The sequence below is a fragment of the Equus przewalskii genome, chromosome 8, assembly GCF_037783145.1.
Source record: "Equus przewalskii isolate Varuska chromosome 8, EquPr2, whole genome shotgun sequence".
NCBI lineage: Eukaryota > Metazoa > Chordata > Mammalia > Perissodactyla > Equidae > Equus > Equus przewalskii.
In genome coordinates this window covers 9,030,381-9,174,559 of record NC_091838.1, presented here as the reverse complement: position 1 = coordinate 9,174,559, position 144,179 = coordinate 9,030,381, and positions in this window count along the sequence as shown.

Below are 144,179 nucleotides of genomic sequence, written 5' to 3'. Positions count from 1 at the left end.
ATCTGTTGATTGTCATACAGGGGTGGCTGCATGTTTCTGTGATGCTGAAAGCTATGCCACCAGTATTTCAAATACCAGGAGAGTCATCCAGGGTGGATAGGTTTCAGTGGAGCTTCCAGACTAGACTGACTAGGAAGAAGGACCTGGCTAGCCACTTCCGAAAAAATTAGTCATGGAAACTCTATGAATAGCAATAGAGCTGATACAGAATCAGAAGGTGAGAGGATGGTGCAAAACGACCAGGCAAGGCTCGCTCTGCTGCACACAGGGCCATTAGGAGTTGGAATCTACTCCATGACACTAACAAAGAAACACGTCTATGGGTATACTTGTGAGTCCAGGGTAGTTGAAGGTGGTTCTGCTGTATACTTTGTAAGTGAAATCTTTATGACACTCTCACAAAGCAGGAATATGATCCCCCCTCTCTAACATTGGTTGCACTTCACCATTAAACTAAAACATGGAGTTTGATTACAGAGAAGAGAAATATCTATTAGTGGCCATTGTTTTTTTATTAATCATTTTGTGCACATTGATCTTTTCACAATGAGAATACCAATGACATTGTAAGTTTGCCTTTGGATGCTAAAGGCTTTTGTTCATTGATAGAGCAATTATAATGATAGCATTTTAAGAGTTAAAACACATTTTAAGCTGTAACAGAGCGTAATATTTAGGGAACGTTTAACGTGTCAGTAGGTGCTGAACTACAAATTTGGGTTCCCTCATTTAATCTGATGACTCTTTTACATGTATAGTTTAATAAACATTTGTTAAATTCTTCAGACTAGAGCAGGTCTCCTTTATCTAATTTCCTCTTCTGGGATTTCTAAGAGACTATACAAGTAATTCTCCACCATTATTAATATTCTCAGATTAGGAAATCCAATCAAATCTCAGGATAGCACATCTCCGTGTTTAAAAGCATGTGTATTGAGAGTTTTCTCTATTTTCTTTAGTTAGCATTTTTAACTAAATCTGTATCTTGCTTATTTCACTAGGGGCATTGTAATTAACATGACAGACAAAAACAACCCCTTCCTCTCCCTCAAGCTCCACACTTCACACTTGCTGTGTCTCATTAAATTATTTGTAATGATTCTTTGTAATTTAAGATTGTCTTCTCTGAAGCAGCTTAACCCTATCTAAGAAAGATTTGAGTAGAACAAATGGAATGGAATGGTACACATAGATAACAAACTCAGGGATAACTAATTCGTCTTTCTTCATCAAACAGTGGGTCCTACTACTTCTAAATAAGATAGATTTGCAAGATGAATAGATTGGCCACAATATTCATATTCAGTCATATTTTCTTGTATGAACCCAATAAAGATAATCTTTAAAGTTTATCCTGTCATCATAAATTTACAAAAAGTATATGAAATATATTTCCTACTTTCTAACATAAAAAATAATAAATGCATTGGAATTTTGATTGAAAACAAACAAAATTTTAATAATTACGTATTCTTTTTCTGTGTTTTTAGGAAAAGATAAAAAATGTGATATTACAGATTATTAAGTATTTTCCTATACTGTCAGTCTTTATTATTTCGTACAGAGAGCTGCAATTCAAAATAATACTAAAAATACTCAGGCAAAGATTCAGCCCCGTGGCGGAGTCATTAAGTTCACACACTCAGCTTCAGCAGGCTGGGGTTCACTGCTTCAGATCCTGGCCGCAGACCTACACACTGCTCATCCGGCCATGCTGTGGCGGTGTCCCACATAGAAGAACTAGAATGACCTACAACTAGGATATATAACTATGTACTAGGGCTTTGGGGGAAAAAAAAAAAGAGGAAGATTGGCAACAGATGTTAGCTCAGGGCAATTCTTTCCTTGCAAAACAACAACAACAACAACAAATCTACTCCTGTAAGACCCAGAGTCCTCTAGTATCTTCAAATTTTCTATCATTTTGTGATGCAGTCATTTCAACAGGTTCAGGCCTTCTCGTTCAATAAAATATTTCCTCATTTGAAAACTCATCTCACTATTTTAGTATCCATTTTAAGATTTTCTTGTACATAAAATGTTGTTTTCTGTTCCTACCTGCGGTATGCTTTTCCACACAATTGCCATCTTGGATTCACAGTACTTATGCTGTTAGCACCATATTTATGCTATTGCAACTTTCTATATTTATGTCCAACTCAATCAAAGATGTTAAGTTGTTGATAGCAATAAAACTATCTATATTTTGGTCCTTATTTTGAATACAACCCCCAAACAAACTGATTCGAACTAGAAACCAGCTCACTGGTTGAATAAATTAGCCTTTCACTGAAGAAATCTGAGTTCCCAAATGAGTTGATTTATTAGAGAAAATCTGTAATCTGAGCCTTGTTTATTTCAATCAACCTCATTCTCACTGTCACCTACCCCAACTCTAGTCTTCCACTTCTGATTCCTTCAAGCACGTCAAAACACACTCGACCCACACACTGTGGTGTGATTGACAGCTCCCATTCACAAATACCAGTCAAGGCATGTCTAAGAGGAATTGGTTTATGTGAGAGAAGAAGTTTGCTATTCGTCTACCTATATGTCCTCAATCATCTCTGATAAACTCCAGTGACTTCTACCACCAAAGTCGAGAAAGAAAGAGCATGATTATATATGGCTCACAGATAATCTAATCACAGTAATTTCTTAAGAATCATGAGCACAAGTGAACAGGCACCGTCTTCGTTGTCTTCTGTAGCCATTTAATGATCTCTACGCTTCATTGGAATCTTCCCATTTGCAGGGGGTGGGCTGCCCAATGTCTTTCTCTGTATTTTTTAGTTAATTAATTTATTTGTTATGGTTTATTCGGAGGCCTCCTTTGAAAATGAAAATGTGTAACAACATGTTGCATTTGGCCTGCTCTGGTTAAAGTTAAATACTGCCTTTTTAATTTTCACTTCCAATGGAAGATATGTGACAAATGACATAGCAATTTTCCTATTTCTTCATGTCCATAAAACATTGATAATATGATTTTTACCTTCCCTTTGTTCTCAATTAAATGAAATGCTCCAATACAATTAATGTGCTCTTGCAATTTAGGTTTTCTTTAGAGGTTTCTCTTGTCTCTGATTAACAGCATTTTCCATCCATTCTGAGAACCCCCGACTGCTATTCAGAATGTTCCATTATGCCTGCCAGCTATAAATACAATTGTGAACCAATATCATTTTAATTGTTTCACTAATAACTTGTTTTAAATGATTCAACAGTCATCAGGAAAGATAAGTGCTCTTGTACCCTGCAGGCTTATGGGCACATGGTATGAGGCAATGAGGAGTACTGGATCCGAATAATGAAACCGTATGCAGAAGATAATGACAGAGCACTCACGGTGCTGTAAAGATAAATGAAAGCAGTAGATCTTCTTGCCTCAGTGATATAACATCCATTTCTAGCTCCCATTTCAATCATTAGACCTTCCAAACAGATTAATACGCAAATACACATATGCAACATGTCCTTTCGTAACAGCCATATGCTCCCATTTTTCCAGGCAGAATGTGAATGATGGAGTTAACGAGCTTTACAAATGCTCTTGTTAATTAACAAAAATTGTTACTTTCTCATTTGAGGGGGGCTTTATAAATTAGACTTAATTACACTAGATAATTGCAACTGCCAGGCACTGAGCAACTCCTCCTTATTCTGCTCTTTCAGTGGCAAATCAACAATTGCAACCCTTGCCTATTTGTGTAGATGAATTTAATAAGCAAACAGCCCTTTTATGTTAATGGTTTACTGGCATTCACGGGCCTGGCAGGAGAAATGTGCTGGGGGAGGGTTTGCTAATGGCAGCACATAATCACATTAATTAAAATATAACTGCCATTTAAAGATTTGTAGTGTGGAATTAGAGCATGTTGGGAACTGAGAAAATCAAGCTAGAGTGCATATTAGCACCATTAGTCTGTGCTCCCTGCACAGCAGTCAGCAACCTCATGTGTCATAAATGTAATTTATGAGTGCTATTTGCTTTGAAATATATGTTTTTCGTTCACTCATTAGAATGTAAAAATTTGCAGTGTCTGCTTCAGGAGGTTCAAAATAAATTCACTAAAAGCTGAGAGCATGAGCTGCTTTTAACAAACCCCTCAACAATGATTTTTTTAATTATGACTTTAATAATTTCTTAGAGTAAAACCAACTGTCTCCTTTTCTGAAGACAAATTTAAGTCTCAATGCTACTATAAATCGTGTACTTTGGGTTCTATTTATATAATTCAGTGTAATTTTTATTGGGTCTTTAATAAATGTAGTCCTTTTTGTCCCAAAAAAAGTCAGTGGAAACTGCTAAATGGTTTAAAGTTGGGCACATGCAGAGAAGAGAGTTGAGAAAATTTCTTGTAAAGCTTTTCATTAGTCTGTCGCGGAGATCCACTCAGTTTTAAAACTATCCTTGAACTAAATCAGACCCATTTATACCGCGTCTCTGAAGAGGCCATGAATGTACAAACCTGGATGAATTGCCAAGGGGCTATGGCAATACCTAGGGGAACGATGCTTAATTGATTCTTAATAACATCAAAAGGATTCTAGGTTCAGGAACCAGCCGGCTGTGACTGAATCCCACTTTACCAAGACTTAACCCCCTAACAATGTAAAAATTGGCAATGAATTTTTATTTCCCGTTGTTCAACCAACCCATAAAGTCCCCAAATTCTAGAACTACAATTTTAACTCTCTACGTAGGGGGAATTGCCAGTGTGCATGACTCTGAGAGGCTATGTGTTGCTATTTTTGTAAACTGCCTGACCAGCTTTCCAACCCCAGTAACTCGAGTATGTTAGAGCAGAAGAGATGAACGCTGTGGCAGCTCCAGAAACCCAGCAGCCCAGCCACACTAATGAGGGGCCTTTTCATGTGGAGTCCAGTGCCATAGCTGAGATTGTTTCTCAAGCTAAACCTTTGCTTCGCTGAGGAAGCAAAGCTTCTTGGAGCCAATCATGGCTGCTCCTGAATCTTCAATCCTGTAAGGTTCGATAGGCTGGTTAGGTGTAAAGGTAGAATGACAAATCATTCTGGCAGCTTTACATGTAGAATAAGATAAGACATTAAAAATGCGCAAAGCCTATGATATGGTCACAATGCTTGGGGTTCCCTTTCTTCCTGGAGCGCTGTGTTGCAATTTTCTATTCACATTTTCTTACTTAGTTCCTTCCAACTAGCGGCATGTTATTTGAGGGTGGATAATAAGGTCAGGTGAGCAGTTTTTGCCTACAAAACAGAATTTTTATTCTATTTTGCTTTTTCTTTGCCCATCTTGTCTTGATTCATATCCATGGCCTCTAGAAGAGTTGTATCTCCTGAAATATCACTTCTGGTGTGCAGGGTAAGTAGAATGGTAACCATAGAATTCATGCCTGGAATGATGTCTAAGGATGATCCAGTGCAACCAGTTAACTACTAAGGAAACTGAGATTCACATCAAATTATTCAGTGGTTCATTCAAGATCACATAACAAGTGAATGCGAAGATGCGGTAACTCTGGGAGAAATCCCTCCATCTTTTGACTTCTCACCATACTCTTTTGACAAATCAGGTGCTATGTTCTACTAGAAAAACTAGGAATATCTCTGTTTTTGTTTTTTGTTTATTGGTTAGTTTTGCTGTCGGTTAGTTTTAATTGACTTTAATAAATATTTATTGTTAGGCCCTTGGCTAGGCACTGAAAGTTAAAATTCGAAAAAGACATGGCCTCTCCACTGAAGTAGTCCAGTTGGCTGGGAAAGAATAACCAGAAATAGGTATATTCCATCTCAAATGGGAGGTGCTAAGATAGAGATGTGTGCTGAGTGTATTAGAAATAGAGAGAGGTCCTTAAGCATCCAGAGAGAAAGAAAGCACGTGTTTAAAGGAAAGGATATATGAGACAGAATGATGTGTGCAGAAAAATATACGTGTTTTTGTACCACCAGGGACTGTAGTGTGAACCAAGGTATGGCAGGAGATGAAGTTTTGGACTGAATCCCATGCCCAAATGGGGCATTAGATCATATGATGGAAGGACATGCACAAGTTCTCCACATGAGGGTGACATGGTCAGATTGTCTATTAGATTGATTATTGTGTGATCATTCAGAGGATAGATTAATGGGACAAAATTTGAGGCAGAGAAACAAGTCAGAAAGCTGTTGTAATAGGACAGCAATAGTCAAAATAAAGAGGGGGAACACTTGGAAAAGATTTGTACGTGAAGAAGGAAAAGAGAATCAACCGCGATGTCCCCTAGGCCTCTGATGTAGAGGCTGCTTTATGGTGTTTCCAACTGATCTTTTCTCTTACCTACTTTGACTTGTGCTTCACTTTGAAGATGCGAGAACTTCGGTTTTGATTTAGTGCTTTGGAGGCAGTATAGAATGGAAGTTAAAATAAATGACTTTGAAGTGAAACAAACCTGAACTGAGGTGCTGGCTCTATCTACTTACTAACTGTGATATTACTTTACTCACCAGCTGTATTACTTTGGGAAAGGTATTAACCTCTTTCAGACTCAGTTTCTGAATTTGTAAGATGGTATTTTTTGTAAAGATAATGATGCAATCAATGAGCTGATTTTAGAAGGTGCTTAGCATGGTGCCTAGAACGTGATAAGTAACCAGAAAATGTTGTCTGTATCATTGTTGCTCAGTAAGAAGTGAAGTAAAAGGAAACTTCAGGTAAAATTGAAGGTTTCTACTTAAGTATCTCTACTCTTGGGATCATGAACAATGGTTCTCTTGTCTCGCTTAGTGTCATGACATCATGTTGGCATACAACAGGTACTTAAGAAAATTTGTTCAGCATATGCAAAAATGAATGAACAGCCCTACCCATCCTCCTGCAGACAAAGAGGACGCCTACTTGCTGTTACAGTCATATATTTAAACTGAAAGAAAATTCCACCTACAACATTGCATGCTCCACTAAATGTTAAATGACAAGGCAGAGTTTCCAGTAATGAGATTGGGGAATGCCATCACTCCACAAGCACTGAAGCTGGGTTCATTGCAATTCAGCTCTAGAGCATGGGGACTTGAGATGCTTAATTTAGTGTTATCATTATAGTTTTTATATGAAAAGAGACTTAGAATTGGAAACAGCCACTCACCAGCTTTCCTGGAGTGCCCTTGATCCAGGAATGGGTAAGTGGTTTCTTTGGGCCCTCACTGACATTTAGGTCTTCACACACCAACTTTCCATGGTACAGGTACCTGGCAACTGATTACAGCTGTCAAACTGATAAAGGTGAGGATTACTTCCCAATTCTAAGTATGAGGATGAAGCTGAGTCCTTATAAAAGTTTGCTTTCCATTTAGAAAAGAAATTTTGGAACTGAAAGTAGAGAGCTTCTGGGGATTCAATTTCTGCCTCAGTTCTCTCCTTCACACTATTTCTGAGAAGTGTTTTTCAAATGGATGGGCAAGTAGGCAATATTTTTTTTAAAAAATGAATCTCTATGCATTAATCGGGCAGCCACTCTGTGCATAACATAATAATATGGTGGGAAGCCCTGCAGCCTATTAGAAATCCTGTCACCTGTGATATGACACTGAAACAAAGCCAGCACAACAAATCATAACAAAGCATCACCTGAAAAAAGAAACTGATCCAGAAACTTTGCAGAATGCTCAGGGACGAGTCAAGTATAAGTGACTTATGGGTGTTGGATGTCTGGTTCCTTCACAGACAGACAGATTACCAAGGTCTTCACTTAAGGTCTTGAATGAACATCTGAAAATATGAGAATGCCATATGGCAGCAGATTTCATTGCTGTGGCTAAAAGAGAATCTATATCACCGACTCTGACAACTTCAAGTTCCGGCACCTTTCCAAACTTGGCAGGGCTTCCAAAATTCTGATGCAACTGAAAAATAAAGTGATCTGGAGGAACACTTGACCCAAGACCAAATGTCAAGAGGTGAAAAGTAATATCTAGGAAAAGTGATGTGCCTGACACTCTCCTTCGTGCTGCTCACTCACAAACACACGTATGTCCATGTGCTATTCCTTCTGCAATGATTGCACATTATTTTACTAATTCTATCTTACTGAAATATTTAACCATAGCGTGTGCCTGTATATCTATCTATCTATCTACCTATGCATCCATCTATCTATCTACCTGTGATATTTTGTCATTTCCTTGATCATTAGAACATTGGAGGAGTGCCTTTCATGTAATAAGAACTCTATAATACTGTATTTTTAATGTAAGGGATTTATCTGTACAGTTGAATGTTTGAGATATGGTTGGTTAGAATAAAAGATGATAAATAAAGCTAATCAAAAACTTCCATTTTAAGATTATGGACTGAGGGGCTGGCCCCGTGGCCGAGTGGTTAAGTTCACGCGCTCCGCTGCAGGCGGCCCAGTGTTTCGTTGGTTCGAATCCTGGGCGCGGACATGGCACTGCTCATCAAACCACGCTGAGGCAGCGTCCCACATGCCACAACTAGAAGGACCCACAACGAAGAATAGACAACTATGTACTGGGGGGCTTTGGGGAGAAAAAGGAAAAAAATAAAATCTTAAAAAAAAAAAAAAGATTATGGACTGAGTTCGTGCTTCTCATCTTCCACTCCTGCTCCAAATTCCTAGAAATGATTAATAACGATCCTTAGTTTATGAACCATAACTGTGCAGAAAAACAAGAAAACTACCTCTTAATTGACTAGAAAATAATATAAAGATGCCTGCTAGATATATAGAAGACAAGATCAGACTGGAACTTTTGACAAATGTAATAAAATATAAAAATCATTCTATGTCTGTTTCAACTAGGGACGCAAAAGAAGGAAATAAGGTAATTGTCAAGAATACTCACATCTGAAAGGGTGATATTAGACCTTGCATGAAGGACATGTTAAGAAATTATAAAATGTGCTCTGTCATCTGTTGCTCCTCACTATCCTACAGTGAGAAGTGAGGCGAAGAGACCTCTAGAGTGGAACCCCTTGGAGACGCTGGTCAGGGTCCCTTACAAGAGAAGCAGGAGTTTTGGAGGAAGAACACCATGCACACCAAAGCTTATCTCCAAAGCACTCAGAAAGAGTAGATTTATGTTCTCTGGAATTTGGCATGTGTGGACCAGTGTTTGACTTCTACAATAGGGTTTTCATGACGATCGATTGACTAGAGCTGGCAAAGAAAAGAGAAAGAAGGCTATTGAGAGAAAGCTACTTTCTAGAGATGACATGTTTTCCTGAGGATCAGATGTAAGCCCATGTGAGACAGCCAGTCTGGAACTGTCCTGAAAGGGAAACTGCCCAAGAAGGACACTTGAAAAGTGTGAACTATCTCAAACTAAGGGAGATGTTGCCAAAAGCCCAGGGGAGGGGAGAAATTTCAAGTGGCCAGCTGGAGGAGATTTATGTCCTATAAGCTGGGAACTGAAGGTCTCTCAAGATCTCTAAAGACCTGCAAATGCCACCTAGGAAAAGAAGGGTTATTTTTGGAATTGTGTAACACTCAGAAGGCTCTGTTGCTGGATCACAGTGGAATCGTCATATAAGACCCTACATGCTAGTCCCTTCCTACTCTCTCCTCCAGAATCTGTATTTTAAGCTTTCAGAACAATCTAGCCTAGAGTATGACAGACAACTTAATTGGATTAGAGTTTGGATAATGTCATGTCATTATTAGTTTGGTTTACATTTTTTTAATACCTGGAAAAAAAAGAATTGTTTATTATGTAAGAATAACAGTAACAATAAAAAAGGCTGTTGAACCTCCTTGAAATTTCATCTGTGAGGCAGGATTGGGTTAGTCCACCGAGCAGATCTGAAGGGGCAGTCAGTGGGAGAATTCACAAAGTTGGTTTCTGTTGTGACCTTCAACATCCAACTCATTCCATTGATTGGTTGTCTATTCATAGGAAAATAGTGTTGCAAAACGAGGGTCCTTGCCTAAAGGCGGTGGAATCTGGGCACAATAGGAAATTCAGGGGCAATCAACATGAATATGACATGCTGTTTTGTAGCAGGAGAAACTTTGTGGCTAGAGTCTTGTGTGTATATATGTGCATACACACACAAGTGAGAGCACACACACACATGTACATCATGGGCCAGGTGGTTCTGATAAGGCAGTGGACGTAAGAGATTCTGTGAGAAAAGGGACAATGGCCTGTCTAAGATGTCTAATAACACCTAGGAAGAACCCACACCCAGAGGACTAGCCGCCCAGGCATTCCCCTGAGAACGCACCTCCCTCCTCCATTCTCCATACTCACTGTAAACAAGCCAGAATATAATCCACTACTGAACATTATACCTCAACCCCCAAGCAGTCTTTCACAAGAAGATTCAGGAGATAGTCTAAGATGAACACGCTACTGATGATCATGGGAAATTTGAGGTAAGGCAATACTGTAAAAGGGGTGTGCCACTAGACAAATGGTATAAGTACTATCAGGGAAAACAAAGTCAATAGAATAATTACAACATGTTCTAAAATTAGCATTTTGTTCTCAGAGAGATACGCATTCATTCAAAAAATCAATAAATATTATAAAAATTAAATGTTATTCATATTTAATACAAAAGAAACAGTAGATGAATGCAATAGCAGACTGGTTATAGCTAAAGAGAAAATTACTAATCAAGAAGTTGGGTAGAGAATTTCTAGAACTATAGAGCATGTAGAGTTAAAGGAATTAAGTAGATGAAAATGAATGAGATCTAAAGGATCGATCCAGAAGTTGGAATATATTTCTAGCAGAGTCAGTATTAGGCCAGAGACAAATATTACACAAATCTCGGTGGTTTAGAACATTGGGGTTTTATTTCAGGCTCACAAATATGCTGCATGTGCAGGTTATTCTCCACTGCCCAAAGCAAGGTACATGGTCAAGTGTAGTTTCAAGGACTGAGAGAATGCAGTTCTTTCTGTGTCCAGAAGGACAGGAGTCATCAGTGTTCAGATGCACAAGAGAGAAGATGCAGGAGGTAATATTCAAATAAATAATAAAGGAGATTTTCTCAGACAGATATTTGTCATTGTGTGGAAAGGTTGCACTAAAGAGCAGACTGTATGCGTATCACTCTTCTGAATACTAGGTGTCAATAGTGTTTTAACAGCCTTGACCTTTATGGTCCTCAGATTCTTAAAACAGGAGACAAACAAGAGGCCATCCTGGTGGCATAGAGGTTTAGATCATATGTTCCACTTTGGCGGCCGGAGGTTCGCCAGTTCGGATCCTGGGCGGTGACTTACGCACCACTTGTCAAGCCACACTGTGACAGGCGTCCCACATGTAAAGTAGAGGAAGATGGGCATGGATGTTAGCTCAGGGCCAGTCTTCCTCAGCGAAAAAGAGGAGGATTGGTGGCAGATGTTAGCTCAGGGCTAATCTTCCTCAAAAAGGAAAAAATAAATTAATTAATTAAAAAAAAGAAAAAAGAAAACAAACAAAATTGGCAAGCAGTTGACAAGCTGGACCAAGAAAAGAAAAACAAACAAATAAAGAGCCTAAATTGCAAGGAATTTTTAAATGAAATATAATTTCAAAAAAAATCATTAAAAAATTAACAGAATACTACACAGAATTGTTTACCAATGAAATGGAAATTATTATTACTAGAAATTATTGCTGGAAAATATATATTTCCTACATCCTCTTAAGGAAAAGTACCAAATCTGAATATACTAGAGTCAAGGACGAAAGAGAAATGCAGCCAGACGTTAGAGACTTACATGACGTTTCTTCAGAATTTATCAAACAAGAGAACTTTTCCTTGTCTTTCTGTATTCTTAAACTATTTACATAACATGAAAATTATTTGTTTATGGAAATTTTAAGAGTTAACTCCATAACCACATGGATGAGAGTTCCTTTTGCTTGATACATAGTGTGTTCAGATTTTTAAATATATTCTTGAAGCAATACAATATTTTTATATTTTCCAGATAATTTTTTATTTAATTGAAATATTTATAAAACTCTTTCTAATCGATTCTACACTTATGATAAACGTAGTCATTACTACTATGTATTCATTAGTACCTACAACTTTTTAATATGAAGTTATCCATGTAGTTTCGTTTAATAAATTTTGCTTCAAACTTTAACAATTTAGACAACATTCTTGACATACCTACTGTTGTAGTTGTTCCTTTTATTTTTCTCAAGAAGAAAAGTTCCAAAATGTCTCTCAAACAAAAGAGGACATTATATTCGTCAAAGTTTTCCAGAGGAATAGAACCAACATATAGAGAGAATAGATTATCTATATCTATATCTACATATGTATCTGTATCTATGTCTGTATCTATATCTAAGTCTATATATGTACTGTCAGGTGATATAGCCTCCTACACACCTAGGCTATATGGTACTAATCTTGTGAGACCACTGTCTTATATGTGGTTCATTGTTGACCGAAATGTCCTTATGCAGCTCATGACTGTACTGGAACTTACTGTCATTGCTCAATTTTAGTTTAGCTGGAGTATTGGAAACTATGGACTAATGCCTACACAGACATTTTTAAGATGAAGGGAAAAAAAATTTTGTTGGAAATTTTTTTGAATTTAAATGCCAAAAACATATTTTCACAATAAGTTTGGTGGTAAAGTAAGAAATACCTCTTATTTTATTTCCCACTACATTTAAAAAACAATATTGAGTGACTATATTCCTGTTCTTTGTCTTTACGTATGTTTGCTTGCTGATGGTTGTTTGAGGAGAAGTTGGTTAGAAAATAGATACATACACACACGTATATATGCATAGGTCTTTGTCTTTGTAAAATGTATATGCTTGACTGTATATGGAGAGAGTTTTATTATAAAGAACTGGCTCATATGATTATGGAGACTGAGAAGTCCCGTGATCTGCCATCTGCAAGCTGAGGCTCAGGAAAACCTGTAGCGTCCTTTGAAGGCCTGAGAGCTGATGGTACAGATTCCAGTCTGATTCTGAAGGCCTGAGAACCAGGAGTGCAGAGGGCAGCTCAGTCTGGCAGAGAGAGTATTCAACTTTCCACTACTTTTTGGTTCTATTCAGGCCTCCAACGATTAGGCGAGGCCCATTGACCTGGCAGAGGGCAATCTACTTTACTTGGCCTACCAATTCTAATGCTAATCTCACCCTTTCATTCTGAAACACCTTCACAGACACGCTCAGAAATAACATTTAACCAGCTATCCGGGCATCCCCTGGCACAGAGAGGTTGACACATAAAATTAGCCATAATAGATGTGTTGTGAGGGTAGTGTGCACTGAAACCCAAGGGGGAGAACCCTTTAGAAGAGGATTACAAGCTTTTTCTACTACAAAAATTTTTTTTTCTGTTCAATAATTAAGGTTTTGCAGACAAAAGTCAAAATTGACGATAATATTTATGTGCTTACCTAAGTGATAGAACAAATTCCCACAAAGTTTAAAATTTAATAATAATTGAATAAAATTTTTTTGTAATACAAGTTGACTAATGAGGAGAATGGAATTCTTTTCTGAGGGGATAACATTTCATCTAATCGGGATTCAGAGTTGGTGTTCCCCATCATGAAAATCGATTGCAAATTGCAAATGTTCCTCTGTTACTAAAGATCTGTTATGAGAGTTCATGTATTTCCTCTCTGAACGTATTTGTGTCCTATCACACACCGTGGCTCCGTCACTGTGAGTTGTAACTGCATCACATCCATTTGCAGAGCACCAACTGTCAGCTCAGAGTGATGCGAACACTGTAGATGGTCTCCTTTGCAAATATCCAACTCCGCCATTGTAGCATAAAAACAACCATAGACGATCCATAAACTGGCGTGTGTGCCTGTCCTCATAACTTTATTTATGGACACTGAAATTTGACTTTCATATAACTCTTATTTAGCTCTTAGTATTATTCTTATTTTGATTTTTTAAAATCATTTAATACTGTTACAAAGTTCTGGGTTTGTGAGTAGTACCAAGTTGGAGGCTGGCTGTATTTGGCCAGTGGGCTGTAGTTAGTGTGCTGACCCCTGCTTTAGAAGTAGAGGAGTTTCTAATGAATGCTGACTTTTTCAGACTCCCATGGGCCATCTGTCCTTTTTCTCATGGTATCTCTGCTTCTATTTTCATTTTCTGATACTGTCTACTTATCAGACTCCTCATCCCCTCCTCAAAAAATCTTTCTCATTGGAATCATTTCCATCTTAATTGGTGGATTTCTGCTCCTTCATGTTGTGTACACAGCATGCTTTTCCTTATGACCAGGCCCATGCTCTTCATAGAATCCAGATAGCTTCAGTTGCCACCCTGCACTGCCCCATAAACTCAGTATTTCCTAATTCAGATTTCCCAGAAAGAGGATTTGATTGACCTGGTTCATGATTTCATCATACTCATGTCATACATAAGGTACATATTTGCCTAAGAATAGATTGTCCTTGAACCCAGAGTACACTTTTGGTTTAACCAGCCGTGGAGAAGTGGGGTTAAGTGTTATGCAGCCCAAAAATACAGCCCTCTCTTCAGGCTGGGCTATGAGTGGATGTGTCTGCTCAGAAGGAATCTCAGTGTGAGACAGCCATTGGGAAGCCTTTTTTGGTTGCTCACACTTGCACGTTAAACCTCAGGATGTCCTTTCAATTTAAAGGATCTGAATCACTTTGATTTTAGATGTGTTTTTTCAAATATTAGGTAGTTCAACTCAACCTTAGTACCTTTATCTTTTAATGGATTTCCTGAATTAGTCTTGTGTCTATCATTTGCTTTTCTAGATGAATTTTTTAATCATCTTGCTAAGTCTCCGAAGATATATCATGATTTTAATTCTAATTTTATTTAATCTTTTTAGATTAATTTAGACAGAAGTAAAATTTTAACCAAAGTCTATCTTCTCATCCAGAAACTTAGTAGGATTTTTCATGGACTACAGCCTCTTTTTGTATATTTCACCACACTGTTGTGCTGTACTTTTCTTCATTTGGGGGCATAATTCTGCAGTTTATTGTTATTGTTATTGCTATTTTAAACATGATATTTTCCCTACATTTTTGAAAATTATTTATTAATCATATATATGAATTTCTCAATTTATAAATAGTTATGTATATCTATCCATCTATATATCCTTTTTTCTGGCCTTATTTCAATTGTCTTCAACCTCCAGAGTAATATGCAATAACAGTAGTGATAATTTGCCTCTTTCTTTTTTCCTCTTTATTGGGAATGCTTTTTACGTTCATTCTTTTGTTTAATTGAAGAAAAACTTTTTAATGTTTATTTTAGACTAGGAAATGTCCTAGGTTCTTGGAATATATCAGTGAACAGCACAAATAAAGAGCTTTGAGCTTTTGAGTCTGCACTCTAGTGAGGGGACGGTCAACGGGAAGCATAATAGATAAGTAAGCCATATAGAATCTTAGAAGTTGATAAATACTATGGAAGAAAATAAAGATTAGGGCACTGTCTAGGGTATTGAGAAAGAGAGAACGGAAGAGGAGGTACAATTTTAAATACAGTGGTCAGGGAAGATCTCATGGAGAAGGAGGCATTTTAGGAGAGACATAAAGTACAATTTTTAACACATTTTCTGTTGTTACTAATCTACTCTCATTTCTCAATTTGATCTAATTTGATTTTATCAATTTATGTGTGCTGAAAAAATTTTCATATAAAATTATATTCAAAATTTACTGATATCAGATTATAATTAGCAGTCACATGATCTCTCAATCTCTTCCATATCTCAAACCTACTATTCTTTCTTTTTCAATAATAGCTTACATAGAATTATCTGTGTCTCTTTAAAGTACTGGATTTAGTTTAATTTATTTAGTTTTTATATTTTGTTAATTATTATTTTTATTATGAATTCCTTTAAACACTTTTCGTGTTTGTCTTGTTCTTTTTCTAGCTACTTGAATGGATTACTTAGTGAACTAATTATTTTTGTTTTCAAAATATGCATTTAAACTTAGGAGTTTTCGTTTTTGTTTGTTTGTTTGTTTAACTTAGGAGTTCTTAATGACCAATATTGGAACAAAACTAAAATGACAATATTGGATTGTTATCCCTTAGAGTAAAGTACATATCCATGAGTCCATACTGATATGCATTATCAAATAGGAAATTCATTCAAGCTGTATATTTCCCAAGAAGTAGCATTTGGCAACATCTCTTGGGTTTCCATATATAAAGATCTCTTACTATTCTTTAGTTTCTTAAAGGAGTTCTTTACTTAAAGAAGTCATGTAACACTTTTTGGGAAAATTGCTTTAAATGAATATATAATTGCTTTTTCTAATTTAAAAAACAGTGTGATGACAAACAATGAATAAAATACTGACTCCGAATCTTTGTGTTTAGATGGGATGCACATGAGAGAGCTCTATGCAAGATGCTTTCTGCTGAGCAGAGAGCAGGTTATCTTTTATGACTGGTCAACTCATCCTCCATCCCCTCCCCCACCTCTTTGAAAACTTATAAACTCGTGTCGTACTTGAACTCTGTGTTGGATTAGATCCTGATGGAGCTTTTGATAATTTACGTAAAAACTCTCTTCTAATTTTTCTCAAGCCCATAACACTCCACACACTTTCTATTGAAATAATAAGTGGACTTTGTCAAAAATTGTCTGTTGCCATTTTCTTTTCAAGCCTTGTGTGTGAAAAAGAATAAAAGAGCTGGATCCAGGAACAGCAGGTGGAACACTCACGAGCCATGCAGCAGGATTCCGGAAAGATCCCTTCCCAGTTATCCCAAAGATTCCACAAGGAAATGTCCAGTTGCTCCTGATGCCTCACAGAAGGACATAACATTACCTGGAGAATGTCATAGGAAGGTGCCCATATCTAGGAGAAACCTCCAATCATCTCTGAAAATCCTGCCATTAAAGGAGGTGGCAGTTTTTTGTGACTATTGGTGTCTTTCCGTTAACAAAGCACCAGGATGTTATGACACAGTGCAGCACGGACTCATCATCTCCGACCCTGGTCTCTGTGGAGAGGGCAGGCTGAGTGCCTTGCACAGACGTCTCCTTGGTTCTGACGGCCCAGCGAGGGGAGGCAGGCTTTTCTCTTGTTCTTTTGTTTTGATTTAACTCCAATACCTTAACCTTGTCACTGGGAAAAAATTCCTTTTGGATTTTGCCAATACTTTAAGGGGGAGGGGGGGGGCAAGCCTTTGAAAATCTAATGTACTACAATATCATCAATTTGCCTTCAAGACAAATTTTTAGTTTTTGTGACTCATTCATACATATTTTAAAAGAAAAATGAGAGCCGGCACAACAGGAGTTAGTGGCCAAAGGCTATTTTACGGTAGGATATTTTAAACATTATTTCAGCCTCAAATATTCACTAGTTTTATTGTCTGTCTTATATATTTACAACACCAGAATATTTCAAGTGCGAATAAATGCTTCACCTAACTTTGTTTCATTGTTTAGATGAAGTGATTTTTTTATAGGAGAATATGCAGAACTTTGTACATTTTTATTGATAAACTTGAAGCTTATTATACAGAAAAAGTTAAACTTGACTCTATTTTTACATTTCATTTATACCAGTTTCAAAAGGCAATACAAGTAAGAGAATAAATACTTAAATATTTGTATTTATTAATAATGCTTTAAAATCAGGCATGGTGAGCTTTAAGGCATTTTAATTCATATGTTATGAATTCAAGAAAATATACCATCTTTTTAAAATCTGTTATACTTTTTTGGGAAAAATAGTAGGAATGAGGAAGAATTCTATATTACTAAAGGAAGGAAATGTTTTATACTTTTTGAGGAAAAATAGTAAGGATGAGATAGAATTCTATATTATTAAAGGAAGAAAATGTTAATAAGCAAATTTATACGTTAAAAATCTAAATTTTTAAAAATGTTTTTGGTGAGGAAGATTGGCCCTGAGTTAACATCTATTACCAATCTTCCTCTTTTTGCTTGAGGGAGAGTGTTGCTGCGGTAACATGTGTGCCAATCTTCCTCTATTTTGTATGTGGGACACCACCACAGCATGGCTTGATGAGCAGTTGTAGGTCCACAACGGGGATCCAAACCTGCAAATCCCTGGACGCCTAAGCAGAGCACACGAACTTAACCACTACACTACCAGGCTGGCCCCTTGAAAACCTAATTTGAAACTGAAACCCTTAAAATATTTCCAGATTGATTAGGCTGAAATATTATCCCATAGCTATTTTCATTTTGGTTTCACTGAAAGTTTATCTTCTTAGAGTTCTTTTCCCGTATAACCAGGCAACATTTTCAGCCTCTTTAAGTCTTTGGGGAAAATTCCAGATCTTTTCTGACTCACTTCACGTAAGGTGTATTCCCCAATTCAAAATCGTTTTTTATAGACCCAATCCTCTGTTGCAATCAGCGACATAAGTTTAAACTGTTATTTCTGTCACATCATTGAAGAACAGAGTTGACTGTCAATATTGACATATACTGCATAAAAGAAAAGAAAGGCAAGCAGACGGAACCCCAGGAGTAAGACATAAAGTACGCATACACCCACACAGTAAATTATTTTAGTAACAATAACAATTTAGTTTCTTCCTTTGCATTTATTGGTCATACGTTCACTCGTGAACAGAGTAAAAGACCAGTCATTCCTACGGGACCACGTTTAATGCCAGCGTTATTGAAGACGAGGCTAATCCTGCAGTAAGGTGCTAATTTCAACATTAACGGAAGGTATGCAAATACTTTAACCACCATGGCTAAGATATAGATGAATATTGCTGTCTGAATCCTGGTGGACTGAACATACTGGTCAAAGAGAGAGAAAAATTGACAAATCATTTTTTAATTTTTACAGATTATTTTCATCAACGACTTCGAGGCCACAGTAGCCAGAAAATTCAGTGAGTTAAACTGAAAACCAACTGGGAGTCAAATTTGTCCTTAGAATGTGTGTAGATGGTAGATTGATTAGTTAAATGATTCTGTGAGACATTTAGCCAATGTGGGAGACAATTTTTAAATTTAGTCTCAATGTTCACTCTAATCTTCAATTAACATTGTTTTGTTGTTGTTAAATTAGGGCAATTAACAAAGTCATCAAGAAAGTAGACAGGGCGTTACACTAAGTGAAATAAGTCAGAGAAAGACAAATGCTGTTATGATCTCACTTATTTGTGGAATCTAAAAGACCAAACTCATAAAAGAGAGATTACAAGTTGTTGCCATAGGTGAGATGAAGGTGGCCAAAAGGTGCCAATTTCTAGTTATAAGATAAAAAGGCTCTGAGGATGGAACGTACAGCCTGGTGACTTCAGTTAACAATATTGTTTGTATATTTGAAAATTGCTAAGGAACGAGATCTTAAAAGTTCTCATCACAACAAAAAATCCCATAGCTCTGTGAAGTGACAAATGTTAATTAAACTTATTATAGTAATCATTTCAAAATTTATACATACATCAAGTCATTATGATGTACACTTTAAACTTATAGAATTTTATATGTCAATCATATCTCAAAAAACTATGGAAAAAGAAGTAGAGAAAATACAAAAGCCATCATACCATACCCTCCAAAATCCGTGATAGAAATAAAGAAGAGTTAAAATATTCCATTCCTCCATTCTCTTTTTGTGTGTCTTTTTTTCTTTAAATTATAGACAAGAAATGTAAGAAAACATCCCATATCCACTTAACAGAGCTGTGTGTGAAACAGAAAAAGATGACCCTCCTCCCATGGATGGATGTTAAATGTGTCCGAGACCAACGCAGATTCTCTGGCCCCAAAAACTTTTCTTATGATCAGTTTTCTTTCAAAATTAGTTATATCTAGGGGCCAGCCCAGTGATGTAGTCGTTAAGTTTGCGCACTCTGCTTCGGTGGCCCAGGGTTCGCTAGTTCGGATCCCGAGCACAGACCTACTCACCCCTCAAGCCATGCTGTGGTGGCATCCTACATACAAAATAGAGGAAGATTGGCACAGATGTTGGCTCAGAGCCAATCTTCCTCAAGCAAAAAAGAGGAAGATTGGCAACAGATGTTAGTTCAGGGCCAATCTCCCTCACCAAAACAAACAAAAAGAAGTTATGTCTATTTTATTAGAATTTTACATTGTTAGGGATAATAATGATTTTACATTTTTACAAGTTGGGGGGCTATATTTATACATATTATTTGTTAGGAGAAAGAAAATCTATATTTTTGGTAAACTCGTTTCAGAGTAGAAATCGACAACTGAAGTAAAACAAAATAACTTAAGCAAACTGTTTACTTAAATTAAAAAGAGAAATGCAATTGTATTTAAACAATAATAGAACTAATATGAAAGTGGTACTAAAGAAGAGCCTTTACAATGCTGTGGATAATTTTGACTACTGTAATCACTGAAATAAGATGTGTCCATGCATCTTCTAGAATAGACTTCCACCAGTGCAGGTTTACTCTCATTCTTACTGGTCCAAATACTTGAGTTCTTTCTACCTGTAAAGGATAGATTTAAAAGATGTTAAGCAAAGAGGAAAACACACTATGGAAAACCTCTACTTCCAATTTTTAGTTTAATATATAAAGTGGTAGAAGTACAAAGGAGCAACAGTTGGTGGATTTACATGTGATTCAATAGGGATGGAGAGCACAAGGTGAAAAGATGTAAAAATCTAATATATGGAAATATCACACCTGAAATGTTTCAAGGAGAATGCAGGATACAATGGCGCATTTTGAGACGAAAAACAATCTCTGTGTGTACACTCATCTTTCACCAACCCCCACTTCATTGCTCCCTGCCCCATGATCCTCCACCCAGTGACTTCACCCCACTGTGATCTCTCTTTCAGGGGCTCATCCACCCTCCTGTGGGTCTCCCAGAAGCATCCTGACAGCTCAGAGTTGTCATGTGGCAGAGAACTGGAGCCTGAACTCTTCCATACGCAGGCAGCTGAAGAAGGTGCCAGCATTCCTCTCCTTGCTCATGGACGCAGAAAGCCAACAGCTAAATGCTGTCTGGGTTTGCCTAAGTCTGCGACCACTTGTGGCAAAAAAACAGCCTGACTAAGCCAAAAACAGATGACTGGTTCATCACTAATTGTCCTAACCATTTGCATATTTACAATGAAATAAACTTCAAAACCAATGCCCATTGCTAAAGCCTCTTGCACAATAAATATTACCCCCACTTGACAGTGCTTTAAAAACACATTCACTTATTTTTTGTGTCGTAGTTATTGACCTACGTAAAGACGTTGCTAAAGTTCAGCCCTGGGCAGTAAACCACACTTTAGTTGAGAAACAGGCATTTAAACCTTCTACCCTCACCTCTGGTCAGATTTGTTACCTGTTTACCGTGTGACAGTCTGTACCACATGCAATTCAGGGACAGATAAAACACAGCCGCTTTCTTTGGAGAGTTTACAGTCCACCAGGGAAAAAAGAGACATTGACAGCACTTTTGAATACCATGTAATATGAAACCTCCTCGGACAGAATGGTACGTTAGCCACTAACAGAGGACAGATGTTACATACAGGGAGGGGTGTGGGTTTAGGGGCCAAGGGCTTTCGTGAGGAAGTGATGTTTGATTTGAATCTTAAAAGATAATTAAGAATTAATAGATGAATGGGAAGAGAATGACAGGACAAGGAGATGGTGGACCTATGCAAAAAAAAAAAAAAAAAAAGCAATATTGTGTCCTGTAAGACACACAGTTCCTATCATTGCTGACAAGGGTTTTAATCAGTATGAACAGGGTCCTACCATTGCTGACAAGGGTTTTAATCAGTATGAACAGGTTACTTATCATCTTAGATAGACTCCTTATAATTCAAAAAGAGGGTGGATTTTAGAGACAAGAGACAAGATTCCTTATTGTCCTATGATAAAAGTTAGTATTAAAGGTACGACAGAAGATGAGAGAAGACACATCCTTGGGTCTCAAGCAGTTTATATTTAGAGAAGAAATAATGATTTTGTGTATCTGTACATGCAAACACACAATCTAGTAACAAAAGCAAAGGTAGTAATGTGTCTATTACGTTCTATTAAACTTGTCTGAAATGATTAAAGAAAGCTTTATGGAGGAGGTCAGATATAAAAGATTGCTAGGATTGTCATTGAAGAGAAGAAGAGAAAGGCTATTTCAGAGGGCAGAATGGCATATAAAAAAGCGTGTAGTGGAAAATAGAAAATAGATTGCTGTGTTTGGAACAATGAGAAAGTCAGTATAGCTGGAAAGATAGGCGCAGATGGCTGCAAACCCTGCTTGGTTCTCGCCAACAGGACTCAAATTTCTCACCAGCAGGAACTGGAACATTAGCCTCTGTGAGAGGGACCTAGGTTTTCCTCAATGTTTCATGAAAACGTCATTGATGACATTTTTAGCAAGGATTGTTATAGTCAAACTAAAATTCAAAGAGAGAGAGAAAAAGGTAAGTATAAAGATTAAAAAGTAGCAAACCATTTTTACTTTAGATGTGATATACAAAATAGGTATTACAGGCGTTAACTTTTTTTAAATTCTAAGATGGTCCAGGATATATGGGGAATTACGGGAAATGGGCATAGGCAAATGTTTGACAAAGATGTTTCTGCAAATTCTCCTTGCCTCCAAATTGATTTCTCCACTGTGAAGACATTGTTTACACGCAAAGCCAGAGTCATAACAAAGGTCTATTACGTGTCCTGCACTTACTCAAATTTTACGTTCTTTCTCACGCAGAATATGAGTCAGTGTCAATGCTACCGGATAAATGGAGGAATAGAAATGTGTCCAATGCTTTGATTGAAGGGTTCGGAGCTTGGCTTCCCTTGGGGAATTCTCTTCCTATAAGTCTTTGTTTTCCTGGCATTTTACTCATTATACCATAATGCTCATCAGAGAATTCATATCAGATCTAAATACTGGTGTTTGACTGTTAAGTTTTATATTTAAAGGATGCTGTTTGGCTGTTTATAACATAAATGCCAGTTTCTTTCTCTGGGAATGGTCTCAGAGAATAAACCAGTAATTTTCTCTCACTGACATCAGTGGAAACAGCTTCCTGCTAGATCAATACATAAAAATTCCATTTTAATGCCTTTGCAATACCTTAGCTTTGACATCTGTATGTTTAGAAATGAGTGCTGAAACCTTCAGCATTTTAGAAATGAAAAGAAAAAATTATTTAATTATGAGTAGTGTATACAATATTATGATTATTATTGCTAGTGATAACACCAAGAGATGATCTGAGGACAAATGAATACATATTTTTCCAATTTATATGTTGATAAAGTCACTTAAGTGAATTAAAACCTGGTATTCTCAGCAGGGCTGTACACTATCTCTATACATGCAAATAATTATGAAAGAATAAGTCAACTGTAGGAATTTATTGAGTACAGTATTATTCTACCTTGCATCTGTCATGCAATGAAGCATTAACAGGCAACTTTTGGAGGAAAGAATATTTTAAATTATTGAGTTATAAATACTTTGCAAACCATTTCTTTTGAGCAACTTATTTCCTGATCAGAGCAATGTTGTATAAATTTTGATCATTTTATATTTTTCCCATCTGTACTTCTTTCAAGCTCAAGTCTGGCTATCTTGAGTTTTTTGCTTGTCCCCCATTAAACTGCCTGAACCCTATCTCAAAGTCTGAACCATGCTTATGTTACATAACACCCAAGGGGAAATTTGTTTCCTGCAGGGACTTGGTTAAAAAGATGCCTTTTCCACATAAAGATCTTTAATATTTCTGAAATCACATTTTCCCTGAATGTTAAAATCTGCTTTCCATTACATTGTAATGGTAAATGTTTTTGCTTGGGCATCTGTGATCCAAAGGTTGCCTCAGCAGGGTCACTTAACAGTCTCTTAAAGTAAGCCTGAGGAGCCACACTCAGGAGGCACAGTTCACCCCCTCAGCTCAGCGAGGCAGTGGCAGGCCTGGGCGGCTCACGGTGGAATCGGATCAACTTACCAGCACAAGGAGCTGGGCCAACTCTTAACTAATTGTTTGTAATCAAGTCCACATTTCCAAAGACAACAAAGTTAAGAAGTTATATTTTTAGGAGGTGAAAAGTAAAGGAAAGAAAGCAAATCCATGGGCTAACTAGTGCAATCAAAGTCATAGAGGCAGAAAGTAGCCCAGTGGTTACTGGGGGCTGGAATCAGAAGGGAGGAATGGGGAATTATTGTTTGATGGGTACAGCAGAGGATGATGAAAAACCTCTAGAGCTGGGCAGGGGTGATGATTGCACAACAATGTGAATGTACTTGACATCACCGAAATGTATACTTAAAAATAGTTAAGGGGCCGGCTCTGTGGCTGAGTGGTTAAGTTCGCATGCTCCGCTGCGGCGGCCCAGGGTTCAGATCCTGGGCACGGACATGGCACTGCTCGTCAGGCCACGTTGAGGCGCTGTCCCACATCTCACAACTAGAAGGACCTGCAACTAAGATATACAACTGTGTACGGGGGGGGTTGGGGAGATAAAGCAGAAAAAAAAAATGATTAAGATAGTAAATTTTATGTTATGTATATTTTGCCACAATAAGAAAAGAGTCTTTATTGTTTTTAAATGATAATAGTACATAGCCATAATGATCACACTCAATCAACTGCTAAATTGTCATCTCATCCAGATCAAAAAATGTTATTCTGTTATTTTTCATAATTGTTCAGGTTGATTCCCCTACCGAGATGAGAAAAATAATGAATTTGCTGATACTTTCTATCTCATAGGCTTCAATATTTTCGGCCTTTTTGAGGACCATTTACAAGCCCCAAAGGTCCCAACACAGGCCTCGGTCACCAGGATGCTTCAGGCCCTAGAGAAAAATGCTTGGTATCTACCACAGTTTGCCAGTCTTGAGATATCATTTCTTATTAAAGCTCAGGAAATAGCGAGGTGGCTTGGAGAACTAATCACCAGGACGTCTGTCTCTAGTTGAATGGTTGGCGCCTTGATGCTCTTAACGGTTTCCTATACTGAGAACACCGAGATGTCAGATCCTATAGTTTCTAAAAGCTGATTGACTGGACTATGGTATGTGAGGGGAAAACCCTACTCCACCGTCCTGATAGGTAGGATCAGTTCTTCCTGGGTAACTTGAGCAGTCTATAACAGATGGAACCATTAAAACCTCAGATATTACTTGAACTCATTAATATTCTGCTAAGAAGTTTGTTACTACGCAATTTTATGATTAAAATGGACAAATCTGTGGCCTCATGAAAAATATGTTTGGTGGCACTTGTAAGTGGAAATTTATTTCTTCTATTTTTGCCGAATATCAAAACCAGGCCTTCTTAAAGGAGACAATCACCTCAACCAAGAAAATCAGCCATAATGCAATCACATACATGCAAATACTAAGCATATGCATAATCCAGAAAGATAATTTGTGTTTGATTGTTTCAGGAATGGATTATCATTCTTCTCTAATCTTTTCTTTGGAAAAATGATTATCCAAAGAATAAAGTCACAAGTTCTAATTTCGGTGCCTCTTCATCATCAAGAGGAAACGTGATTAAATATTTAGTGCTCACAGCTCCCCATGGAGTAGTTAATATCAAGCCCATTATAAAATGAGGGGAAAACACTAAGAAGGATTAAATAAATTGCCTAAGGACACACAGCTAGACAGTGGCACAAACAGGGTTCAAACTTGTGTCTGACTTAAAACACATTCTTTTGCTTTCTTATGTTTCCTTCAAATAAACAATTAGAAGGACATTGGGAAGGACCTATACAAGCTACAAATAAATAGAAAGTCTCTTCTTCCTCTGGATAAACTGATAGAGCAAATTTACTGATCTAGTGATATAATCTTTATATATGTACAAGAGAAACTGATCATTCAGACTAGAACTTTCCAAGAAAGTCTTCAAGTGAAGCAAGGAAAGGAGCAGACAAGGAACGGTGGCTGGAGGAGCACGCGCACAACTGAGGAGGCTGGAGGAGGAGCTGACGTCACATTCCTTTGACTCACCACAGGCGCGGGAGACAAGATCTTAGACACAGTGGATGATAGACAGTTGTTGAAATTAATAAGTAGGAGGACTGATTTGTAGAATGATTTGACTGGAGAGATGGTTTTATGTATAAAAATAATAAATAAATAAAAGGAGCGTAGAGTGATTTCACTGCAAGACTATGAGTTTTGAACTTTATCCTCTAGAAAATTGGGGAGTTCACATCACTTGGACGATAAAGACAGAATGGATATGTTGTCTAAGAGGGACTGTAAGGGGAGAGATTGGTGAGAGGAAAACCAGAGCCCAGGAGTGAGTTACTGAGAACCTGGGCTGTGGGTGATGGTGGGGAATGAAAAGGAATACACTTGTTCATGAAACAGTAGGAATTTATTTCAAGAATAAATATAGTAGGGACTGGTTCAGTGGCATAGTGGTTAAGTTCGCATGCTCCACTTCATTGGCCCAGGGTTTGCAGGTTCGGATCCCAGGCACAGAACTATATACTGCTCATCAAGCCATACTGTGGCGGCATCCCACATATAAATTAGAGAAAGATTCGCATGAATGTTAGCTCAGGGACAAGATTCCTCAAGCAAAAAGAGGAAGATTGGTAACAGATGTTAGCTCAAGGCCAATCTTCCTCACCAAAAAAATAAATAAGTATGGTAAATATATTCCACCAAAATGGATATATCACTATTAACAAATTTCTCTTACAATTGAAGATAAAGAAACAAATATTAAAAGTAAAATGAATCTATTTAGATTTTAGAAATGCATTTTAAAGCAGTTTCATTATTTGATTCATATTTACCATTCTATTAATTAGCTGTCCATATTCTTTTACATATACATTAACTCACATGTGATCTGCTGACAACGGCTTACAGAGTCCGCCCTGAGATGGGCATCAGATTTTTTAATTGATTTAACAAAGCACTTGCTCTTCTCATTTTAAAGAAAAAAATATATAATAAAACCTTAGGCCAAAAAGATAATCTTTTACCCTAGCATTTGATGAAATTAAAAGTTAAAAAGAAAAGTAATGAAGATCTATTGGCTTTCTCTAACTTTTTTTTACTTAAAAAATAAATAAATAAATAAGAGAAGTCCAGAATTGTCAGACTGTCTGTTACTTGGACAGAATATAATTTCATCTTTAAGTGAGGATTTGGTTTTTAATCTTGGACTTTTACTATAATCAAAATAAAGTCCATTGGTTACCTGCCAGTAGTCAAAGCTAACACCACAGCACAAGTGCATCATATTGTTCTCTGCCTTCTCACGGGGTGACCGGGGTGAACTAACACCCAAAAGTCACCCAGAGGCACCCTCCAAAATCACTTGCAGCTAGTTGTTATTTCATCCCCACAGCAATGCTCTTATGACACAGGTCAAGATCTCTTTGCAGGCAACCAGGTGGCTGAGTGAAGTGACACAAAACTCAGAGTTTTAGGGCTTCACTCAGCTGCTCAATTTTCATGTCTGTTTATTAGACCAAAGTAGTAAGACTTAACCCCACCATGCATTCAAAAAGCATGATCATAAAAGATGGATGTCTTGGCTGCAATGAAATTTTTAAACCAAAAAATAAATAAAAAGATATTTCCTACAGCTGTGGAGTTTGAGTTTATAGAAAAGTACTTGTTAACACAATAATGATCTTAGCATTAAGGGCTTATATTTCTTAAAAGCTCTTCAGAGTGTAGGATACTCTCTGATACACTGTGGCAGATGGCATATAAATGGGTCTACCTACCACCTTGTTCCTCTTCTGTTTTAAATGTATTTGTTAATCCAGAAAGGAAGCCAAGAGAAGAGTTTTCTATGGGAAAGGTATAAAAGCTGAGTTGACAAATATAAAAAATAAAGACTAGTATAAGAACCAGCCCTGAATTAGCAGGAAATAGATTGCTGTCAAAAAGCAAGAAAAAATAAGGAGAAAAGGCTGGATTTTTCCACTTTTGATGCAAAATGGGAAGCACTGCTCATCTTCATCTGTTAAACCCCTGACTCACCTCTCTTGCAATACATCCATTCTGAGTTTTAATATTAAATGTCTATTGATGTAGTAGAGAAAATGAAATCTGTTTGTCTATCTATCTACACATATACATTTACATTTAAATCGGAAACATACTATCATTTGATGCATTCATTTTTCAAAATGCCAATGTTACATTTTATATAGAAAGAGACACAAACAATTAAGGGAATAAAAAGAAGGATCAGAAACAATGTGGCATGATAATAGTAACACAAAGGACCCCAGGGAGCCATATAGAACCTTTCTCTCTCTGTAAGGAGCCTGCAGCTTAGTTATTTCAGATAAATGCTGGTCTCTGCTCTCTTTGTGCACAGGCAGGAAGCAACAGAATGGGAAGTAACACACCAACGATCAACTTCTTTCTTTGTTGTTTAATAACGGTAACTTTTGCATAGCCATTGAACGTTTCTGCGCTTCAGTTTAGTCACGTAGAAAATCAATGTATTGTACTATAAATTGTTAGGTTTCTCCTATCTCTAAGAGAAAGGAAGTAGAGACAAAAATTAAGGAGATTTTCATTTTCTTAAGTTGAATTCATGAATTTTTCTCATAGCTAATGAATACATTTTCAAGAAAAAATGCCAAGTTCCAATATCAAATGCTTTATCTTACCATGTACACAATGTCAAATATTTCCAAGGAGAAATTCAAGCATGTGTGTCTGTTGTGTGTGTGTGCACGCCTGTGGTATCTGCCTAAACGTACATACACGTGTGAGTACAAACTAATGGGACTGCATATTGAATACTATATAAGTATAAAGGCTATACCTTCTCACGTAAACATTAAGCATCTTAATTTTATGAGATATTCTATTGGGTTTGTAAAATGTAAATATGGAAGTCACCACAACACAACGGTTTTAACTTGAAGATGGTTAAAGTCATAGGTGAAAAAAATCGACCTGGTTTGGAGGCAGCCCTGATGGCCAAGCTGTTAAAGTTTGGCATGTTCCACTTGGGCGGCCCAGCTTCAGTTCCCGGGCACAGAACTACGCCACTTGTCTGTCAGCAGCCACGCTGTGGAGGCAGCTCACATAGAGGAACTAGGAGGACCTACCACTAGAATATACAACCGTGTATGGGGACTTTGGGTGGAGGGGGAATAAAAGGATGATTGGCAAGAGATGTTGGCTCAGCGTGATTCTTTCCCAGAAAAAAAAAAATATTGGCCTGGTCTTACTCTGCAATAGATGGATTAAGTAAAGACATTTAGGCTTATAGTCGAAGTGTATAGCCATCCTGATTGAGAACAATATCTGTCTACAATTGACTATTCATGACTTGATCTATGTTGCATTTAAAGAGAGGTAAGATCTAGAGATGCCCATCCCATCATCTATTGTGAGCTTTCCAGGGTTGCAGAATCTCAGCTGGTGCCAGGGGCCAGCTGCCAGAGTCACAATAATTTCAGAATTAATTACTTCCATTTGAAAGTCCAGAAATTCTGTTAAGTCAGGAGGGAGACCTGTGGGTGCTCTTGACCACAAAAGTATTCAAGGCTGTGTATCACAGTATGTAAGAGAAAAGGTCTTTGATGACTTTTTGCCTTGATGTCCTTAATTTTGAAAAGACAGGAACTGTAGTCTTTACCTCATAGGGTTGGAATTTCCCATGGGCTTGGGAAAAAAGTCCCTAGCACAGAGTAGGCAGGCGATAAATGTCTGATATCTGTTTTTCCATGTAGTGTCCTTAATAGCCTCTGGACAGTCCTGAGAACACACCTCGACAGCTCTTCTTTTTGACGTTTCCTTTCACGGACTCTTTATTTACTTTCTACCTCTTTAGTCTATAGCTTTCTGTGACAAGATGAGACTTGGTAAGGTTTCCAGGCCTTTATTTGTCTTCACTCGCCATGAAGGAATTCCTTCATTCAATAAAAAGTTATTGAATAAATGCTATGTGCCTGATACTAGTCTAAACTCTGTGGACACACGAGTGCTGTATCAGTTGGAAATACCTGCTATGGAGAAAAGTCATGTAGAGCTAGGGAGTGTCAGTTCTCCAATAAGGTGACATGTGAGCAGAGAACTCCAGGAAGAGAGTGAATAATCCAGGAGGATACTTAAGGCCTGAGTGTCTAGGGGAGAAATAACAGTAAGTACAAATGCCCTGCAGCTGGGTCGTGCTGGGTGTATAGGACATCACAGAAGCCAGCCTGTCTGCAACAAAGTGAGGGAAGAAAAGTGATGATGAGACTCCAGGCGATGAGTTCGTGCAGGCCTTTGTAAGAAATGTGACTTTTACTCTCCACGCAGCATGAAGCCATTGAAGGGTTGGAGTAGTGAAGGGGCATAATCAAAATGGTTTACAAAAAAATGCCTTTGGCTGATGTATTGCAAAAAGATTGGAAGAGGGCAAGAAAGAAAACAATTGGACGGCTGTTGCAATAATCCAGGCAAGAAATGATGGTACCTTGGACAAGGGGAGCAGTGATGAAACTGGAGAAAGAATTTGTGTTCTGGGTACATGGCCTGTGGAAATAGAACTAACAGGATGTGTTCACAGACTGGATGTAGACGTGAATGAGAGAGGTTATACACAGCTTCAATGTTTTTGGTATGAGTATCTGGGAGGATGGAGTTGACTTTTAATGAGCTGGCAAAATTGTAGGGTGGGTAAGGTTTGGGGAGTCAGGGAGAATCAGGGGTCTAGTTGTGAATTTGTTTGAGTCTGAGATGGCTATTATATGACTTTAAATATTTTTCTGTGATTTGGTATCAAGGAGGCAGTGAGGCACACTGTCAAGGTGTGGTTGCTCTGGGAGAGAGAGCCCAGGGGTGGCTGCATCATTATCATGATGTTTTAAATGTGCCCATTACTTTCATGCATTGACAACATACTATTAGTCATTTCTCTCATTACATCCACTCATGTTATTATGACAATAAGTGATAAAAATACCTTTATTTCCACCCCACCCAACAAGGTGTTGGTAGAGCTGTAGGAGATCATCTCTGCAAGCATAATGGCCAACGGCATGTTGGGAGGCAAAGAGACAGTCTTACCAATTCTTGGTGCCATTTTTGGCCATCTCTCCACATTTAGCCATTATTTGCCTTACATTATATCTCTGAACTTCACTCTCATACACAAGATGTCCAGGTCAATTACTGACTCCAAGCAAAAGGAAAAAAAAATGAAACAATTGACTACTTTTGACTATCAAATTTAGTCAGAATAGTGATCTCCACTGACACAGATAAGCATTTTAAATCATGTTTATTCCATCAACCTGAATGTGTGTTCCTCCCATGACTAGTTCTCACCTTTTCTTCTAAGTACCTTTACATTTAATGTTTTTCTGGTCTGTTCTAAGTATATTTAACTCCATGGGAATGGGATTTTATTTATTCCTGAGAATTCTGATGATTCATTAGACCTAGAATGATTTCATATGCTGTATTAATGTGCTTATTATTACAGACTATAGGATAAGACCATGTTTTCTTTTTCATTTAAAAGTTCTTTCTAAATATACACACAAATTCATGTGCAGTCCTGCAAGTATTAGAATTGCTACACTTTGCATTTCCTGTATTTTTCTTGTTTGGCATACTTGTTCTCTCTCATTTCATTCTGTCACGTATTTTTAATTAAGTATAATCCTTTCACACAAGCATGCTTCTTTTTCCTCTAGGATGTTGCCTCTAAATTCTTCAAATGTTCAAAACCCACTAAACATTTACCAATACAGTGGGATCCATTCTTTGGAATGCATCTAAAACAATGTGTGTTCTGTGCACCAAATCAAAATATGCATACCACTGCGCCTGTATTTCCAAAGCTGTTTCTGATTACTGATCGAAAGTCCCCTGTTCTTCATTAAAGGCTGAGATTCTTTTAAAATGCTTATTTACGGCTGCCTGGTCCTCAGGGGCAGACTGTGCATTTAATCGCCTGCAGCACCAAATCTCTTTTAACATTTGGCCAACTGAGCATTAGGTAACTTGTTGGCTGGGGGGCACCGGGTTCCCACTCAGTGTATGGAGAAGGTAGCCACAATCCAATATGCTTCATTTACTTCCAAGTATTATTAACACTAATGAGCATTACATCCACACATCAAGAAAAGATACAGAATGGAGTCGCTGCTCCTCAGACTTCATTAAGCTCGGTATTGTTTTATTCAGGGGGCAAGTCTCTAATTTTAGAACGTTCTTTAAAGACAGATGAAAACAAATATACTGTAATTAAGAAAAAGTATTGCTTCCCTGTTTAATAGATGGCATGAATTCAGATACAGCTGTGAGTTTAAAAAGATACTTCCTGCGGGTAAAAGGAGGAGATAATTAAGTGTGCTATAACAAAAAGTAATTCATTAAATTACGGTGAATTTTATTTTCTTCTGACATAAGTAAAACAGGCAGGTGTCCAGACTAATTTTGTATCTTCTTTTGTGACGGTGATCTACTCCATAAGGTTCTCATTTAAATTTAATTTTTCTTACATGAATAATATTATGTCACTTACTGTATGTGTTTAAATGATTTTAACTCTGAGTCTACAAGACAAAATTAAAAATGTCTTTCCTCTTGGAAATATCAGTTTATTTTTTTACCCTAAATCCAGAGAATGTTTTCAAGGTCTCTTCTAAAGTGATAACCTTCCTATGAGTCAGAGGAGTTTAAGAACATCTCTGGATTAGTCTGGCTTCACCGAGGTTAAACGCAGCAACAGTGTGCCTACAAAGAGATCTGATAAGCAGTTATAATGGGTATCACTCAACACAGCACCGAGTATAAATCAGAACTAACAAACACCCTCCCCCACAAATCTTCTCAAGTTAAGTTCCTTGAATTTAATTATTATAGCAAATGGTAATATAACAAGAGTGTCTACTGTCAGGGAAAAAAATGTTTAAAACAGATGTGAACGATACAAAGCATATGTAAAACACATGTGATCCACAGCAAGGTCACGGGACCCATTGAAAGAACACATGTGGAGTACGTGAACCTCATGTGGACACATGTTGCATAATCACGTGTTTCTGTTCCTTGCCAAGACTCATATCATATTCTAAAGAAGTCAGGGGCTCTTAAATAAACTTTGTACTTCTTAAGGTAAATGGATACCTTTTTGTTTAAAATCCCTTAGTGTAGGCAGACAAGGGTCCTCAAATCTAATACTGGGCTTGAAAGTACTCAAATCCTTGTGTCACTCCTGTTTTCCTATCCCAGGGTGATTCAGTTGATTATTCCAAGGGAGTAAAGATTTCTTCCTTGCCCACAGCTAATTCTTTGAGGATGCTATAGCTTATAATGAAATCTAAGCAAACAAGCGTGTGTGTGTGAATTAGGAGCAACTGTGGCCTGAATGCGCTTTTCCAATCATAAAACACTCAAACTAGCAAGACCCTGATGCCTTATCTTATGTATCTAAAATAAAATTAAAATCTTCCATACTTACAGAAAATCATCAAAGTGTAAAAACCCAAGGAGAACATTTGCTTTATTTTATAACTCGGAGGAATAAGATATTTATATAATTTTAAGTGAATATTAAAAAGACATGTATATACATGGAAATAGGCATAAAATACGTTACGTGTCTTTCACCTTATTTTCTAGAACATGAGAACAGCAATAGTGCCTTATGCCTAGGCAGTAATTTAATTAGAATCTGAATGTATTACTTCATTTGCTCCTCCCCACAACACTTTAAGAAATGTGGTGCTTCTGGAATTAGCGAAGGCAATGACATGGTACTGTAAAAAGAGCCTAGGATATAACAACAAATGAGAGGAGTCAAAGTTTGCCTCCCTTAGCTGTTAAACTTGTGGGTTCAAACAAGCGATTCTCTTTTTTTAGTCTCAGTTTATGCATAGAGAAACATGGATTATACAATTGCTTACTGAATATGTTTGTTGTAAATTTCACAAACTCTTACATGCAAAATCATATTGTAAACAGGGATATATTCTATGTATATGTCTTAGTTATTCCCATTCACAATTTACACATGAGAAACACAGATTCAGAAAGGTAAGCCAATTGCCACAAGACCAATAATTAGTAGGGCTAAGATGAGAAAATAGATATTTTTACTTAAAGTTCCTCCATTCTCTTCCAAAAGGCAAAGCTGAGTAGAGTACGTTTCTCATTAACTGGACATTTATTCTGAGCCTAAATCAACAGACATGCACTGATATCACAGATAACCGTTATTATAATAACATCACATATCCATTGATAGCATTTTACATTTTCCAAAGTAAAGACCCATCCAGAGAGCATTGGTCTCTTCCACTTTGTAAAGCACGTAATCAAGGAAATTGCCTCCTTTCTAGAGGTTAGTAGACTAAGATTCTGAGAACACAATAAATAGTTTACTTAAATTCATATATTTATTAAGAAACAAAACTAAGAATCTAATTCGACAGATGAATTTCTAAGTCCAGCAATTATTTCCCACTGAGCTAAAATATTCAAACATATGATTGTCAGGCTCTCAATATTATGTGTCTGAATACTCATCCAAAATAATGTTTCTAATTATGCTGCTATTAAAAATGAGGATATAATGAAAGAAAAGTACGTCATTAGAAGGAGAAATTTTAGCACTGAATGGAACAGAAGATTTTCCTTTGTTACTGTTTTTGGCAAAATGCAGTAGACTAACACTTCCTAAAAAGATAGTGACTCAAAGCTGCTTATTGCACTTCAAATGCAACTGTTACTTATTGTTTCTCGTTGCTTTGGAAAGTGCCATTCTATGATATCTCAAGGTTTTAAAACTATTTTTCCTAGAGATACATTTTTTTAAGCTATAATTTCTTTGTTAGTACGACTTTCCCCTTTAATCCTGGCTCACTGCCATTCATACTTCAAGACAAAATTCCAATATCACTTCTGGGAATCGTTCCTGGATTATCCTAGACAAAGTTGTTTCCATCTTTCCATTGCACTCGCCATGTTATGTTATAATTTATCTATTTGCTTGTCTACCTTCTAGCTCCATTAGTCTGAAAATTCCTCAAGCTCAGAGTGGTTATTTTTATTAGCTTTGTATCCACAGTGCTTAGTAAAGTTATTTAAAAGGGTAGTTATGAGGAAGTATAAAATGAATGAATGAATGATATGTGGTTACTTTTGGTTTTTGGCATTAGTTGATTTAGAAGCTCACACCCTCAGTTCAGGTACAATGTAGTGGCCAGCCAGATACCGTACTAAACTACTCCCACCCTGAAACAAAGTAGTTCAAATAGCCAAGACATTGGATTTTTGTTAATTTCTCTTAAGTTGTCTCTTGATGAAACATTCTTTTAAATAAGCAGCTAGAGAAGTTGTCTGCCTCTTCTTTTAGATGATTATATTTTACACGATATGTTATAATTGTTTACGAGACACACCACCCCCCACCCCCGTGATGCTGGAAAGAATCTTTATGTCAGGCTAACATAGAGAATTGCAGACAATATCACTGCATTGGGTCTGGAATTATTTTTCTGGATTTTGACACTAGATTATGTACACAATTTTATCATCCCCTGTATTACAAGTGTAATGTTTTGTCATTCCAATTTGCCACAACCCATTGACATTTCTCTATTAGAGATGTGGAGCTGAAAATGTGAGTCTCACCCCTTTTCATCTCATCTTAATGAGCCATGAGGAATGAGAATCACTCAGTATTTTGGCTGTATGCTTTCTACCATGTGCAAGGCAGACACAGCGTCAGCCAGCCTTCCAAAGGGTATGCTCATCTTGCATGCTTTCACATTTGATCAATGCAAATTTGACAGTCTGCTGCTTGGTTTCTTCCAAGGTTGGATCTTAGACATTAAAACAGGAATAAAGTTTCCACATCAATCACAGATGATTGTTCCATCCCTCTTTTCTTATCTAATTCTCTCCCCACTATAATCTGTGCACTTCCATATAATGGAAAATTTGATAACTATGTTTTAAAACCTCCTTCTGTGCATAAGGTGAGGCATACACTACTTTTGTACACAGGTATGGTTTGTTCAATCTAGACCCAATCCACGTCTTCATGTTTACCTTTAAACAGTTTTTCTGCCCTCTCTTGTTTACCTTTATTCTCCAGCCACGTGGAGTTCTTATGGCTTTTGAAATACTATTTCTACTTGATTTGCCTGGCTTGTCCTGACAATCCCTACTTATCTTTCAATAATCAACTGAAATATCATCTATTTTGTGAATCTCTTCCTTTTTGTGACTTCAGAGCACTTTGCTCTACTTCCGTGGAAGAAATTGTCACATTGTAATAAAATTATTTGCTTGTGCATCTTATTTTGCGCTAGGCTGGAGAATTTATCAAAGTAAAGAATTATATCATATGCATATTTCAGATACTTCTGCATTCACCCAGTGATTAAAATAGTATATGGTGAGAGCTTGAAAGATAAGGAAGCAATGGAGGGAGGGAGCAGCTGAACTTATGTGAAAAAGATCAGTTAATACCCATATCTCAAAATATGGTTTGGATGAGAATTAAGAATTTGTCATTTTTAATCTCCAGAGATTCACTTTTAGATAAGGATGCCCCTGAAGATAAGGGATATACTGTGAATTCTGAGTAAGCTTGATTCCATTTATATCGAGCATCATGTTTTTTGGGGGAAGGGGGTTTTCAGGTACAGAATGACTCTTAACTTTTGTTTTTATTATGACTTGATTGGTTCTCAATATTGGGCCAGCTATTTAAAGCAAATAATACTTATATGTATCTTTTTTCTTTGTGTACATCATTATCAAAGCCGATTTATCACTGAATTTCGGTTTTCCTCATGCTATCATGAAGGTGGCCCTTATGGACCCACCTTGGATGATGTCAGGCAAACATAACACAATTTGCAGGCTTATCACATATCTAACGAAATAAATAAACACTGCGTGTCTGAAATGTGCAAGGTGCCTTGTGAAAGAATAACTCATTATACACCTGAGATCCTAATTAATAAAGGGAAATTCTGAAGAACATTCATAAATAGTTAAAGCTTTATTATTGTAAAGTTTTCTGATGATGTAGCTGCTAAAAGTAGAGTGAATGTGAAGGAGTTTTGATCTCCAAGGAACTCCCAAAAACAGAATTATCCTCCTAAATAGACAGAATAGGGTGCAGTCTCCATACTGCATATTACACCTTGAGAGAATTTTCTGCTGTGCCCAAAATAACACATGTATATACATACACGCTCATAGGGACATTTGATTTATTTCTGAAACTCACTCAGAGTTTTTAATTTAAGCCAAATAAGTCTAAGTTTCCTTCTTTCTTTCTCTCTCTCTCTCTTTTTTTTTTTTTTTGCTGAGGAAGATTCACCCTGAGCTAACATCTGTTGTCAATCTTCCTCTTTTTTTTGTATGTGAGCCACCACCAGAGCATGGCCACTGACAAGTGATGTATGTCTGCGCCCAGGAACTGAATGCAGGCAGCTGAATCGGAGTGCACCAAACTCAACCACTAGGGCACCAGGACTGGTGCTTAAGTGCTTTTCTTAAATCTCCAAGGTCCAGGGGAGAAGTGACCTTTTCTCCCTGGAAGTATGAATGAATTTATGTTTCAGAGACAGTTTTGCTGGGGAGCAGGGCTGAGAAAGTGCACGACAGAGAAGGGGAGAGGGCAGGCTGCTCCATGTGCTTTATGTAAATCAAGTAACACTTCACCTTTGTCACAGTTTTGCCTTTGGCAGAATGAGTCCTGTCCTCTACCTCGTATTATCAACCCTGAGAATTCCTGGCAGTATGGACCACATCACAGTCAAAAAGACTTTTTCTCCAAATCTTTCCAGCAAGAGGCTGGGGAATCATAATTTTAATCTGGATCCTACAGGTGTCACAGAATTGAAGCTTCTCTCAATGTGTGATCCTTTCTCCTATGATGACTAACTACCTCTTTCCTGGACTAACAACAAATATTATTTATGGTCCTTTCATTACTAACAATCTGAGATTTTTTTAACCATAAATAAATCTGCTAATATTTGCCTGTAGAAGCCCATGTCCCACGGCAACAGCATTTCCATTTTAAGTCAAGCAAGTCTTGCTGACAGGCGACAAAAATTGTATTTCTCATGATGACGTACAAAACAATTTATTAAGAATCGTCTGAGGACACAGAACAGAGATCATGCAAAAGAACTATTTACTATAGAGGAAATATATTTGGGTTTTTTTTGTTGTTGTTCTCACTGGCTTTTTTGATGAGATACTTTACTGGACATCTAAAAATGTATGTGTAAACCTCTTCATTTAATGTCTTTTTACTATTGAGTAATACTATTCTTTTTCACTTACTAAGAATTTCACAAAGATAAGTGAACATGGGAATACATGGTTTTAAAGCAATTTGTGACAGAAGTCTTTGTGCTTACACTATTCACTAAGCTTAATCCATTTTGTCTATCTCTCTCAAAAGAAAATATATGTCATTGGGTCTTTGAAAACTGTCCAAAAATTCTCTTGCCTTTAATTTTTGCATTTTCTCTTACAATTATCTATAAAAATCATCATTCGTTTTGATTTCATTGGAATGTTTTTGTAAAGAAATACCAAAGACTTATATCTGAACTGTCTTTTCTCCAACACACGCACACACACACGCACACACACAACTGACAATACGAAACTATTGATTTTGAACTCTAGTCTGTCATAAATTGAATGCACTGAATTGTGCACACAAAGTTGCACAACTGTGCTTTTTCCCAAGGCCAGCTGCGTTATACTGTGAGATATATTAAAAAAACATTTAAATCACTTAAACCATATCTGGCCGTGCCTCTCTATTTATTGCAAATATTCACTCAACACACTTTCCTAAAACTAGGAAGCACTAGATTGTGAAGGTACTGCTTCTTGTAGTGTCCTTGCCTTTTAATAACCTCCCTAGTCTTTGAAAAGATTGTCATTGGGTCAAAAATTAAAATTGAGTCCTTTGGCTCAGGTTTGTTCTCTTGGAACATGCTGGAGTGTTCTTGGTGCCTGTGTGCATATATAAACCTTCATAATGTTAAGAGGATGTGCATACAAGCAACAGGAAGAAAGTTTATCTTGATATCATTTGATGCTACCATGGCTTGTTTGAAAGCAGTCTCATGAAGCGGTTGCAAGAATTGTTTCCAGGATGGTGCTTGGGAATTAGGCACATAATTCTGACTACAATAGTGGGAGTAGTGAGTTTAATTCCACCCACACATCCTTATTAACTGAAAGCATTATTTCCAAGCTGCAAGACTTCAAAATCCTGGTTCCAGCAGTAATGCCGTCTGCCAGTATCCCATAAAGCCTTATTTCCCCAAGGTTTCCACAATATGACATATTTGGATCTTGTTCAGTTCCTACTTTCCCCTGTGTACATTCATTGTGCGTATTTGTATTCTTCTCTTAATTATCTGCACATAGATATTTCAGAATATACAAATAGGCTCCATTATGATTTCTCCACCACACTTTATATGATAACGTCACTGATGAATGCTATTTACAAGTTTCCAGACAGACGTGTGGTTGATGTAAATTTGTGGGGCGGCAGCATTCAGATATCTGCTTTCAATTTGTGTGCATGTTTTCCCCTGTTATTTTCCCTTTTTTTTTTATGGCTGTATTAATTGTTACCAGAAGTCTCTATGAAATGACTGAGCAATCCAACAATGGAATGTAGCAGATTAGAAATTATTGTTTCGCTCCATCTGAGAAACGTGTCAATGCAGCCTAATCCTTATGTCTTGGGGACATTCATGGAATGTTATACCACTTGATTCTCAGCATGTGGGTACTAGCTGACCATTGGGACATGAACTGTCCTAACGTTGATGCTTTTATCGACCCATTTGACACTTGTGATACTTGCAGAAATGATGAAGTGAAAACTAACCCATCACTATGGGAAACAGGACATGTGGGAATTGGGATGTTGCAGCTCACTAAGTCTTAAGGCATTAAGGCTAAGGATTAATCCAAAGAGTCTGTGGCTGGCATCAAAGCTGTATACTAGTGGCATGCCTCAGTGAGTTAAGCAGCAGAATGGCGAGCCAAGGGCCCTGCGGTCTAATTCCCGAGCACTGACTTACTATTTGGCCAGGTTTATTTCTGTACATGTCTTTTGACACAATGCAATATCTTCTTTCATTTAAAAAGAGAACTGAAAAAGAAAAAAGCATAGATCAAATTATCAATCATTTGAAAATATGGTTTAAACGAATATGAATAAAAACCATAATGTGTAAAACATGTAACTCTCATGGATCTAGGCTGGAAGACCCTGGCAAGGTATCAATGGGATCAACACCAAGCCTTTGGATGGAATCCATTAGAGGGTATGGCATGGGTCTTTAGACGAGAAAAAGAGTAATTTGATCTAGTCAATCAAGAAATAACGTGACAAGGAAAGGCCTCTGAGACCTCGCTAGTGCAGTACAGTTGCAACCATCGCTTCTGCAAACCGTTAGGTTGCAACCGTCACCTCTGCAAACAGTTCGGGTGGACACATAGCTTTCCATTGATCTAGAAAATAGAAATAATAATCAGTCCTTCTCTCCTCTCTTTTTTTTTTTAACACTTCACCAGTTTTTTCTCAATCCTGGTTGCATTTCAGAAACACCCAAGGAATTTTTAAAAATACTATTGCCTAGCCCCCATCCAGACCAGTTTAATCCGAATTTCCAGACATGTGGCCCAGGCAGGGGTATTTTTGAAAAATTCTCAAGTGACACAAATGCATGTCCAACATTGAGAATGTTTTGGAGGTGCCAATCAAGAGCTTACTCAGTGTAAGTAGCAGCATGAGATGTGTGTGTGAGTGTGTATGTATCTATGAACAATTCCCGGAGGAGATGACAAGCTCCCAAATAGTAATTTGTTCCATAGTGATGATAAACAGACCCTGCCAACTGCTTAGTAATGCTCTGCTCGATTATTTTGGTTTTCTGCATTCTTTCTTCGTTCTCCTTTTCTTTCTCAAAGAAATTAGAGGGCGAATACCTCATAGTTTCTAAAAAAAAAAAAAAAAGCCAGCTTGGTTGACAATACTACACTTATGTTTACATTCATCTGAGAAGGAAATGGTTCTGCATTATGCTACCTAGTGACAAATGGTTGTCAGCATGGGACAGTCTCCTTTAGGCCCTTCAAAGGATACGACTCTCAATACCCATCTATAGAGTCAACTGCTATCTTCACTCACTCTCAAAATGAAGAGTCCTTTCTTCCTCCCCTCTGTCCATACTGACTAATAACTGGCTACATTCACTCAGTACAAAAGATGAAAACATGGTCACGTGGCAAGCAACAATAAATGATGGCGGCTAGTCTTTGTCCTCCTGCACATTCCAGAAATGTTCACTCAAGAAATATTTAAGAAATATTTCCCAAATGCCCATTAGGTGCAGAGGAGGAGATAGTGTTGGATTCCCCTAGGCAGCTCCATAAGTTTATACTTGAGATATTTTGGGTCCATGGAAAAGCAGACTGCAAGACAAGATTAGGCTTGCAAGAAATTTGTTAGGGGAAGGAGCATGAGAAGGTAAGGAGAGCCTTCAGAACATGATGCAGATCTAATACTCATAAAAGGACAGAGAAATGAACGGAACAATGGATAGGAAGAGTGTCAGACTACTGCAGTTCCAAGAAAGGTTTGGCAAGGCCAATGGGGCATCTTAGAGCCAAAGTCGTCTGTTGGAGCAATCTTGTATTTCACAGGAATAGCCCTGCTTTTCTGCCCGCACTAGGCTCTGTCTTGTGCTGGGAGCAGTCCGCAGAACATGTGGCAGTAACTGGAGCCATCAGTCAGTTATGCTTCCTGTAGTAGAAGGTCTGAGTGTCATGGCTTCAAAGCTACCCCAGCCCATCTCTTGTGCTACACACATCTACTTCTCCATGATGTTTGGGGAACATCTCCTCTTTGGTTCCTATGGGCTTACCTTCCTGGGGAGAATCTTAAAGTGGAACTTTAAAAGGTTCCTGAGATGGACAACAGCGCCTTTATCTACAAATGGTCTCAGAACTACAGCTGGGACTCACCCTTGTCCTTCTCCCCTACCAATTCTAAATACCCCTGACCTGATAAGATGCGCCAGTTGTCACCTGAATGTGCAGGGGTTGCGCTACAGAAAAGGAACTTTGAAACTGAGACTTGGAGCTTATATAGGGTGATTGGCATGTCTGTTGCTTCACCTCTCTTGGGTGGGTTGGGAGAGAGAGACAAGAGAGTTCCCACTTGCAGGGTAAACAAGTCCTCTCTATGCTACTCTGGGTTGTAATCAAATGGCTCTGGGATAGATAAGAAAGGGGTCTCCAAATTTATTACACTAGAATGTAAGCAAATGGTATTTAAACAATGCACGGTTTCTAATTTCCAAGCATGCTTGCCATCCAATTGTCGTTTATACAGATTTCTAGTAATCTTTACTCAGAAAGCTCAGACTTTGCAGAAACATGAAAATATTCATGGAGCCTTGTTTCCCACGATCACTTCAAAAAGTCTCAGAGGTATGACTCAGACATTCACTCCTGAGGTTCTGAGCTCTTGTCAATTATGCAGGTCTCAGGCCAGACTCAGTCTCACACTCAAACAGGTCTCCTGAACATGTTTGTTCACTACATCAAAGGGGCCAGGGAGTACCAAGAGGTGCTCTTGTGTATCATCTGGGTTCCACATGGAGTCTTCCTTGATTGCATTTTATGAAAACAGCCCTAATCCCTCCTGCTGATTCCCACTATAATGGTGACTTCTCTTTACACCTGCTGGTCATCCCAAGTATCCTGGCACTACTGGGGACATGGTGTCATATGAAGTACACATTCTGATTTAATGCATACACTACATCCTGAAGGATAGCATTCTAGTCTTTCAGAGTTTGCCTTCAAGCTGGTGATTTGTCTGTGCCTTTAGAAAGCCATTCAACTACTTTATGAAGCCAGATATTTCTGGCTGGTGTACTTTGTGATGTGACTGGTGGATTCCATGGTCATGGGCCCAATCCTGTACCTCCTTCATTGTAAAGTGAGAGACTTTTGGTCAGATAGCACATTGTATGGAGTTCTATACCTATGAATCAGGATTTGCATAATCCCCTGGATAGTTATTCTGGGACTCTGAGGGCAGAAAAGGCAAACTCACACTCAGAATAAGTATCTGTCCCTGTGGGAATGGAAAGCTGGCCCTTCTGAGAATGTAAGGGACCCTTTGTAGCCAAGACGTAGCCGGCTGGTTTTTTCTATAAGAATAGAGCCATATCAAAGGTTCGGCATTAGCCATCACTTTTTCCATGCTTATAAAAGCTTCTGTAGCAGTAAACGTGCTCTATTCCCTGTGATTCTTGCTCAGAAAGCTCTGACTTTGCAGAAACTCTGGTTATATTCCGTGCCCAGGGAATATGTTTCAATGAATTATTATTTATCCAGTATTAAATTCCAACCCTCTTGATCAAGCATCATGAAAATCCAATTCTAAGGTTGCTTCTTTGACTCCTGCTTGTACCTCCTAGCTAATTGTTGCAATTTCTCTGATATATATAATCTCTTTTATCAGACTCTGCATGTTGCTAGACAAGTTATGCTGGTATTTAACCCCAGTTAACAGTTTGTGAATCAGAAAACATGGTAGTGGAAGCTACTGAAAGGTCACATGTCACCTTCTAGAGAATAGGCTTTTGCAGCATCTTTCAAAACAGGAGAAGTGTTAGCTCTTGGAATAGAAAGTGAGACATCTCTATAAACTCTTAGGGTTCAGGAGCCTGCAGAGCCACATTCTCAGAGGCATACTTCCAGAAGTTCCATCCCCACCTTCAGCACCTTCAGGTTCAAAGGTGTTCAGATCTGTCCTGGGGAGCATTCGAATGTCTCTTGATCTCTGCTTTCACAGATCTTTGGTATGTTGTTTAGCCTGTGCTGTGGGAGATAAAGGCCCTTTTGTAAGTTACCAAAGAGGTCTTTAACTAGTTGCTAATTGTCCTTGGTTTCTCATTATCCCTCTGCAGGGAGTCAATACAGATTAGCAGTAACCAGCAACTTTACTTATAGGCAGGATTCCCAGCATGTCTTACAAATGCCTGAGTCAATTACAAGTTCAAGGATATTTCCCTCCACCAGGATGCTTTCGCAGGTCTTAAACAGGAAAATCTTTAGTAAGTGGGTGACCATCTTGCGCTAACTATCTATGCCCCAATTGCCACTCAGAAAGGTGTAATTTTCACCAGCATGGTAGAGAGTGAATCAATCCCAGATCCTCATTTTACCACCAGTTTTCTTGAGCTACCTTAGTTGCCATTTACAGTCTCTTGGGTTCTCCAAAGGCAGAAGAAAAAATGGGATTAAAGATGAAAGTGAGACAGAGGAGCAGTAGAAGGTAGAGAGAATCTTGAGCTTATGATATAAATATGAAAAGAGTAATGAAATGAGGGTTATTGTAGGAGGTGTTGCAGACTGCAGCACAGTTCAATCAAAACAATGCTTTGCTGGGTGGCTGAGAACTCTCAAGACAAATCTATGACTTAGAAGAGCCCTGCTTTTCAGTGGAATGGGTCTGCCTTAGTACTGCCACTGTGTTCAGGCATGGACTGGGAGCAGAACACAGAAAACACGGCCTTAGTGCTACTGCACTGGTGAATCCATCAGGGCAGCAACCGGGATTCCTCAGAGCATAAGATCTGACCAGAGTACTTTTGTAACCACCTTCTACCCCACTTCTGCATGTAAGTCTGAGTATATCATGTTTAGGTAGGTCTCCATTATCAAAACCAATGAAGGAAATTCAGAAGGTGCCAAGGAGACCAGAATACTGATTTATACAGGAGAACTCCATGGGAAATTAACTTACCTATTGCGCTGATAAGTATCCATAGCTTGTCCATATTCCTGGTGGACCTTCTGGGTTCACACTTACTCAGAAAGAAAAAGAAAAGACAGAGAGAGTTTCACTTGACACATATTGGGTTTAAGGCACTAGTGAGAATCTAAGGCTATGGAAAATGTCCAAAAGAGCTGGAAGAATGGAATACTAGCTGGATAGACAATTCAGAAGTAAGTCCAATCTCTATCCTCTCCTATAGGCTCTTTGATGGAATGTCTAGTAGATGTAAAGACCCAGGGGAATTATTTAAACATAGTGTGTGTGTGTGTGTGTGTGTGTGTGTGTGAGGAGGGCATTGTTTAGCATCATTAACTTCATCTCATGAATTCTAATAAATTAAAAGCTGAGATGCACAGAATAGCTTGAAAATACAAAAATAACACTATAGTTTGCTTAAGATTATTTTTCAGTCCCAGGAATTGTTCATGTATGGAACTCCAAAATAAACTGTGCTTCCAAGATACCCTTAACTTGCCACATTCCTCAGGTTACATTCCTCAGTGAACATATTTTCAGAGAAAAAAACATGTGGAAGCATCACTTTTAAATTTCAGATCTTGACAAGAGCATTTTGAGTAACCATAGGTAAGACACATCCAACATTTCTGTTTTAATACAAAAAACATGTGCCCTTACAGAAATCTTTCATCGCTTCAAACACCACAGGTAAATCTGGATGACCACATTTTAATGTGAATTGCCTGTGGTCCAGAGAAGAGTCTGGAAAAGTCTTTGTAATACTAGCAACAATGGTAAATTCTCTTTATAAAACACATGCACATATGCAGATATATGTATATCTATACATAGCTAAGAAATTATTATATAAGATTTTTTATTTGCACTAAGAGCATTGATTCATAAAAATAGATGTAATACAACCTTTTATGATTAAAAAAAAACACAAAACAATTTCAGTCCTAGAAGTAGGCAGAGCAAATGCAAAATTCAAAAGTTTCAGGTGTGTAAATGAAAACAGCCAAGCTAAAAAGGAAAAAAAAAAGAGGAAACCAGTTAAAAGTAACTTCTCAAACATTCTAGGGTGCCCTGGGATGAACCATGTAGAAAGCCAAGATCAGAGCAGATCTCTGACTGTAGACGAAGTTTTATCAAAGCTGACTACTTGGTCTGCAAGTGGAACAAAAGACATAGTTTAACAAATGCAGAAATAATGAGGGTTTCAGATTTCTAACCGAGGCACCAAAAGATATAGTCTAGTCTACAATTTCAAAGTATGGGAGTTCACAACTGAAACTGTACCACTGCCACATAGAATTTTACAACCATAGGCAGGATCTGTAAAAGCAAAAATTTCAGTCACTTCCTCTTTGTATTTCTATAATGAGGAGAAAAGATATGCTAGATCTAACCTACGAGAAATTTGCAAATTTTAGTCTTTATGTTGGTTGACCAAAGAAGTCTGTTTATTCTACAGAAAATTAAACTCATCACTCTCCTGCAGATTCTCAAGCTGCCAAAGTTCAAAATGCTGACGCCCGTCTCCAAAAGAAAGTATTTCAAAATTGCAAATTTGAAGTTGTGTCTTGGGTGATGTTAACACATTACAATGAAACATAAAAATGTAAGCAATTAATTAAATAAAATACACAAACCTTTCCCTTTCTTGTTTTCTTTATGGAATGAAATCTAGATCATTGTGAATTCATACACTTAAGCTTTCATTTGTTAGCTAGATGACTTGAACCATATAAACCTCAGTTTGCACATAATAAAACTGAGAATGCTGTTACCCACCTTGAGAGTTACTGTGAAATTAAAATGTGATAATACAACTGAACTGCGGTAACTTACTTGGTGCTTAAAAAATGTAGTCATCATTACACTCTTATTAATACCTTTACATTAAAGATGCAGCAATTTGAATATTCAGATAATCATATAATGCCTTCTGCATTAAGTGAATATGCATTTTCAACACTATACTCATTATTTCTTGTTTTTATTTATTTTATTCTTGAGCTATTTCTTGATGGTTGAAATGGCTGTTTTTCAACGTTTGAAACAATAGTTGCCCTATATCAATGCAAGTGAGAGCTTGTCAAAACTTGGATTTTAGGTCTGTGAATCTGAATTTTAAAGAAGCACCATAGATATTTTGATATAGGTTCATTTTGGACAATACTGATATAACGATTTACAGGCACGATTTGTATCAAGTACAATAGGTGGTGTTCTATTCTAAAGGAAAAGCTCACTTGGATTTTCAAAAAAATTAACCTGTTATGAACTGAATCTTTCTGTCCCCTAAAATTCATATCCTGAGGCCCTAACACCTAATGTGGTGGTATTAGGAGATGGGGAGTTTGGAAGGTAATTAGGTTTAGAGGAGGTCATGAGTGTGGAACCCCCATGACAAGATTAGTGCCCTTATAAAAACAGAAGAGACATCAGAGCTTCCTCTCTCAGCCACGGGAGAAGTTGTTTGTCTTCAAGCCATGAAAAGAGTTCTCATTAGAACCTGACCATGCTGGCATCCTGTCCTCAGACTTCTAGCCTCTGGAACCATGACAAATTAAATTTCTTTCGGTTAAGCCACCTAGTCTATGATGTTTTGTTATTTCAGCTCAACTGATTAAGACAAAACTCAAATAATCCAAAGTATTTGTTTTCCTTAAAACAAAGGATACCTGTGAAAGAATAATGTAAAATACCTATTATAATTTACGGATATATTAATTTGATTTATCTGTTTCTCTTTTTATTTCCATGTCTTTCATTATGTAGTTTGTAACCAACACATTTAAAACAACTTTTTTTTTGAAGAATATTCCTTTTTCTTTGTGCTTCCACAGGTCACACACAGGGCACAAAATGCTTACCTCTAAATTGTATACTAAAATTTACTGTTGTTTATCAATTTTATTTTAGCCAAAGTATTAGCAACCATGATCTAATGGCTGCAGAGGCAGTTTTAAGATGAAAGGAAAAAGAGTTTTGTTAGAAATGTTTTTACATTCAAGTGGCAAAAACATATTTTCACAATAAATTTAATGGTAAAGTAATAAATACTTATTTTATTTTCTACTACATTTATATTATATAAAATATTCAACATCCATATTCTTGTTCTTGTCTTTTTGTAAGATTGCTTACTGACAGCTATTTGAAGAGGAGTTGGTTAGAAAAATAGACATAAATATATATATGTGCGTATGTGTGTGTTTAAAGTAGATATGTACATATACCCTAAATATATACGTGTATATATCCTCTCTCCATCTTTCATAGCCTTCTTTTGTGTTTTCATATGAGTCTAGGGTTTTCAACTGTACTTAATGAAACAACTAGGGACTACTGTTGTCTATTCCGTCTTATCTTTGAGTAGGAGACTTTGAAAGAAGAAACCGTTTCTGAATTGCCAATAAAAATACCCAGCATAGCTTTCAGCAAACATACATATGTATCTTCTCAGTGGGACATAGGTCAACACTGAACAACCAGCTCTCTTTGAAACAAACAAACAAACAAAATACACTTGGGGAAGACAGCAGAAAAGGAAGCATCAAGGATCTGTCTCCCCACCTGGAGAGTAATTGAACTGGCATAATCTGTCTGATGTAACTATTTTGGAACTCTGGAGTCTATCAAAGGCTTGCAACTCCCAGAAGAAGTCTTGGAAGATAAACTGTGGTTAATTTCAGTAAATGTCATCTCTTAGCACAGTAGCAGCTACACATCACCAACCCCACCTCCAATACCTGTGGCAGGTACCTGTGCATGTATTCCTGGAGAAGTTTACATACATCTTGAGGGAGCCAGGGTGGACAAAAAGAGTACTGTCTGCAAATATTGGGGATCTGTGTTCTGATCACTGCTTGATCCTTCTGATCACTGAGATGCAGAAAAGGAGGCAGTGGCCATTGTTGCATCTCCCTCTTTTACTGAAAGCTCCTCCCCTCTTGCTGAAGTGACTTCTAGAGCATTTAAATGCCCTTCCCCCCTCTTTATTTTTCTCTTTTTGGGAGCTGGATATTAAACACTAGAATATTAAGAAACAACTGCATATAAAGGGAAAATTGGAACATGACTGTGCAAGCCCAGGGGAAGGTGCAAGCTCAGAAAAGATCTAAGAACTTAAGTTTCCAACTCAGCTGACCCTTGGCAGAGAGACAGCCTATAACAATCAAAAAACAAGAACATTAACAAAAGCAGTATACCCTGAGGAAGGGGGAGAATCTGATTTCCAGAGATATCACATTATTAGATTCAAACGTCTAATTTTCAACAAAAGAGCACATGGCATACAAAGAAACAGAAAACAATGGCCAATTTATAAAAAAGTCATAACAAATCGACAGAAACTGTCCCTGAAAAATACTTGATGGCAGATATATTAGACAAAGACTTTAAAACAGCCATCTTAAAGATGCTCAAACAACTAATAAAAGATGAGAGAAAGCCAAGGAAATGAAAAAAATTAAAATATCAATAGAGAGACATAAAACCTAAAAGAAAACAAAAAGAAATTCTGGAACTGAAAAGCACTGTAGCCACCCCTGACACAGGAAGGGTTAATAATCAGCGGAAAAGACTTGCCAACAAACTGTGACCCAGAGGTGAGAAGGCCGGTGAGCCAGTGACGGGTAAGACCTCCACGGGGAGGCAACCTAAGCCAGGCACAGTCGCCTGCGGGCACAGATGGAGACATGATATAGATATCAGGAGCAGGAGGGGCCTTTGCCTAGGAGGCCTTGCATGCTCCAAGATAAAAATATACCAGCACAGCAAAAACATGGTAATATCAAAACAGAGGCCGAGGGAGGGCTCCTTGAGAAATCACTAAGAATTCTTGGCATTCGCTAATTACTTCATCCAGAACACCTGTGTATGTTTAACAGATGTAAGCTATGTATATATTGAAACGCTGGTTATAATAAACTCAGAGTGGCCATCAGCCCTCTCCGCATCTATCCTGATGTGTACACTGGATTGAGACACCAACAAGCACAATAACTGATTCACCAGAGGGATTTAAAGGCAGATTTGAGCAAGCAGAAGAAAGAAAGAATCAGCAACATTGAAAAGAAAATAATGGAAATTATTGACTCTGAGGAACAGAAAGAGAAAAGGTTGAAGACAAGTGAACTGAGCCTCAGAGACCTGTAGGACACCATCAAGTGAACCAAGATACACACTGTGGGAGTCCCAGAAAGACAAGAAAAAGAGAAAGAGGAAGAGAGAATATTTGCAGAAATAATGGCTGAAAATTTCCCAAATTTGGTGAGAGACATGAGTATAAACATTGAAGAAACTCAACAAATTCCAAGTATGATGAACTCAAAAAGAACCCCAGAGAGACACATTATAATCAAACTTTTGAAAGACAAAGACAAAGAAGGAAACTTGAAAGCAGCAAGAGGGAAGTGACTTGTCACATACAAAGAATTCTCAATAAGATTACAGCCAGGTTTCTTATCACAAACTTTGGAGGCCAGAAGGCAGTGGGCCAATATTTGCAAAGTGCTAAAAGAAAAAGACTGTCAGCCAAGAATCCTATATCTAGCAAAACTGTCCTTCAAAAGTGAGGAAGAAATTAAGACATTCCCAGACAACAAAAGCTGAATCAGGAGTTTGTTACCAGTAGACCTACCCTTCAAGAAATGTTTGTGGGAGTCCTATAAGGGTGAAATGAAAGGACACAAGGCAGCAACACACAGTCTTATGAAGAGATAAAGATCTCACCAAAGGTAAACAGGTGGGCAGTTATAAAAGCTAGCAATATTGTAATAATAATTTGTAAGCATACTTTTTGTTTTCTACATGATTTAAGAGACTAACACATTTTTAAAGTTATTACTAATACTATTATATCTTTGGTTTATAACTCAACTTTTTGTTTTATACATGATTTAAGAGACTTATGCACTTAAATGAATCATCTCTGTTTTGGATCATGCAATGTATAAAGACGTAATCTTATGACATCAACAACCAAAAGAGGTGAGGACAGAGCTATAAATGAGCTAAAGTTTTTGTGTTATTGAAATTAAGCTGGTAAAAATTCAAATTAGAGTTTTATAACTTTAGAATGATAACTATAACCCCTACAGTAACCATGAACAAAATAGATATGTAATATACACAAAAGAAAATGCTTTATAGTGAATTAAAATATTTCACTATAAACAATGAACAAAACACAAAATAAGAGAATGTTACAGGAAATGAAGGATAAAGAAACTATAAAGGATTTAGAAAACAAATAGCAAGACAGAAGTCCCTCCTTATCAGTAATTACTTTAAACGTAAATGAAATAAACTTTCCAATCAAAAGACAGAGTTTGACAAAGTGGATAAACACACGTGATCCAACTATATGCTGCTTACAAGAGATTCACTTTAGATCCAAAGACACAAATAGATTGAAAGTGAAAGGATGGAAAAAAATATTATGTACAATCAGTAACCAAAAGAGAGAAGGGGTGGCTATACTAATGTTAGTCAAAATAGACTTTAAATCAAAAAAGATTACAAGAAACAAAGAGGGACATTATATATTAATAAAAGTGTCAATATAGCAAGAACATAGAACGATTATAAAAATGCACACACTTAATGAAAGACCTTCAAAATACATGAAGCAAAAATTGACAGAATTAAAGGAGAAATAGAAGGTTCTACAAAAATAGTTGGGGACCTTAATAACCTACTTTCAACATTGGATGGAGCAACCAGATAGAAGAAAAGTAAGGAAATAAAGGACTTGCAAACACAGTAAACCAAGTAAATGTAACAGACCTATACAAAGCACCCTACCCAACAACAACAACATACACGTTCTTCTCAAGTGTACATGGGACATTTTACAGGATAAGGCATATATAGGCTACAAATTAAGTCTTGATAGATTTAAAAGGATTGATATCATACAAAGTATCTTCTCCAATCACAACAGGATAAAGTTAGAAATCTACAACAGAAAAAACCCCACAAATTTCACAAAATTGTGGAAATTAAACAGCCAATGGATCAAAGAAAAAAATCACAGGGGAAATTAGAAAATACTAAAAGATGAATGAAAATGAAAATACAACATACCAAAACTTATGAAATTTAGAGAAAGTAGTGCTAAGGGGAAATTTATAGCTATAAAAGCTTACATTAGAAAAGAAAAGAAAGATTTTGAATTAACAGTATAATTTTAAAAGTTAGGGAACTAGATAAAGAAGAACAAACTAAACCAAAGGTAGCACAAGAAAGAAATAATAAAGATAACAGCAGAGATAAACAAAAAAGAGAATAGAAAAACAACAGAGAAAATCAACAACATCAAAAGGTTGGTCTTCACAGAGATCAACAAAAATGACAAAACTTTAGCTAACTAAGAAAAAAAAGAGAGAACAGATTACTAAAATCAGAGAAGAAAGTGGATACATTACTACCAATTCTACAGAAATAAAAAGGATTATAATAGAGTAATAGGCACAATTGTACGCCAACAAATTGGATAACCTAATGAAGTGGACAAATTCTTAGAAACATAAAACCTACCAAGACTAAATTATGAAGAAATAGATAATCTGAATAGACTTATAACTAGTAACGAGACTAAATCAGTAATCAAAAATCATTCAACAAAGAAAATCTTGGGTCTGATGGCTTCACTGGCAACTTCTAACAAACATTTAAATAGGAGCTAATACTAATTGTTCTCAATCTTTTGCACAATATTGAAGAGGAGAGAACACTTCCTACCTCATTGTATGAGACCAGCCATTGACACCCTGACACCAAAGACAAAGACACTACAATGAAAGAAAACTACAGATCAATATCCCTTACGAACATTGACATAAAATTCCTTAGCAAAACACTAGCAAACTGAATGCAGCAGCATATGAAAAGGATTATACACCATGACCAAGTGGGATTTATTCCTAGAATGCAAACATGGTTCAGCATATGAAAATTGATCAGTATAAAACAGCACATTAACAAGATAAAGGAAAAAACCCACATGATCGTCTCAATTGATGTAGAAAAAGCATTTCACAAAATTCAACACTCTTCATGATAAAACCACTCAACAAACTAGAAATAGAAAGAAACTACCTCAATATAATAAAAGCCATTTATTAAAAAACCCCATTAAACTTCATACTCAATGGTGAAAGACTGAAATCTTTGAACTGAAAGACTGAAATCACGAACAAGACAAGGATGGCTGCTTTCAACACTTCTATTCACCAAATCCTGAAAGTTCTAGCCAAAGCATTTAGGCAGTAAAAAGAAATAAAAGGCATCGGAATTGGAAATAAAGAAATAAATTTATTTCTCTTCCCTGATGATACAGCTTATGTGTTGAAACTAAAGATTCCACAAAAAGAACTGTTAGAACTAATAAATGAATTCAGCAAAGTAGCAGGACACAAAATCAACACAAAAAATAAGTTGTATTTCTATACGCTTAACAATGAACAACCTGAAAGGAAATAACAAAAATAATTTTATTTCCAACAGCATTGAAAAGAATAAAATGCTTAGGGATTCTCTTAGCCATGGAGATAAAAGACTTTTACAATGAAAACTACCAAATATTGATGAAAGACATTCAAAAAGACATAAATGGAAATATATCCCACATTTAAGATCGGAAGACTCAATATTGTTAAGACGGCAATACGACCTAAAGTAATCTACAGATTCAGTGCAATCTCTGTCAAAATCCCAATGGCATTTTCTCTAGAAATAGAAAAGCTCATTCTAAAATTTGTATAGTCTCTCAAGAGATACCTAATAGCCAAAGCGATCTTGAAAATAGAAGACAAAACTGGAGGACTCACGTTTCTTAACTTCAAAACTTACTGCAAATTTACACTAATCAAAACAGTGTGGTGCTGGCATGAAGAAAGACATTTAGGCGAATGGAACAGAATAGAGAGCTCAGACATAAACTCTTACGTGACTGGTCAAATGATTTTTGACAGGGATTCCAAGACTGTTCCAAAGGGTAGTCTTTTCAACAAATAGTCCTGGGAAAACTGTGTATCCATGTGTTAAAGAATGAATATCATACGAAAAAATTAACTCAAAATGAATCAAGGACCTAAATATAAGAGCTAAAACTACAAAACTCTTAGAAGAAAATATAGGCAAAACCTTCACAATCTTGGATTTGGCACTTATTTCTTGGATATGACACCGAAGGCACAGGCAACAAAAGAAAAATGGACAAATTGGAATTCACATAAATTAAAAAATAATTTGTCTATCAAAAGGCAATATTAACAGAGTGAAAAGGAAACTCAAGTAATGGGAAAAAAATATTTGCAAAGCACGTATCTAATGTGAGATTAATATCCAGAATATATAGAGAAATCCTAAATTCAACAACAAAATAAATGAACAATCCAATTCAAAAATGGGCAATGGTCTTGAATAGATATTTCTCCAAAGAAGGAAAACAAAAGGCCAATAAGCAAAGGAAAAGATGCTCAATATCATTAGGGGAATGCTAATCAAGAATATGCGGAGATACCACTGCACACCCATTGGAATAGTTACTATTAAAAATTAACAGAAAATTACTAGTGTAGGTGAGGATGTGGAGAAATTGAAACACTTATACACTATTGGTGGGAATGTAAAATGTTTCCAGCTTTGTGGAAATCAGTATAGCATTTCTTAACAAATCAAAACTAGAATTGTCATATAATCTAGCATTTCGACTTCTGAGTACATACCCAAAAGTTTCGAATGCAGGGTTTCTAAGAGATATCTGTACACTGATGTTCGTAGAAATAGTACTCACAATAGCTAAAAGGTGGAAGCAATCCAAGTCTCCACCAATGGATGAATGAATAAGCAAAATTTGGTATATACATACAATGGAATCCTACGCGGCCTTAAAAGGGAAGGAAATTCTGACATATGATACAACATAAGTGAAACTTGAGGACATTATGCTAAGTGAAATAAGTCAATCACAAAAAGACAAATACTGTATGACTCCACTTAAGTGAAGCTCTTAGAGTAGTTAAAATCCTAAGACACAAAGCAGATTGGTGGCTGCCAAGGGTTTTGAGAAGTGGGAATGACGAGGATTGTTTAAAGAGTGTAGACTTTCGATTTTACAAGATAAAAAGTGTTATGGAGATGGCGGTGATGGTTGTGCAACATTGTGAATGTATTTAATACCAGGAAACTTCACGTTAAAAAATTATTAAGTTGCTGGGTTTTTTGTTCAGTGTATTTTACCAGCGTGATGATATGTCAATAAGATCTGGTCCAATGCTGAGCCCAATCTGTAGGGGTAGAGGTGAGCCAGCTGGTGCAGCTACTCTTTCACTTCTGAGTTGATATTCCAACAAGTGCCTATATGTTTCATTCAATCTCTAAGAGCCTTGCAAAGATGGCAGTTTTCTGAATATTTACAGCATATATATCCAACTCTTTTGTCACAGATGGTCTTTACCTCAGAATTTAGATTATGTGCTACTTCCTGCTTGCCTGGCCCAAATGGCACCATGTCATCTGTGTGGCAAACTGGGAGCTCTGGAACTGGGAAGCAGCAAATATCTGGAAATTCAGTGAAAGAATGAATGTTTCCCGTGTAGTACTTCTAGTAAGGTTTCTGTATATGAAACCAAGAATTTTTTTTATTATAATAAACAAGTAATGATTTTGTAGGCAACAATTTATTTCTGTCCTAGGAACAATGTGATAAATTAGCCATTTCCAAAGTTTTATTCAGGTCAATCCATTTTAATTTCTGCTCCCTCCCTGCTAACCGCTTTGGTAGCATGCCTCCTGTCTCTGAAGGCCAGTGCTATATTGAGCATTCTCCCACTCCAGAAGGACAGGCACCAGGGCACTTCTCATGAAAGCTGAGATCCTCTCATCAACGTGTGAAGAGAATGTACCCTTGAACCTGGGTGGCAAGAATAGGGAGTTATGAATGGATCTTACAATATAAATCCATTCAACCATTTCTATAGTTCTAAGCCTTTGGATTCATTCCCCTACACTGTGCCAAGAAAATTCTGTACCCTCAACTGCATTCATGCAGGTTGTATTGTGCCCAAGGATCGTTCGAACAACAGAGTAAGAGTTAAATCTAATCCCACCTACTCAAACTATGTATCTCTTGTAATTGCACCCATATCAATAAATTCAACCTGATCAAATTATGTTATTTCTTCCTGATCTAGCACCTAAGGAATCAATTTCCACATATATTTCTCAGGTTTCTGTTAAAAATTGGATATTATGCAATTTCTTCAAATGGTAAGCTATATTGTATTTATATCCTTGGGGAATGTTAGATATTACACTAGTCATGAGTCTAGACTCCACAATCAGGTGAAAGTGAGTCTTCGAGAGACTCGGAATAACTAAGACAAGGTTAGCAGGTTTCTTCTGAAGGGAGGAAAAGCTGATTTTCCTGACAAGAGCTGTTCGTTGTTGTGGGGAGAGAAGAGAATCAAGATACTCAGACTGACTAAAATTTACTAAAAAGTTTTAATGACAAAACTGAAGATGCTAATCTTTCACAATCAATGCACCAAATCGCACTGTAAGTCAAAACAAACTTCCGGTCTGTATTTTGAATATATTTATCCTGTGACTAGAAAAGTTAAAAAATTCTTTTCAGGTCAAACATAGATGTTCTCTACTGCTTTGAGCATGCCTTAAACTGAGAGATGACAGGCTTGGATTTACTTGCCATTCTCTTTTCTGCAAACTCTTCAGTGCACTCAGAAGCAGCTCGCCTACAGCACAGTTCTTATTTGCACCATAATATTTTATTGCTTCTGCCACTTGGTCTACAAACTACATTCAATAGGCACTTTACTTCACCTAATGGTAGCAGATAATTTAAGTAACTATATCACCACTGCATCACATCGACTATCAGTATCCTTTTGTCCACTGGCAATGATGTCATCCCTGTTTTTACATATAAACACATCAGATAATAAATCCCAGAATTCTATCCTTATAATTGTTTCATGGAACCACTTAAGATAATACAATGCTCAATTTGTGTTTGGTTAGGACGACAGTAACCATTCTAGATATTTCAAGTGGAAAAAAGATTTAATACAGCAGAATAGTTTTTTCTTTTTATAAAACTAATGAAAAGTCTAGACACTTCAAGATTCAGGAAAACTGCTGATCGTTCTCAGATTTGCCGCTAACAGTTGGGGAGTCATGAGGTTGCAGGAACCACAGGAAACTTTTGGCAACAAACACATCCGGCTCCAGACATGAGGCAGAAGTTTTGCAAGAAAACCTCTGGAGGCTGCGGGAACAATTTTATGTCTGATAAAGCACATGTTTTTGCTCGTTGCTACTGGAGGAATTATAACATGGCTTCTGTCACCTTCCTCCTTCCATGTCTACATTAGTGTCTCTTATTTTCAGACTCCAAATCTGATCCTCTTGATAGAGATTATAGGAAAAATGTTCCTGGGCCTCCAGCTGTGGGAGCATAGAAAGGGGGAAAGTACTGTTGAGGACCCTCAGGCAATCTAGAATCAAATCGTAGTGTCTTTAATTTCTACTGGGTTGTAGTTATTTATAGGAGAGATTAAGACTTGCTTATGACAGATGTGTATGTCATCTTGAAAAACAGGGATCTTTCTCCAGCCTTACATTTCCAGGTAGTACTTATTTCCAAACTAAAGGAAAGAAAGATCAGATTTTTGGGGAAGATATCTTGAATTACAGAATAAAAATATACTGGAAAGTTAAGATACTGGAAGAGTACAGATTACTGAATAGACTATTGCAATATTCGGGGGAAAAGAGATGACGAAGGTTAAATTAAATGAAGTGATTACAAAGCATAAAAGAACGAATAAATAGAAGAGGCATTTTAACATAAAATTAACCTGAATTAGTGAGTAATTGAGTAAGGGGAGCTTTTGGTTTTCTTTCTTTTCCTGTATTATCTTCTGCTTTTCCAAACTTACCTCACATTTAATTGATTACTGTCTGGCCAAAATTTCTTCTTATTTCTCAAATATATTCCCTATATCTGTATCTATGGGCACTGTCAATGTACAATCTCTATCATCTCCCACCAGGATGACTGAGACAGGTCCTAAAAAACAAACATATTACCCCTGTGCACAAAACTCTTCAACAATTCCACATGATCAAAGGAAAAATTCCAAACTCCTTAGTAGAATCAGATGCACATTTGGTGTATTTATCAGAAAAGCATCCTGTTCTCTTTTCCATTTTTTAGAGGAAACTTCTCCTCCTGAAGTCCACAAGATCCTGGTAAATGTCAATTGCTTTGTGGTCAGAGACGTTTGCTATGTAAGACAAACAGAGACAATCGTATTGCTGCCTTGCTTGGCCTCGGAGGCATATCCAGATATTGGCATGTGGCCCCGGTAGAGCCAATCAATGCTCCTACCTAAAATTTTTTTCACTGGACCTTCCGGGGAACACTCTCCTTTTCATGTGTTATAGAGATGGAATAAAGTGAATACCTGTGGCCTGCGTCTTGAGTATATGATAAAGCCATTTTGCATTTTGAGAAAATAAAACAAAGATACAAGAAACGATAGACAAGAAAGAAGAAAATTTTGTCTTTTGTTCAGGCCATACCCATGTCCTTGTGTTTTTCAAAGTTTGAATGAGAGCAAACATACTCTTTTTTTAAGCTTGTTTGAATTAAAATTCCATGCCACACTACAAAAAACAAAAACAACAAAAAAAAAAAAAAGGAAGAAAGAAAAAGAAAGCACTTGGTTAATACTTGAATGCAAAAGAAAATTAATGATCTGGACAGTTTTATGTTTTCCTGACTTTACGTATTTTGCCCCATTTTCTGGACTGTTCTCTCTGTTCCTTTTATCCTCTTATCTGGATTCTTTCTACATTTCTTTTGAGAAAGTGTGGAAGTCTCATCTCTCTTATCCTTCCCTGACCTTTCTTTCTAGGTAGATTTCCCATGCATATTTCTATCACAGCCCTTACCATAATATATTATAATTTATCCCCATTTTTATATGGATCTTCCATATTGCAAGGAGCCCTTTGAATGGAAGGACCATCTATTATTTATTTTTGTATCTTCTAGAAGAGTCTTTCATACAAAATCATTGTTTAATTCAAGCTTGTTGAAGAAATGAATGAATGAGTGATTGGAAGGAGGATACTTCATGTCCATGGAAAAATATTATTTTTATCTTTTTTCTGAGACAAAATTGTATTATTTTCATTTATAAGTGGATATATATTACATAGTTCTTATTGTAATTTCTCTACACATTAAATACTGACTCAAAAAAGAAATGAATTATCAGGAATATCTATGGCAGTGCATTAAGCCAGATAGCTTGACCACATTTTTTTTCACGTTTGCTTCAATTTTGTTTTGCATATTGGTATTTATAGAAAGAATCCTTTAAGTGACTGACAATAAGACATATTTAACAGTGTGAGGTCATAGCAAAATCAAAGACCAAAGCTAATTCATAGTGCTAATTGATAAGTTTCAATTTCATTCCATTTAGTTCAATTAAATGTTGGTCAGTTCACATCGCCTCAACAGTGTGTATTCAACATCTACTGTACGAAATACAGTTTGCTAGGTGCTGTAAGAGAAACAAATATAAGAAGCTATCTATAAACAAATACTAATTTTAGTGAAGCATAGAGGAACAGAGAGTGAGGTTTTTGAAGTGTACCTCAAAGTTCAGTTTTGAAACACTTGACTCTTCTAGGTTAACATTACATTAAATAGATCATTATTAAGCTCAACCAATAGCTGGTCATATCTTTATAGGCTTTGAAATTACGCCTTCAATACTGCAACGGAGCATTTTAACAGTTTTGGAGTTTATACATATAAACATAGTATTGCAATTAATCTACAGACAAATCCATTTTCTATCAGATTAATGACAAGGCAAATTGAGTAGTGATCTTTACACCAATGCGTGCTCATTTTGTAGCTGCCTCCCACTGTTTTGGCAAGACTTTCAAATGTTTTCTTGTTCCGTCATCTTCCAGCAGGAAAGCCAACAGCTGTGGCCAAGGCAACAATTTTGGCAGTGGTAGTGCCCGGATGACAACCTCTGGAGTATCTCTCTCTCCAGCAGTAGCAGTGACATCTGGACCACTTTCTACACGTGAGAGCGTCTTGGCTTAATTCCACATATACAGCTGTGGAGCCATCTCTAGTGCTGTGTTCAAGCAGGGAAATGATATTGAGAGAGAAAGTTATTTCTAACAAAGACAAGAAGTCCTCTTATTATGAGACTATTCACATTGCATGTGTGTATGAATGCATAATTGGCGTATGTATGTGTGCGTCATATGTAGGGTTAAGACCATAATTTGTTTAAAAAAGAGAGAGAAATACACTCCATGTCTTCAATGCATTATATTTAGATCTGTCTATATATTCAGGGATATATACATATATAAATATGAGTGTGTGTGTGTGTGTGTGTGTGTGTGTACATATATTACAAACACATACTATTTGAGCCAACTCTTCAGACAATTTAGCATTTGAGAGCTTTTGCCTCCTATGGATATGAGTGCTTCCTTGACAGATTCATTTGGTACACAGATACTGTGTATTTACTGCTAAACCCTCTGTGTATTGAGGAAGTAACATGTAAAGATGCAGATTACTTAAACACAGAATAACCACTATTCAGGAAATTATAATCTTGCCACTGTGGAAAGGTGTAAGATGATTCAAAAGAACTGGTAAACCAAACAACACTTCAAAATATCCATTATTTGAGAGCCTTGAGGTACATCATCTATTTTTAATTATTATGTTAGCTACTGTTTATCAAAAATTGTGCTACCCATTATGCAGACATTATCTTATTTAATTCTCACAACAAGCCTGTGTAGTAGATATTAATTGCATTTTATCAATAAGATAATGCGGCTCAGAGAAATCAAAGGTCACATAGTTCATGAATGGTAGAGCTGGATTTCAAACCCCTGTCTACTTTCAATGGTCACTTTCTTTACCTCTGTTCCTCCTCGACAACATCTAATACAATATCTTGCCAGTCAATGCATTTTCTGAAATAAGTCCTATCATAAACCATCAATTGTGTGGAAATACAAAACCAAGAATTGCAGAAGAAAGATTTCCAATTGGATAGAATAAACTGCTAAGATACGACAGAAAAAATGGGGACAGTGTATTCCAGTAAGAAAATTTAACATTAACTGGCAAATAAGTGGAAGTTGACAAGTTAGGTTAGCAAACTGATTGGCTTGTCTGCAACCACAGGGCCAAAAGCAGACATTTTGATACCTGTAGCAATTGAGTGACACCCTCTGGACTACACTATTTTTTTATTAATTCCTGACAAATATTGTTATCAAACCTAGTGTTCCTCTGTTTCTATTTCTCCAACTATTTCCAGCCGAAATATGAGCACTCTGCTTAACAAGCTCCGATACAGTCATGTGTGACTTTGGTAGAAACTCAGACTATGACATATTTTAGAATAATAGATAATAAATATTTTAGACTTATAGTTTAATATGTTGCTTGATTTCAATCAAATTTAAAATTTGCCTGTAATGAATTTCTTACTTCTTGAGATGTTTGTATGTTTTAAGGCCTATGCTAAATTTTATCACAGAAATTGAGATATGAGGCAGAGATTACTCATTGCTTACCCAATATTCATTCTTATGTTGCTCCTTTTGTTGTGGATTCCTGAATTTTTTAGGTGATGGCAATAGGCCCGATGAAAAATTTCCAGCATTCTATAAGGCTTCTGTGAAAGCTTGTAAATGTGTATTTAATGGCAAATTCCTCTTTTACCCTTGCTAATTTCTCTCTTCATTCTGTATGGATTGCATACATAACTATTGGAGTTCCAGCAAGCATCTTTTGAGCACAAAGAGAACTTGCAGGTGGAGACTACAAGGTAAAGATGATAGAAGAGAAAAACATAAGGTGCCTAGGTCAATGAGGTCATCATGAATGAAAATACAATGCTAGGATGAAATTTGTTATGAAGGAAAAGAAAAAACTCATTTTATTGAAGTTGTTGTTATTTTGTGTCTTTGTTATTATTAGCCAAAGAAATTTTCATTTTGCAATACAGCTTTTAGCATGATAAAGTGTCCTTCTTTGTATTGTTTAATGAATTTTGCCTTGACTTCTAACTCGTGGAAGTACAATCTCTGCCTTCTTACTGTTTTCACGTGCAGTGTAAATCTTTGTCCGCTCTTGCTTTAGCCTTTTTTGGATTGCTGCATTTTAGGTACTTGTATGCACTGTAGATTTGAGTGTTGCTATATAAGCCACTTTGAAAGTCTCTTTTTTTTCAGCTGTATTGAAATTGAAAGAGAATTCTACTCTCTTAGCAAATTTCACTTATACAACATAGTATTATTAACCATAGTTGCCATGTTTACATTAGCTCCTCAGACCTTATTCATCTTATAGCTGAAAATCTCTTCTTTTATTGGATGAACTAAGCCCACTTACCTTCATTGATGTTACTGATGTGTTTAGCCTCGATGCAGTCACATTATCGTACACTGTTATTACTGTACTTATTACGATATGTTTACTATTTTTTCTTTGTCTACTAAGTGTTTTCTCTTAATTTCTTAAAAAATTATTTTGGTGATTTAATGAGTTTTTTGCTTTCTTATTTTTCAGATTGGCACCTGAGCTAACTTGTGTCGCCAATCATTTATTTTTTTCTTCTTCCTCTTCTCCCCAAAGTCCCCCAGTACACAGTTGTATATTCTATTTGTGAGTCCTTCTGGTTGTGCTATGTGGGATGCCACCTCAGTGTGGCCTGATGAGCGGTGCCATGTCCCCGTCCAGGATCTGAACCTGCAAAACCTCGGGCCACTGAAGTGGAGCGTGCAAACTTAACCACTTAACCACTGGGCCGGCCCCAATAAGTGTATTATTTGTTCTACTGGTTACCTTTATGTTGGTATATTTTATAGAGTGAATTCACTTTCTTTGTTCTTAACTTTTGAATATCCAGTGTATCAGTTTTAAATCAAGTCTTTTGATTCCTATCTATTACCTCAAAATATCAATTATTTTATGCTACTTTCTCTTTCTCTCCCTGTTCTCTTTCAATTATTTTGTTATATTCTTTCTCCTTTTTCAGAATATAGAACATTTATATATTACTTTTCGAGTATGATTCACCTTATTCCTTTTACATATTTTGCCCAGTTATCTTTTGGTCTGATAAAGTTTACCCACTAATATAACCTCAGGAAGGACACCTATGTACCATGTTCCCTGAGTTCTCACGCATTCAAGACGTTTTTTTTCTTTTAATAACCTATTTACTTGAAGGAGAGCTTGGCTGTTTATAATATCTATGGTTAACACTTTGTTTCCTTAAGTTTCTTGAAAATGTTGATCCTCTGTTGCCTTACTTTATATGTCATTTTTGAGACTTGAAATGCTATTATAATTCTTTGACCTAGCTGAATTATTTTGTACTTTTTCCTGGAGTACCTGAAAATTTTTTTTATCTTTAAATCTTTAAAGTCAAATTGTTTTATTAGAATAGAAGCTACAAATTCAGGGGGCCAGCTCAGTGTACAGAGGTTGAGTTCACACGCTCCACTTCAGCAGCCAGGGAGGGGTTCTTGGGTTCAGATCCCAGGTGCGGACCTACTCGTGACTCATCAGGCCATGCTGTGGCAGTGTCCTGCGTACAAAATAGAGGAAGATTGGCTTGGCACAGATGTTAGTTCAGGGACAATCCTCCTCACCAAGGAAAAAAAAAAAAACAAAAGAAGGAAGAAGCAGCAGCTGCAAATTTGAAACTCAATTGTGAACAAGATGTTTAACAGAATGAAATAATTCCACACAGCATTGCAAACCACACTTATTAATGAAAGAAATGAGAATATTTGCAGTGCAATTCATAAATGGAAACGTGCAACATACTACTCCAGTCATAATGTGTAACAGCTGTGGCTTTGTGAAATGAGTTGGTACCTTCCATAACATAAAATACAGAACAATACAGATGACTAATTTGAATCAGCGTGGTTGTACCTGGCATGTCACAGTGGAGATCTCAATGATCTTCTACCTGGATCGTTTGTCTAAGACTCCCATTTTCTGTTCTGTAATGTGCAGATTCAAACTACACTGGAGATAATTTGAGACTAATTACTAGCCATGTCAATGGCAATTCTCCTACACTGATCAACCATATTTTCTCTTTTAAAAAACCTTTTCTTGGATAATGACAATGAAAGTAAGGAGACTGTTCCCTGGTTTCTTTCTTCCCAAGAGTGTTTTTCTTCCCCTTGAAGAAACAGAGAATCACTTAATCATAAATAAAAATTCAGATTTTATTTGCACTGAAAATAGACGATGGGAAGATGAAAACAGAAGGCTAATGTGGCAAGGTATACAAGGGAAGAACTCAGATCTAATCATTACTTTATTTTATTAAATGAACTTGAAGTGGTGCAGAGGCAAGTGTAGTAAGTGCTAAATGATTTAGCTGGACAAATATTTACTAATGTGTTACCTTGCGTTTTCCTTATACTGTATTTCAGCCATCTTGGAGAGTAACATGCACCATAACCTCATAAGTTCGAGCTTTAGACTTTGCTGCCTAATTGAGAGAGATTTCTGAAAATGGTTTCCTCAGTGGAAGTACAAAGAAAACAAACTGGAACGGATCAATTACAGCAGATGCAAGATTTTCACAATTCTTATTATGAAATAATTGATATCTATACCATATTTATACTTTATAGGATTAACAATTTTCTCAGTTAAAATAATCTTGAATTTTAACACCCATTTGACGATTCCCAAGGCACAATATTGTACTGAATATGTATAACCATTAAAATTAAACAAAGCTTCCTTCAGCAGACCAACTTTCTTTCTTCTGGTATATTCAGAATGTCTGATTAGATGATTACATGGAGAGAAAGTGTGGTCTGGATAAATATACTTATTTTAATAAAATAGGAGTCCCATTTATACCACAAAGCATCATATGTTAGAATCTTAAATGAAGTAGCATTAGGCTCATTGAAAGCTACTGGTACCTATATAATTGGGTTTAATAATTAGAAAAATCAGCCTTGTTGATATACTATTGAGTTAAAACAGCTTATTCTACAGTCACTGACTTTGTTGCCAAAATGAGTTTAGTGAAGAAAAAATACAAATAAGAATAATTGAAGCATATGTACCATGAAACTTGACCTTTATGGAATACGAGGATTTGGTATATAGCTCATCAATAAAACATGAGAATGTTCTTGGGTGGAAAAATTGTGGGCTGGAACCCAAAGCCAATTGCCAGCATCCCATGTAAACTCATAAATTAAAGATGCTGCATCATTTTTGCTTTTGTTTCTTGTATCAAATGCAATCACTTAAACATGCTTCCTACACTTCACCCCATGGCATGCAAAATATAGAAATGAAAAGCAGAAGTTATTTTGTGCACCTATCTTATTCAAAAGTGCATCTTTCTATTCTTATTATTGTAACAAAGCAGGAAATCCATCTAAAATGACCATAGTCTTGTCAAAAATATTCAAGAAGGAAATTTGAATAGGCTATCAATGTATAAAGTTGGGATATTTTAAGAATCCTTAAAAACAAATGCAGTGGATTAAGACATATCAAGTACATTTAAATCCATGAGTTTATTATTGATATTAAGAAACAGCAACAACCAAACCTGATTGATCACCTTTGGAAGAAAATAAATAATCAACTCATTGCTTTGAAAATTAGAAAGAAATCAAAACATTTCCTATATTTTTACAAGAACAGTACTTTAGATTAAACTAAAAGTTGATGTCAGAAATGATGAAAATACCACCTGTGAATTAGTTTTTTTCACCCACTAAATGTGTCAAACCTGAATCTGATCATGCCCCTATATATGACTACCAATTTATAAAAAATATAGGGGCAGAAAAATGTGTTAAATTATATCATGGGGATGCAATTGGAAAAATCTAGAGTATTGGGAACAGGACAAATATTCTGTTTTTTCAACCATAACAATAACAACAACATAAAAGCAAAGGTACGGGAGATGACTAAGATTTAAAGGGACATGCCAACAAATAAACCAATTACAAAATACAGAACTTATTTGTATCCTAAATTATTTAGAATCATAATTATCACCTTATTTAAAAGTCTTAAGACATTGATGTAATGTGAATACTACACGGATATTTGAGGATATTAAAGAATCATTATGAATGTTTAGGTGTAAAATTATATTTTGGATATGTTTTAAAATGTTTTAAATTTCTTCTCTTTTAGTTATGTAATGAAACATTTACAGGTAAAACAATATGTTATCTGGGAGTTGATTGAACATTATTTTGGTGACGTGGGTGGGGCTGTACATCAATACGAGATTGGTTGGGAAATTGATCATTTTTGTAGCTTGGTGATGAGTATAAGGGGTTCATCATATTATATTTCTTCTCTTTATTTTTGTATAGATTTGAAGTTGTCCATAATAAAATTTTAAGAAATAAAGAGAACACTTGTATCTTTAGAGCTTAGATCTTAGAGGGGTCTGAGAACAATGCGATCTGTGGGGTATGAAGCCACCTCTGCCCTGTGAGCATTTGCAGACCTCAGGATGCTGAAGCCCCAGGCAAGAACAGGAGCTAAGCCCTCAAGTTACACGAGTGAAGAGCTGGAAATGAGAAAGCCACGAAAAACTATAACTCTCAACAAAAAGATGAACTGGAAAAAGTACATTACTTAGGAAAAGTTGGCAGTGAGGAAATGAAATTCCTGTCTTGCTCTAAATACGAAGGAGAAGAAAGGGACAAGATACGAAATACCAAAGGAAGCTAAGAGAAAAACTTAGATGGTGTTATGTTCTACAGGGTAACTTTCACTGGTCAGTGAATTAAAAAAAGAATGAGGAGACTATTACACATTCCACAAAATTCAAGAGACAAGACAAATTGTGTACTGAGTTCTCGGGTTGGGTTTGAACAAATCAAGCATAAAAATAATTAAGGTAATTGGGGAAATATGATTATAGGCTGGGAATTAGATAATACTAAGGAATTATTAATACTTTTTTTTTAAAAGATTGACACCTGAGCTAACATCTGTTGCCAATCATCTTTTCTTTTACTTTTTCTTCTCCTTGTCCCCAAAGCCCCCAAGTACATAGTTGTAGATTCTAGTTGTAGGTCCTTCTGGTTGTGCTACATGGCATGTCACCTCAGCATGACTCGATGTGGGCCATGTCCGCATCCAGGATCCGAAGCTGTGAAACTCTGGGCCACCCACTGAAGCGGAGCGCGAGAACTTAACAACTTGGCCACAGGGCCAGCCCCTATTGCTAATTTTTAAATAGGCTAATAGCACATGTCTGTGTAAGAAAATAGCCATATTTTCAGAGATGCATATTGAAGTAGCTAGTGCTGATGAAGTATGATATTTGGAATATGCTGTACAAACGTGCTACTTAAAGTGTGACCTCTAGACCAGCAGCAGTGGCTTCACTTGTGACTCAACTGGAAATACAGGGTCTCCGTCGCCACCACAGAATGGGAATTTGCATTCTAAGAAGATCCCCAAGTGATTCTTACGGGCATTAAAATTTTAGGAATTTTGATTTTAAAAACGCCAACAAAGGAAAAAGAATCAAAGAAGATAAATGAAGGAAAGGTGGCAGAATTTTCATAAATGCTAAATTTGGAAAGGACACACAAGATTCAGAGTACCATTATTTTTACTTTTGCATGTCTTGGATATTTTCATAATTAAATCTAAAAATAAAAAAGAGATAAAATTCTAAGTTCAACAGACAAATTTGCATAATTTCTTCTGTACCTATTCTTGCTTTATCTCTGAAACCTATATAATTCTAAAATTCAATTCTGCTATATTGATGTTAAAGAGAAATATGTTGCTATGCTACTTAAACAAAAGAGTGTACTAGAAGGCATAAAATTTTGATAAATAAAACTAATTTTCCTGACACTTATGATAAACTGGAAAATTATGCAACGAAATTACTAGAATGTTCAGCATGAATGTATGAGCACAAGTTGTGGTTTATAGCACAATTATATTTAAAACATAACTATAAAAAATAGAATATATTTTATTATACATCCCGGCAAGAGTAAATATTAAATTATACTTTTTATTTGATGATTATAGAATTAAAGAAGTAGTAATCATTGAAACAGGAACAGCTAACATTGAATTAGATGATTCCCAAAATGGTCAGAAAACAATGATCAAATTGTACTTTTGTGTATAGAGATAACTGTGATAAAAATTATTTTTCTATATTATTACAATAGAAAAGATTTGCACAATTTGCAGTTGTAGAAATATAACACAAAGTTAAATTGAAAGCCAAAAGTATGACAATTTCCATGCATGTGGCATAAAAATACTACATTTTGAAGCAGCAGGGCTATAAAATAACTTCAGCATTTTCAGGCTAATTCATGTGCAAACTAGTAACAACAACATTATTCTTATGCATTTTCAAATTCTCAACAAAATTAGGAAAAAATACAGGACAAAATCATTTTGCATTATACATCTGTAAATGCACTTTCTCGGTGATGTTCTAAACTTATTCCTGTTTCTTTGTGTTTGAAAATACTATTTTGTTCAAAGCATTTTTTTAAAGATTATTATGATAAAGTAAATATTTCCACAGGAAATTTTCTACTTTTCCTTTTGAGTAACGTGATGAACATATTTACAGAAAGTTACCAACAAACTCTATATTCATGAAATTAATGGACAAATCAGAGGCAAGAGTATTAATCAAATCTTCTAGATTAGCAGTTAGGTTTATTTTTTACTGTAAGAATACTTTACCCTTTTATTGAAGAACTCAAAGATCTTCAGTTTTTGTGGGTTATATTTATTGATATTTTATGCATTAGAAGTTAAAATTGAGAGTTTTTTCAGAAAGAGGAAGATGGGCATGGATGTTAGCTCAGAGCTAATCTTCCTCAGCAAAAAAAAGAATAACAAATTTGGAAAACAATAGTTAGAAAGATGAGGAGGAATGGAGGTGTAAAGAATAAAAGGAAAAGGTGTGTGAGCCTGCAAATGCACCTTAGTAAATACTGTGGCATGATGCGTTTGGGGAAATGCAAGAAATTCACCATAGCAGGAGCACAGAATTCCAGGAACACAAAGATGAGATGGAACAGAGAAGAGACAGAGATACCACGAAAGCATTAAGAGAAGGCGCTGGAACAGATAGACTCTTGCAAGTTATGTTCACAAGTTAGAACATTCTGGGGTTTCACTGAAGAATTGTATCTATTTATTGAAGAATCATATAAATACAGAAGTATATACAACTTTATGAACCGGGCTTCTAGGCACATTTGGAAACATGTCTTTTAGTGAACATTTGAATACATTCTGTTGGAACTATACCCTGAACGGGAAATTTTGAGTCATGGGCTCTGAATATCTTCGATTTTAGCAGATACTGGTAGTTTTCCAAAGAAGTTAAACCAGTTCTTCTGCATCTTCAACAATGCATGATGTAATCTATACTTTTCAGATTAGTGATACTAGGTGATTTGCACTGGTTATTCATTATAATTTTAATTTGCATTTCTATAAATTTTAGTGGGTTGAGCATCCATTTGGTATGTTAAAATAGGCGTTTGGATGCCCACTTTGGGACATATCTGTTGAAGTCTGCTGTTTTTTCTGTTGCGTTGTCTATCTTTTTCTTACCAATTTGCAGGAGTACTTTGCATATTCCTCTGTCAGATATATGTTGTTGGAATAATTTCTACCACTCCGTTCATTCTCTCTTAATGGACATTTGATTAATAAAAGTGTTAATTCAAGTATAGATCCATTTATTGATTCTTTCTTTATATTTACCATATACATCTATTTTTAGAATAGACATATACTTTGCCTACTTGGAAGTCATAAAGATGTGTTTCCAGTCGACTATTAAAAGCTTCATTGCTTAACATTGGTATTTAAATACGCAATCTATATGGAATTCACTTTTGCATGTGGGGTGCGATAGGAGTTTGATACATTTTTTTCCATATGGAAAACCATTGACATGACCCCATTTATTGAAATAAACACTCTCTTCCCACTGTATTGTAGAATCTTTTTTCATAAAATATGTTCGTAGAGGTGTGAGGTCTGTTTCTGGGCTCTGTATTCTCTTTTGTTGGTTTATTTGTCTCTTCCACCAGTGTCACACTCCCTTAACTACTGTAGCTATATAATAAAACTCGCTATCAGGTAGTGTAAGTCACCAGCTTTCTTCTTTTTCCAGATTACCTTTGCTGCTCTTATCCATTAGCATTTCTGGATAATTTAATTTTTTTGTTGTGTTAAAACCCATAACAAAATTTACCATCTTAGCCATTTTTAAACATGCAGTTCAGTGGTATTAAGTATGTTCATATTGTTATGCAATCATTACCATCAACCATCTCCAGAACTCTTTTCACCTTGCAAAACTGAAACTCTATTCCCAGTACGAATAACTCCCCATTTGCTCCTCCTCCTAGCCTTTGACAACCATATTGTACTTCCTGTTTCTACTATTTTAACTACTCTAGGCTACTCATATGAGTGAAACCATACAGTATCTGTCCTTTTGTCATGGGCTTGTATAATGTATCATAATGCCCTCAAGGTTCATCCGTATTGTAGTATAGGTCAGAATTTCCTTCCCTTTTAAGGCTGAAGAATATTCTATGGTTTGTATCTGCCACATTTTGCTTACCCATTCATCTGTCAATGGACAGTTCAGTTGTTTCCACATTTTGGCTACTGTGAATAACGTTGCTATACACATGGTTGTACAGAGATCTCTTTAAGAATCTTCTTTCAATTCTTTTGAGTACATACCCAGGAGTGTAATTGCTGGATTATATGACAATTCTATATTTGAATTTTTGAGGAACCACCAGACTGTTTTCCACAAAGCAGTCCATTTTAATAAAATTCCCACAATTAAGATGCAAGGATTTCAATTTCTCCACATTCTCTGCAACACTTGTTATTTTCTGTTCTGTTTTCGGTTTTGGTTTTGCTTTATAATAGCCATCTTAATGAGTTATTAGGTGGAGTCTTGTAATTTTGATTTGCAATCCCAAATGATTAGTGATGTTGAGCATCTTTTCATGTGCTTATTGGCCATTCATATATCCCCTTTGGAGAAATGTCCATTTAGGTCACCTGCTCATTTTTGAATTGGGTTGTTTGTTTCATTGTTGGCTCCCACAAGCTTCATGCAAGTTGCACATGCACATACGGCACTTGGCACTGCTGCCTGCCACAGGATTCAGAGGTGAGAGATGGGTACTTGTTGCTGAGCAAAGAGCTGAAATTGACCAAAATTAACCACAATTTACAGTCCAATCCTTCTCCTGGAATTTGCAAGCCTTCAATGGATTCCAGAGTTCCAAATATTTATGTCAGACTGGTCCTGCCACTGCAATTGTTGTCTACGTAGGAGATAGACCCCTGGGCCTTCCTACTCTGCCATCTTCCCCAGGTATATTTTTTGTTTGTTTTCAAATGCTATATCTATGTTTCACAGATGGTAAACATTTTTCTTTCTTTTAAGGTTTTGTATTATTGATTGGTCTGTAATTCTCCTTTCTTACACTCTTGTCAGGTTTTAGAATCAATAATTTCCTGGTCTCATATAAAGAGTTCAGAAATATTCCTAATTTTTCCATTCTTTGGGACTGTTTGTAAAATATTTGTAAATATTTAGAGTACTTCACAAGCAAAGCTACCTGGTCTTGGGATATTCATTGTGGGAAAAGTTTTATTAATGCATTCAATTACTTTAGTAAATATCTGTTTTTCAGATTTTCTATCTCATTTCTTGTCAGTTTTCTTAAGTTGTGTGTGGTTTTTTTTGGCAATTTTGTTCATTGTGATGTGGATTAAGGCTGCCCCAGCTAGAGAAGCCCAAGGTGACCTGGCCTACATGCCAAACTATACGACCCAGTGGACTTTTTTTATGGTATGAATTAGGACCGCCCCAGGGAGAGAAGCCCAGGGCATCCTCACCTACATGCCGATCTATATGGCCAGATTCGTATCTAAAGTTATATGACCGCACAATAACCAGACCCCATCTGCACTGAAATCATTTAATGACTTTTTACATCATCTTTTCTTTTCTCCAGTAAAAATAAGTCACGTACCCATGCCTTATGAAATTAGCCGTAACCCTCAACTTGGGGCAGCAGCAGGAGCTCTGACCGCCCGTGGGTCCTGTCCCCACGCACCAGCTCTGCCTGCCCATGGGTCCTGTCCCCATGCCAGCGGGGGCAGCAGCAGCTGCTCTGCCTGCCCATGGGCCCTGTCCCCATGCCAGCGGGGGCAGCAGAAGCGGTGGCAGCAGAAGCTCTGACTGCCCATGGGTCCTGTCCCCATGCTATTCCACACTATTCTCTAAATAAAAGAGTACTACTGCCAGATCTTGAGAGTCTAAGAAATCTTTCTTTCAACTCCTCAGCTCACTGACCCCGCATCATTTCCATTCAAAATTTCAAAAGTAGTGCCTTAAAAACAGTTCTTAATAACTTTTTCTGTTTTGATGTCCATGATATCTGTATTGATGTCCTCTTTTTTATTCTTCATATGGGTAACTTAAATTTATGTGTTCTCTGTCTCTTCTTTCTCTATTTGTCTCTTTCCCACTTCTCCAGTTACTTTAGACTAAACTAACCCACATTTGCTCTTCAGCAACTCATGAAAAACATAGCTGCTTTTGTCTTGCTCAATTTGGTTGCAACTGCCAGGGGCCTTTTCCTCTTGGGCTTCCTCAAAAGTTAGACCAGCCCATGGCTCCTCTCTCCTTGCACTTGATGGCCCCTTTTTGGTATGTGCATCAGGTTATTCAAATTTCCGCTGAAAATTCAACTTTTAATAAGATATTCTGTTACGACTCATTGTCTCCAAACTAAAACTTCCTCTTTCCATTCCTCTCGATCATGTCACCCAGTAACTTTGTTTTGTTTTTTGATAGTACTTATCTCTGCTTGAAAGCATCTTGATATTCTATTTATATATTTCTTTGCTCTCTAACTCCCAAAGCAAGAATATATATTCTGTAAAAGTAGGGAGGCTGTTTGTCCCTAGGGCCTGGAACATTGCCACACATAAAAAACACTCATAAATTATTTGTTCTTGAATAAATTAATGTACTATTGAAAGAGGATTGATCTATTGGTTTAAAGTCATCTGACTCTTTGTCATATATAAATTATTGAAGTAGAAATATATAGAAAGCCAATAAAATAACTTTTGAAATATAGAAAAGCTTAATAACATTTTTTAGTATGTCTTTCTCATTGAAAATATTTAGAAGTAAGGGAGAAAAGTTATATAAGTGCATGAAAATTTTTACAGCTTCATTTCCCTAGATCAATGATTCTCAAATTCTCTTTTTTCTTCCCCAATGAGGGCTTCAATTTTTCTCAAGACAATTCTCTAAAAAATAGAAATTTGAAGTATATACGATTAGAGCTCTCCTTCTGCTTAGGATATAGAAAGCTTCAAAAATGTTGCCCCAAACTGACAATGAGAACAAAAGAGATAAAAAACAAAATAGCAACTCTTCTACGACCCTTCAGAGAGCTGAAATTTCAAGGCAACCAAGTAATATACATATGAAAGAGGGGCCAGCACCTGCCAGGAGAGAGGAGACACTGAGGCTGGTCTTACTTTTGAGGAAACAGCAGAGGAAGAGGCGCGTGCCAGCTGCAACTGAAGTAGGTAAGACCAAAGCAGCTACGTTTTTCAAGAGTTCCTAAAGAGCAAGTGTGGGTTTGTTTCAGTCGGAAACAGCTGGAGAAGTGGGAAAGAGAGAGAAAGACGAAAGGGAGAGAGAGAAGGAGAAAAAGAGGACATACCTTTATAGAAATCTGTAGAAAAGAGAAAGACAACTGAGAAAGCACAGAAAGAAAGGCTGGACTGTGATGACGGAGGTGAGAAGTAAACCAGACAAAGTCAGACAGCAGGGAGCACATCGTATGTGTTTTGAAGGTAAATGTAGATTTTGGAGCATGTAAGCAAGTTTGTAACTGCATAAAATACAAAAAAGGCCACATAAATGAAGGGACTCACAAGAGCGCACGGAATACTGGATGACAAAACAAAAGATCAACAGTATTTTTCTCTGGGTGATAAGGTTTACAGATTTTAGTTCGCTTTCATAATGTTCTGTATTTTCCTAATTTTCCACCATAAAATATTACATTATAATTAGAAAACAACTTTGGAAATAGGAACTTATAGGTAAAATTATTGATAGCTGTCAGTGCTAAACACTGTTTTGTAAATATTGTATAACACTATTCAGAAATTTAAATTTCATAATCGTTTTGTCAAAATGAAATTAATTCTGAAAAATCTCAAAGATATTCAGGCCTTCTACTTACTACCTTAATAGTAAGTTTTAGATACCTAAGTAGACTCTGTCTGTGGTGATATCTACTCATCTGAAATTATTTGTATTCAGCTAATTAAAGATAATAATAGATGATACAATACAGAAAAATATTACTAGTCCAATTATTTTAATGAGAACCAAAGTAATCAAATTCTATATACAAGCAGAAGAAAAAAGCAGTAACAAACAAATTACAAACATAGAGCTTCTGATTCTATCTTACAGTCTTTCCAACAAAGTGTTTCGTTACTGCTGAGGGTCACGTGCAGCTATTAAGCATCCGTGAAGCCCGTTTCATCAAGATACACCTTCAAGAAGGCGGTGGCGGAGCTTGTAAGAGCCGCTGGGGCAGAAGCCAGACTTCTTAGTGTGGAGGGAGGAGGAGGCCAGGGGATGCCGACCTTGTCACCCAAGATTGTCAAGTAGAAGGCGGGAGGTTGAGTGGGGGCGAGATCAGGCTCTGACCGTCCACGCAGGAGATGAGGAGAGCACAGGCGCCATTGTGGATCAGTTTCCTCAGCTACCAGGAGGCGCAGAGGACAGTTACAGATGTAGAGCTGAAACCGCGGAAAGATGGAGGACCCGTAGACTCTCACGTTACAAGGGCCAGCGCAGCTTCATCAAGGAAGTGCTTGGGGATGGAATGCCTCCCCAAATGGCTGAGGTGGTTTCCTGTTCCTTGGTGGAACATCCAAAAGACTGCACTTCAATAACTTCATAGCTGGGCTTGTCCTTCTTACAAGTGGCAGAGTTGAAGATAAAGCAAAACGCGAGATTTTTAGTCTTTTTGCAAGCAAATCTGGGAGTTATGTTACATGAGAAGAAATGGAAAGAATGCTCTATGTGGAGGATGTCAAAGGCCCAGATATACTCAGAAAGTGTTTCTCAGAGGGTGCAAAGGTAAACTATGAAAATCTGGATATTAGCCTGTTCTACACAAAGATATTTTTACCTGCTCTCTTTGGCTACTGTCTGGAGGTGTATATGTCACCCTCACTGATGATAGTGATGCTCCTACTTTCTACCAAATTCGACTGGATTTGCACATTTGAAGGAATCCGATATCATTGATCTGGAGAAATACTGTTCGTCGCTCAAGGCTCAATCCTGTAGTGGATGATTTAGTTTAGTGACATTTTTGGCCCATTGGTTTCACCACCTATTTGGCCATCTCTAAGTATAGGTTTGTTTAATGCTTTTGATGAAAATCGTGACAATCACATAGACTTTCAGGAGATATATCCTGTGAGTTATCAGCCTGTTGATATCAGACCCTTGGCTCAAAGACAAATATTTTGCTTCAAGGCGTTTGATTTGACCATGATGAAGTTCTTGCCAGGGTTCAGCTGAGACACATGGTGGTTGTACAAATAACCCAATTTAAAAATGGGCAAAGATCCATTAGAGGTCTGGAAGGCCAACCACACCAATGATATCCTGGAATTACATACAGATCTATCCGACATTGTAGGAGGCACATTGAATGCACATGACACACAAAGATAGGCCTCTTACTCTAGAAGACCATGAGATCTGGAGTGTGAAAAATGTTCCCGCTGATGAATTTTTTCATCTCCTTTTCCAGGTGTATCACATAGTTCTAGGGTTAAGACCAGCTACTCCAGAAGAGGATGGACAAATGATTAGGTTGTTTCCACATCTAGGCTATTGTGAATAATGCTGCAATGAACATGGGAATGCAGCTGTCTCCTTGAGATAGTGATTTTGTTTCCTTTAGATATAGTCCCCGTTATCCACAGAGGATAGATTCCAAGACCCCCAGTGGATACATGAAACCTTGGATTGTACTGAACCCTACGTATACATACCTATGAGAAATTTTAATTCATAAATTAGTCACAGTAGGAGATTAACAACAATAACTTCTCTTTGGCATATCCGAATTGCCAGCATCACAACTCTTGTGCTTTGGGCCATTATTAAGTAAAATAAGGGTTACTTGAACACAAGCACTGCCATACCTCAACAGTTGGTCTGATAACCAAGACGGCTACTAAGTGACTAACGGCAGGTGGTGTATGCAGCTTGGATACTCTGGACAAAGGGATGATTCACAACCTGGCAGGATGGAGCTGGCCAGCGCAAGATTTTATCACGTTACTCAGAACGGCACAAAATTTAAAACTTATGAATTTTTTATTTCTGGAATTTTCCATTTAATATTTCAAACCACAGTTGACCCTAAGTAACTGAAACTGTGGAAAGTGCAACCACGGATAACAAGGGAGTACTGTAAACCCAGAAGTGGGATTACTGGATCATATGGTAATTCTATTTTTAGTTTTTTTGAGAGACCTCTATGATGTTTTCCATAGTGACTATACCAATTTTTGTCCCCACTAATGGTGTACAGGAGTTCCCTTTTCTCTACCTTCTTGCCAGCATTTGTTATCTCTTGTCTTTTTGATGATGGCCATCCTGACAGGTGTGAGGTGGTATCTGATGGTTTTCATTTGCGTTCCGCTGGTGATTGGTGATGTTGAGCACATTTTCGTGTACCACTTGGCCATTTGTATGTCTTCTTCCAAAAGATGTCTATTTGGGATCTTTGCCCATTTTTCAATTGGGTTATTTGTTTTTTTGCTGTAGATGTGTATGAGTTCCTTGTATGTTTTGGATATTAATCCCTTGTCAGATATGCGGTTTGCAAATATTTTCTCCCATTCCATAGGCTTCGTTTTCATTTTTTTGAAGGTTGCACTATAGACACTTTTTATATTCACATACCTACATATGTGTATGCCTCTAATGGAATTTGTAAATTTTTACAAAAATAAGAAAAAAGATACGACCTTCATAAGTATTATAAGGTTGTAAAACTATTACTTCTTCTGCTGCTTGGAACAGAAAATGGTGATTTTGGTACTAACTTTGGTCCATATTACAAACTGTTGTTCAAATGGACTATTTTAGCAGATTGCTTTCCTGTAATAAAACTTTACCAAGTGAGAGCATTATATGGGTAAAAAAAAAAAAAGAATTATATGGGAAGAGGGAATTGTGTTCAGCAATGCTACAGCTGAGAGCGTTCAAATCACTAGGAATACCTGGATCTTATCACTGTTTTTAGGATGCAATTTCTTTGTAGTAAGATAGTGGTGACAATGTAATCAATGTAATCAAAGGATGAACAATGTCTGGGCTCACGCACACCTGTCCATGTGCCCAGTTGTCTTAGAGTCTGCAAGCTTAATTTGATGGTGGTTGTCAGGTGGTCACAATGGTAGATAGAATATATACAATTTACACCCTCTTTAAGAGTTTAATGAAAACCAGTGAAATTCTTGCCCGAATCTTCTTAAAAAAACCAAAGACATTTCACTTCAACAGCCCATTTAGAGATCTATACCAGATGGAATCCACCTTCATATTTTCTTTGCAAGAAAATAGACACTGACACTGGGAATACCCTTTTCTTCTCTTGGGGCAGAAACATCAATAATACTTGCTTATAACTGGATATTACAAAGACATTTGGAACCAATTACACAATTAATTATAAAATGTTTCCATAATATTTGTTTATAAAACCATAAATAATAACTTATTTTATTAATGTATATATTTGATTATTCACCAATCATGTATTTCTTAGCATAAGGTGAGAACCACAGATATTATTTTCAGAGACAAGACTTTCCAGCCCGAACAGATTCAGTTTGATATTTCTATCTAATAAACTAGGAATAAAACGGTTTACAATAAATCAATTATTTCCTCTTCTAAGATTACTGATAACACAAATCCAGTAAGAGGATGGTTCAAGTTTTTAGCACATTTTTCTCATCTCACGTATTTTTAGATAAATGACTATAATTAACAATAATGATAATTTTGTCAATGACTACCAGAACAGCTGTATGGAAAATATGACTTCATTATATGTAAGATAGTCTTTTAGGAGATAGAGATATATATTTAGATGTAGATGTAGATACATAGCGCATATATATATATATTTGCATACAATATATATATAGTATATGAAGGGTAGCCCCAGAATGGTATGCTCTATTGTTCTGGAGCTGTTCTGAAATGCAGTTCCTTAATACGAGTACTCTAGGCACCAAGGGCATTATTTTCTGTGCTGAGAAATAAAGCATTTGCTAACATTTCCTTCTATAGCCAGTAAAAATATTGGCGTTCCCACCCTTCAGCAAATATTTTGAAAATCTTATAATTTTCTGCAGGAGATGTTGTCAGTAAGAAAAAGAGAATTAGAGTCTGACAATGTGCTAAAATTAACCAATCTTTAGATTCAGCTGCCCATTTGCCTTTTAAACAGATGCCTATTTCTCAGAAAAGAAAATATGCTAATTCTTATCACTTTTTCTACTGTGTAGGTCAACTATATTTTAAAAATAAAATAAAATCATTTTATTTTTTTATTATATTCCTCCATAGCTTGTGTTCTACCTTCATATTTTCTTTTCATTCTGCTAGCGATGATTTTTTTTAAACATTGAGTGTTTAGACTTTGGATATTTGCATTATGAAAGATAATCCGTACAATGGATAGGTACTTAGTTTTAATACCACTGAAGAAAGTTTTCCTAATTTTATACTTTAGTTACTTTGGGAAACAAAAATGAGAAAGAGGAAAGTGAATTTGAAATGTAAAGAGATGATCAAGTTGGCATTTTTCATTTCAGACTTTGTATTTGGGCTACTCGATCGGACAGATTACACTGTAATAACAAACGTCTTCCAGGGAAGCTAATCTTTGCTTCTGCATTGTCTGATCTCTTTTAATCTCATCCACCTTATTTTTCAATCAGAAATTGTATTTTGGATCTCTAGAAGCTCACTTTGGGGTATTTTTATATCCCTCATGGCTGTCTTTAGGATCTTGGTGCTTTCCTCTACCTTTTTGAACCTATGGAAATTAATTACAACTGATGAATGTCTTTGCTTACAGATTATACCACCTGCATTGTTTTTCAGTCTATTTCTGTTGATTGATTTTTCTCCTTATTGTGACGCACATTTTTCTTCCTTGCATCTCTAATTTTAGGTTGTGCGTCAGATATTGTGAATTTTAATTTATTTTTGATGGATATTTTTGTATCATTTTAAGTATTTTTCAACTTTGTTCTAGGATGTAGCTAAGAAATAGTTGGATAATTTTGAGGCTTACTTGTAAGCTTTATTGGGGTGCAACTGGAACAGAACTCAGTCTAGGACTAATTTGCCCCCGCTACTAAGGCTATACCCATTGAAGACTCTAGTTGATGCTGAATGTATTGAATTGTATCAAATTATATTTGTATAATTCTTAAATAAATGCAACATCTAAAAAAGTATTTTTCTTCTAATAGTTCTAGTATTTTAAGGTATTTAAATATTTCATCCATATGAAATTTATTTTGTTAGTAAATATGAAAAAAGGAATTCAGCTTTATTTGTTACAGGTCACCAGGGCCTTGTTCTAACACCAGCATTTTAGTGTATTTATACAAAACATTTTGCCACTGGTTTTTAGCAGTTATCATAATTAACAGCTTTATACTATCCATTGTCCTGTGTCACTTGTTGTTCAATGTCTAAAAATCATTGTTTAAGCTATTTTGTCCTTTTTTAGCTGTTTAAGCTAGGAGAGTAAATCTAGTCCCTATTATTCTGTCTTAGCCAGAACCACAGTCTTAAGTGAAATTTAATAGCAACAAAACAGTTCCACATTTTGCTAGCAGATGCATCATTGGTTGTTAGCATATTTTCCCACTTCTGATTCACCTGGACAATGCCTACTCATTATTAAAGCCTTACAATAAGCAAAACTTCCACACTGCACTTCCTAAGCATGCGACCATATTTCTAATCTATTGGTTATAAATATTCTCTAATTATCCGTTATTTTGTCCTTCTTTTTGATGAGATATGGATTTACAAATTTTTTTTCTAATACCTCACAGAAACTTCTATTAGTATCAAGAACAATAGAAATGACAACAAAAATCACCTTGAGGAACCAAATTTATATCACACTACCAACTTTTTATTTTGCTCCATAAAAACTGCAAAATATAACCACTGTCTATCATCAGCATGATTAGAATGAAAACACGACATTCTAACCTTAAAAAGAAAATATTTTATTTAACTTAGTAAATTTAATGTTGTAAGAGAATTTCTCACAACATTATCCTTAATTTCCCCATCATAGACTCATATTTGGGGATTTTTGCTTTCAGTTATTTGAGACGGGGGAGTCTGTCATTCATCCCTGCAGCCTGATGTGTGCATAGTGCTCGGCAAAAGGCAGATTTCCAAAAAACTGTTAAATAAATGATGCAATTTATATGATCAGTTCCCTCATTGTTAAAACTTTAAATTTCTCTAATTCTTTGAGAAAGTCAGATAATTTCTAGAGGGATTTCCAAATCGTGCTAAGTTTCCAGCCTTCACTTCCTCATCTGAGGGAAATAAGGTGAAAATAGATGGCTCTGAACTGTGTCCAGGCTCTCCAAGCTTCTGTGTCTTTTATATGTCAATGATTTTAATGCTTATCATTTTCAAGGTTTGCTAAACTATTTGAGGTGATCTATTCTCATATTAAAACTATAGATTTGGTATATAGCTCATTGAGTACTTAACAAATAACTTAGTGATAAATGATAATATCCATAGCATCAATTTAATCTGATTTCTGTGAACTGAACATGTCATAACTTCGAAAATATTAATTCGTCTAATAAGGATTAGGATATTTACACAAGATTGACTAAAACATTCCTCTTGATGCTTTAAGACAGTTTCCCTAGAGAATAGTACCTAGGAAGACAATAGAACAAAATAGAATCTTAAAATTTAATTCCAAAATAAAAGAGGACTCCAGATGTAAGGTATTTTGGAAAACCAATTCATCATTATACGTTCAGATGAATAGCTGTACAGATGAGATATCTTTACTATAACTCAAATTATAAAAAATACTTCTTTTGGAATAGAAGCAACTGCTCTGCATTCTACCTATGGAAAAATATAAAATCTGAGTTGACTGAAAATTTGCCTCATTGCCCTCTGATAGTTCATGACTGCCCAATCTATGGGGCCCCAGTTAAGAACTATTCTATCATCTATACATCAGAGGAGAAAGTGCCTGTGTGCTATGTTGATAGTCACTCTAAACAAATATTTATACAGTTGAGATCAGAGATATAAAATGTCAGTCCCAAATCCACCCATGATGGCACATATACCAGACAGATGACAAAGTCTGGCTCAGGTTATAAAAGCTTGTGAAATACTTGAATGATATTTTGCAACCCTTGAAAGAATTCAAGTTGGAGATTAGCAGAAACCAGGCTCAGTTCTGTCCATAATCCCCTTTATCTGTCTTCTAGCCAACAAAATGAAAACCTTAAAGCCAAACTGACAAATCGAGTGTGAAGGGGCTTCTACTGCATGTAAGAAAACCCTGAGACTGCTATATATAGAGATTATCTTTCATATTGCTATTATTGTTGTTACTGTTAATTGTAGAAATAATGAAATAAACATCTCAATGATACTGTTCTACTAGATTCTTTCTGATAAGTAACATTCAGTAAATTAACTCCCTTCGTGTTACCCTGGGCATATCACAGAACACATGTGCAAAGAATAGAAATCAGTCTCTGCAAAGACAAAGGCCTCTGTGGCGCAGAAATCTATTATTTTAAGTCCAGGCAATTGGATCCATTAAGGTGTAAAAGTGTTTCAGGACAGTCTGTCTGCTAGAAGTAAAACTTAGAAGAAGGAATCGAAAAAAAAGGAGAGATGATGATAGATATAAAGTGGAAGATTATTCTATGCACATGGGGCAGGCTGGAACTCCACATGAAGCTGCATGTGGGAAAAGCAGTACTAGTGACAAATCAAGTGATGTTCTTATTGAGCATAGATATTTCAAGAAAGGTAAGGAGTATATTGAATGAAAGGCTCATAACATTTGAGTTAATTGTACAAGAAAAAACAGAAAGAAAGGGAGATGCTCTCAGTCAAGACAATAGGGTGAACTGACAATGGAAATCCTTCCTCCCAAACCAGATGCACAGTCATGTTGACTAAAGCATAGCGACATACAAAAAGCAAATGAACAAACTTCCAAAAACAAGGAAGGGGGAGAAATCCCCAGTCCCACGATTTAAGGGGAAAAACACATTCAGCATTAAGGTAGTGAGTAGGAGGTGAAGCCAAGAAATTCAAGGGGGCACTGGAAACAATGCACCTTGTTTTTGAGGGCTGGGTTTATATATGTTGTTTTCTCAAAAAGAAAATAGCTGTTGGAAGACAACAGAATAATATCTTCAGAGTACTGAGGACATATAGCTGTCCAAATTAAAATTCCATCTGTGGTTAAAAAGCCACTCAAGAACAAGCAGTAAATAAAGACATTTTCACTCATAGAGAGACAGAGAGGAATTATCACACACAAACTATAACTGAAAAAAAAAAACGACTAAAGCAGTGGTGGCAGCTGTTGGAATCATCTGATGAGCATTCAAAAATATTCTGATGCCTGACTCCAATACCTTGAGATTGTTTTATTTAGTTGACTTGAGGTGGTGCTTGAATGTTGGGAGTTTTTAAAACTTCTCACATGATTGTCTTGTATTTTAGCTAAGATTGGAGACCATTGTGCAAGGAATGCTCTTCAGTAGGAAAGAAAATAAACACAAAAACAAGTAGGGTGTACTGAACAGTGATGAGCAAAGAAATTAGCAGTTTGGGGGTGAATTTAAATAACTGTTGAGTGTAAAAACTATAATAGTAAATAGGGGGTAGTTACGAAGTAGAACTAAAACCCTAAATAATATCCTGAAAGATTGGAAATTAGAGTTAAAATGTTGGGAGCCCATGAACTGTTTAGGAAGAAGATGAAATAATGATTAGTTTTAGACTTTATCAAGTTAAGAATGTGTATTGAATTTTTCAGAAGCTACTAAAAATGAATATTGCATATGTGATTCATAAAAAGGCAAACCAAATAAAGAGAATGAAAAATGTGATTAAACAAGGATAATACAGGAAAGGATAAAACATGGGAAAACAAAGGAGAAATGAGTAAAAATATATCAATGATCGCATACATTGGATTACAAACAATAAAAATAGATTTAAAAATTCCAGTTACATGTTGCTTACAGTAGACATATGCAAACCATCGTTAAGATGCAATGCCATACTTCGATCAAAAGAATAAATTATACAAGTGATAAATGTTTTTCAGGGTTACATAGTTGGCCTGACGACATACATAAATTTTTAAAACTTAAAGCAACCATATGCTGTTTATGGATTCGTTAGAATATAGTAAAAATATTAAAGCATGGATTGGAAGTATTCATACCAAATCCATGATACCAATTATCTAAGAAAAGGGAAAACGGGAGTGAAATAGGCGTGGAGATGAGAAAAAAGACCTCAAATTAATCTATAATGCTTTATTTCATGAGTGTGTGCACGTACATACACACACACAAAAACATTCAAATAATAGGAGAAACTTGAAAAATGAGTTCGGAAAAATGATTTTGGAAAAATTATTTTGGTGATGAGATTGTTGTAACTATGACTTCATTATTTTGCTTTCCCTTCCAAAATGGAGAATGAAATTCTTGTTTCCAGTCCTGAATTCTACACCACAAATTTGAGACGACCATAGCTAAAAGACTTGACAAACTGTTATTCAACATATTACTTAATTTTTGTGGCCTTTTTCATTGCTTCTCTCACAGCGTGATTCATTGTACTCCACCACAATATTATTAAGATTTGAAACAATATGGGCATTTGTGCAGAAATTATAATTGTCTCACGCATACGTATACTACGCAATGAGGTCACCTTACTATTTCCCATTCATTCTTCAATTAGAATCTAGAAGTGAGAATGGGCTGTTACAGCTTAGTTAATGAGTCAATTGTTTTTTCAGGACATGCTAGTTATCACAGCTTTTCTTTTGCTTAATTATTTTTTAAAATAACAGCATTCATTTTATGTCTTTGATGGTCATCACACACACAATTAATTTGAAAATTGTTATCATTGTGCTTGAAATATATTTGTTTGAATCACTGGATTAAACTCTTTTGAATTCACCTGAAAGTATAATATATCTTATAACTTTCTACTAAAAATAGTGTTTGTTTTCAGCCTTCGTAAAGACAATGGCACATTTCCAAACACAAGATAATTGTATTAGAAGTATTCCTAACATGAAGACATTCCATATTTTTGGGAAAAAATTTTCTCACGAAAATTTAGCCTCCAGAAGAGAAGAAAAATAAGAGTAGAAATTTATTTAGTGGCAAATTTGAAGATCAGAAATCAAAATCCCAATTCTACAATAAAGGAAAAGAGGTTAATCATTATAGAAAAGCAAATAAAATGCAAAAATTATTAGAACATATTTTTCTCAGGTACAATTAATATATAGCAAATTGTAGCATCCATTATTGCACTATTTCTTAGCTTATTTTCACTAGAATTCATTGCAAATATTTAAACAAGTCATCTGTTGTTCAATGGAAAATATCTAGAGTGGTGACGGTGATACGCTTTTTAGAGAATGTATTAAAGTGGTCTACAAGACTTAGTAAGGCATGTGCTTAGTTCTTATTGTTGAAATTTTGCAAATCAGTCATGGGAATATACATTATCTCCAAATTTAAAGCGAATGCTAATTTTATACACAATATATATGCATCTTATCATATTGACTATTTCATGAGTTTTTTCTTCTGTAAACCAAGTAAAATTCCATGAAATCTTAAGTCTGGTTGAAAAATTTAAATAAACTTATGTACTTTTTCCAAGCACTAGAAAATGAAAACAATTTCTGTTGTCACTTTCCTTTAGAGTCTCATAGCTTCCTGAAAATAATTGTGTTAAGATATTAGAGAAATAGCCTTAAGAAGCAACATAGGCCATGAGAATGGAAATCTACAGTCTTCTCATCAGCAAAAAAAAAAAAAAATTCTTACCTATCCATTTTAAGGTGCATCCAGGGATGCTGATAAGATAGAATTTTAAAATTGAGTAGTCACTAGCTGTCATCTTGTCATCTAGCCCCCTGATTACTCACCCATTCCATCCTAAGTATGTTGTTCTTAGAATTCTGAGGGGCCCTTTAATCTCCCCTCTGTTGACCAATTGCAAATCCAGATTTCCCCACTTCATGGCATATCAGTGTTACTTGATTAAATAAATGTTTATTGAGCAATTACTATGTATGCTAAGCACTGGGGATCAAAGATGAATGAATATTCATTTGTCTTTAAAGAATACACAGTCTAGTGGGGAGAGCAGAACTGTGAACAGGTGAGTGCATAAAGAGACAGAATAAAGTCTTGTTTATTCATAGGAAGAAGTCCCCATAAGCAAGAAACAAGTAAAATCATGTCATTGTCCAAGAGATGGATTTGTGATTGTGAATGCACAAGCGTGTTTATCTTATTTTCCGTCAAATCCATATTTATTACTCATAAATATGGATTTATCTTATTATCCATCAAAGACTATCACCTATTCTAATCACCAAGACTTCTTTATATCACAGAAGCTAGAGGAATCTGTAATGCATGAAGCTGTCATATTGAAAGAGTAAGCATGTGCGACAATGGGAACAGTGCAGAAAAGGAAATAAACAAGACAGGAGATTAAAGATTGACTTTGACTGTTCTTACTCTTATTAATCTACTTTGGCAAGCAGTATTCATTAACGTTAGCATTTTTTCATCCATAATTTGAAATCAGACATTAAATGTTAAAATTAAAAATATATTAATAACTGAATTCGTTCAGAAATTGATAAAAATGGATCAGCACCATAGACCTATTTATTAGAAACAACGTAGGTAGAACAATCACACCCATTAATAGTTCTTTGTCAACCAAGGTGGACAGAAGTTTTATTATGTGGAGGTCAGTCCTGGGCCAGGGGCTATTTAATATTTTCATCAATGACTTGGATGATGGAAAAGTCTGTGAGCTTAGTAATTTACAGTTCTCCTTAGTTGAAAAGACTGATTAACACTTGGAATGTCAAGATCAAAATTCAACATGACCATAATACGACCTTGACAAATTGGAGAAATGGTTTAAAATGATGCAATTCAATAAGACCACAGGTCAGATACAGACTTTAAAGGCATAGGGAAGGAAATGGAAATTATAATAATGTAGGTGGACACCATGTTAGTGTGTGTGTATGTAATATAGGATATAATAAATAATATTGAGTAAGACGTGAGTCAAGAATATAGCAATAGCGTTTAATATTTTTATGTCATGCCTCAGCATAGTGCTTACTCATTTAGACATGTTTTTTGTACACATTATAATAATTTACTCAAGTTAAATCTTATACCCCTGCTGACACAATTAAATGTCATTCTAAAATACATAAATAAGCAGAAGGGCATAAAGGTATATGTAAATGGGTGAATATTTATGAAATGACTTTGTAAGTGCATCATGCATTACAAATACTATTCATCTGTTTATCTTCTCAATAGCACATTCATTCATTCACTTATTAATTAATCATTAAATATTTGTAGTCCTTCTACTGTGTCCCAGGCACTGAATTGGGTGCTGGTAATACAAAGTTGGGAAAAGCAAGCATTGTCCATATTTTCTTAAAACCTATAATTTAGTGAGTAATTACCAATAATTACTAATTCTAGTAAACACAGACAGGGTGCTATGAGTCATGTAACCAGGAAACTTGTCCTCATCTGGAAAGATGCGGAGAGTCATCCGTGGCAGAATATCTTCTCAACCTCTGTCCAAGGAAGGTAGGCTAAGGGGATGAGGGGAAGGGAGTAACTATTTCTTGCAACGGGAACAGCAAGTACTAAGGATTTGAATTTCGATTCAGGAAGGCTTGTTGCTGATATTATATTTTCAATGAAGACAATTAGATTTCTGTTTGTTAGTACAATGCACAAAAATGGCGATTTCTGTAAAAATTAATGGATATAGTCAGCATTAAAAATGTGCTTTGTGATATCAGGGACTTTAACCCTGAGATGGGACTGGAAGAAAAGGCACACACTCAGAGACGCTGTCCTCTGGGGCAAGGGCCCTGCTGTACAATAAGGTCTTTGCTGAAGTAGATATCAAGATGCTGTTGAATAAGAAACAATGCCTTCAAATAAGAATTCCAAACTGAAACTCAGAAAGACAACTGCTCTGACCTGATTTAAATTTGAGCTGCTGCTCAGGTAGGCAATTTATGTTTCAGGATAAATGGAAGCTGAGATTGCTTTCTGTAATGACACGAATGATCCATTTTACTGTTAAATTTGGTTTAATATTTTCATTTTACAAATCTCTGACCTCAAAAACTCTCTAAGGGAGAATAAAGAGAAAAGGATAGGACTATCTTTAGTTCTATTACCTCGATTTTTAAATTCAAATTGAGTTGTGCGATGTCCACCATCGCTTGAGTGGAAGCATCCACAGTGAGTGGTGGTAATGGAGGGGACTGGTTCGTGTTAATTGCCATATCTGATGGATCGCAAAGAAATTCAGGTAAAGCAAGTCCTTGCATAGTTCATAAGCAATTATTTATATTTAATGGAAGAATGCTGAAGCCTAGAAAATTTTCAATGGTGAATAATCTAAAACATTCCCATTTTTCCTTGAGGTTTTCCTGAATTGTACAAACTAGATGATAAACACGTTTGGTTTTGAAAGTTTACTGGAGGTATTCTAAGAAATACCTTCATGTTAAAATAATCTCCACCTATTTTAGGAATAACTGGAATCCATCCATAAATAATTCACGCCTTAATTAATTATTATAATTGGCCCCGATGAATATTGAAATATTTCAGGAAGAGATAACACATTAAGAATGTGGCACGCTTCTATGCCATTTAAGAGCTTTGGGAATATAGAACTTAACTTCATTTTGCTACAACATTTTTATGTCTTTCTTCTCTTCCAGATTATGTACTTCTTAAAAAATAGACTGTGGACAGATCTAAGTCTGTTGCCTACATAAGCATCACTGGAGACTACAGTAGAAATATTAATGGGTGAGATCTTAGCAAACATTATAGGCGGAACTCTACCATAGATTCTGATATTATTGAATCATCTCAGAGATTGCTTAACACAAATTTCAACCTCTAAGGTACTTCTACAATACTCCTCATGAAGGATCATCAGCCTGCACTTGAATGTCTTCCCTGAGAAGGACATTGCCATCTCAAAAGTAAGCGTATTCATTTTTAGGAAGCTCTAATTGTTAGAAAAGTTACTATTAAATTAAAATCTATATTCTGCAACTTGCGTGTGTTTTCCTGTTATTTAATTAGGAGCAAGCTGATCTTTTCTGATGTTACAACTTTCACATAGCTAAAGTCGGCTTTCGAGCCCCTTGCGCCTAACCCATCTGTTTATAATTATTTTTTGTTTAAAGAAATGTATTGTGGTACAACACATATAAAATATATGCCAACTTAAGTATACAGTTCAATGAATTTTGGCAAATGTAAACATTTGTGTAACTTTTATTACCATCAAGATAGACTACTTTCCTGTCACCCAAAGAAGTTCTCTCTTTTCCCTTTGCAGTCACTCTCCACCCCATACCCAGTACAGGCAACCACTGATAGGCTTTCTGTCACTATAGGTTAATTTTACCTTTTCCAGAAATTCACGTAAACAAACACAAAGCACATGCTCCTTTGTGTCTTGCTTCCTTTCTTCAGCATAATGTTTCTGAGATTCATCCATGTTACATTATCATAAATCAATCCTCTTATTGCTGAGTAATATTCCATTGTATGGATATACCACAATTTGTCATCCATTTAAATCTTGTTGAGCATTTGGGGTGTATCTAGTTTTAGCTGTCATTAAAAGTGCTGTAAAATTTTGTGTACAAATTGGTGTGATATCCATCTTTGTTTCTCTTGGGTAAATACCTAAGCATGTAATTGGTGGGTCATATGTAAATGTATATTTAACTTTATAAGGAACTGTCAAACTGTTCTCCAAAGTGATTGCTCATTCTACAAGTCCAGTAGCAGTGTAGAAGGATTCGTGTCACCCTAGGTTCACGCCAAGACTTGGTATTATTAGTCTTTTAAATTTTAGACATTATAGTGGTATGTCATGGTATCTCATTATAACTGTAATTTTTACATCTTCGATGAGTAATTATTTAGAGTGCTTTTGCATAAGCTCATTGGCTATTTGTAGATCTCTTAATTTTTAAGTGCCTGTTTATATTTTTTGGCACTTTCTCCCATTGGATTGTCTTTTTATTTTCTAACTGTAAGAATTCTTTATTTATTCTGTATACAAATTCTTTACTAGATATTGATATAGCAAAAATTTTTCCAAGTGGGTGTCTGGCCTGTTGATTTTCTTAATTTTGATTTTCACAGAGTGGAAGTTTTTGATTTTGGTAAATTCTAAGTTATCAATATTTTCTTTTATGTGTCATACTTTTTTGTGTTATCTATATATTATTTTCTTGTCCTAAGATCATGTGTCCCTTTGTTTTCTCCTAGATGTGTTATAGTTTGACTGTTTATGCTTAGATCTATGATCTAATTAGCTATTTTCATGATGATTTCAGATAAAAGTCATGGTAAGTTTTTTCCATGTGGATATCCAATTGTTCTGTTATTCCTCTAAAGCAGTGCTATCCAACAGAAGTACAATATGAAACATAATTTTATATTTTAAGTAGACACATTGAAACTGTAAGAATAAAGAGGTAAAATTACTTTTTACCATGCAGTTTGTGTAAACACCTATATATGGCAGAAGTCTCGGTAGTTATTTCTTCATGGACAGAGCCAGAGTGTGGAATTAGAGGTTGAGAGTTGCTTTTCGGTCCTTAGAAGATACCATTTTGTATTCTTTTGGCTTACATTGCTTCTGACAAGTCTGCCATGATTTGTATCTTAATTTTATATACATAATGTGTCATTTTGCTCTAGCTACCCTTAATATTTTCTTCTTATCACTATTTTCAACAATTTGATTATGATGTGGTGGGGAGGTGATGTGTATTTCTTGAAATTCATTAAGGTTTATCTATTGCTTTAATAGTTTTCATCAAATTTGAGCTTTTTCCTCACCAAAGAAGATACACAGATGGCAAGTAAGCATATGAAAAGATGCTCAACATTATATGTCAGTAGGGAATTGTAAATTGAAACAACAATAAGATATTACTACACACTATTAGAATGGCCAAAATCCAGAACACTGACAACACTAAATGCTGACAAAGATGAGTAGAAATAGGAACTCTCATTCATTGCTGGTGGGAATGCGAAATGGTACAACCACTCTGGCAGACAGTTTGGCAGTTTCTTACAAACCTAAACATGTTCTTACCAAATGATCCATCAGTCGTGCTCCTTAGTATTTACCTAAATGAACTGAACATTTATATCCACGCAAAAGCCTGCACACAGATGTTTATAGCAGCTTTACTGATAATTGACAAAACTTGGAAGCAACCAAGATGTCCTTCAGTAGGCGAACGGATAAACAAACTACGCTACATCCAGACAATGGAATATTATTCAGTGCTCACAAGAAATGAGCTATTAAGCTATGAAAAGACATTGAGGAACCTTAAATATACATTACTAAGAGGAAAAACCTAGCTAAAAAGGCTACATACTGTATGATTCCAACTATATGACATTCTGGAAAAACCACAGAGACAGTAAAAAGATTAGTGGTTGCCAGTGGAGAGAAAGGGATAAAGAGGCAGAGCTCAGGGGAACTTAAGGCAGTGAAACTATTCAGTCTGATCCTACGATGGTGGATACACGTCACTATACGTTTGTCAAACCCCACAGAATGTAACACACCAAGAATGAACTGAACTCTATGTAATCTATAGACTTTGGGTGGTAATGATGTTCCAGTGTAGGTTCATCAATTGCCACGAATGTACCAGTCTTGTGTGGAATGTTAATATGGGGGGACAGTGAGTATATGGAAACTCAGTTTTTTCTGCTCCGTTTTGCTTCTTCCTTGCTTTTACTTCTTGATAGCATCCCTTAAGTAAGTGAATCTCAGTTTATTATTTTTAGATTCCTTTTCTCTTTATTTAAAAAGACTTTCTGTGAAAACAGATGTAAAATATTTCATTAACCATTTTTAGGAATCAGAATAATTATGGTGATTCTCATAGTAGAGTAGCTTATACATCTTTGTATAGTTGTATATTGAATATCACCCCTAAACGAGGGGAAGATTTTTTTAAATGCTTCTGACTCAGTGTCGCTCATTCTGAAAACCAGAATGTTGACTGGAGTTGTCAGTTGGGAATTCTTATATTTGAGAGGAATTTTAACCACAGGACGTGATGGAAAATATAAAAATATCTATTGAGAATGATTTAATGAATATAATAAAATAAAATTACATTCTATATTCTAATGGTAACTTTATTGTATATGACAAGCTATAAACAATATGCAGTGGCATGTGATAATAATTACTAATACTTCCTGTATAAGAACAAGAGATACCTCTTTGCCATATGTATCGTCTCTCGACTAGTCAAGTCTTGATTTTTCTCTTTATTCTCTGCTTAGATTCTTTTACATGTTTTTTGCATTTTATTCTGTAAGGAAAGAGAGATGTTTCTGCCTTATATGAAAAAAAATTAAGATCACAGTGAAGATCCTAAATGACAGTGTTCTCAAACTGATTTCTAGGAAGTTGTTATTTTCTCCAATAATTTCACAATACTTACTGGTGTTTCCTCATTAACCTAGACATTGTTTCTTAGTTTAAGCCTTTTTTATCTCTTATTGAAATCTTGCTAACCACTGTTTATCAAGGCTCTTTCCAGATGTTTACATATGCCCTGTGATCATCCCCGAGCTCTTTTGGTAAAATAAATTTTGATAGTTCTTACATTTTTTTCAGAAAAAGCAACTTTTAGATTCTTTGCAAGCTGTAAGCAGAAATATGAATACCATTCTTCATTGGTAAGAGTTTTAGCAGTCAAATCATTGTATGCAATATTTATGGAGACTCTAAGAGTGTAAGGGTATTCTTCCTCCAAATGCTGCCTAATAAACTCTTGAAAATGCATTACTGTTAATAAATTACTTCTTATCTTTCTTATCATGATGCATATATATATATATGTATATTCCCACGTCTGAGAACAGAAATATTGAACTTACATCAAGATAAGAGAGATATATATATAAACTTAGAATGCTAATCCAGGACCGTTTGAATAAGTTCTTGCCTGTTGAAAGATTTAATCTCATATCATGTATATTTGTATCTATGTGTGAGTGTATTGTCCAAGATGGCCTTAATCTTCCCCTCAGCTTGACCAAACTTTAGACAGGTTTATTCCTGACTGTAGGCCCTAACCATTCTTTTCTTAGAGCATTTACTTTAGAAAACTTGCGATTGTAAATTCTTTCTCTGTACTTTTCAGATGTAAATCTCCTCCCAGCCTCTTGCCAGTTTAACCCAAGAATATCTTTCTCCAGGACCTGGGAGTCAGAGAATCATCAGGAAAGATAGAGCTTTGATCTCCTAGTATCTATGGGAGGGTAGGAACCTAACTTATGTAAGTGACAGTTAGCAAACACAGATGACCTAATCTCGTTGACCAACCTCTCCTCTAAGGTCTTGCACTGTGTTTCCCCTAGCTCATCCCAGGGCTTAAAAGCTCATCCGTCTTTCGTTTCAAAGCAGTTCAGTATCTTCCACCTATTACAATAGTCTTGACCTCTATTTCAGTATTCTCTATTGAATACAGTTTAACTCCATCCAGTGCAGTTTTCTTCGATAAAATGTGTATGTGAGTGAGTGTGTGTGTACACATACACACATACACATGCATACATATGTACCATACATACAGGGCCACTGTAGACCAATTTTGATTTATTTGTATTCTTTAGTTTCCTATAAATTCTTGCATTTAGTTTTCCTGGAGAATATTAAAAATGTTGCAAAGGAAATTTTTCCATAACACAGAATTAATAAGAAAAATTTTTCACCAACGGTTTAAAAAAACAATTGCCAAAGATCTGAGCAAGCACAAGAAAGCTAAGATTGCCAGTCCCTAAGCTGTTGATTCCATTTGCCTATACAGAAAGCAGATTCTTCATTTAGTGCCCCAGTCTCTAAGCAACAGAGAAAAAAATACTTATATTTAAAATGCATGTTGATTTATTTCTGTGACCTTCAAACCTTTTACAGTGATCCATAGTGAATATATTTTACACAGTGATCTAATATACACACACATACACACATCCATTTGTAAACAGACACTTACATAATTTAAAAATGTTTCAGAACAGGGAGCTTATTTTTACTTTGAACAATGCATACTAATATTTTTCAGTTTGATGCTTACTGCTACCAACTTATAGTGCTCACCTTTACTGTGTCTAATGTACTCTGATACTGTCTTCTCAACGTTCACTGCTCCCAGTTAAATTGATATCATAATCTATTAAATAGTGGTCTATCTATAAGTTGGAAATCACTGACAGTGGAATTTAGAACTCATTTTTGGCATGGCCATAAAATGTTGGTAACAGAAAAATACATAAAATAAATATATAATTTAGGCATAGACCAAACATTGGACAGTTGCTTTTCCCAGAGAAATGGTTTCATAATGATTTCCAGGGGCTTTTGCCGATGGGGTTGGTTCTTTAAGAATCCTGTAGATCAAACGCAGAGTATACCCCTAAATTAAGCAATAAGAGCAGTGTGAATTCTAATTTGCTAAAACACTTAAAGTCGATTCTTGCAAGCAAAGGGTTCATTTACAAAATGGCAGCTGGTGAATCAGAGGGAAACTATGTTGGCTTAAAAACAAAAACCACATATGCCTGAGGAATTATTGTTTTCACTAAATTCTTCCTTCAGTGTGTTAATTGTAGGGTGGGAAGTGATTCATGTATCTCTTATTCTTTCTCTACTTTTTCATGCCAAATTCATTTAAGGTGGTTACAGAAATAGAAGAGATGTTTGTCGGGGAAGATATGGAAAGTGAAAGCAGAAGGGGCTTGGAATAATATAATGTTAAGTGTAAAAAAAAAATAATTGGTTAAAAGATCTTTGTAAATTTTAAGTCACGGAGTCATGATAAACAGTACTATCAATGAGACTGATAAGAGGATCTTGATCATGCTTTTTTTTCTTCTCAGTAGTGACAACCAAAAAAAAAAAAGAAAGAAAAAATCACACTGAGATACAAATGGATGATTTGACATAACTATTTAAATCATTTGGAATTCAGAAAAAAACTTATGTTCATGTTGATAACTCATTCCTATTTCTGGGCATTATAGATGGTGAGGAGAAAAACATCAAAATAAAAAAAAATCCATTGTGTAAGCAAGCAAATTTTCCATAAACAATTTTATCATTATTAATATAGATGATAATTTTTATAAAAAGTCAACCTCCTTTTCTCACGATCATATTGATGAGTCCTTTAGGAAATTGTTAATAGACAAAGATTTTGCAATGATTTCATCAAACCATTTTCCCCTTTTAATCCAACTTTTTTCTTTCCTTAGGGAACTGGAATGCAAGGAGAGAGAGTCTCTTCAGTAACTCTCTGGTTATGAATAATATTTGCAAAGAAAGTAAATTGAATAAAAGAAGGAGAGCCTGCTTACTGTCTCAAGCAGATGCATTTCCGCTTGCAGCATGGAGCAATGCAGGAGTTGTAGCAACAGAGAGCTGAACTCAGATTACACTGCTGCCCACTACTAGCAACTTGGTGGTAATCAAAGTGACTTCTTGTTCCTGAGCCTGATTAATCAAAGGCGAAATGGAAATGAATAACAACTTCCTCAGTAGCTTCAGATGAAGATTAAGAGATGCTGCACGCAAATACCTGGCGTATCTTATATTCTCAATAAATGCAGTTCCTCTCTCCATAAAGGAAAAAGTTCATTATTACTTAATGACTGTATCCACCTTTCACATCTCTAGCATATGAAGGATTCCAGGACAGTAATAGAATACTGGCTGGGCCTGACCAGACTTATTTATATCTGTTATTGTTACTTAAATTTAACACAGGAATTTAAAGGGGTAGCAAAACAAACAGTTGAAAAGGTCTAAAGCCGTGTTATTGCTAAACTAGTGAAAGTTAATGGTCATGTTCAGTGTGTGGAGAAAGAGAGAATGAAATCAAGTTATAGATTTAAAAGAGAGAGGCCAGGAACCGTATCTGTCTGCCTCCTACCACTGTCTGAGGTGTCTGTATCTTTCACCCCACTTCTTGAACAAAACTGCCCCTTAGCCAAAGCTCATTGGATTAGGGTCCGTTCTGGGTACCGGATTCATATGCAGCCAATTTCCATACTGATAAGCCTGGCCAAAGAACAAGATCTTGTATCCTTGGAATTGGGCCACTGAGTACTAAGAGATTATTTGCTACATATAGGCAATATAGGACCTCCGCTAGTTGAGTGACGGTCCTAGACAAAGAAGGAATGTTAAAGTTGGGAGGCTGGTGACGGGAGGAAGGCAGTGGCAAAATCAATCTACTCTTTTTTTATTGGTTTAAGCCAAAACTTGAACATGCGTTTGTTACAAAGAAAAAGAAAATAAAAGAAAGAAGGAAAAAAGAAAATTGTCCTCTGTAAATAAATTAATAGTTCATGTGGGTGGAGCACTATTTTTCTCAATGTGTGATGCATAAAGGAAAATATTTGGAATTATGCAGACGCACAGTAAAATGCGGTGACGGTTTTAGAAAAGCCCATATTTTGTGTGGAAATTAAATATAGGCACTGGGAAGGCCCTCGTGTGTACACAAAGACTGCCTGCACGGTGAACATATGGAATTTATTCCATCTGCTGTAAACTACACATGGCTTTCTGCTACATCCTTCATGCAGCCAGTCAGCAAAAGGCATGTGTGGCTGTCACCCTGCCTTTCAGCATATCTCCCAGTTTTACACTAAAAATTGACAAAGGCCAGCAACATGCCAATGGATGTGATGCAACTAAAAGAACTCCAGGAAATCTAGAAAGAACAGTTGACTAGAAAAGACCTGCATATGTAGTGACTGCTGATCGAACCCACTTGACGTCCTCCATCGGTTCCATCAACAAGATCCTCTGAGGCTGGGAACGTCACACAACCTTCATTTCTCATCTGTAGCCTGTGGGGAGAATGTTTCCCATTATGGTCACTTCCTGAGAATGCCACTAAAGATGTTTTAGCTTCCTATTTGAAATATTTTTGGCACCTTATGTATAAAAAGTAAGTGTATAAGGGTTTTTAAAGCTAACTGATCTGATTAAATAATTCTACTTAGAATTCTTAGTGAAATAATAAGCAAATATTCCTGAAAAAAGTACCCATTATAAACAGAATTAAGATGAGTGTTTAAAAATATATTGTTGCCAGCAGAGCTCACTACCTCACAAACATTACCTTTTATTTTCTTTTTAAGGAAAGGAATATAAGTAACTTGGAAGGAACATTGATACTAGATACAACTTTGATTCCTCAAATTAACATGAAACCAGTAATTACTATAATGTGGTAGGCTCTCCACCAGACTCAACCCCACTTCCCACCCACAAATCAGTTCCCTTTTTGATTGATTCAGTAGAAGGGCCAAGAATTGCATAGATAAAATCCCTTTGGGACAGTGTTAAGGTACATCATTTCAAAAGAACAGCATGTACTTATGCAACCTAAATCCATTCTTATAATAGCATTCTGACCACAAAAACATTTTAGTCCACAGATATGTCAATTCAGCATTCTTTACTAAATTCACATAAGCAGTAAAAAGAAAAAGAAGGGTACCTAACACTGAGTTTATCAAAGACTTAGCCAAATACTAATATTAGTTAAGTAAAGCATAGAAGTAGGAGCATAACATGAAGATCAAAAACTCTGCAGTCACAATGAGCTAAATTTAATTCCTGGCCTTCGTTTGGATGTGTAACTAAACAGCTTAACTTCTCTGTGTTTCCTTTTCCTTATCTACCAATGGAATTAATAATCAGACCATTGTGAGAATTGTATGAGATAAGACACACAACACATACATGCTTGGATCTGTGTTGGGCTATCGAGCTACTGCTCACTATAAATGTGGCTAGTGTGACTTGAGATACGTGGTGTTAAAAACAATGACAGATTTCAAACACGTAACACAAAAGGAGGACATCACATATCTCATTACAGTCATCTCTCAGTATCCCCGGTATTTGTTCCAAGACTGTGCCCCCTATACCCCAATCCACGGATGCTCAAGTCCTTTAGTCAGCCCCAGTAACTGTGGCTTCCACATCTTTGAATTCTGCCTCCACGAATTCAACGAATCCCCGATCAGGCACACGCTATGTTTACCATCCCTGGTTGGTTGAATTCACAGAGGCAGAACCTGTGCATAAGGAGGGCCAACTGAACTGTTTCACAGTGATTACATGTTGAATCGCAAAATTTTGGCTATATTGAACTAAAATATGTTATTAAAATTAATTCTGTTTTTTATTTTTTAACATGGATATTACAAACTTGAAAATTACATAGCTGTTTCTCATTGGAATTCTGTTTGACAGTGTGAGCAAGAAACATAGAAAGCGCTTAATAAACTGTAGGTAAATTAAAATGTAAGTTATCATTATAAATTTTGACTTGTATTGTGTTTTTCAAAAGTACAGCAAAATTAAGCTCTGCAGAATAGGAAAAGTAAAGGTGATTTGTCCTTTTTTTTCCTGAGGAAGCTTTGCCTGATATCATCTGTGCCAATCTTTCTTTATTTTGTATGTGGGTTGCCACCACAGCATGGGCGCTAACAATTGGTGGATGTCTGTGCCCAGGAATTGAACCCCAGGCACCAAAGCAGAGTGTGCCAAATTTAACCACTAAGCAACAGGGCTGACCTCGGTCATTTGTACTTTTTGGCTTAAAAATTTGACATAAACAGGCAAAAAAAATATATAAGGAAATAATAGTTTAAAGACTGTCTTCAGTTTGTACAAGTTCACATACGAGAAAAGCCAAATTCTATTTCGCGGTAGAATTTTTCTGCCTTTTAGGCAAAAACCAAAAAATGAAAACATTAATCGGCCTGCAAGCTTTTAAAAAGCAGATGTTTTCTGTGTAGAGTTTAGTTAAATAGATTTGGACAAAAGAGTTTGTTCTTTTTGTAGAGCAGGTTAACAAGTATGGTGCCTCTTCCCCAGGAGGGCCTGGAGAGGCACTGGCAGAGGGGTCCAGATCTGGAGGAAAAGAATCTCTGTGGAGAGGAAGACTGGAGAAGCCAGCAGCCAGCACTTAAAGAAGATGGGAATAGCAAAAAAATCATCAGGGTAAAGAAGGGTCAATGGCTGTTCTTTAAAAAAATAATAATAATAATCATTGATATTCAGTTTTAAGTTTCTACCTAATATATATTCTAAAGTTCCACTCCAAATCATCATTAGAAATCTGAGTAACAGAAAAGCCTTGTGCTACTGTGGCTTTATGACATTAAGCAATCTGGATGGTACCTTGAGTGTGAAGATGTTTACAAAGATGCTTAAAGATAGAGGCAAGCAAATATCAAAGATCACGAATTCCTCAGAAGTAGGAATTAAGTGACAAATGCCAATGATAAGAATAATCTCTTGGAGACTATATAGTACTAAATGGTCCACATCATGCTAGGAATTAAATCTCAATCTGTTTAATGAGATATTAAAGGAAAATTGACCTCAGATTAGGGAAGAGGTGGGACTTCCGGAGAACCAGCGACTAAATTATATTTACTAATGCATTTGGTCCAGGAGTTACAGGAATAATATTAGCTAGCATTTGTATATTGACTACTTTAAAGTTTACCAAACTCTTTCAAAAAGAGCATGCTGTTTGATCCTTAGGATAGTTATAGATAGGAATTATTGCTTTCTCCATTTTAAAGATTATGAAACTGACACTGTAAGAGTCTAAGTGACAGACCCAAGATCACTCACACATTAGGTAGCAGAAATAGCATCCTGATCTTCAGAGGGTAAATCTTATGTTCTTTCACCTCAATATATGTGCGATTCTTTTTTATTTGTCCTTTCAATTATGATCCTCTATTGTTTATGTTGCTTTGTTCTTACTCCTCAGTTTGAATCAGTAGTAATCTTATTAGATGGTGGTGACGATGATAAAATTGTTGGTAACGATCATCAATTTCATCAACATCATCCTCATCATTGTCATCAAAATTGTCAAAAAATGCTTATTTTATTTATTTATTTTTTAAATTTTTTTTGAGAAACATTAGCCCTGAGCTAACATCTGTTACCAATCCTCCTCTTTTTGCTAAGGAAGACTGGACCTGAGCTAACATCCATGCCTATCTTCCTCTATTTTCTATGTCGGATACCTGCCACAGCATGGCTTGAGAGCAGTGCATCATAGGTCTGCACCTGAGATCCAAACTGGTGAACGAACCCCAGGCCACAGAAGTGGAACGTGAGAACTTAACCGCTGCGCCACCGGGCTGGCCCCCAAAAATGCCTATTTTAAATAACCAGCTCTTTTGAGGTTCTAATACCCCTGATAAAGTAAGTACTGGTATTCCCAATACCAGAAATACTAAATTTAGGTAGACAATGAGGAACTTATGCAGCTTCACATATTATCACTACATTGTTGAATTTAAAGACATTCTTTCACAAAACAGTTAGTGCACAGATTCTAAGTATTAAAAAGCCTCAAGATACTCCCAGTTTAGTTGGGGAACCACGTATGAAAAGTAATCAACGGGGGCTGGCGCTGTGGCTCAGGTTAAGTTCTCACGCTGTGCTTCCGCGGCCTGGGGTTCGCTGGTTCGGATCCCAGGTGCAACACTGCTTATGAAGCCATGCTGTGGCAGGCATCCCACATAGAAAGTAAAGGAAGATGGACATGGATGTTAGCTCAGGGCTAATCTTCCTCAAAAAGAAAAAAAAAGTTAATCAACAGGCCATTGAGCAAACACATACAATTATGTAAAAGTTATTAGGGAGGTGTAGAGAATCATTATTGTTACTGTCAGAGAATATGAATAAAGGTTATTCTGGGTCATTAGCCCCTATCAATATTTTTCTGAGGAATAAGGTCTTCTTTCACAAGAGATAAGATGTAGCAGCTGGTGTTTAAGTTAACACACAAATGTCCAAGCGTGGAGATGCTGGTTTGTCTTTCTTTATTTTTCCTCCTGGAAAGACTCGTCAGAAGACATCAAGCTGGTCAGTTCTGTGTTTACATTTGACATTTTGGATGGTGATGAAATAGTTAACTTATTTTTATTTTTTTGTGAGCTATATCTATTTTATTTTTTGAATTTTCTAAGGGAAAGAAAATTCATAACCCTATTTATACAGACAAGGAGTAAGTGGGAGCTCCCCAGTCAACACCATAAATGTATTGGAGACATGGCTGTGAGGGAGATGATAGAGCAGAGGATTTGGAATCAATCAGAGCTGAATTTAAATTCTGGCCCTGCTACTAGGCACATGGACTTTCTCAAATTACTGAACTTCTAGAGGCTCGGTTTCCTTCTCAATAAAAGGGAAGAAAATAACAATTTTCAATATGCCATATTGAGACCTAAATAAGACCATGTTTATAAATGCCACCTGGCACACACTACGCATCATATAATATATAACATCCATAACAATGTAACATTAACATTATTCTTATTTGTCACAGAACAGATCCTCCCGGCTGATGTTCTCCCCGAAGTTCTTAAGGATATCAAAACAACATTCCATGTACTTAAACTAGTATAAAATATGGCAATATTCTAATACTTGGAATAAGCACTCTAGAAAAGTATTTCTTTGTTCCTTCTTGATTCCATCATTTTTCTTTATTTGACAGATATGATCTTATTTCATCGGGTTTTTTACTCCATCAAGTACTGTGTGTGTCTCTTCTCCATGTATGGATGAAAACAGCCCTTCTGCAACGTGTGTAATTTGTAAGAATGCAATAAATGCCTCCAAAAAACACAATCTGGATCATCACCACAAAACAAAAGCATTGTAGCTAGCTATGCACAGAACCCACTAAACTAAAAGCAGCCCTAGCAAAACAAACCATTCTTTTCTTAAGCAATCAGTGCAAATTGCAAAAGCAACAAACATTTTAGCCACAAATGAGGGAGCCTCAGACAGTCCGCAAAAGCCTCATGTGAAATTTGCTACATACTACAGAAGTGGAAGAAACCATTTGGCGGTGGGGAGAGGTGGCTACAGCAAGATATTCTAAGAGATACTTAGAACTGTCGAATGCATGAGCACCTACCAGAGTCAACATTTTAGTGGCAGGCACAGTAGTGCATTCCCACAGCGTGGGGCATGGAAGTACCTTTATTTAATTTTGAAAAATAATATAGAGAAGTTGTGAATTTTAATCATATAAGAGAAGGCGTATTATAAAATAAATGTAAAAGATATTGCCAAGAAATTGACAACAGTTAGGTATTGAAGATATATTTAAAAATACGTACTCCAGAATCTGATGTGGCAATAAACGCAGGAGACTCTAAGCAATGACATTATCAATCTTTTACAATAATGTTGGGTGTTAGGGGGATCAAACCCAAAGCTCAGGGTATCATGTAAAAATTTCAGACATCCATGCAAAACATTTGAAGAAATGTGGATAAAGAAGCTACAAAAAGTTAATATTTGGATTTAAAGCAATGCTATTTTCTTTTAAAGACAATAAAATATTACAAGATAGAAATCCATGAGAATGCTCAAATTAGTTGAGTTTAGTAAATATACCATATTCACGTAGTGTTAACATTTTGAAAAACAGCATGAGGTTAAATTCTGAATCCTACCCTCAGGTTTTCGATCCTTGCTATATATGGAATTTTATTTTAATATGAAACACATGGCCTAGTTTTCTTTGGTACTCATACACTGTCTTCACAGAATCAGAATTCTTCTTAGATTCATCTAATCTCTGTAGAACTCACCCTGGCTTCCTGGGGATGTTAGACATATCAAACCGAATATCTTTCTTTCCCTTTCAAAGATGAAAAGGGAGAAAGAGACAGACAGAGAGAGTTACATGAAGGGCCAAAGGGAGACGGACGAATCCTTCCATTCAGTATGTTCTGCTCTCTGTTGAAAACAGAAGTTAAACGAGCAAGTACTACACTTCAAGGTAAGAGAGACGTCTCACACGTGCACATGCACACACACATATTTCTTTTTCTTTTCTTTTTTTTTTTTGGAGGCAGATTAGCCCTGAGCTAACATCTGCTGCCAATCCTCCTCTTTTTGCTGAGGAGGACTGGCCCTGAGCTAACATCCATGCTCATCTTCCTCTACTTTATATGTGCGACAGCTACCACAGCATGGCTTGCCAAGTGGCGCCATGTCCCCACCCAGGATCCAAACAGGCGAACCCTGGGCCGCCAAGAAGCAGAAGCTGTGCACTTAACCGCTGCGCCACCGGCAGGTCACAACACACACTTTTATTATACCACGTTGATCTTGAAGATGTCAAGATGGTTAGTATTATCATGCATTGTTTTTCCTCAAATGTGTCCTTTAAAATGTGTTCTCAACTATGGTTGCCACGGTTTGTGGTGAAATGTTTTCTGAGGGTTTCATCTCTAAAGTAATGAACCACAAGCATCTTACATTGGTATCTTCACAGCATTAAAGGGTATGGCATGTTCTACATGATGAATATTTATTATTAATATATTGTTATATTTTAGTTAATATTAAGTTGCTTAATAAAAGAATCTAAGCATCAAAAGTTCTGACTTTCCCCAATGAGCATGCCTAGTGGAATTTTCGGAAAGTCTTGTGGTGTCCCTATTTAAGAATAACCTTTACCTGGACTGACCAAGATATGCTAAGTGTTAAGTAATAAGAGTTCCAAACAAGGTTTAATTTTTATCTAGCAGGAGTTTTATAAACTCTCCTTGTATTTAGTGCCAGTAAACTTGGAGACAAGTGGAAGTATTTCTTGCGCACTTGTGTATTATGTGAAGGATAGAGATGAACAAGGAGAGGCCGAAAGGCATTCCCAACTGGTTAGCCAGAAGAATTCCAGGCTAGCTTCTTCTATGCCCATGTCTCAGTCACCTAAAATGATGTCGCTGTCTAGCAAGTGACTCCCTCACAGATGCAGAACTTACTGTCCAGGAGAGAGGAAATATTTATTGTCATGAGCATGCACACATCTTACTATTGAATACTCTGAATTATACAGAAGGCAATTGCCATGTAATGAAGCCTCAACTTTCCTATTTTCTGAGTTTTTGAGAAGAATGAAGATAAAGAAAGGGAAGATTTTGTGAGATGAGCCAAAGTTCCATAGCCCTCTTGTAAGATGCTTGTTGTGTTTGGATAAGCAGTAAAATGAGCAGAAAAGAGCTGGGATTAGCAAAGTATTTTATTATACCCAGGAACACAGGACCAACTCCATTCCAATTTCTCTAAAAGTTTCCGACACGGACAAAGTAACAAGGCGAGACAAGAAACAATAAACATGCCAACATTTTACTACAGTGACATCACAACTTGTAAACTACCCTGGCACAGCTATCAGCGTTGAAAGAGCTAAAGAAGGAGGAAGGCGGGGAGGGGGAGGAGGAGGAAGGGTATGAAAAGAAGGAGGAGCAGCAGCTGTGGAAGTCAAGATGCCCTAACTGCATGAACTGGAAAGACTGACAAGGATATACCAGGAGTGAAGGGATAATTTTCAGAGCATGCTTGATAAATTGGAGAACAAAGTACCCAAATCAGGAACACCCTTTCTAGAAAGAGCACATTTTTACTGCAGAAGGCAGTCCACTTGGGTTTCATGGAGTGACGAATGAAATGAAAAAGCTCCAAGATTTGAAAATGTCGTTAGAAAGAATTCATTGTTGGACCTGAGAGTTTTATGATAGCTATTGTTTTCTTTTGCACAATGCTTAGTGATTACTGACTTACTTTACTTTTTTTAAATTGAGGTAAAATTGGTATATAACATTACATAAATTTCAAGTGTACATTATAATTTGACATCTGTATACACTTCAAACTGATCACCAGCAAAGTCTAGCTACCACCCATCATCATATAATTGAGCTCCTTTACCCGTTTTGCTCACCCGCCATCCTTCTTCCCCTCTCGTAACTACCAGTATATTCTCTGTATCTGTTAATTTGTTTTTCGTTTGTTTGTTTTGTTTTTTTAGATTCCACATTTAAGTGAAATCATATGGTATTTGTCTTTCTCCATTTGGCTTATGTCACTTAGCATAATACCTTAAGTTCCAACTATGTTGGCACAAATGGCTAGATATTATTTTTTATGGCTGAGTAGTATTTCATTACATAAATATAACTATATAGCATGTTCTTTATCCAATCTTCTATTGGTGGACACTCAGGTTGTTTCCACATCTCAGCTATTCTACGTAATGCTCCAATGAAGTTTTAGTGGATTTTCTTTGGCGTGTGGTGTGTTTGTAAGTCAGTACGCTGATGCTGTTCATGTGGGCTGTTCCTCACAGAGGCTTCAACGCTATTCTCAATTCGCACAATCTGCAGCACATCATTCTAAAACAGACGCATCAAGGTAAACCAAACTTTGCTCAATGCTGTATGAATGATCTTGCTTTGAAATCAACATGTATGATTTGTCTGTTTTGATATTTCTGTCTCTCTTTCTCTCTCTGTCTCCCTGTCTCTCTAGCTCACTCTCCCATGAGGCTGTGCTGTAAGTCAGGCAATGTGAGAGTTAAGGAAAAATTTCAGGAGTAACTCGACTATTACACTCAGAAATACCAGATTGAAAGGGATTGTCAATCCCTTCGTCTTTAAACAGCAATTTTTCCCAAAAGGAATCCTAAACCAATTAAAAAGACAAGAACCTGAAAGAGAATATCTGCAATATATACCAAAAATAAATTTTAAAGATTCATGTAATATAAAGCAATAAGGAAGAACCAAAAAATATAGTAGGTTGGACAAAAGAGATAGCTATTTAGAGAAAATGCGCAAAAATGATACTTTGTGAAAATAAGTTTAGTTTTGCTAAGGATCAAAAAGGAAAATAGAAACTAAAGCCTAAATATTACTTTACTTGATTTAGGTTGGTAAAATTAGAATGATGGTGATTTCACACATTGTATTGATAGAGATATAAATAAGTACAATATATTGGAAGGGAAATTAGTGTGACTATCTGACACAACAATTTTAGTTTAGGAATTTATCATGCAAGAATACTCCCATGATGGAGAGAGACACATTTTTGAAGGAATAAAGAAAAAGTGATAAAGTAGATGATGGCAACAACATGAAATGATGCTACATGGACAAAAAAAAAAAAAAAAAACACATGAAAGAATAGGAAAAAAAAGCAAGTTTGTAAAAATGTGAAATAAAGACATATTTAAATTTCATTTGGGGTATATTTCTGTTAAAATTGCAGATACAGAGATTATAAGCTCTCTCTGATGTGTCCTGTTGAAGAAATGGAGAATCTTTGAACAAAAAATTGAACAAAAAATGTGTTCAAATGAGCAGAAATTAAATCAAGCAAAAGAAAGGGAAGGAATTTGGGAAAAGATGTGGAAACAGTGCAAAAGAAGCATAATTATGGGAGGGAAAGAAAACACTGGAAATTTCTGTTTGGTAATGCAAAATGAACCCAGTTAACATTTCTCTTCTGGATTGTTTATAATATTGACAAATGCTTCGTGCACACATACATATTGGAAATAGCTCCATCAGTAGATAAAAATTAGGTTCATTAAGCTTTTAAAAATAATTTATGTCTCTCATTATCTGCCATAGCTTTGATTTCCTTGAAATGCTCCCTCAGGGGAGTAGGGTCAGGTCCTTCTGGATCATAGACACTTGGAAAGCAGAGGAGGTAAGGAAGGAGGAGTGGGAAGAGAGAGATATACTGCTTAACCTATTGTTATAGGGCTGTTTAGATTTGAACTTATTGTCCTATAAGCATATATATCATCCCTGTCCATTTTCAAATTAAACTATCCAAATGACATAGTTTTTAAAATATAATTTTATGATTTGCATAATTTAGAATGGCAGCTTGGGAAAATTAAAAGGAACAGGGTGTTCACTCAAGAAAATCTAATTATCATGAAGAGGTTATTCAAGTATTTCAATCTGTTTATGGAACTACATCGTTTAAAAATAGACAGTGGTTAAGGTTTTTGATCGTTAAGTATGAAAGAATAATGAAAAAGGGGTATTTGATAGAATTAGTAATACTTGTAGCCTATCAGGCTGCTCTCCTAAAGAAATGCAATTGAGCAAAATGAGTGTGGTTGGAAACTCAGGCCAGAATAACAATTGCTTTCTTCAGATCCACCCAAGACTTAAACAGTGGCCATTCCAATTAGCATAATAGTTCAATGTTCTTTGGAAAGTGAGGTCTTTTGTTTGGGACATTTCCTAATTACAGAAGCTTGTTTCAAGTGGGATCTAATTTTAGCTTTGTTATGCCAAAAGAGGACTTGAAGAGTCTGTTTTTATTCCAAGAAATATTGGCATTGTATTTCCAAGTTGAGATAGCGGTCATCAAATGTCCACAAAATTTATATTTAAGGCAAGAGAATGGAATGGCAGGGTACGGAGTAACTGGCTTAAAAAGCCAGTTCTCTGTTCAAGTTAATGTGATTGAATTGGTCATTGCCCTGCTAGTACTCTTCCCATTTATAAATGAAGTGCATGTACTAATAGGAATCCCCAAAGGTTTCGTAAAATTATGTGAAAATCAAGAAAGGAAAATCAAGAATTTGCTGCCAGTAAATTGTTATTACACAACTTAAAATATATCTGTGAACTTCAAGTGCGAGAGTGGCTTTTGTTGTTTTTGTTGTTGTTTAAAAATTGCTGGTATTAAGACCACTTAGATGATTTCAAAACACTACTGTAAAGTGCTCTGAAAAAAAATGTTATTCATAGTCCCACTATTTGTAAGCTAAAATTGTTGCCTCCTTTTTATAGATGAGAAAGAGACAGCTATTCAGAACTCTCTAAGTGAGAGTCAGCAGTCAGTACATGATGCGTCCAGGATAAAAATAAACAAGTCTTCTCATTTCCAGTCCACATTATGAATCACAATGCTCCAGACAATCTTTCTAATGCTAAAATTTGGACTAAATTTATACCAATGAGGGAGCCTCAGGAAATAAGTATAATAGACATCACAGAAAATACGTCCTAAAAATTTAAGCATTTATAAGGAAGCAAACTTGTGTTTAACATATTGCTATAGGTGCAGAACAGTAAATACAGAGCTCCTCCAGCATGTCTGGTTTGGAATGCCATCTCCTGGATGACCCCAGTGATCCCTGCCTTCTGGTATCTGAGCCCTTTTGTCATCTCCTGGTCTTGAGTGAAAGTTGGACTCAGTGACTTGCTTCTAGCAGGCAGAAGGCGGCAGAGGGGATGGAACGTCACTTCTGCCAGGCCATAAGCTGCTTATGGAGCACCCACATGGCAAGAGGGAGGCCTTCAAACAACATTCACAAATCGTCTAGGACCCTCAGTGTAATAACCCAAGTGGAACTAAATCTGGACAACCACTACACTCGTCAGTTTGGAAGTGGGCTTCCCCCATAGAACTTTAGATGAAGACTCTGCTTTGACTGACAACCTGACAGCAACCTTATAAGCGACTTTTAGCCGGAGGTATGCAGCTAAGTCAAGCCCAGACACCTGACACACATGAAATGTGAGATAGTACATGTTTGCAGTTTTAAGCTGCTAAATTTGTGACACAGCAATAGGTAACTGATACAATGGATCTCCTTCAGCTTCTTCTCCAGCCTCACTTAACAAGGAAAAGTTAAAGGCTGGAGGATGGAGAGGTGAGATATCTTAGTTCAAGGTTAATGTAAGACACATTGAAGATGAAAAACTCTGTTTTTAGGGGAGTTCACAGCACATTGTAAATAATGGTACAATGAAGTCAGATGGGCAAGATCAAATGGTGAAGACCTAGAATGTGCAAACAGGACAAAAACACATTTTACTCCTATTGGCCGGAATGTCTTAGATACGCAACTCTGGAAGGAGGGTTCCCATGACCATGTTATGACATCAATTCTGTCCCTAAAAATATTTCACTTTGCTAATGGACCCAAGTCATTTAAAATAGGAAATAGTTAAAAATTAGAAAGATGCTAAATAGAAAGGTGTTTGATTTTTAATACCATTTTATACAACAGTATGCTTTTCTTTTTGTAACATTGAATCCAGAATTATGTTCTAATAATATTTTAGCATAATAATAATAAGCATTCATTAATCACTGCATTAAGAGCTTTTTATTCATTAAGTCAACCATCAATGCTTCCAATAACTCTGGGAGATAGGTACTCTTACCATCCTAAATTTAAAGAAAGGGAAATTAAAGTTTAAGGATATAAAGTGATTTGCTGAAGGCACCAGCTGGAATCTTGTGGTCCTGGAATTTAAACCCAAGTTTGTTGTTAAAGTGCCATTCCCTAAACTCAACCCTGTAGTTTCTTTCTATAGGGTAGACGCTCATAATTAGTACCACCTAGATTCCAGCCTTAGTTTTTCACAGATTAACTGCATGTCACCATTACAACTGTTTGACTGTTGTAAGTTTAGTTACTACTATGCTAGATATTTGAATGAATGCAAGGGTAACATAAAAATGTCTTTAAAATTCTCCAGTCTACTTTGGGAGGTATGGAAACAGCAAGAGAAATTAATTCCACGTATTAGCAGTTGCTGAGTCATAATGACTTAACTGACGACCAGTATTTCAAAACTGAGGGCAATCTTGAAGAAAATGGTCTAGTCAGAAAAGGCTTCTGGTGTGTTGTGGAATTTGAGCTAGCATTTAATAATGGTCATGAGGTGGTTAAGATTCAGAAAAAGAAACAAACTATCACTTAATATCATTTTCAGTCCCTGGGCAGTAGCCATATCTCTCTAGTGATGTGTATCAGGTATTGAAGACAGATTTTCCATAAGGGACCTATTCAGATATTGACCTAAAATGTAAGAAAGTATTGGGAACTTCAAGAGAAATCTTGGGGTTCATGTTGTTCTGGAACAAACCTAAAGCAAAATTTAAGGCAATACTTGAAGACGATTTTTTTAAAATTAGATCCAGCCTAGAAACTCTGAAGAGCTATCTGAAGAACAATGTTCTTCTGTAAGAATTACTCTGAGGGTTTCTAGTAAAATCCTCTGAACTTGAAGATTATAGTCCAAATCTAGAAGAGATCCCTTAGAATGAGTGACTGAGAGCAGAGAGTAAACCAAGTTGACCCTATATGGCAGGACCCTTGAGTTTAGAAGAACACACGTATTTGTTCATGGCTTGAGAAGCAGCCAAAGTCAAATACAGTGTCACCTTTACCATCACTGAAGCCAGCATGCCTATCTTAGATTGGGTTCTCAAGAAACAGACTCTGAGACAGACAGCTGTATTTGGAAGGTTTCTTGGGGAGTGCAATCGGTGGCTACACTGATTAGGAAATGTGGAAGTTAGGAACAGAGGGAGGAAGAAGTTTACCATCAGTACGGTACAATGGAGGACTCAGTCAATCACTTGGAGAACTCAATGGCTCTTCAGAATTATCCCAGCTGGAGGCAATAAGTTGCTGTATTTCATCGTCAGCCAGACAAGAGGTGTAACATTGATCAATACAGTTCTCTGCTTTCCAGGGCAATGTCCAGTGAAGGATGGAGATTTGAGACATCAGCAATCAATTTGCCCAGCATCTAGCAGAAGGTTGAGTCAGCCTAGAAGAGGGTAATTATATAGAGCCCTACAGGGCCCTCTACATTTTCTCTAAGGACTGATGGTAAATTCCTGGTGAAAAGAGACCTAAAAAGAGAGTAAAAGAAGGATCAAAATGAAGAAAGGTAAGGTTAGAGAGAATTCTGTTCCAGCAGCCCAGCTCCTCAGTTCTCCAGCTACCCATACAGCATTGCCTTGTCCAGGACTATTGATGAGCTGTTGTCTCCTGCACCTTCTGTGCTTTTGAACCTTGCTCCCACCACCAGTAATAACAGTAGAAATAATAGCTGCAGCTTCTTCTTTTTCTTCTCCTTTTCTGGCCCACTCTGAAATGAGCCTTTATCCAAACTCTGGATAACTGCCTCTGTTCTCAGGAGACGTGAAGGATACTCCTTTTCTTTGGGGCAGTGGGGTTCCACCTTAAGACAACGCATTAGAGCCTGCCAGTGTAGTTCTGATCCTGGATTTATCTGGCATAATCCACCCTCAAGTCAGGCAAAACTCTACCCTAGACTACAAGCACCAGAGTTGCTAAGAATTTTTAGATCATGGATCTGGCCTGTTCATCTAACGTACTATGTTTCCTTGCAGATGAAGCAAATAGTGATAAGAATACAAAGAAGAACTGCATCCAGATCTGCGTCTGTATTTATCCAGGGCTATCACTTGTGCAATGTTTTCATACGTTGCTTGGGCCAGTATGTTTGGGTGGACAGACACACGTGTCCTTGGGTAAGGGGCCAGAAGAACCCCATGATTTCCAATGAAATGGATACACAAAACATTGGAAAAATTTCTAGATTGTTTTTCTGTTTAGGAAATCTCCAGATAATTGCTCCAGTAACAGCAAAAGTAAACTGCATTCATTTCAACATATATGATGTAACGTGAACTTCAAAACAATCCTGTGAAGCACTCCTAATTCCATTTTATCAAACTGAGGTTTAGAGAAATACATTGTTTTTATAAGGTCATGTAACTAGACAATGTAGACCGTGGGTTTAACTGCAAGCACTGCTTTTCACAGGAGCCACATTGTCTTACAAATTCCTCCATTCCTTTGTTTATATTGAAAGTCACAACTTTATGAAAATTGTGAAAAAATTTAATAAGTAAATATTAGGGAGTATGGTAAGCATTAAATACAAATAAATTTTATTTTACTTAATTTTTGAATAGTATTGCATTTAAAAAAACCATAGAAGCTAAAAAAAGTCCACGAGAGTGTAAATTTTACTCTCACTTCACCCTCCTTCACTGTTCCCACTCCTCCGAAATAATCATTTTTATTAGATTTTTTTTTGTTCATCCTTCCACTATTTTCTTATTCTAATTCAAGGACATGCAAATCTTCTCCATGTTTGGACACCAAAAATAACATATAACCCCAATCTTTTATGTCTTGCTCATTTATACTTAATATTTCAAGGGAAATTTTCCATATTAGTACATCAGAAGATTTCCCATCTTTTGTTTTTAAATAGTTTCGTAGTATTCGATTGCACAGCTACATTATAATTTAGCCAACCAGCCTCTATTGATGGACTTTTGAGTTGTTTCCAATTTTTTTTTCCAATTAAACCTTGTTTGGGTGTATATCACATAACCTTGCATACAAGAAAATCTGGATCATAAATTTACAAATTGATGCGTTAATGTGTAAATCACCACGATCAATTATCTTAGTAAAAGTAAGGTCTACAAAAGGTATTTTTTCAGTCTATCTTTGTTCAAGACTTTGGACTTTCACTAATAGAGAAAAATAATCTCGTGTGAGCTCTAATTTAATCTACCCAAGGAATGCTTTAGGATCTGATGTTCCGTGGCTCAGATGGAAATGAAGCGCTATCTTATCTTGTTTAACTGTCTGTGCATATAGTCTTCAGCATGGAGATCCAGACTCAGGGAAGAATCTGTACAGTGCTGTGTCCTGACAAAATACCATCACTAAATACAACTGTAACAGAAACCCTTGTTGTTGTTGCAGTTTTAACAGTAAAGCGAACTTCTGCTGGGAAATAGAGCCAATTGTTAGTCATATGCATCATTTTTAACTGTCAACATGTCCTTTGGCACTCATGAATTATTCCAGTTGCATAGATGTATAAGAAAGTGTGGTTAGAACATGAGAAATAAACTATCTTCCTATCCACTGACAGTTGAATATTCCAGAAATGCTCTAAATTCTTCTCATCATAATTCAATGAAAATTGGAGTTTCCACTGTGGCAGATTCTCCAGTGCCACTCTGCATTATATTTATCTAGCTATCTAGGTAACCAGAACAGGACAGAATAAGAACTTGGTCACCCAGGAACCTCTAAGCCCATTCCTCTCTCAGGGACGTTCAGAGAGCGAATCAAATCCAATATGCTATTTTTCAGACAGTAAGATGATGTTTGGCTTCCCTGAAGTTAGTATTGAAATGTATAAGCTTGGAAAGTGCTTGCTCAATCTATCCAATTAGTAAGGAATTTCAAGTACAAATGAAAATAGGGTAATCAGAAAGTAACACTTCCAAAAATTGAATACCTATTATTTATTTTATCCCGGCTGTATTTCTCAAAGGAAAATATGACAGTTTAATATTTATATTTACACGATTCATAAATGACAGAGCAGAGTCAAGCATAAAATCAGGGTTTTCCCCTTTGGGACCAGTGCTATGAATGAATTGCCAACTTTCAACGTGACGGAAGAGTGTTGATGGACCTAGGGATAAAACCCAATCAAAAGGAATTCTGTCTTATCTGGATTCAATTTTAGAAAACTTTTGGCGATTTCCCCACAGTAAGTCAGCCAGCCAAATAAACAGATCCACTGAAAAGAACTTGTATAATATTTCTTGAAGTGGAGCAAATGAGCTGCATGTCATCTACGGGTATATAGCTGAGCAGAGTGTGTCTTCCAGAGCCATGTGCCTGTTAATGTATAAATATCTAAAGCATTCGGATCTAACCCTTCAGGCACCCTATTTTGCAAGGGCTATAATCTGTTGACGAGTCCTGGCTGAAAGAAACGGGAATTAAATAGGAAACAAAACCAACAAACAATGCCAGATAGACCTTTGTAGGATTGCAACGCATTTTAATAAATTTCCTGTTGGAAGGCAGCAGCTGCTCAGCTGAAGGCCTGGGAGCAGCAACTCTATAAAGAGCCTGAGAGCATCAGCGAGACAGACCATTTCTAACTTTAAGAAGTGCAATTTATGTGCTATGAAAGGACAAAAATCCTGACTGAAATTCATTCTAGATCTGATGACAGTTAAGATATTCCTAGAGCTGATCGGCAGCGACTTTCTTCTACGGCTCTTAGTTAAATTAAAGAAAATAAGGTGATATAAGTTAGTCATATTGTCCTTTGTGAACAGGATTTTTTTTTAGGAAAAGAGTTACAATTGCAGATTTTAAACATGATGGCAATTTACCAGAAGTCAGAGATTAACTAGGAGGGTTAAACTGAACCAAGAAACCTGAGAACAGCCTTTCACCAGTGAGGAAGGCCAAGGATTAGGGACTGGAAGCGGTTGGCTAAAGCTGCAGGATAGCGTCATTTAAATCCTCAACAGAAAGCAAATTAAACTGAGAGAAATCTTGATTGCCAGATTTCTATGGACTAAAGCAGACAAAGTAAATTCAAAACTACTAAGACTTCCTGTGTGTTGAGAATCAAGACATGTCATCAGAGCAAATATTGAAATCTCTTAGAATAAGCAATTTCAGAGACTTTAGGGTGACAGATCCAAAACTAATTGAAAGAATTCCAGAAAAGAGGACTAGGCAATTTCAGGAGCGAGGGAGACAAGGAAAGCTGCAAGCAATGGAAATTTAAAGGGAAAACATCACATTTAACTTAATAATATGTAATTTTTCTTATGATTTATAGTAAATTTTATATTCAGATGAAAATGGTTCTCACTCTGCTCTATCTTTTCGCATCTGGAATAAAATAGAGGGATCTACTGCTCTGTATTTTCCACCTACACTTTTTAAGAGAAAATACGATAGCTTTGTTTACCTTTCATTTGTTCTTATTCTTCCCACAGAGGACTTCTGGCATTACGTAGCTCTATCATCCAACCTTTTGTCATAGCTCAGTCCAAGCAGACTAGAAAACATCATACGTATTGCAAATATCGGTCCTATTTTAAAGGCTAGAATTATTAGTGACAGGAAACTGGATTTTTTTTTTTAGAGGATGTCTAGTATATAGGATCTAATCATCACCATCTGACATTTGTAGGGAGGATATATTTGGTGACCAAAATACTTGACAGATTTTCTTTTAAGTGTGAAATAAAAGCCCAGTGTTCAAAAGAGCCATGAAGACTAATGGAAATCTGACTGATTTTTTTGAGACTGGAACAAAAGAGATCTGTGAGGCTGTCACCTTTACCAGCACTTCAAGGGACACAGAAAAAGCCAGAACACTCTTAGGACAAGCTTCGGGACAAGCTAAACATATCACCTCAGGTGATCTGAATTTCAGTCAATGCTGAAAATCCCCTTTAAGTCAGGGTGGACCGAGGAGGTGTTGCCATCTTCTGCAGGAACTGACGGTGCTCCAGCTAATAGGGCTGTGGACACCTGGCTCTAATTAATGAAGCCACAGTAATGGGCCAAGGCACATCCATTACCTAGCATTTACAGAAAAGATGGGGAAATAGAGATTAGAACATACGAATGGTTCCCAGTGTCTCCTGGCTCGATCCACTTGATTTCACCATAAAGAAGAGGTTTGAGGAGCCTGAGAAATGCATGGAAGGTAGGGTTTGGTGTTGGCCAGAGAATGGCAAAATGACCTTATAGACTTTTCTAATTTGAGACCTTTAAAACTACGCAATTTAACCCAGGGCAAACTGATTAGAACTACGAGTACCCAGATGCTCATGAGCGTTGGACGAGGTTTTTGGCTGAGAAGAAATGGGCTTTTTTGTGACATTTAAATTTCAAGCTGAAGCTGCTCACAAAAGGCTGATTTATTGTATATGGGCTGCAAAATTCATCAAACGGAGCAGAATGTCAGAATATATGCATGTGTGCAAACTCAGACACACACACCCTCATAAGAATGCCCAGACATGCATTTAAGATGGACAAAAGGAGAAAAGGAATATTTTAAACACCAACAGTTTCTTTCACCCTGTGGAAGAGAGCAAGAGGAAGAAGTGAGGGAAAACGTCCTGTACCTGGCATCCCCACTGCCACCCTCAGCTCCCAAAGACTAGCAACAGGAACAGGACTCAACTCCTCCCACGAAATCTGACTCCTATTCATTTTAAACCCAGGTCTGAGTGAGTCAACTTCCAGGCAAGGGTTAAACAGCAAACCAGCTACCGGCCAAGGGAGCACCGGGCCCAGTGAAGCCAGGAAAGAACGGGGCTCCAGGTCCTAACAGCTTATGCTCCAAAGCCACGCCCTCCGGGACCTCATTAGACGCTCCCATCACAATGGGAAAGGATATATCAGAGCAAATTAAAACCCAAGTCATCTATAGCTTTTGTTGTTTCATAAAGAATTTACCACCGATATGCTCTTCGTTTCACTTTCATTGTGTCCGGAGCGTTCTATCATCCCAGCATCAGCTCTCCTTGCCCCTGGGGTATTTCTGTTGATTGCAGTGACACCTACTGGTAGAAACACAGACCTTCCTAAGCAGGCTTCGCTGGCTAGGATCAAACTGAACAAGTTTGACGTGGACGTAAGGAAGGCTTTCTTCCCCTCCCTTTTATACTCCTTAGCTAATATAATACATAGTACCACATTAGAGGACACTCATAAGATTTCTTTATAAAGATCCAAGAATTGGTTAATTTTGCACCATTTCTCCTTGTCGTTATAATCTTTGCCACAAGAATGGCTACATTCTGAGAAATGTTCTGTCCTCAGAGCAGTCATTGTCATGTGAATGAGCTATCATTCAATTCTAATGCCTGAGATGTTTTATTCTTACTTCCATGACATTTGTATGTCAGTGACAAAGGCTAAAGCAAGAAAAGGAAATGATACAAATTCCATTCAGGCTTTACCCTTTTAAATTCTCATTTTGTGCTTTTTTTTCATGCCGAGGTACTAAAAACTAGTTTCCCTCTTTGAAAAAATAAAGAATGAGGGAAGGAAGGAAAAGACAAGGAAAAATAACAAGTTTATGAACCCAAACCTCTGGTGTGCACCTCTTAATGGTTTACCTTCACATTTAACACACCAGGATAAATTGCAACTGGAGACATCAAAGCCAAGAGAGTGAGTGAGAGTCCTTCCCGCCACGAATCTACAGCGGGAACGATGCTTTGTTAAAGTTACGGTGTGATGTGGGAAGAGGCACACGACTGCAGAGCGTTTCCTGAATACAGCGTCCCTTGGATCAAACACAATGTGAAACCACGATCGACTCCAAGTTTAACAATCTCTAACCCACCCTATTTCTATTTCCTCAAGATTCTTCAACAGAGACAATATTTCAAATCACTGAAAATTCCAGATGTTCAATTCTATTGTCTTTTGTTTTTCCTTCCAAAAGCATTTTTGTAGTTCTAGTAAGTTGCGAATGGGGAGAGGTAAAATGGCAAAGCCTTCAAATTTAGGGAGTTTTAGATGAAACATGCATTAAAAGAATAAATTTTAATAAAGTTAAAGCTAAGTGTTAAGATATATGGTGCATATGTGTCACATCCATTTGCCATTTAGATGTACTATAAATAGCTACTTTTTCTTAAAATTCAAATATTCCAATAGAAAGTCATAAATGTTTTATTTTTAGGAATGTTTTCTCACTGGTATTTGAATTATCACCATGTGGCTACGTTTTGGAGTACAATATTTTAGTTTCTGTGAATGTTTCCAGCTTTTCCTTTAAATACAAAAAAATACTAAATGAATTCATATATAATACAAATGAAATCTTTCTTAAAAGTAGAAAATCTAACCATGGGACTGTTATTTAAGAAAATAAATATCTAAGATAGATATGTGAGAGTTAATTGACAAAGAAGAAATAGAGGCACAAAGTATTTACTAATCTTTAAACTCATCCTTAATATTTCTCTTAATAACTATTCCATGTGTAGAAGAAGATATTTCCTGAAGTTATGGTTAAGAATCATCTTTCTATTGTTTAACACTTCAGCTAAAAAAACGAAGCTCCACATTTTTTTAGGCACCTGACTAATACTATTTGTAGCTGAAAGATTTTTGAGCTTTAATAATTACGTAAACAGTGTGAGTACTTCCTTTAATTGCAAAAGTTAGTTTGTTTTCTCAGAACGATGTTCTCAGAAATTGAACCATGATATTGAAGTGTGAAGCTAGGTGGAATGCAATAATGTTAACTCCATAATGTTAGCTATGGTGACAATAAACCAGATTAGAATATCTAAGTCAAAAAATTTTAAAACAAAACAAAACACATGGATTTTCCTGTATCTCAAGGGGTAGCATACTGTGTGAGCTTTGATCCTATGATAAATTACTGCCCATACCTCTCCATGAAGTGGTATCTCTCCATCTCGCTTCAGTTTGAGCTTAACTTGCAGTTTCTTTTGGCTCTGGGAAACATAACATTTAGTAGGCAATTTTGTGGGTTTTTGCAGTACACACATCAAGGGGTAAATTATCATAGCAACTCAAATAAAACATTCCTATTTTCAACATTGTATTTTGATGACTTTTCACTGTGTTTTCTTCCAAAACTATGGTTATGATATAATTGCTCTTCAATAATCCATCATCCTACTCAATAACTGTCAAATGTTATTCAGCTAGCCGAATGTAAAGCAAGTGTTAAAAGAAGAGTAATAAGAGATTTTGGTATATTTGGAGAGGTAAAAAAATTTGAAATGTCTTACTCCTCAACAAAGTTTCCTCAACAAAGAAATTTCTTTCTTTTGGTTTTTTGTATCATCTATGAAGAACATTGCATTATTATCTTTTTTCTGGGTGAGTGGACAGACATCAGCATTTTGTATAACTTCAGATTTTACTTTTAAAACTGAAAGTTCTCTTTTTTTTAATTTTCAGACGTTACAAAGCTTTAGTAACAACATGTAGTCTCTGAAAGTTGTATTCATTTGCCTAGTCTATCTTCTTCGGTAGAACAAACCGTATTTTTAAGTTTTTAAAACGCTGCTGTTCAGGATGCACGCTTTCTTTTAAGCATTTTGCAATGTCCTCCATCCATAGTGTTCTCCCAATGTGTGTGTGTGTGTATTCCCTAATGTCAGAGCAAGCTGCTTTCAGTCCCACAAAATATATAGATAGGTAGGTAGATGTAGATACAGATAAATATAAACTTTTAAAGCTATCTATATATTTTAAATTCTCACCAAAAAAGTCCTAATAGTTGATTTTAATTTTTCACAATTAAAAATTGAAAACAAAGAATTTGATAGAAAATGCACCTAACATGTATTTTTTATTTAACCCTCTCACCCACATAGCTTTCCTATTTTTGAGACAGGGAGAGGAAATCCTTCCTATTTGTATATGCCAACATTTATTTATCCATTTATCTGTTTATTTATTTTGATAACTTACTTTAACATAAAAGCAAGGTAGAGCAAGACCAGCGACCATGATAGCACCACGAAGGGAGGCTGCTTCCTGATGCAGAGCAGAATAAGAAGATGGAACCTCTGTCTCCCCAAATCACTACTAAAAATCCAAAAGCCTAGAAGTCAGTATTTCCATCACGGGACTATAATAATGCCCATACTCCCCAAACTGTTGCATGACATTTCAGCCATAGAGTATTTTGGGTGTTGGTGGCCTCGAACACCTGCCAGTTCATCAGCGAAGCCGTAGTAAACATACTGCTATATATCTGGGACAACGCACAATTCCAAATGCCTGACTTGTTAAAGAAGACAAGATTAAGATAGTGCTCTAATTTACAGGAGCAAAGATAGACAATAATGTTGCCCCTTTCTCAAGAGTAACAGTTTCCTAGGTAATGTTTCTCTTAGAGGCATAAAGTAGCATCACATGCCGGAATAAGCTTAATAAATGTTCTTCGATGAGGAAGAACAGTATCATCATTTCCTCTCACCCGTCTGAGGAATCCAGAGCAATCACCAATAAAAGGTGAGCAGCTTCTGGAATGCGTGCACAAAACATGTGGATTGGGTTAAGATTTCCCTGAATCACACAGACAAAAGCAAAAAGACCATAAATCAATTCCATCATAGAACAGTCTGAATTCAGTTTCTGAACTTTGTCACTAACATCATTTCTGTCCTCTAAGTAAAGAGTTAAGTTTCTCAATGTAGTTATAGAAAGATGAACAGGATCTACAGCACATATTATAATTTTAAAGCAATTGAATAAATTGTGCATTTCTAAAAAAATGAAAAGGAATATATCTAATGCAGCCATTGAAGTTCATCAGATAAAAACAATACAATGAAAAATGAATACTCTCATGCTATTTTCAGTGAAATGATACCTGAAATTATTTTATTATTGCATTGTCGCTGTGACTTACTAACTGGATGATAAGATATATAGAAGAAAAATGAGGAAAAAAATTGAAAAGTCAGGATGGCAAATGTGGAACACATCAGTGGAATCAGAGAGGGAATTAAAAAGTTAAAATAAAGAAAGGCAGAGAAAGGACCAAATAGAGTCAGGGGGAAAAAAGGAATATCCATAAGAGAAAATACACCTAAGAGGAAGCTGGAGTTAAGAGACAGAGAAGAAACAGAGGAATAAGAAGAGAAATAAAAATTTAATTCAAGTAAGAAAATACCCAAGTGAAGGAAGACAAGAAGTGGAAGCAAATATTAAAAACGAAAGACAGTGGGAATATTGAGTAAACTGCAAGGGGAAGAAAGAAACAGAGATGAGCCCAGAGAGACATGGGCCTGAGGGAAGCCTAGAGAAAAAAAACAAGAAAGTACAGTCAGAGGGAGAAAAGAGAGAGAGACACAGAGAAAAGACAGATGGAGAACAGAAGACAGGGAGACAGTTAGGAATAAATGAGAGGCAGAAAAAAGGCAAAGGTTAAGACGAAAAATATAATCCACCAACTACACTTATATTGTCTCACTACAGAAAAGAACTCATTTGTATAGCCGTGCGTTTTTTGGTACCATAACAGCAAAAGTTCTGATTTTTGTAAAACTATTTGGAAGTCTGTTCTGAGTTCAGATTTGGAATATAAAAGTACAAGCCTTCGAAGCTTTCACTCCTTGGTTTTATATAGTTTGATTGAAAAGTTTCTTTCTTCTTGACACAGCAGGCTTTGTAACACTATTTAAAATTGCCAGATGCCATTAAACAATTTATGAAACATCATTGGGAGGTAAATGTAGGTAATATTTTGGTTGTGATGTCATTGTCTGTGAGGAATTGGAGCTTTCACTTGCTAACATAAATTCAGAACCATGGATATTAATGAAAAGTCAATAAGTAAATTTTATATTTTGGTTTGGACAAGCCTCTTGAAGGATTAAACAAACCAAAAATATACTGTAGGAAATAATTTTCCTTTGAAAGTTTAAGTAAAAATTGAATCATTTCAATGTGTATGGAAGATATATGCTGCATGTATATATATAATGTATATGTATACATATATATATGTACACACATACAGACCATTGTAAATAATTTTTTCACTTAAAAATGTTTAAAGATTACTTGCTGTCTATATTGTCATTCAAACCTACTTTTTCCAATGGAAATGAAAGCTGTGTTTTATGAAATTATAAAGAAACGAATTCTTGAACCAAGAAAAATTATACAATTCGATCATATCTTTATAGATAAAATGGAGAAATATGAACAGAATGATAATAATTTGGGTGGAATTCTGGCTGTATAAAGCAAAAGGTACTAAGGGATAGGTAGTACTCAGCCTAGAATGGTGCTTGTTTCCAGCAGGGAGCTGCTACAGGAGAGCAGATAAATGAAATCTTTTGATCAATAATTCTGTATGTACAATATGCAGGAAAAATATAATTAAACACAAGCAATACTTTATTTCAGGCCCTCATCATCTCTTATCCAAATTATTGCTATAGCCTTTTAAATGGTTTCTCAATCATTAATTTCTCCCACTTCATTCTGTACTCCAAGCTGTATAAAACATTCTGAGAGCCTAAATAATACCTCCATAATCTAAAGTCCTTTTTAGCTCACTATATCTTATAGGTGAATATGAACTCTCTCTTTACTGATTTATTTAGTCGTTGGGGTCCCTTCACCCTCTGGACCCATCTGTCCTTCAGTCTGATTTCCTCTAGAGCCACAGACACAAACCCTAAACCACACGCATTCTAAGCTTCACTTCAAACCTTTATCTCCTCCATCCTCGGTCTAGCGTGCTCCTACCCTCTCTCCACTTCACCTCACCATGCTCTTTTGCTGACCACCTCACACAGTTAATAAATATTGAATTGATTAACAAAGAACTGAAATAGAATATGTGGAGAGGCATCCTTTATTTTAATAGCTAATTGTACACGTAAAGGATGGGAAAGAACAGTCTTCAGAGAAATTCATGTGAAAAAACAGCATCATTAGTTGACCACAAGTTTGAAAGGTGCCAGCAGAGGGATATAGCTTGTTTAAAAAGTGACTCTATTCTAAGGTGACCCTCACAGACATCTAGTAGCCAGAATAAGATAAGGGACAACCTTGTTTCGCATTGTACACCTCAGATCAGTTCTAAAAGGCTATGTGACACCATATTGACATGGGCAGACTAAAATCCCATCAGAAGCAAGTTATCTGTGACTGGTGGGGAAACGCTTTACTGTAGTGTTTAGGAATGTTTGAAGGATTTAGGGAAGTTGAGCCAGAAGAAGACAAGACTCTTAAAATATGTGAATAATTTATATATGGATAAAAGGATATCTTTTTTCTGTCTGAGTCCAGGGAGCAGAATTAGGACAAACGAATAGTTGCCTTAGGTAAAACCAGCCAAGCAAATGAAACAGGGACAGATAACTTTCATTCAGTGATATGCCAGAAATTTTCACCTACTTGATATCCTTTAATCTTTAAACTCTCCTGAGAACAAATTATTATCTTCTTTTGAGAAAAATAAGGTTTGATGAGATTATCTTAAAACGGAGCACTCATTTTGCTGGGTTATCTGTTCCCGGGAATTTCAAATTGAAAGCAGCAATGGAGGGTCAATCATGGGAAAGTGAAAGTTTTCTCTACAGCAAATAGAAAAGGAAAAGCATCTGCTCCTTTTAAAAAATTTTAATATAAGTAGGATTGTCCAACAACTCTGCCTGTGTCATGTTTGATGTTTATTAAATAAAAATTTAAAGATAGAGAACACAAATGGACAACTAAAACTAAAGCTGGAAATTTAAATGTACTTGTGTGCTTATTCAAGTACCGAAAGCTAGATTCTAAGGCGAATCTAGAGATGAGAGATGAATGAGCTCTCTCAGTGTAGAGAGCCGATCTGCTTCGCTGCTGTGTTCCCAGAACCTACCAGAGATCTCACACATTTTAGAAATTTAGTCAGTATTTGTCAAACAGATGTTGAAAAAGAGAATGGGTAACTTCTTGTTAAAGGAATAGTAAAAGAGAAGCAAGCATTATTTGGAGCTTTGGAAAAGTTGAAAATGTCACTTAAGGTCTTAAAATTCTTTAGACATTCAGTCTTTTCATCTGAAAAACAGAATTTAGTAAGTATGGTAAATGATAGAACCTGCAGAATAAATAGTTGCAAAATTAGAGTGCGTGCATATATATGTATTTCAAACTGGCTATAAAAGAATCTATCAAAACAAAGCTGCAGAAGAAATAATAGAATACATTTTCAAAGGGCATCATTTTTTCCGTGACCGTTTGAGAAACACATTGTAGGGGAGAGCAGAGGAGTTAATTTTCAGGTAGCATATATGAATTTAACTATGTGATTCCTGAGCCAAGTTCATTTAGTGTGTATCAGTGTTTTCTATTGTACTTTCAATAGTTCTCAAAACAGAATAAAAGGAAGATAAAAGCCAGTGTAAGTGTTTTGAGATTTGCGAAGTTTCTTCAATAATTTGGCACTCTCAATACATGAAAATATCCAAAAAAAATGGCTTCACTTAAATATATATGCATATACACAAAGTTACTTCTTGTCAACTCATACTTTTCCATCAAATGAATACCATTCCAAAGAAATGGGGCGTTCATACTCATCATCATAAAACCATGATCATTTTTGGCTGTCAAAACATTGCTAATGCAACTTCTTAATATGTAAAAAAATAGTTTGAAAAATTCTTTAGAGAAACACTCAATTTGAAATAATAACCATTATAAAATTCTAATTTACTAAATATGACGCAGCATTGACCAGTACTCCCCTCTTCCACCTCCTAATTTCAGAGTATAGATCCTAAAGAAAGATAAAAGAGGCATGAAGGAATCAGAAGAAGGACATACTCATTGATAGTTTGTCAGTGACGTTTTAGGTCATTAGAAACAATAGTTTATATGTAACATTTCAACTGTGCAGGGCATAAAGGCTTTCCAATTAGAGATTCATATATAGAAATGCAAATGCAGGTTACATATGTTTATAGTGGGGAAAGTCATTATCAGTCATCAGTTTCTGATTCCTTGTCCTATTTAGAAAGCTATTCTTTCTCATCTGTGCAGTTTAAGTGAATTGAAATTAACTTTCAAATGCATTCAGGTACAGAAAGGCTCCTATTAGGGATGCATATGCGGCACACGCCTCATATAAACAAAGACAAAGAAACATCCTACAAGGATAACATAATTCAAGATTCATTTTGGAGCTAAATGAATTTGCCACAATTTGAATCACAGTCTGGGTAATTTCTACTGTCAGATTACAAGAATCAAAGCACACTGAACATTAGCATCATCACCGAGTTCTTACAAAAGAATAGATATGGTCCATTGGAAGGAACGATAGTTAGTTGAGCATTATAATTGTGCAGGAAACAGCTGTGATTTCTGAAACTATAGTCAACTGTCTACTAAAACTTCCACTACAGTTACATTTGAACACTAACAAGAAAAATCTTGAAGAACATAAAACTTTAATCTGCAGACTTTCATATCAAGTTTATCAAAACTATCACTATCAGTAGCAAGTAGAAAACTAGAAAAACAGGTTCCTGTTAATTTCTAACTGTGTTTGAACTAACGTGGGTCTCCTGTGGGTAAAGAAAATTAATTTCATGTGAAATTATTCTGACTCAAATTTTTTAAGCAGAAACAGACCCGAAATGCTTTAAAGTAAGTGGAAAGGAATTCAAAATGGCACCTCAAAGATAAGTATTGCAATTTCATGTGTCCTCTAAAATACTTAGCCCCTCCAGGCCATATCTGCATTACATTAAAATCTAATAAGGATTTAGTTTTCCTACCTCTTTGTTTGAATCAACATTTTTTTTTTATTAAAAATGGTTAGAATAGTTGGAAGTGAGCCCTTTCACCCATTTACTAATAAGGTACACCTACTTTGAAATATCCTAATTAATTATCTGTCCTACACAAACACAAACATGTCTGCTGCAGGAGAAATCCAATATTATACGAGGTCATGACATCAGAAGATTTTCAGATGTTCATAGAAGATAAAAACTGTAGGACTCTCTTCAAAGGGCTCTGAAAAATGGGGCCCAACGTTATTACAAGTGGAAAATAAGGAATCATTTCTAAGACTAATTATAGAGTGCCTGTATTGAACAATTATCCTTTTTTAAGCTCTGTGACAAGTAAACCCATAATGCACTCCTGCCCTCTCCTCTATTGGAACCAAAATATTCCCATTCACTTGTTCATTGCAATCCTCAGGCCCATGGATTAGAAACTGGAGTTTACATGGAGTTGAATAAATAAATTTTCTGTATATTAAAATATCTTGAATGACTGCCCTGTTTTGGAAGGGCTCATTTTTATATCCCGAGAAAAAAATAGCCTAGAACATTAGACTGATTGAAATAATTCAATGTTCAGGTTAGAAAGGATTTTTTGCCAACTGGAATCCTGCTTTTCCAGCTTAACTGCATAAGGGCAAGTGAACAAGGAATATTTTATATTTTAGTGGCTATGACTCTTGTATGGCCCTGAGTAATTCAATGTGTAATTATTTATTGTAATCCAAAGGTTTCATAAGAATGAAATAGCTTGGAAATAGTTTGAGACGTGGGCAAAGCTCCGTCTACTTTCATGATTCTAACACCAGGCATATCAGAAACCAACAGCTCTCATAATTCTAACACTAGGCATATCAGAAATGCAGCTCTCTCTTCTCTCACCAATTTTACCGCGGTCTTAGTGTTTTCCCCTGGATTAAAAAGTGAATTCAGGAAGTCCTATTAAACACAGAGAACTGGCTCCCACTATCCATCATGAACTGCCTCTTAGTCATGTTCTTCTATTGGGAGCCATGCCAAATTCCCATATTTCAATATTCTCTTGTGGAGGAACTTCTCCAATTGATTGATTTTATGCTACCACATGTCCAAAGTCTTTATATGTTGCTTTTATTCATTCATTCATTCAACATATGTTTATTGTCTACTGCACAAGGTGCCAAAGATAGAAAAAGATACCAGAGTCCCAGCCTAGGAGAGTTCACAGTCTAGAGTTGTGCAACAGTAACCACTAGCCACTTGTGAATATTTGAATTTAAATTATTTAAAATTGAACGACACGAAAAATTCAGTTGCTCAATCATACAAGTCATATTTCAAGTGCTCAGTGGTCACAAGTGGTTAGTTATTATCATATTAGTGCAGATTATAGAACTTTCTCATCATTGCAGAAAGTTTTATTAGACAGCCTTGGTGTAGGAAGGCAACAGCCATGCAAGCAAATAATAAAAATGCACTCCCACGAACATTGTCTTAGAGATATGTTCAAAGAGTTAGGGGAGATAAAGTGGTTCCCAAACATTTCACTACATGGTCTCTGACTACAGCCATTTGGGCACGCCTATATCCTAGGGTAGTATAACATCCTATCATTGTAAGTTAATACCTACATTTGGAAGACGATTCCTAACTATGTCATAGAATGTTGAGATAACGCCAGAAATTAACATCGGTGAATATGGTCTCCTCTATCACGTCTGGGTCACTTCATCAAGATGTGTGTAAGGTACAAGGAAACAGGATCTCGAAATCTTGAAATCGTCATTTGAAATTCTGGCTTATTATTTGTTTAATCAACCTTCAGTATGACTTGGGAATATAGCAAATGAATAAGAATGACTGGATGAGGATTTAGAAAAAATAGTGTGGTGGTAGATAAAGCACGGGTATTAAAGCTAAAAAGACCAGAATTTCAAGCCATGTTTGGCCACTTATTAGAAGTATCTTTCATTTCTCTTATATAAAAAGCCTAGACAATTCATCCTTCTCCTTTTGAATCAATCATATCAGTTCTAAGCTAGCTGTCATAAACTCAGATATCTACACAAGTCAAGCAGATGACAAAAGAATGAAGTGAGGCCCGTATAAGATAAGCAGAGGTATGGAAGTCATGATGATAAGAAGCAACTGATGCTGATACAATGTTGGGGGCACCGGGCTTGGAAGCTGTGGCAGCCTGGAGGGAGCATGCCCTTTGTAAAGAGCAGTCATCTTTACCTCTAGCCGATTGTTACTTTATGGGGAAGGAGGTTCTATGTGATGAAAGCTTCTTTTTTTAAATGAAGCTGGAAATCGGGCTTACCATGTAAATCTTCTAATTTTATATGTTGGCAACTATTTCAATATTTTAAATAATAAATAATATTTTAAATAATTTTAAATAATCTTCACAGGACAACACTGTGGACACCAATGAAGACCTGCTTCTAGGCTAGACGGAGGTCTCAACCTTTCAATTCTCAAGCTAATATCTGGACCTTCAGGTTATTCTTTCCCAGCACAGCCTCTTCAGGGTTGAGACTAATTTTTGCTGAAAACAAGACAATCAAAAAGTAATTGAAGTATAAAGATCCTTTTCTGGAACCTACTCCATTTTTGATTCTAAAGAGCTTCTTAATTTCACTGAAATTAAGGCTGGTGATGTTAGGGAAAATGTCATGTGCAAAATCTATCTGGGCTTTCTATTGGAAAAGCAAGGCACTAGGAGCAAACCATGAATGCTGTGTGAGGGACTATCCAATATGGTAGTGCTTTCTGTGCCAAAGCCCTCTGACACCCATTGGGTTTCCAGTCCATTACTAGGGGCATGTTATACGTTTATGCTAATATTGTTTCTTCTCCTGTAATTAATGGTATACAATATACAATGTTATGCACAAATACCTCCTATTTACACAGATTTAATTCGCCCATTTTTAAAGGACATTTAATTTTTACATTAATTCAGGATGTTCAATAAATGTTTGAATTGTATGAACTTGTTATTTAACAAATATGTCCAACATTTTCAAGAAATGTAGAGAAGTTCAGTTAAAAAATTTAATTGAAAATCTGAAGCCAAATTCTTTTAAATTTCAAAAGTACACTAAGTAAAATCATGATATTCTCCATATTGCCTTTCACCTTGAAGCTGGTAACATTTGAACTTATAAACAATGAGCATGATATTTTTAACATGCAATTTAACTTTTTAGCCATAATTTATTTCTGTGTGGTCTTGGTGTAAGACCAATACAGCATTTCACGCTTAAAAATTCTATTTCTGTTTTTTGCTGCCATTACTTGTCTCCTATTGTTAATATTTATCATTTTTATAGTTGTAATTTCCTTAATAAAAAGGACCACATTTAGTTGATATCGAATCTATTTCCCCCCTCAGGAAACACAAGAAGGGAGAGGTTAAAATGATTGAATTTTCTCAGAATCCCAGGAAAGGTAATATTATATGTTTTTATGTTTATAACAGAGAGGTGTTACAGAGAAAGAGTTAACCAAAATATTTTGACTAGTAACTTTGTATGCATAATATACACAAGACTTTATACACAGACTCTCGCCCCTGGAATGCTAGTGAGAAACCTCAGTCACATGCTATAGACACATTAGAGTAGAAATAGGACCAAAATGTACTGGCCTAAGGATGAGTATGTGACAGAGTCACAGGTTAAATTTACTCACTAGTCTAACAAGAAAAATGTGGGAAGAAGCGGGTGTGTCTGAGGAGAGAGAAAAAAAGAGAGTTCCCTGAGTTAATTTCCTAGCCATCAGTCCGCTTATTGTTCCCACTAAAAGAGATTGAAAGACAGAGGGAAGAGTGAGAGTTATTATAATAAATATTAAGTGGCTTTAGCCACGGAAAATTACACTTGGAAGGTCAAGGGGGAGAATCATGTAGAGGGATGGAGACGGGGGTAGGATGAGCAGAAAGATGCAGGGTCAGGATTTTGAGGTAAGAAGAAACATCACCACCCATGTCAATAACTGCAATAAAGGTGTTACATGGTACATTAAAATACGCAGTTTTCTAAGGGATACTTGGATATATATTTTACTTTCGATTTCATGTTCCAAATAGATATGTGTGTTAAATTTTGTGTGCACGTGGGTGTGTGTGTATGTTCAGATTTAGTGTCAAAAGATGAACAGTAGCTTCATGAAGAAAGTTTTCCTTTGTTAGAATATTTCCCTTGCAAATGTACTAAATTGATATGGAAGAGCAGAGAGTCACTATGACGGACTAGTTCACTGTGTATCTTTATCTGCCACGATTCCGTGATGTGTCTATCAGGCAAGCACATACAAGTGAATTGTGTTTGCCAAAGTCATTGTTTTTACACTCTATATTGATTGTCTATAGAGCATGTAACAACTTTGAACAGAAGCACAAGGATTCTTCTGTTGGTGTACTTACCTTGTTCATCAAATATTTAAGACTAGGTCTCAGCGACAAGAATACCCTGGCCATTAATACCAAAATCTGCCATTAAGTTAAGCAAATTAAAACTCAAATAAGATGTTTGCAAAAGAGGTGAGGGCTTAGGGATGTTGTTTGGGGAAGACAGAATATGTAGAGATTCAGAAAGAGCAACTGTCTTTGTACAAAGATAAAATGTGAAAAAATGTCCCCACACAAAGAAAAGAACTTGAAAAAATGACTTAGTTAAAACCTTGTGTAACCTATCCAACCGCCATCTTTCTTCTTTGTCATCTTTTAAAATTTTTAGAGCTCTCAAACTTCCCCAAGGATAGGGAAGCATCAGAAATTTAGCCAAACTTGCATATTTATTTAAAACCAATCTTCCTTCTTATGAATTTTGCACTTGCCGAAGCAATTACATCAATAACAATAGTCCAATGCACCAGGTGGAATCATTAACTAACTTTAAAGAGAAGAAAACAGTATGAATTGTATATTTCTTTAAATTCTGTTTCTTGGACATATCCACTCTGCTTTTAGATCAACTGGACCAGCTGATTCACCAACCCCCCTCCCGCCTTGGATAGAGTGTGGTCCTTAACATGGCTTCTTTTTCCACTTTATATTGGGAAAAAGATAGATATGATTTCAAGTCTATGCTAAACAATGAACCATTTTCAGAAATTTGTGCTAACAGATTTATATTTCATATTTGCCAACACACCTACAGGTGCATTTGTAAATTTAATTGTTATTCCTGTCATGCACCATCTTAGAGACTGATGCAGAATTCATACCCATATTTTCAGATGTTGTCATCTTCTATTGAAATGTCAAAATCTAGTATTTCTATCACCTTTTATACAACTGCTATTTATATCCTCTGTACCTTTAGTAGATTATTAAAGTAAATCACTATTTCAAATTTCAGAAAAATTAGCAGTCCTTCTATTTTCAAAGAATATAAAATTCACAGATTTGTGCACATAAGTATAAGTTCTGGATATTCCACATACATTTCTGCAAATACATTTTTGGTTTTGTTTTGTTTTCTTCTTCTTCTCCCCAAAGCCCTCCAGTGCACAGCTGTATATTCTAGTTGTAGGTCCCTCTGGCTGTGCTATGTGGGACGCTGCCACAGCATGGCTTGATGAGTGGTGCCATGTCCATGCCCAGGATCTGGACCTGTGAAACTCTGGGCCACTGAAGTGGAGCACGTGAACTTAACCACTGGGCCACGGGGCCGGCCCCAGAAAAACATGTTTTTAGTAAAAATTTTACTCAGTTGAGAAACAATGGATCAAATCAGTAACACAAAACAATCAACACTTGAGATAGAGAGGAAAAATATATAAAGGTCAGGAAACATTCATTTCCTGTTGATATATTTGGATTCATTTGACATTTTAAGGTATGAATAGGTCTGTGAGAAATCCAAATTAATTTCAATCACACAAGTGTTTAGTGAGCACCAATTATGTTCCGGGCACTATGCTAAGTACTGCTGGTATAACGATGATTAATAGCATTCTGTCTTACAAAAGGATGAATCTATATCATCAGATATGATTCTAAAATGTATTAGCAACAATTCAATTCCCAGGAAGCATTCTATGCTTTCAAAAAATTAAAGAACCAGTTGCCCTTACTCCCCATGTTCAACCTCAGGAATCCATCCCATACAGCAACGAATGTTTCTAAAAGCATCTCTTAAATTTTCCTTCCTAGGAATCTTTAGGATGACATAATTACTGATTGGATAAATGTCAATTTTTCCTCCTAGCTTTCCATCAAAGGCCTCAACAGACAAAACTTAACTATTTTTTTCGTGCCTCAGGTTAGAATCACCACTTCCTTAGGAGCTGTGTCTCAGTCTAACGTTTCCCTTCTTTATTCTCTTTGGCCCTACTCCAGAATCCTTTCTTTGTATCTGCTTTGACTGCTTTGCATCTGAATTAAAAGCTTTATGCTTTAACACCTCACCAGTACTTAGCAGATGGATTCTAGATACTTGCTGAACGAGTGGTTTGTGTCCTGAAATTGTTGTCAATAAATTATTGTCCAACAATGATTGTCTCTTCTCTGGATGTCAAGAGGACTTGAGCCATACCATATGATATAGCACCTAATTTCTTAATGCTTTCATATTCTCTCTGTCTGTACATTTTCTCTCTCTCGCCAGTTCCATCAAATACATCTCAAGTTTAGCAAATTTGCTTTCTAGTTTTTGTACTCTCATTAGAGCCGAGTATAGAGTTAGTGCTCAATGATATATGTTTATTGATTTATCGAGCTTGGATTCATAGAAAATTGTACGTGAAAAATATTATTTTGCCGGAATAGTAAAAGCAGACAAACTAGATTTGAGTTCAAATCCTAAATCTATTTTTCACTATCTTGGAAAATGCCTTAACCATTGTAAGCCTCTATATGTAACACTGGGGATAATACCCACTTCATTACACCGATGATATGAATCATTTGATATAACGCTTGTAAAATACTTACCAGGGTGACTAACATATGGTATGAGCTCAATAAATGGTAGCTACCTAGTAAACACGTGTATTTTTCCATTCAATATTTGTTGAATGCCAACCATATTTCTGGTGCCGTTCTGGTATTTTCCAAGTGTATTAAGTGTTGAACACCAGCACCTTCAAAGAGAGGCTAAAGAAATTGGCATATTGAAAAGGAAAAAACCTGCAAAAGTATATAAACAATTTTTAGTGACACAGAGAATTTTAACTCCCATTTCTCTGGGTCACAGTTGAAAAGGAATCAGACCAACTATAGTATATAAACCGTAGTTTGAAGGGCAATGCTGACAGTGAAATAAAGCTGTAAAGTTTCATTTCCTGCAAGTTGTTAAATACTGAATACAATCTACGTGTCTGTAACAGATACAGGTGAAGGTGGTAACCTAGGGAAAGTAGCCTTTCAGAAAATATTTTAAACATGCAAATTCCAAAAGGCCTTTATTCCAACAAATGAGATACCTGATTTTTCATAAACCTAATTCCTTCTCTAAAATTTATGCCATCTATGGGTTAATACACATGCAATATATATTTGCGTAATTGAAGGCATTTGTTTTTCTCTCCCATCCTTTAGACCAAAAGTTTACCAGATCTTCATTGCCACATTCATAACACAGTAAGAAATTAATTAGGTAGGCTAAAAGTTGTTAGTGAAATATTCACAACCTTAAAGCAGGACGATTACCAAATGTGAAACTTCTATCAACCCGACTGAAATAACCAGTTCCAGACTCAAGTCTTTTTGATGACCTATTCCCCCTAAAAGTTTTGTAGCGGTGGTAGCCAATAGCTCTGGTCTTCATTATGATTGTCTCAGCTTTCTGCCCTGAAGAGATGAGGATACAAGAGGTGCTAATCCATGAAGCAAAAATTCCCAATGATTTACACCAGAACTAAAGGAATAGCTCTTTTCCCCCGTCCTACTAGATTCTCTGTAAGTAATTTCTTTGATAAAGTACAGCCCATATGTAGACAGAGAAATAGGCTAGCAGATACAAGGGCAATCCTACAAATGTTCTCTTAGTATGGTTTGGATAATACCAACTAGGGTAAAGGAATTCTGCTTCTATTTGTTCATTCATATAAAGAGACCAATATTTTGGATGATGCCATGGAGGAAAAATGAATAAACGACACAGCCATAATTACTTACTTAAACACAATCATTAAGCATCGCACTGCGACACCAATAGGAAAGCCTATAGTTTGTCTTCATGGAATTTTACATTTAAATAATGCCTGGTGGTGGAAGGAAAGTTATGAGAAATAGTTTTGCCACTCCCCGGAAGGACCAGCAACCACTGAAACATTTAATAGGCCTTATAGTCTAACTTAAAAAGTGTTGACCAACATTCTTTCCCAGCCACCCTAACCTCCATTCACACCGTCTTCCTCACTACTAAAAGTTAAATTTTACTATCCTTTATTTACTTTCAAGGAAATTCCACACAAAATCCAGGACAGTGGTCCTGGCTTTGAGGAAAAAGGAAACTTGTCAGATGCCAGTCTTTCTGTCTTGATCTCCTCTCTTTCTGTAGTTAGTGAAACCAGCGTAACAGGATTTATGAGGCTCCTCGCAGCGTGCTGCTCTTCTGCAGCCGGGCTTGCAAAGGTTTTGTTTTTCTGTACAACAGTGCAACCTAGTGGATGAAGGAAAGCGCCCTGTTCCCAGGGCCAACCAGCTCGAGCAATGAGAGCTCCTGCACAGAGTTTGCTCTCTGAAAGTCCCTTCTAAACTCGCCTGACACGTTTCATTTCTTACAGCGATAAAATGAGATAAAACAAATCCCCATAGTTTTTGTGTCAAAATGGAAATACAGCTGATCCCATGAACTATTCAGAAGAAAATATCTTTTTAAGGTTAATAACTGAATACTCAAGTGAATGTTTTGGCAGTATGCTTTTGAGCTCTTAATTAAAAATTACTATTTGTAATAAAAAATAAACACAATTCCTATACCATTTACTTAACCACCTTTATGTTACCCACTGCCTGTTCTAGTCTGGTAGTAACTATGTGAGAATGTGTGTGTGTGTACAGTACATTCTGTGTCCACAAAACATACTGTGTGACTGTATTTATGTATATCTATACATAGAGAGAGAAAGAGACATTACTATACAGGCATATATATTATACATACACACAAACACAATAATACAATTTGTTCATTAAGTGGCAATTTAGAACAGAAAGCTTATTTTAGTGCCTAAATATATTAAAATCAACGTCCCTGAATAAAAAGATGAGGTCTTCATGTGGCTTACTTTTTCTTTTTTTTTTCAACCACTCAGCATTCCATTTTGGGATAATTCCTAAAAGCTAAATACTTAATAGTTCTTTCGTGTTGATTTGCTTGCTTTTATTGCTCTGTTAAACCATTAAATAAGCTCATTTTATCACTGTTTTTTTTAATCCACTAAGTTTGAATGGGATTTAAAATACATACTTAAAATTAAAACATGTAAATGTGGATGGCCAAGCTATAGAGAGAAAGGGAAAATGACCTTCGGAGAAGCCGTGCATAAAAATTTAACACTTTTCCTCGGAAAAACGTGGTGGAGGCAGCGTCATTCACTCTTCTTGTTTATAGGATGTGCTAGGGTAAGAATTAAATGTAATTTAGTGAGACAATAAAATCTTCTCAACTACTGTGCTGTTGTGTTAGGAATGGATTTGGGGATGATTAAATGAGTAAATCACACAGATCTGAAACATTTTTCCTCCTTTCTTTCTTTCCTTTTTTTTTAACACCTCCTTAGATGGCATCTTGATCGTGCATGCACTGTGAACACAAAAGGCCTTTAGGTCAGACCTGAAATTATAGCTAAACCTCAACTCCTGAGGTACACAGGCTGTTTATATCGATGAAAATTTATGATCTCTATACCCTAAATCCCCGGCCTCTCTTTTACATTGACTTCTTTACTATTTGCTGCTTTATTTTACGATGATCCCTTGCCCTCTATAAATATATCACGGTTACTTAACCCCGGATCCCACCCCCAGCCTTCAGGACTTCAGAAAGGATCTATTTGTTACTTATTCTGCTACTGGGTATTTCATAATCCTCCACATTAGCAGCTATTATTTTATAGCAGTTAACATTTTCCAAATTTTCATCATCTCTTAACTGTGTCTTCTAAATGCTTAATAACGCAGTCTTAGAATTGCTGTCCAGAGATTACGCTGAAGCAGAAATTTTTTCCTTAAGCTCATACAATGATTGAAGTATTTTCTATTAAATATTTATCTGTAGAAAACTGAATAAATTTAACTGTAAAAATTACATTTAGGCAAGCTTAATTGCCTTGTGCTACTTTATATAAAATTTATGAAAACCTGACCTAATCTTGAAAACATGCCACTGAGTAATTAAAGTTTTCTATGGGTTAGATGCTAATAATTATCTTGTTTTGACTGAACTCCTTATTACAGCCCAAAAAATAAAGTTGGAAAATAGTAAGGGATTATAGATTTATAAAAGCTATTGTCTGATGTTAAAATTGTTAAGAAAATATGAGTCAGTATTATGCAAATTCTGACCTAATCCTAGCAACATTCTGGTAGGTAATTGTATTTTTTCTTTAAAGGAGGACAGACCCTACAATAATTATGCCTTGTTAGTGTCCACATTGCTACATTTTTGATTTATGTATTTTTCTGGGAGTTGACAGATAAGCAAGAAAAATTGACATATTATAAACTAATAAAATAAATAATATCAGAATCTGCCTAGTAGCAGTGTACATTGGGAAGCTAAATCAATGCATTAATCACACAAATTTTTTGAGCAAAACATAGCTTGTACAAAATTTTTTAAATGATACATATCACATAGAACTAAGTATTTAAATTGCTCTGTGTGTGTGTGTGTGTTTGTGTGTGATTTCTAAGGTAAATTATTATCTACAGTATATCAACACCATTTTTGTTTTATTTCCTTCTCTGATTTTCTTAGGAAGTCAAGACGTTTGTAATCTCTCCCTACAGATTGCGATCTGCAATATTCCTTTGAGACTTAGCTTTTCCAACTTTTCTCCAAAGAACATTCCTTAATGGAAAATTTGATTAGCACACTCTTTTCAGTGTTTGTTAAAATTCTTATTACTTAAAATGCTGCCATTTGAATGTTTTAAATTATTTTCTGTTAAACACCAGGAAAAAATATAAAATTTTCAAGCTATGACAGCTAGCGCCAAGAGTCATGCTCTACTGCACCACAGGCTGGACGAATTGACAAAAGAAATACGACATCCCTGAGCCTAGGATTCTATAGAATCTAGCAATTGACACTGTGTAGCATGAATGGCAAAAAGTAGTGAGTGGTAAACGTTGCTCTTTCCTTCAGGTTTGTGTACTTCCTACCCTCACGTTTTGTTGGTATATCCATAGTTTCCTTTAGATAGAACCTGAGTTTGCAAACAAATGCTTTGGGAGCAATCACTCTAGCAGCAATGATTGGTTCGTTGATTATGACGATTTCTCTGTTATACTAAGTAAACCTGAGCATTTTTTGTTTGATGTTAAAGTTTCAATATTTTTCTACTCCTAGATTCAGCTAGATTCCATAATCAAGCTGGATAATTATATTTCACTGGAAATATAGTGAAGGAGAAATCATTTTTCCCACTAAGTGGATATGACCAACATAATCTCAGAAAACATTGCTTCTTTCAGCAGGGGATGGAAAAAGTTCACGTGATATTCCCCAGTACTGTCCTTATCAACCTGGAAAACGAATCTTCTCAAACCTGTATAAATCCTAAAACTTAACAAGCCCAATCTGTGGTTAACAGATTCTATAAACAACTAAGTCTAGTTGATGATGGCCCATAGATTCCTTTTCTCTTACCAAACAATTTAACACTGTCATGCTTGAGGCAACAGCTCATATCTAGCAACCCACATTAGACCACAACAAAAGTCCTCTAAAATATCTCTAATTTGACAGGGTGCACACATATGTTTGAAGTCCTCAAAAAATTACCTTTTTACACTTTTCTCTTCTAAAACGTATGCCAAAATCTTTTCTGAAATATGAAGTTAAGAAACAGTCGACAAAATCAGCCAAGCAAGGTAGACTACTAAGCCACCAATTACGATAAAAATCATATACTAATTAGCACCAGGCTTATGACAATCAGACTCAAATAATTTAACTGGAACCTCAAGAGAACCCTACCCCTCATCTCCTGTCTCAGGCAACTATCCAGTGACTACCAAACCAAGTAAAAGACATGACCACAAAATCTACTATGAACTTTAGAGCTTACAAAGTGTGCCATTGTCGCAACAACAAACTCCAGAAAATTCTGAAATTGACAGAGCCGTGGAAAATCACAATACTTGCTACACACACACATATACACACATATATTTTATATTTACAGTAGTGCCCCCTTTCCACAGTTTCAGTTACTCATGGTCAACCGTGGTCCAAAAATATTAAATGGAAAATTCCGGAAATGAACAATTCATAAGTTTTAAATTGAGGCCTTTCTGAATAGCGTGATGAAGTCTTGTGACACCCTGTTTTGTCCCACCTGGGATGTGAGTTGTCACTTTGTCTAGCTTATTCACACGACCTATGCTACCCGCCCATCTCGATTATCAAATCAACTGTCATGGTATCACAGTGTTTGGGCTCATGTAATCCTTATTTTACTTAATAATGGCGCCAAAGTGCAAAGGTAGTGATGCTGGCCATTTGGATAGGCCAAAAAGAAGCCATTAAGTGCTTCTTTTAAGAGAAAAGGTGAAAGTTCTCTACTTAATAAGGAAAGAAAAATAATCATATGCTGAGGTTGCTAAGACCACGGTAACTTTACTGTATACTGTTATGATTATCCTATTTTATTAGTAGTTGTTGTTAGTCTCTTACTATGCCTAATTTATAAATTAAGGTTTATCATAGGTATGTATATATGGGAGAAAACATAGTATATATAAGATCGGTACTATGTGTGGTTTCAGGCATCCACTGGAGGTCTTGGAACATATCCCTGTGGAGAAGGGGGGACTATTGTATATAAACACACATATATATATATATATACATATTAGGTTATATATTTGAATGTGTATATATATGATATACATGGTAGTTTTGTACATATATATAATATATATGGTGGGTTATGCGCATATGTGGGTATATGTATGATGTCTGAATATAAATATGTATTTAAAGTCCTTTGGTAGGTTTGAACACAGGAAAAATACTGTAAAATATATATGATAATTATCTAGTGAGCTTCATATATATATATATATATTTTTTTTAATCTATCATAGGGTCTTAAATACTGTTTTCATTATCAATGATTAGCTCACTGGCTGAATGATTTTTTGTTGTGCATGTACACATCCACCACTAGACAATTTCTAAACCTCAGCATACGATTCTAGCATTTGATAGAAAGAAGAGGTGTATTATTCCCTAAGCTTGGAGCACTCTTTCTCATCATCAACTAGTGATAGAAAAGAATTGTATGTGATCATGAGTTTGAGAGTATAGGTGTTTGTGTGTTCACGTGTGTAATGAGGTAGCGAATACACACACAGAAACTTAGTATTGGGTAATAATTTGTGTATGTATATTTAGCTGCCTTTTCTGAGTAACTGCTCTAAATGAAACATTTTATATCATTATTTCATTTGATAGTCTCAAATAACTTTCAAGTAGGTGTTGACATTCTCATTTTACAGACGACAAAAGCTGATTATCAAGAAATTAAATAACTTTCCCAGGACTCAAGGCAAGAATTTCCACCCATTTCTGTTAACTTGATTAGTGTATCAATTAGGGTTCTTTGGATTGAAAGCACTAGATATTGTCTCTGGCTAAATTAAGCAAACGGTGATGTTAAAAAGGAAATCAAGTGCTCACATGATTGACTAAAACTTGGAGCATCAGGGAAAAAACGACTTACAATCAGGAAGTGACACTGTCTCATGGCTGGAACAGTAGAATTCATGTGCCCCTGTTTGGAAAGAGTCAACTCCAAACATTTTCAGTCTCTTACTCTCTCTGATCAAGTTTTAAGTTCTGAGAAGGGAGAATCCAATTGACTGACTTTGTCTTTCATGCCCTCTCCTTGACAATGCCCCAAATCACAGACTGACCACAGGACATTGAAATGAGAAGAGGTAGTTCCAATGACAGGAAATTAGCTTGGCAAAGGAATGGAAACAGAGCATGGGCAGCCAGAAGAGAAAAGAAAAATACAAACACTAACCAAAGTAACAGAAAGACAAGGAACATAAATATCTACGAGGTCAGAGTTGCCTCCAGGGAGGTGGCTCCACTTTATGCCCTCCAACCATTCTGAGTGCTGGTCGTAGGTGACTTCCTAACTAACTAGAGAAAGAATTCCATAAAATAGAAACACATATGAGAATCTCTACCATTTAATTGTTGCTGTTGGTTTTAAATATGTGTAGAATGAATAATGAGTAGGAACAACAGCAACAATAATGAAAAAGAGGCTGTGAAAAAGAACGTGGGACACAGAACTGAAGTACAGGAAGACATGTTTCTGCATTATGATCAACAAGCAATCAAGTACAGACCTAAGCCTTCAAGGGGTTTACCTCTCCTGGCTGAGGACAGCTGAGTTAGGGATACTGGGTCATTTAAGCATTTGGTAAATATTACATATCGACTTGTTCCTTGTGCAGGATATCTCCTCTTTGCCCCTCCAGGTCATTCTCCATCTCCAACCGGCTCTCTGGTTCCTAAATTCATCTCATCAGAATTAATTTGCATCTTACTTACATTCCAAAAATACTCTATTTGAAAGTGACAACTTTTGTCTTCTACTGGGATATTATTTTCCCTAATGAGTTGGTTGTATCTGTCATCCACATTCTGTACAAGCTCCTAAGAAACAGAAAGTATCTTCTTTTTCTCTGAACATATTCTTGTGTTTGGTACAAGTTTCGTATAAGGTAACCCTTTTAGAAATGTTCAAACTTTTTGCTTAAGTGGAATTTCATAGGAAAATTCACAATGCCACAAAGACTTCCTGGGGTTAGACAATGAAATCCTCGATACACCTGCCCAACTCTCTCATGATGAAAGCTAGTCCATTTTCTCTTACTAGATTTTTACTATAGAGTGAAAATAAATTTTCACTGTATTTCATAATTAGCTTTTCAGTCTCTTCATTTAGAGATGAAAAGAACCACAAAAATAAGAAATTTCAAGCAACCACCAAAATATTGGAAACAACTAAATCAAGCGGAGCCTTGGTGAACAAAGTTTTTCATTGTAATATGAAAAATCACAAATCTTGGAATAAAGAATCCAACAGTAAACAGGCTTATGTCTTTAATAGAGCCCCAGGAAATGTTACATAGTCAAAGGAGTAATTTCAATTGTATGTCATTTATGCTTTGAAATAGAACAAATCAGAAGTCAAAAAAGGCTGTGAAATAGGAAAATGTTTTTAGCTTCTTCTACCTTTGAAAGGTATTTTGTGACTGCAACTTAAAAAAGTCCTTTAGTTTCTAGAAAAATTCTAGGAAGAGTATAGTTCAGTTTAAAACTATTAATGGGAAGTTTATATTCCAAAGTTCCTAACTTCCTTAAAAAATCTCTAGTACAAAAGAGATGGAAAGAATTGTAGTACAATGGGATTCAGGTTTCATTCCTGTAACTTATTGGCTGTGTGAAGTCACATTTTCTGAATTACAATCTTCTCATCTGCAAAAAGGAAATTAATGATAATGACCTCATAGGATGGTTGTGAAAGTTAAATAATATAATATAATTGAAAATATTAGACCATCACTGCTCAGTAGGGTAACCCCTAGCCACATGGCGTTATTGAGGACTTGAAATGTGGCTAGTCAGAACTGAGATTTGCTGTAAGTGTAAAATATACAACAGATTTCAAAGACTTACTATGAAAAAAAAGAGTAAAGTATCTTATTAATAAATACATGTTGAAATAATATCTTGGAAGTATGTTATTAACATTAATTTTGCCTGTTTTTCTTTTTCACTTTTTTAATGTGACTATTAAGTAATTTAAAAGTATATAGATGGGTCACATTATAATTCTAATGGACAGCACCAATCTAAATGAATGTGTAGTACATATTAAGTGCTTAAAAATAGTTTAATATCAATAATTTTGGCACTTGTGCCTGATTTTCTTTTTTTTAAAGATTGGCACCTAACTTACATCTGTTGCCAATCTTCTTTTCTTCGTCTTCTTCTTCTTCTTCTCCCCAAAGCCCCCCAGTACAGAGTTGTATATCCTAGCTGTAGGTCCTTCTGGTTGTGCTATGTGGGATGCTGCCTCAACATGGCTTGATGAGCGGTGCCATGTCTGGACCCAGGATCTGAACCGGCAAAACCCTGGGCCACCGAAGCAGGGCACGTGAACTTAACCACTCGGCCACAGGCTGGTCTCTAGTGCCTGATTTTGCTTTCTTTAATTTCATGCTGTTATTCTGAGTTCTGTGAATTCCTATGAAGACCAATGAGCATGTACTATGGAGAAATTTTGTTCTGTTGAAAAAGTTTAAAACAAAGGAGTTTGATTGGAAGAATCATCTTTATCTCAGCAAAAGAACTCTATTTTGACAATTTTTAGAGAATGAAAGGAGAAAAGAAAAAAAGAAAAATTAAGACATAAGGGTGTCTACTAAAAGTTAAAATCAATGACTTGTTTGAAGTTTCTGTATCATATTTATTTTATAAATTTATTAGAATAATCTGAATTAAGAAATCCCTGGTAATCACCAAAATAATGTGAAGTATAACAACAATTATTGAGTGTATCTTTGCATGTTCTCAAAAAAAAAAATTCAGCTTCTTAAATATTAATAAAAGGTATGCAACATTAGATAAGAAAATGGGTAAAAGTGACTCCAAATTCAAGCTACCATTATTGGTGGAATGCAAATTAAACAATGAAGATGTTCACTGGTCTTTATTGCAGATATATCACATTGCTCTCTTTATTTATTTTTTCCTGTAAGACTGCTGGAGCACCTTATTTATATACCTTTTACATTCCCTTGCTGGTTTCAGCCTGGTGCTTTGGTAAGTTATATCATGTTGCAGCTTCCCTCTTCACTCTAAGCTCTTTCAGGTAAGGCCTGGTGTTCAATGCATCTTGTATCTGCTACTGAACTTAATATAGCACCATAGGAATCAGATATTCACCAAAAAAATGCGTTAGATGAACATATGAGTTATTTTATTCTAGCCTAAAATAATATTGCTGTTACTAAATCTTCTAATCTATTAATAATCCCGAGCGTAACTGGGCCTGAAATCTTATAAATACAATGTGATTCTAAAACACTCATGATTTATCAATATCAACCAAATATAAAATTCCAAAAAGCCTGACTTTACTTCATGTCAGAATCAGGAGCCGAAAGTATAATTACCATTCAAGGTTAAGTTATGTTTTGTTTTGTTTTCCTTTTCTATTCCTTCACCTTTCGAAGAAGTTGACCTATGCATCATTCAGGATTGTAAGGTCTTTTCCTATTTTAACTCAACTGGCTTTTCCATTTCCAGGATATCCTTATATATTGCCTAATCTTCAAAAGAGATTTCATTAGGTTATATTTTTGATGTGCATTGTGCAAGCACAGTATTTGTACTGTAGTATTCATTCTAAAATACATATTCACGTGACAGCCCATAATATCCTTGAAACAGCCATTACAGTCTGTCAAATAAATAATGCGCATTTTAAAGATGGTCTTTATGTGGGATGACTCTCCTGCATTTTCATGAGGCAGATTTTTCTTTTATTCTTTAAAAAAGAAAAGCACACAAAGGAAATGAACATGCAGAAAAATATGTTAAAGTAAAAGTGACACAAACCAGGAAATTCAAGCATCCTTTAGTTTCTTGCTCTTTCCACTGCTCCACCACTTTCCCTATAACATTTTATGAAAAAAAAGACTTGTGAAGCTTACAACACCTTCTGTAATCTTCTGTATGTGGACATTTGGATAGAAAAATAAGTCGTATATTGTGTATTTTTGTAATGTTAATCATAGTTTGCATTTAAAAGGTGACTGGTTTTTTTTTAGAATCCTAGTTTACTTGGCAAATGTGCCTATTAAAAGAACTGACATCTCAGTAGAGTCAGTAAATTGTATTCTTGTTATTTTAAAATGGCAGATTCTTCTTTCACTTGTCTGTGGCAAGTACATATCTATGTACACTGATTTTCCAAGGAAGTTACCTCAGTTCACAAGGAAAAAAATGTTTAACCCTCTCTCTTGCTTTGATCTCTTACTGATGGCTATAATGCCTTTTGGGAAAACAAGAAAAATGGAAAACAAACTTATTGCACGCCTACGATATGCTAGGCACCATGTTACACATTTTGTATGTACTTTCCAAAGAAATCCTGGAGACACCTCTGCAAGGTGAGTATGACTATTATCAGTATATGGAGAATTAAATAAGTAACTTTTAAGAAGTATTGACAGGTAATGTTTGACACCATAGCCCAAGCTCAGATGAAACAAACTAAGAATATAATGTTTCCTTCAGTCTAGTCAGTGTTAATTGTATTATTACAATTTTTATACACGAGATGGAACATTACTTCCGTACACATATTTTTTGACACTATAGAATGACATACTATTGTCTCGTAAAATGCTTTCACTTTATTTTATTGCAATTATCCTTTGCTATTCCAAATTTTCCAGTGACTTGGATAATAGTTCTTACATAGGAAAGCTATTAATGAAACTTGCAAAGATTTACTTAGGCTTCTGTATGACAGTTATAGCACTTTTATATTTATGAACTAGCTTCCTTCCTACAATCCAATATCTTCTCCCAAATCAACGGAAAAGAAACAATAAGAATCATTCATTAAATGGCTAAGGTTTCACTTTTCTCTTTAAAAGATAACAGAATTATATTTGGAGGGAAACTTATTGGGCATCACATCTAACCTTTCTGAGAAATGTGCAGCAGTGGAATGCTATTAGAACCCAAGTACACTGGGACCTGAGCAGCTTAAAAAGCTGAAAGATTTAGACTACAATCAAGCTTGTTCACATCTGGAACATTGTGACAACTGAGAGCTTTGTAAACAGATGCTACTTAACGTGTTAGAAATCATTATCCTTCACCATCGCATGGCAGTGTCCAAAATAGTAGCCACTGGCTACATATCACCATTCATATTTAAATTAAAGTTAGTAAAAATTAAACAAAATTTAAAAATCAGCTCCTCAGACGCATTAGTCACATTTCAAGTTCTAAAGAGCCTCATATGGCTAGTGGCTATCATAGTGGACAACACAGATTGTTGAACATTTCTAAAAACACAGAAAGTACTATTGGGCAAGGCTGCTCTAGTTAATTAACAAGGCCAATGATAATTTTCTTAGATTTCCAAAAGTGAGTCCATGAGTTTTAAGACACTATTGTGTTTTCTTTAAAAGCATATATTAAGACCCTATTATGTGAAAGGGCCTAAACGACACATTTGAAATTTGACAACTTATTTTTAAATTTGAATTTTGGAATTCATAAGACAATTGCACCAACAGCAACACTCTAATTTATGTATCTGCTTTGATAGTCAAGATCAATGATGTTAACAAGAAATTTTTAAATGATTCTCTCAATTCCACATTGGTTTCATTCTTTGTCAATTGCTTTCATTCATCATGTAACATGTGAATTAGTGTGTATTCATGTATAAAAGTTGAATAGAAATAAAAAGATCAGATTAAAGAATATCAACCAATAAAAATTCAACAGACTTCCTTTCCTTCTAACATTTTTTCTCTTAAGCTTGTATTAGTATTTCTAAGATTGGAAAACCGATGTTCATTTAAGGCAGATGATGTTATTGCCTTATCCCAGTTTCAATGGAAGCAATTGGAGCTGGTAATCATTTTCAGGAGATTGAGGCTGTAGCTTTAATAAGT